The 121730-nt window shown below is 39.2% G+C and overlaps 2 protein-coding genes across 3 annotated transcripts; one reads left to right on the top strand and one right to left on the bottom strand.

Moving 5' to 3' along the window:
• Nucleotides 1–28480: 28480 nt before the first annotated feature.
• On the top strand, nucleotides 28481–73065 carry SUZ12 (SUZ12 polycomb repressive complex 2 subunit). Its single transcript, XM_037491663.2, is given in 17 exon segments — nucleotides 28481–28735; nucleotides 28737–28984; nucleotides 31277–31323; nucleotides 31405–31469; nucleotides 35196–35264; nucleotides 43735–43784; nucleotides 49198–49283; nucleotides 51443–51674; nucleotides 52711–52804; nucleotides 57117–57222; nucleotides 60991–61168; nucleotides 64265–64356; nucleotides 64568–64711; nucleotides 65775–65932; nucleotides 67375–67573; nucleotides 67841–67920; nucleotides 70778–73065. Coding segments are annotated over 17 exon segments (2217 nt in total). The 5' UTR covers nucleotides 28481–28712; the 3' UTR covers nucleotides 71124–73065.
• Nucleotides 73066–79180: 6115 nt separating this feature from the next.
• On the bottom strand, nucleotides 79181–120439 carry CRLF3 (cytokine receptor like factor 3). Of its 2 annotated transcripts, none has more exons than XM_037492862.2 (8): nucleotides 120222–120439; nucleotides 104096–104303; nucleotides 101101–101188; nucleotides 100428–100605; nucleotides 98189–98411; nucleotides 97397–97529; nucleotides 82000–82112; nucleotides 79181–80633 (listed from the first exon to the last, which is right to left on the bottom strand). In XM_037492862.2, the coding sequence occupies exons 1-8, from the start codon at nucleotides 120336–120338 to the stop codon at nucleotides 80377–80379; spliced, it is 1317 nt and encodes a 438-aa protein (XP_037348759.1). In that variant the 5' UTR covers nucleotides 120339–120439; the 3' UTR covers nucleotides 79181–80376. The 2 variants fall into 2 exon arrangements, with proteins under 2 accessions (XP_037348759.1, XP_054544984.1); XM_054689009.1 differs by lacking the exon at nucleotides 120222–120439 and adding an exon at nucleotides 114376–114514.
• Between the last annotated feature and the right edge of the window lie 1291 nt (nucleotides 120440–121730).

The raw sequence follows: 121730 nt of genomic DNA, 5'->3' as shown, positions 1-121730 counted from the left end.
TTCCCCTCCTAGGAATCTACCCAAAGGACATAAAAACATTAATTCAAGGGCCTCTCTGGTGGCGCAGGTGGTTGAGCACAGTGCTCTAAAGCTGTCTGCAAACTCTGCAGTGCAGGTTCTATCCTGGCCGGCCAGCAAGATACCCACATGGCGCAGCAGACCTCTCCTGTCTCGCCCACTGCTCCCCTCAGCAGTGTATTTCAGTCTGCCTGTTCTGTTCCCCACTCTATCTCTGGTGAATCCTGTCACCCCCTGCATCTCTGGCCTTTACCCCAGCTCTTGTATGCATAAATAAATAAATATTTAAAAAGAAAAGAAAAGGCTAATGAAACTAATGACCATTCTTTTTGAGGATATTATTCTCTTCAGGAGTTTCAACTATTATTTTTATGTGTGGGACAAGATCAGAAATACTGAAACATGGTTGACTAAAGCCTTCTCCCTCTCCAAAACTTCATGCTAATTTTGCATTCTAGCCCACGGTATATTCATATTCATTTTACTATAAAATAATGTGATTTTTTTTCCAGATTGCCAACTAAGATCGAGCCCAGAAATATGTACCCTGCTCATCCCATCACTTGGAAAAACACTTGGCCCATTTCAGGGCTCATGACTCAGTTTGGAACATAGCGAAGAGAAGTCTCAGTTAGTGTCGTGAGACAATCTCTTAAGGGATTCGGCAAGATAAATGTAGCCAGATATTTGCAAATCAAGTGGAAATGCCTATTCTTGCTTTGAAAGTACTTGGCCATAAGCTTCCAAGTAAACTTGAAATTCCCCTTAGAACATTTATTGTCACATCTGAAAATTAAGTTCACGGACATTCCAATATTTAAAACAGCGAAGAGAAACACTCATCTTCCCCTACTACACAGAGCCCCCAAAGGGAAGTACCTAATTTCAGTGATACTGAGAAATGAGATACCTGGAATCCCATCCCCCTACCTTGTCAGAATGCCCCTGCCTGCTTCTCCCACACAGAGACCCTCTAGTAGACTTCAAAGTCAGAGCAGAAGTGATAGACACAGACCGGTCTTTGATGCTTAGGGACTTTGGAGCCCTCAGTTTGATCCGAATGCAAAGCATCTGTACTTTTCAAACCTTTCATGTTATCTCACATTGCTAACAACAAAAGCTGAAAAGTTTGAGGTGACACACATTATACACATTAAAATATTTGGAACCAGGAACTTTTCATTTCTTTTTCTATTATATATAGCTTCTTTTACTTTGCAAACCGCACTGGATAGTAAATTACTTCTGGCACACAGCCTTGTCAGCTTGCCAAATTTCAACTGGAGCAAGTTTTTACAGCCAGGCTAATAAGCCCTGAAAATTAGGAGGTAGGTATAATGGAAATAATGACATGGTCTTTAACTGCAGGAGCATAGAATGACAACGTGAGATTCCAATCGATTCTACTTTTTAAAAGTTTTTTAATTTTAATGAAATACTCAAAAAATAGGCTATTTTAGTTCAAAACACATGTAAGTGGAAAGAGTTTCTTTTAATTGGTAAAAAGCATTTTTGTGGGTTTTCCCTGTAGCTTAGCATTGTTTTTTGCAAACTCAAAGAAAAAGAAAACCAAGAGTATGGTAGTTTGGGGATAACAACCTACTATTAAACTGACATCTTGAAAAAGCATGCTCTGAAATGATTGGCTTTCAGGATGGGCCTGGTGATTGTTTGTATATGAATACTTTTCATCAAAGCCATAGCTGATTAGCTACATCAACTTTTTTTCAGTTTGCCCCCAACTCAGATAGAAACCTAGTCCTTGGTTAAGTAATTCTCGGGTCTTTATTGAACAAAACTTCAAAATATTGACAATGAATATCAGATTTAATTTTTATCACTGAAACAGGTAGCATCTGTTGTGAGGTAGTGTCCTTTTCTCAAATGAATTCTTACATCCCTTCCCATTCACAATACAAATGACAAGGAAAATTCCTGTTTCCCTTCTCAGTCTGCCCTCCAATTAGATCTGAAACTGATTAGCCTCAATACCACATGCTCAGTCCCAAATTGTTTAAGCAAAGAAGAGGTTTGGAGGTGTGTGTGTTAACTATACTAAAATAATATGGCCTCACTCCAGAAATGCCAGCTTTCTTATAGTTCCCCAAGCATACCATGCTATTTTATACTATTAACACACACTGTTCCCGTGCCTCAAAATGTCTTATCCATCTGGCAAATTCGATTCACGGGGAAAAAAAAAGGAAGCTTGCCCTTAACACCCACCATCTCACTACCACCACTACCAATCTGTGCACTTATATACATTTATATAAAATGCTCAGTCTTTGAATCTCTTTTTCTTCCCTCACCTATAACATCAAATGTTATCTATCAGTGCTGTCCAATAGAACATTCTATGATAATGGAAAAGTTCTACATCTACACTATTCCAAACAGTAGCCATAAGACCATATGGCTATTGAGTCCTTGCCATACTCTAGGGCAACTGAGAAATTGAATTTTTAATTTCATTTAAATAATTTTAATTTCAATTATTTCAGGTAACTATGGGTTGCCATATTGAGCAACACAGAGCTGTGTGACTTCTAGATGTATGGTGCCCAAAAATCTAACTATCTCCTGGCCTCCAAACTCATGGCAATATATCCAACTGCTTACTCAACAGCTCCACTTGGAGATATTACAGGCATTTCAAAATTAGTATATCCGAACCAAGTTGTTGAAGTTCTTTCCCAAAATCTGTTCCTGCTATAATCATCTCCATTTTAGTTAATGGCAATTCCACTCTTCCTGTTTCACAGGCCAAAAGTCTGGAAGTTCTCCCTGACTCCACAAATAATTCTTCAGCAATCCTCTCAAAATACAGGCATAATAGGATCGCTCCCCATCACTGCTACTGTTATCATCCTAGTACAAGCCACCATTATCTCTCATCTAAATTACCTCGATCGCCTCCAGAGGACCTCCCTGCCTTCACCCTTGCCCTTTTGAGTCTATTCCTAACAGTAACTAAAATTATTGTTATAAGTCAGAGCACATCACTCCTCTGTTATAAGTTCTGCAGTGGGGGCCTCCCTGGTGGCACAGGGGTTAAAGACACAAAGCTATCGCCAGCCACTGCAGCATGAATTCCATCAGGCCCTAGCCCATATGGTGCAGCAGACCTCTCCTCTCTCGCCTGCTGCTCCCATCAGCAGTGTATTTCAGTGCATCCGCCTATTCTGCTCCTCACTCTGTCTCTGATGAATCCTCTCACCCCACCCCACCCGCACCTCTGGCCTACGCCCCAGCTCTTGTATGCATAAATAAATAAAAGTGCAGTGGCTTCTTGATGCAGGGTAAAAACTAAAACCCTTCCACTGGCCTACATAGTGCCATATGATCTGGTGCCTTGCCCTCCCTTCCCTCTCTGATCTTATTTCCCATTCCTTCTTAGTTGCCTCCACTCTTGATACATTAACCTTCTTGGTATCCCCTCAATACAGCATTGCAGGGCCTTTGCACAGTTTAGTCTTTCTGCCTAGAATTCTCTTCTCCAGATAAATTGATGATTCATTTTCGCAAATGGTACTCTTTCTGAGAGGCCTTTCACATTTAAACTTGTAGCCCCCACACTCAATAATCCTTATTCTACAGTCTTGCATTTTTCCCCATTCGTATCGCTGCACTAGCTGACATATTATAATAGTGTCTGTTATTTATCTCTACACTGAAACTAAAGCTCCAAGAACTTAAAATCGTTTGCTGCTCAATCTCCTGAGTGAGGCACGGACTAAGTGCTCATTACCTATCTACTGAAAAAATGAAAGAATATTTGTGTAGTTGCCCTTAGTTTGTATTATAACTTCATACATGTCACATAACTTCATACATGTCATAATACTAAGACTTCCATGAGAGAGAGAACTAGTATTATACTTTTCTTTGAAATCCTTAGAATGGAGCATTAGGAAATTTTAGGGATCAATACACATTCACTGAAAAGAAGGAACTCTATGCACAACTGTTCTAACAATCACTCATGGTGTTTAACCTGTCCAAAACTGGACCTCCCTGGTGGCGCAAGGAGCTAAGTCTCAGCACTATGAAACTATCAGCAGCCACTGCAACATGAATTCGATCCCCAGCCAGGGAGGTGACCCACATGGCGCAGCAGACCTCTCCTGACTTGCCCGCTGCTCCCCTCAGCAGTGTATTTCAGTCAATCTGCCTGTTCTGCTCCCCACTCTGTCTCTGGTGAATCCTCTCAAACATCCCCTCACCCCCCCACCTCTGGCCTTTACCCCAGTCCTCCTTCTACGTAAAAATAAATAAAATCTTAAAAAAAAAAAAATGTCCTGGGCCTCCCTAGTGGTGCAAAGGGTTAAGCACCGCACTGTGGCCTGAGTTCCATCCCTGGCCAGGGAGCTAATCCACATGGCACAGCCTGTCTTGCCTGCTGCTCCCCTTAGAAAGTGTATTTCAGTCAGTCTACCTGTTTTGCTCCCTACTCTGTCTCTGGTGAATCCTCTCATCCCCCCACCCCTCCCAACCCACACCTCTGTTCTATACCTTAGTTCTTCTACACACACACACACACACACACACACACACACACACACACACACACACAAAGTATGTAGCACAAAGGGGACTAGAGGGAGGAATACAGTACTTAAGGGAAAATGGAGTCACCAAAGTCACATTTATGTGGAATGATGGAACTCTGGAATGAAGTCCCATTTTCAACTGTTTTATTTTTAAGATTTATTTTTATTGGGCCTCCCCAGTGGCGCAGCGGTTGAGCGCTGGGTTGCGAAGCTGCCCGCAGCCTCTGCAGCGCCGGTTCGATCCCCGGCTGCTCCCTGGCCACTGGAGGAGGGTCCCACATGTCACACAGACCTCTCCTGCCGCCCGCTGCTCCCCTCAGCAGTGTACTTGGGTCCTTCTGCCTGCTCTGCTCCCCGCTCTGGCTCTAGTGAATTCTCTCACCCTCCCGCGCTTCTGACTATACCCAGTGCTTGTATAAATAAATAAATAAATAAATAAATCTTTAAAAAAAAAGATTTATTTTTATTTATGCATACAGGAACTGGGGGGTAGGCCAGAGGTGTGGGATGTGGGGGTGAGAAGATTCACCAGAGACAGAATGTGGAACAGAACAGGCAGATCTACTGAAACACATTGCTGAGGGGAGCAGAGGGCTGGGCCAAGGATCAAACTCATGCCATGCCCGCAGTGGCTGGTGATAGCTTGATAGCTGAGACTTTCACCCCTGCACCACTAGAGAAGCCCTTATTTTTAACTGTTTTGAACGCAGTTCTCTTGAAGATCTGTGGCCCACCTTGCTCTGGCCTCTGCCCACTTGCTTGAGGTATCTTAAGAGATTGTTCTTTACAACCCTCAATCCTAATTAAAATACCGTTCTGGCTTCTTATAGTTGCTGTCACATGTAAGAGAGTGAGGGTTATTTTGTTCTTATATTTTCTACCAAATGATACATTTGAGATGTTCTTCAAAGCCTTAGGAAATTGACCCTTGCGACTTTGAACATTCATTAGGAGCACAGGGAGGAATGTCCTCTTTGCAGCCATTTGGTTTCGCTTAAAGCTACACTCCTACAGCAAACTAGAATCCACTTACAGTGTAAATAGACCTTGCTTTAAGCAATTTTGAAACTCTGGATTTACTATAAGAGATTATTATTTGATCACATTTAACAACCTTTTAATTGTTTATTTTTATTACAAAAGTAATACACTGTTGGAAAGTCAAATGTCATATTCTTTTAAATAGTGAGAATTTATGAACCACAAGAGGGCCATAGAGCTGAAGTTCCCCTAAGTTTCAGTGAATACCATTGGCTTGGGTAAACACAAAGCACCTAAGGAAAAGGGTTTTCTGCTTCAAAGGCTTGGTCACAAGCTCTCTCTTTTTCCTTCTCTGTTAGCCTGTTAGTAGCTGTCCTCTATGGGTCCACACAGCTGCCACTACACAGAGGAAGCCAGCTATGTTAAAATACACTCACTACTTTGCTCAAAGGGCAAAGAGGTATAATGGTTAAGACCACCAGCTTTATTTTGAGTATATTTTGGCAGTATGTGTTAAACACACATGCCTTAAGACCCAGCAATTCCAACATCTTCAAATCTATCCTACAGAAATACAAACAAAAGTATACAAACAATAACAGCAAAAAATGGAAAGACCCTACAATGTCTATCACAGAAGTCGTTAAGTAAATTACAGTACATCCATGCAATGGTTTACATGCAATTGTTAATAAGAATGAAAAGTGTGGGTCTCCCTGGTGGCGCAGCGGTTGAGCGCTGGGTTGTGATCCCCGGCCACCGGGTGAGGGTCCCACATGGTGCACAGACCTCTCCTGCAGCCCGCAGTGTACTTCAGCAGTGTACTTCAGTCTGTCTGCTCTGCTCTCCGCTCTGGCTCTGGTGAATTCTCTCACCCTCCCGCACTTCTGACTGTACCCAGTGCTTGTATAAATAAATAAATAAATCTTAAAAAAAAAAAAAAGAATGAAAAGTGTGTATATTGTCAGATAGAAATAGACTTTTTTGGTAATCACTACTTTTAATAACTATACAATAAAGATTATATGATCTCTGATAAGATAGCTGTACTATAATTGACTTTTAATCTCATGAATGCCATTATTTAGAGATAGAAATAGACTTCTTATACATTATTCAATCTTAAAAAATCAAGTTGCAGAATAGTAGTTATTTCATTATCCATTTTAAATGTGTTTATGTGTGTGTGTGTGTATATGTAGATATAGATATATGCAAAATAAAAGCTTGGAGTATTGCCCACAAAATGATTCCCACATAGAAAAATAGAATGTAGATATTATACCTTGCTATATTTTTTAGTAATACAAGAAAGGCATATATTATCTTTGTAACTTTATTTAAATAACGTCTTTTAAGAGATAGAAAAGTGAAAGAAGAGGTTTCAGAATCAAATTCTGATTCAAACCCCAGCTCCATCATCATTCTAGGATTAAGTGAATTGTTAAAGTGAAAATTTGCCTTATCTTAACTTATAATTCACCCTCCACAGCAATTACTTGAAATACCTCATTTTATTCTGTACAGTGTTGTTTTTAAATACCAAAGAAAATTCTGCCTCAAGGGACTTGGGATGCATTTTTCATATGAGGAACACCTTTTATAAGGTGAATAATTTTACTGCCTAACTTATCTATTTGCTAATAAGGCATATTCTATCTCTCTTGCAAATCCTGCTCCCTTTTCTCCACATCTCACCCCAAGCCTCCACAACCTGGGAGCTGTCCAGGTACAAATTAACATTTAAAAAGACCTCAAGTTGTTCACACAAGCAACTCTATTATTGCTGTCTCCTTTAGAGTCTCAGTCTGCTCAAAAACCCACATTCAAATTGGATCGCATCCACTCCAGCCCTTCAGCACACAGGTATTGTGGGAGAGAGGCCGCTTTTGGCTACAAACCTCTTTTTTCATTCTAGAATAACTTCATTCATAAGGTTCATTGAACAACTAGTTTGTGCCCATCACAGGCTCTGACAAAGCTCCTTTGCTTACCTTGTCACTAAATCCTTACAGCAACTCTGTGGGTGGGTGTTACCAGCTTCATTTACCAGATGAGCAAATCAAGGTTCCAAAGGGTGAAGTGACTTGTCCAAGGTCACACAGCCAGTAAATGGGTGAGCATACTGGGAAATCTAGGGCTGCGGGTTACTGGAGGTCATAGCACTTCTTTCCCTCTTTCACTCTTTCTTATTCACTAGTTTTAAAAGACAGATAGTACTCTAAGACTTATAAAAGTCTTATAAGTTCCTTTTGCCACCCATCCCCTCTCTCCAAATCATAACTCACCTATGCAATCACATGAACTTTTATATATACATTTTTACATCATTTTTCATTTTTGTACAGTGTATGCATTTTCATCTTGGTTATAGTCCCCATACAATTCCCACCCCCCTTGTTTTGACCCTAATCCATTCTCTCCTCCCCCCCCCATGGTATGTATCTGGTTTATAGTTGCTTGTTGATTTTGATTTTTACTTTATTATAATTAGTCTTTTTCCTGGTGTCTCATACGTTTTGTGTTGATGCTGCGGATGGCAGAACCCATTTAGAGTAGGCAGGTTTGCCAGGTCTGTGGTGCTCCTCTTCCTGCCCTGTAACACTGGTCCCTTGGTTGCTACATGCAAAAGAAAGAAGCTCGACTACTACCTCACACATGAAATTTTAACGCTCTTTCTACCAGCTTACACTCCTATTTCTAAACAGCACGTTTGACTGGGGTGCCGCACAGATCTAACCAAGGTATAAGAGAGAGGCCCTCTATTGTCAACTCCTTCTGTACCTTTTGTAGATTCCTTCAGGAGGTCACCCTCCCTGTCCCAGGTTGAAAACTTGGTGGGGTCCCCCGTGTTCGCTCACTCTGAGTCTGCACCACGACTGCTCAGTAACTACCCTGCCCAGGGTGGAGTGACCCCACACCCGACCCTGGTCCTGGCTGAAGGCCCGTCTCCGTCACACACACACACACCCACGAGCAGCTCGCGGGCCCTGGACTCCCCACACTCGCTCCAGGCCCCTCTCCACCACGGGTGGAGGTCCGGCCACCGCTGGAGTCGAGTGAGGAATGAGGGTGTGGGGTGGTAGGGGCTCAAAGACCGGAGTGGCGGGGTGTTAGACGGTGAGGGCGGGGACCCGCGCGGAGGGCGGGGGCGGCGCGGATGGGAACTGGAGCTGGAGGGCGCGAGGAGCCAGGGTCAAGGTCGGGATGGGGGGGGGGGGCGGATGAAGGTGGAGAAGGGAAGGTCTCCGGCAAGGGCTGGGGAGAGGGCGTGAAGGCCGGAGTTGGGGCTCCGAGAGGGAGGGTCGGAGGGAGTGAGGGTCAGAGTTGGGATCGGATGGGGTGAAGGTGGAGCTGGGGAGGGTCGGGGTGCCGGCGGCCGAGGTGGTGGGTGAGGGGGAGCCGGGTCGCGAGGCTGAGCGGAGCGGCTGGGCTCTGCGCGCGGCGGAGGATGACAGCTGGGGGGGCGGGGGGGAGCGGGGGAAGGGCGGGAGGTTTCCCGCCAGCCCTCGACAGGGCGGCCGGGGTCCCGAAGCCCAGGCGCAGACCCCCGCCGCCTCAGCCAGGCCCCTCGCGGCAAAGGGGCGGCGGCAGCTGCCCCAGTTCAAACCCACTGCCTCGTCCTGCCAGCGAGCAGCGGTCGGCGGTCCCCCGGGACCGGTGCCCCATGGGCGGAGGACTGACCGCAGCCACCTGGGCTACAGATTTCCCGCTCGCGCCAATGGTCGAAGGGCCCCCTAAAGCTAACATCTTTGTGCCATTCTCCAAAGGTCGGAGGGTGTCACCTTATCGAAATCTTCCGCTCCACCCGTCCCCTCCAATTTTTCCTTCTGACACCCCCTTTTTAAAATTGTTCTCCTTTTATTTTTGAAATTAATTCATTTGTTTTCTTACATCTTTGTTAATTTTTTGGATTTTATTTGATTTCTCCCCTCTGGTGTGGTCCCAGAAGTTCCCCCACCAGCACAGCTCCCTTGATCCATCACTGCAGTCCTTTGCGCTTTTCCTTCCCCTATTTTGAACCCCCTGCTGGATGACTCGGATTTATGTGCTTTTGACCCCCCTTTTATTTTAAAGATTTATTTATGCATACAAGAGCTGGGGTACAGGCCAGAGGTGGGGGGGTTGGGGGTGGGGGGGGTGAGAGGACTCACCAGAGACAGAGTGGGGAGCAGAACAGGCAGACTGACTGAAATACACTGCAAGGGGAGCAGCGGTTGAGACAGGAGAGGTCTGCTGTGCCATGTGGGTATCTCCCTGGCAGGCCAGGAATCGAATTCAAGCTCAATTCAATGTGCAGAGGCTGCAGATTGCTTCATAGCCCTGTGCTTAACCCCTTGCACCACCAGGGAGGCCCTGACCCCCTTTTTATCAAGCTATAGGGGTCCAACACTTGAGCAGCTTTGAGGGAAATGTCACTTGTTTAGAAGACAGGGAGTCCTGTTTCCCACTAAGTGTGTTATCCTACCGTACACTTGGCATCAATACTGTCCCCTCCTCTCCACACACTCATCCTCCATCCTTCCCAAACAGTCCTCACCACTCTGAGTTAAATCAACTTTTAATTTATGATATTATACATTTGAAAATATTTTTCACAGTGGGTCTTTGTAATATACTCTATTTTCTATCTTATCAGACATTTTTTTCTTTCTGTAGGGTTAATTATTGTCTCAATTCTCAAATGTTCTGCCAAAAGTCTAAACCTTATTCATTCAAATTCATCAGGGACTACATCTATGTCGTTTTTTCACATGGAATTATTCCTTCATTTCCAGTCTTTTTTTTTTTTAAGATTTATTTATTTTTATACAAGAACCGGGGTACAGGCCAGATGCACGGGAGGGTAAGAGGATTCACCAGAGGCAGAGTGGGGAACAGAACAGGCAGACTGAGGAAATACACTGCTGAGGGGAGCAGCAGGCGAAAAAGGAGAGGTCTTCTTCGCTATGTGGGATTCTCGCTGGCCAGGACAGAACCAGAACTGCAGAGGCTGCAGTTCAACTGCAGAGGCTGCGGCGCTCAACCGCCTGTACCACCAGGGTGGCCCTCAATTCCAGTCTTTACTATTGTTCACTAGGCCGACCGCATAGCTATTGTGGAAGTTTCCTTTCTCATCTTCCTGAGAATTTTCCTTATTCTTTGTGTGAGTCCCCTATGTCCTTGCCACAATACATCTTCCTGAGAAAGGTTGTAAAAGGGGTACTCTTATTTGAGACCTTGCATGTCTAAAAATATGTTTGACTTTTTTACCCAAATGACAATTTGTATGGGTACATAATTCTAGGTTGGAATTCATTTTTCCTTAGAACTGTGAACTGTGATCCACCTTCCAATGTTATTGCTGAGAAGTCTAGTGACATTCTCACTTCTGTACATGAACCTTTATATCTTTGTGCATTATCCTATTTTTATTATTTCTGGAAGCTTTAATTATCTCTTTAGTGTTTTGAAAATGTACAACAGTAAGCCTCGATTTGCATCTTTTCCTTCGTTGTGCTAGACTCTTGAAGGCCTTTTCAATTTAGAAACCCTTGCTCTTCAATGCTGGATAATTTCTTGCATTACTTTTTTTTTCTCTTTCATTATTCATTAGATCTCTTACACACACACACACACACACACACACACACACTCATACTCTGTCTCACTCTACTCCCATTCATCTTCTGTTTTTACTTTTTCATATTCCTGTTAATTTTATATTGCAATCTCAAAATAATTCTAATCCTCTCACTTTTCTCTTCCACTTCTTATCTCTTTTTGTTTTCCTACTGTCTGAAAATTTCCTCAATTCTTTTTTCCAAATTTGTATGCCTCCTTATCAATTTTGCCTTCTACTAAACAATTTTGCCTAGTAAACAATGGTGTGTCAGTAAATGTCTAACAACCAACTCTCCAAAGTAGAGGGGAAAACCTTGATTGGTAGGATTTGCCCATTTTCCATAGTGTAATATTCAACCTGACTGATTTCAAGCTATCAATATTACATTACTGAATACAGAGTCGGGAAGAGATGCACAGTGGCGTATTGTTACTATATATTAGTATTTCTACCTCAGAGATAAACAGAGAATCATAAGAGCACTAGTAATAATAAGATGTAGGAAAATAATTTGGAAGTGATGAGTTTTAAGTATTTATTACTTTTATTTTAAATATATTTAATGGTAACTTTATATAATCTAACTTTTAGTAAATGACTGGTTTAATAAATGACTTGCAAAATTCCTGAAAATTCAACACTTACCTTTTACAAATTCATATGCCCCCAGCTCCTACAAACTTCTGCCTCAAAATAAAAAATCATGGACTCTAACATAATAAGTCAGAATAATCTTCCAAATATAATTCACTCACCTGACTAAAACTCTTTGTTGCTTCACTATCCACTGAATCCCTCAACAGTCAAGGCTCGATTCACAGTCCACCTTTCTTTTTTTTTTTTTAAAGATTTATTTATTTGTGCACACAAGAGCTGGGGTATAGGCCAGAGATGCAGGGGGTGACAGGATTCACCAGAGACAGAGTGGGAACAGAACAGACAGACTGACTGAAATACACTGCTGAGGGGAGCAGTGGGCAAGACAGGAGAGGTCTGCTGCGCCCTGAGGGTTATTCCCTGGCAGGCCAGGGATCGAATTCGTGCTGCAGAGGCTGCAGATTGCTTCATAATGCTGTGCTTAACCCCTTGCACCACCAAAAAGGCCCAGTCCACCTTTGTTATTTGTCCATTAAACACATATTGACTAGCCATCTGTGATGGGCAAGTCTTAAACAAAAGGTTGAGGATACAAAGATGAATAATATACATCTCCTTTCTTTGAGGTGTTTACAGTATAGTAAGAAAAGCAAAAACTTAAGAACCTGTGTTGAACATGATAAGTACAGTTTGAAAGAAAAGCACAAGCAGAATAAAATAGTACCTATGTAAAGACCCATCCACTGAGGTATGTTCACTTAAGATTTGTGCACTTTCTGAAAGTTATACTTTATTTCAAAAGAACAAACTAGGGCCTCCCGGGTGGCTCAAGGAGGTAGGTGTCAGCACTGTGAAGCAATCCACAGCCTCTGCAGCACAAGTTCGACCCCCAGCCAAGGAACTAACCCACATAGACCTCTCCTGTCTTGCCCACTGCTCCCCTCAGCAGTGTATTTCAGTCAGTCTGCCTAGCAAATGACTAGATTGGTCTGGCAGATCTCCCTAGGAAAAACTCAGTGTGTCTTTCCTTGTCTGTTAGGTCTACTAGTTGGTTGGCTTTTTGTTTTATTAAACATTATATTCTTTCCTCATCACAGGCCCAAAAGTTAAAGTGTAGTGTTCATTTTGAAAACAACTAGTCTATTTTTTTAAGGTACAAAAGATATCCTGGGAATAAATTGTTGGTTTATTTAGTTAAATGCAAAAAACTTTAGACTGAATTAACAATGGATTTTTTAAAACCATAAATGTATGGGTGCCTCCCTGGGGGTGTAAGGGTTAAGCGTCAGCACTATGACACAGTCTGCAGCTACTACAGGACGAGCTTGATTCCTGGCCAGGGAGGCGACCCACATGGCACTGCAGAACTCTCTTGTCTTGCCTACTGCTCCACTCAGCAGTGTATTTCAATCAATCCTCCTGTTTTGCTCCCTACTCTGTCTCTGGTGAATCTCTCACCCCCCACACCTCTGGCCTACATCCCAGCTCTTATATGCATAAATAAATACATCTTTAAAAAAAAACATTAATGTATGGGTAAGTTAGAAATGTTAGAGTATGTGTTGATAAGTTGCTGCATTACATTTACAAGTATAAATAGATGAAATGTCATAGAAATAATGTGAAATATAAACAGAAGCAATAGAATATAAGACAGTAGACAAAATATATTCAAAAGCTGTAACCAAGTCATATCTCTCTATCTACCTAGGCATGCATAGGATTAGCAATCATCTTGTCAAAAGACCACAAAGATTTTTCTGACCCAAAAATATCTCAGGCTATGATCCCATTCCAGACTGACAGTAATTTATCTAGTAGACTCTTCTAATTTTGTAAAGAAACAGAACCATAGAGTTGAAGTGACTTTTCTAAGGTTATATAGATGTTGGCTAAGCTGGGATTAGAGAATCTAAGGGTCTCGGCTCCCACTTCAGTGTCTTTTCCACTAAATGCTTTCTTTTTCAGGGCAAGCTTTGAAGTCCATCAACCAGCACTACTATTGAAGCTAGCTGATGTTGATAAGTTCATTCCTTTCATTCATTAGAATGGGTAATGCATACTAACTGGGAATATTGGGGAATATTTTCATATCAAAGATGATGTCTTAGTTAAAGTGAGGAACGTGTAGAAATTTGATGAGAGAATGGGGGAAGGCATTTCAAGCATATTAAGCATAGAAATGTTCATGGAATAATTCTGATACTATTATGGATGAAAAGCAGGCCATATGGAATAGAAAGAGGAAGAGATTAAAAGGTGGGAAGGACTCTGATTTTGCAAGGCCTTTAAGGCATTAGGGATGGTTAATAACTTTGCTAAGTGTTCTATCATAGAAATGTTTGAAGCAACCAAAACCCAACAAAGACAGCACAAAAAAAGAAAATTACAGGCCAATCTTCCTAATGAACACTGATGCAAAAATCCTCAACAAAATCCTTGCTAACAGAATCCAACAATGCATCCATAAGATAATTCACCATGACCAAGTAGGATTTATTCCAGGGATGGTTCAACATCCGAAAATCAATCAATGTAATCCAACACATCAACAAAAAGAAATATAAAAACCATATGATAATATCCATAGATACTGAGAAATCATTCAACAAAGTACAACACTCATTTATGATAAAGGCCCTTGAAATTCTCGGGATACAAGGAACATATATCAACATCATAAAGGCCATCTATGACAAGCCCACAGCCAATATCATTCTCAATGGTGAAAAGCTGAAAGCATTCCCATTAAGATCTGGAACAAGACAAGGATGTCCACTCTCACCACTGCTTTTCAACATAATACTGGAAGTCCTAGCCAAAGCAATAAGACAAGAGGAAAACATACAAGGAATCCAAATAGGCAAGGAAGAAGTCAAGCTATCACTATTTGCGGATGATATGATAATATACATAGAGAACCCCAAAAACTCGACAGAAAAACTAATTAAACTAATTAATCAGTTTAGTAAAGTGACAGGATACAACATCAATGCACAAAAATCAGTAGCCTTCCTATACACAAACAATCAATCTGAAGAAGAAGAAATAAGAAAACCATTACTTTTATTATTGAAACAAAAAAAATCAAATACTTGGGAATAAACCTAACAAAAGAAGTAAAGGACCTATACAAAGAAAACTATAAAACACCATTAAAAGAAATAGAAGTAGACACAAAGAAATGGAAAGACATCCCCTGCTCATGGATCGGAAGAATTAACATTATCAAAATGGCCTTCCTACCAAAAGCAATCTACAGATTCAATGCTATTCCAATTAAAATTTCAATGTCATTCTTCAAAGAAATAGAAAAAATATTGATGAAATTCATATGGAGTCACAAAAAAACCTGAATAGCCAAAACCCTTCTGGAAAAAAAAAAAAGGGAATGAAGGCATCACTTGCCCAGATTTCAAACTATACTACAAAGCCATAATCATCAAAACTGCATGGTATTGGAACCAGAACAGACACACAGACCAATGGAACTGAATAGAAAACCCAGGAATAAACCCACAGATTTATGGTCAACTAATCTTTGACAAAGGAGCAAAGAATACGCATTGGAGCAAAGAAAGTTTGTTCAATAAATGGTGCTGGGAAAACTGGGTCGCTACATGCAAAAGAATGAAACTTGATTACTACCTCACACCATGCACAAAAACCAACTCAAAATGGATTAAAGAACTAGACATAAGACCTGAAACCATAAAATATATAGAAGGAAATATAGATGAAACACTCCATGACATGCACCTCAAAGATATCTTTACAGAAAAAAAAAAAAAAAAGGATATCTTTACAGACACATCACCCAAAACAGTGATAGTGAAGGCAAAGATAAACAGCTGGGACTACATCAAATTAAAGAGCTTCTGCACAGCAAAAGAGACAATAACAAAAACAAAGAGAAAACCCACCAACTGGGAGAACATTTTTGCACCCAACACTAATGATAAAGGACTGATCACAAAAATCTGCAAAGAGCTGATGAGACTGAACAACAACAACAAAGAAAAGAATCCAGTCAAAAAATGGGCAGAAGAGCTAAAAAGAAATTTCTCAGAAGAGGAACTACAAATGGCCAACAGGCATATGAAAAAATGTTCAACATCACTTGCAATCAGGGAAATGCAGATCAAAACTACAATGAGATACCATCTCACACCAGTGAGAATGGCACGTATTAAAAAAACTAGCAACAACAAATGTTGGAGAGGATGTGGAGAAAAAGGAACTCTCCTGCACTGCTGGTGGGAGTGCAAACTGGTCCAACCACTATGGAAAGCTGTGTGGAGATTCCTCAACCTACTAAAGATAGAGCTTCCATATGATCCAGCAATTTCACTCCTAGGGATTAACCCAAAGGACACAGAAACATCAATTCCAAAGAGCACCTGCACCCCTATGTTTATAGCAGCACAATTTACAATAGCTAAGCTTTGGAAACAACCCAAATGCCCAAAAATAGATGACTGGATCAAGAAGATGTGGTACATATACACCATGGAAAATTACTCAGCATTCAAAAAAGATAAACACATACAATTTGCAGCAACATGGGATGGAGCTGGAAAGGATCATGCTCAGCGAAATAAGCCAGAAAGAAAAAGAAAAATACCGGATGGTCTCACTCATAGCAGGAATCTAGAAAACTTAAATAAGGAACCAGGAAAAAGAATAACTATAAGAAAGAAAAAATCAAAATCAACAAACAACTATGAACCAGAGACACACTATGCGGGTGGGGGGCGGGGAAAGGAGGGTTGGGGTCAAAATAAGGGGGTTGCAATTGTATGGGGAATATAAAAATAAAATTAAAAAAAATGTTTGAAGCAGGAGTCAGCAGCTTAGGCACTAGAAAATGTCTTCAAGGCTCATGACTTTGCATTCTAGTTACATACCACACTTTTCTCTGAAATACTCCTGAATTCATGGTGTCATAAACTTTAGTCCAGAATACAACATGTTATTACTAATAAACTAATTGCCCAACTCTGGGAGTTTTAGGGTGAACTCATTCCCTTGGTTCATGATATATTCTGTTTTCCTTTTTCTGAATAGCTTCATAGCGCTAAGTCTTAACCCCTTTTGCCACCAGTACTTATATTGGCATCACCCATTAGAGTAAGTGTACAGGAAAGAGAGAGGGGTTGGAAAGAATACAACTACTCTCATTAAAAAGCAAAAGGCATTTAAGTAAAAATTCACAAAAAGCTTGAAACAGAAGGGGCCTCCCTGGTGGTGTAGCAGTTAAAGACAATGCTATCAAGCTATAGCCTGCCACTGCAGCATGAGTTGGATCCCTGGTTGGCCAGGGAGCTGACCCACATGGCGCAGCAGACCTCTCCTGTCTCACCTACTACTCCCCTCAGCAGTGTATTTCAGTAGATCTACCTGTTCTCCTCCCCAATCTCTCTGGGAATCCTTTCACCCCCCTGCACCTCTGGCTTACACTCCCATTCTTGTATGCATAAATAAATAAATCTTTTTTTAAAAAAGATTAGAACAGAAATATCAGTATGAACACATGGTTAGCTTAATAAAGGTAGCTATAGAAATAATTGTAGATATGCATGTTTACATGTGTTAGCATACATATATTTATTTCCTAGATCTGTCCACTGAGGACTGAAAACAATGACACCCTAGAAGCAATGATGAACATACCCACCATCCATGTCTTGATTTCTTCATTATTTTATTATAATAAGAGGAACCAGGGCTCATGAGAGAAGCGGCTGATTTAGGACAATAGGGAATATACAAAATTAGGCTGGCACTTCTTGGAGTATATGCTAAAAGGAGTGCCAAGAAGAAAAAGATAACCACACAGCAATGACGGAATGTCAAAGGGCCCCAGGATTTCAACTAAAAGGTCTTCCAGTGGCCAAAGAGGGAACAATTTGAACAAAACAATGTAGTATTAGATATAGTATTATATAAAATAAATATCCATGAATTCATACAAATAAATGAGTAAATTCAGAAATGCGAAAAAAAAAGTCTGCACAGCAGAATTTGAATTTGCATAGAGACTTCCCCATCAAGTAGATGGAGCGTAATTCCACCACAATCACCATCACCACACCTGCGTGTGGGCTATTCCTCTGAAGACTTGCTTCCAGAGAATACAGTATGAAAAGGGGAGGAAAAGCAGCTCTATAATGGAAAAGCCAGTCAGCCACCTCATTAGCTAGGTGATTAAGGTTAACATCATCAATGACAACTATGTTGATAGCATGTATCCTGGATGAGAATGGCACCACTCTTCTGTGATCTTCCTCTTCCAAATCTTTCGTAATCCAACTCTATTGATTAGGAAAACCTCAAACTCAAATTGAGGAACAAGTTACAAAATACCTGACTCAGTGCTCTTTGAAACAGTCAAGGTCATCAAAAAGGATTTTTAGATTATTGCATGATAAATGCATCTAAATTTTCCTTTACATTTTATTTCTCATCCTAAATATTGTGTAGATCACCTTCCTACTGGACACTTTTCTGCATCATTTGACATGTTTTGAACTGAATTTGTAACCCCATTCTTTTTCATTGGAGAAAAGATAATAATATTTGCCTTTTATTTTTTTTGATCATTCAGGAACTAAAAATAGGAGTCTTTTATTTTACAGTAAAAGAACATTGGTATGACTTTAACTTTGGTATAGCACAATGGAAGTTGATATCTATGATTTTCTTAGAAATAAAGAAAAGTTATTCTTAGGAATAACTTTCATAGTAACTAAGATCAATGTTTCAATCTGTAATTTTTATTTTTAAAAATCTCATATTCCCCTACCCTGAAATTTATGTCTATCTCACTAGATATATGTGCCATAAGGGCACTGTTGTATGAAAGATTGTTTATCTCTTCATGTGTCTACTGATAATATATGATGACCTTCATGTGAAAATAGTTATTTTTAGAGATCATATTATAAAAAGTACAAATAACTTTGTTTTGCTATCCAAAAATACAATTATAATGTTGAATATGATTTTCCAAATTACACATGATCCACCCTCAACATCCAGGGACTATATTGTGGTGAAAATTCACTGCTCTCATTCAAAGCTTAATTTTATATTTGTATAAATGGAGACAGAGATGTTTAAATAACTTTCTCAAACGCACACTTTGAATGAACGATCAAGACAAATTTTGGATCATAGCATAATGTTCTTTCTCCTTAGTTTGTTGCAAAGTGGAAGTTGAGGAAAAAGTAGATTTAAAAGAGAAAGAAAGCAAGAAGAATTTCTCTCCTATTAGGAAAACTCTTTAAAAAATGTTCTCTGAAGAAATCCAACCAAATAAAATTACCTGGTGTCTCTGTGTTAATTTCATCCTGATACACTGAAAATATGGAAACTTAATTTATATTGATATAAAGTAGAAGTCCTACTCCAGGGCCTCCCTGGTGGCGCAGCGAGTTGAGCGCCGCGCTTTAAAGCTGTCCACAACCTCCGCAGTGCCGGTTCGATTCCCGGCTGGCTAGGGAGCATCCCACAAGGCGAGCAGACCTCTTATGTCTCGCCCGTTGCTCCCCTCAGCAGTGCCTCTGGTCCGTCTGCCTGTTCTGCTCCCCGTTCTGTCTCTGGTGAATCCTCTCACGCTCCCGAGACTCTGGCCTGTACCCCAGCTCTTGTACAAATAAAAATAAATCTTAAAAAAAAGAAGTCCTGGGCCTCCCCGGTGGCGCAGCGGTTGAGCGCTGGGTTGCGGGGCTGCCCGCTGCCTCTGTGGTGCTGGTTCGATCCCCGGCTGCTCCCCGGCCACCAGAGGAGGGTCCCACATGGCGCGCAGACCTCTCCTGCCGCCCGCTGCTCCCCTCAGCAGTGTACTTCGGTCCTTCTGCCTGCTCTGCTCCCCGCTCTGGCTCTGGTGAGTTCTCTCGCCCTCCCGTGCTTCTGACTGTACCCAGTGCAGTATAAACAAAACAAACAAACAAAGCAAACAAATAAATAAATAAATAAACATGCCTCTATTAAAAAAAAACAAAAAAAAAAAAAAAAAGAAGTCCTACTCCACTGATCATCCTTTCTCTTTACAGTCTCTCTGTTATAGAAAATGGTTACAGAATTCCAAATTTTTTTGTTGAATGCTTTCACAATCTCTGGGAATTTCTTCCAGGCACATAGAGTACACACTATTTTAGTGGAAATAAATAAGCCCTGTATTATTCTGTCAAACACAGCTGCTAAATCATTCTGCAGTCTTTTCAGAACATCTCTCTTATTCAACTCAGCCATGAAAGCGGCAACTTTCTCAGACTAGTCAGATGAATAAATTGTTAGAATCTCTCATGCCAAAAAAATTAATTTATACTGGTAATAATTTCAAAGAATATGGAATCAAAATACCTATCAATGGGGCCTCCCTGGTGGCGCAAGGGGTTAAGTCTGAGCACTGTGAAGCTTTCCACAACTGCCACTGCTGTACGAGTTCAATCCCTGGCCAGGGAGTTAACACACATGGTGCAGTGGACCTCTCCTGTCTCGCCTGCTGCTCCCCTCAGCAGTGTATTTCAGTCGCTCTGCCTGTTCTGCTCCCCATTCTGTCTCTGGTGAATCCTCTCACCCCCCTGCACCTCTAGGCTATACCCCAGCTCTTGTATGCATAAATAAATAAATTTTAAAAAGAAAATACCTATCAATGGAGTTAAATTTCAAATTCCCACAGGATCCAAGGGAAATTTTTCCTACAGATTAAAATTAAGAGGTAGAAAGTCATGAGTGTGAATTAAAATTAGGCAGTTCATACAGGAATAAAAGCAGCAGTCCCACTATGTAGTATGCAATGAGAGCAGAGTAAGATAGACAAGGATATATTTTGTTTTTGGGTTTTTTTTAATAATAAATTTTATTTTTATATTCCCCATATGATTGCAACCCCCTTATTTTGACCCCGATCCCTCCCCTCCCGCCCCCTACCCCCCTTAGAGTGTCTCTGGCTCATAGTTTTTTGTTGATTTTGATTTTCACTTTCTTATAGTTATTCATTTTCCTGGTCCCTTATTTAAGTTTTCTAGATTCCTGCTATGAGTGAGACCATCCGGTATTTTTCTTTTTCTTTCTGGCTTATTTTGCTGAGCATGATCCCTTCCAGCGCCATTCATGTTGCTGCAAATTGCATGTGTTTATCTTTTTTGAATGCTGAGTAATATTCCATGGTATATATGTACCACATCTTCTTGATCCAGTCATCTATTTTTGGGCATTTGGGTTGTTTCCAAAGCTTAGCTATTGTAAATTGTGCTGCTATAAACATAGGGGTGCAGGTGCTCTTTGGAATTGATGTTTCTGTGTCCTTTGGGTAAATACCTAGGAGTGGAATTGCTGGATCATATGGAAGCTCTATGTTTAGTAGGTCCAGAAATCTCCACACAGCTCTGCATAGTGGTTGGACCAGTTTGCACTCCCACCAACAGTGCAGAAGAGTTCCTTTTTCTCCACAACCTCGCCAACATTTGTTGTTGCTAGTTTTTTTAATATGTGCCATTCTCACTGGTGTAAGATGGTATCTCATGGTAGTTTTGATTTGCATTTCCCTGATTACAAGTGATGTTGAACATTTTTTCATATGCCTGTTGGCCATTTACATTTCCTCTTCAGAGAAGTTTCTTTTTAGCTCTTCTGCCCATTTTTTGACTATTTTCTCTGTTTTTGTTGAGTCTCATCAGCTCTTTGCAGATTTTTGTGATCAGACAAGGATATATTTTGTATGAAGTTCATGAAACATTGTAAAGAACACTGAATTTGTAAGCTAAGAGACAGCTTTTCCACAAATGTTTAGCCTTACAGATTCTCTCTCAATATATACTTAGTGTTGTTTCCAAAGCTGTCAAATTTTGAAAAGAACATAGCCCACAGTATATTCTCAACATATAACTTTTATGCCTGTGTGATCTTGACAATTGAAACGCTGGGACTTAACTTCCTTACGTGTATAAAAGGAGACTTAAACTATACACTATCTTAAGCTTCCTCTAGCTATAAAATTTGCTTCCATGTAATACATTAATTTCTGGGCAGTAAGGGCCTCCTTGGTGGCACAAGGGGTAAAGATGCAACCTATGAAGATCGCCGCAGCCACTGCAGCACTAGTTCAATCCCCAGCCAGGGAGCTACCCACATGGCGTAGCAGACCTCTCCTGACTCGCCCGCTGCTCCCCTCAGCAGTGTATTTCAGTTGATCTGCCTGTTCTGTTCCCCACTCTGTCTCTGGTGAATCCTCTCACCCCCCACAACTCTGGCCTGTATCCCAGTTCTTGTATGTATAAATAAATAAATCTTTTTTAAAAAAAATTCTAAGCAGTAACTGAAAAATATATCCTTCACATGAAAGTCACATCATTTTAACAATATTTGCGATAATAATAACCAAATAAATATTTGTATCTCTGAACTTGTTCTGAGTAAACTATTTGTAAGAAATTGTGAAGCAAAGAAGAATTTATAAACTTTGAATGGAGTTCCAGAGTATGATAGAATTATGGAAGTGGTCCTAAAGCCAAATTATGATGACATGACTTACAAAGGGCAGCAATATACAAACCTTCCTTTTTGCCTCAGAAAATGAAGAAAATGTTCATTTTGGAAACAGCAAATTCTCTCCAAAATTAAAGGTAACAAAAGCAAGACTAATTTTTTTTTTCTGGACAGGCATGCATGATATATACACAGATGGCACTTTTTCATTTTTTTAAGATTTTTAATTTATTTATGCATACAAGAACTGGAGTATAGGCCAGAGGTGCAGGATGTGAGAGGATTCACCAGAGACAGAGTGGGGAGCATACAGAGTGGGGGCAGATTTACTGAAATACTTCGTTGAGGGGAGCAGCGGGCAAGACAGGAGAGGTCGGCTGCACTATATGGGTTAGCTCCCTGGCTGGGGATTGAACTCATGCCATAGTGGCTGCTAACACTGAGACTTTAACCCCTGCACCACCAGGGAAGGCCCTGAAGCTGTCAAATTTTGAGGTGAGTATAGCCCTTCTTAGTCCCACTTCAGTTCATTGCTTCCCATTGTCAGACTTGGAAAGGCAGCGTAGTGTAGTGCTAGGGCTTTCAAAAAAAATTTTTTTTTGTTGTTTTTTGCAAGCACAACTTTTATTTTCAAACAAATTACAAAATAGATAAAAGCAGAATAGTTCTGACTAAAGACAAACAGAAATGCTGAGCCCACCATATTGCAGCATTGCCTTTTCACTAAGGCAGATTCTTGAAACTCTGGGGCTTCCAAGATGACAGCCAGGAGACCTTTGTTGTATTAGAAGACACAAGGTTTTGAGTCCTCTGTAACTGAGTTCAAAACTTGGCTTGCTCCCTTACAAGCCTTGGGGTGGTGAGAGAGTTACTTAACCTCTTTTGAGTTTCACAGGTGTGGAATAGGTTAAATCTAATAACTAACCTTACTGTTTGTTTGTTGTATGGATACAATGCTCAATAATTATCAGTTCACTTCTTGTTTTGTCTAAAATTAAACATAAAACAACTTGTCCCACTGTTTTGAAATGGGCATAATAATTGTCTCCAGAGATAGGCCTCTCAAAATTCAGGTTTAGATATTTCCAATTTGTCTCAGGTAGGTTTTCCTCCCTAAGGTTATTAGTATCAAGTTTCTTCTTTTCCCAGGGGTTCTAACTATGGCTTGCTAGCATCCTTATTATACCTAGTCAACTCTAGATAAACACACACACGAATGAGTGGTTTATTACAAAAATCCCCAAAACATACAGTGTATGTTTCATGGTTCTTGTGTTTCAACAGAAACAAAAATGAGTGAACTTTTGATTTTAAATTTCAAATAGAAATGTTAAAATTGTTCCTTCACACTACTTTTTTTTTTTTTTAAGATTTATTTATTTATTTATTTATTTATACAAGCCCTGGGTACAGTCAGAAGCGCGGGAGGGTGAGACAATTCACCAGAACCAGAGCTGGGAGCAGAGCAGGCAGAAGGACCGAAGTACACTGCTGAGGGGAGCAGCGGGCGGCAGGAGGGGTCTGCGCGCCATGTGGGACCAGCGGGCGGCAGGAGGGGTCTGCGTGCCATGTGGGACCCTCCTCTGGTGGCCGGAGAGCAGCCGGGGATCGAACCGGCGCCGCAGAGGCCACGGGCAGCTTGGCAACCCAGCACTCAACCGCTGCGCCACCGGGGAGGCCCCCCTTCACACTACTTTTTATGAGGAGGGAAGGTTATTACTATTTTTACTTTGGGAGGTCATTCCTTTTTTTCAAATCAACTTTGATTAGATTGCTCTCAGAACTTATCAGCAAATTTAACTTTTTAGTTTTCTCAAAGGAAGCAGAACTTTTTTATATATAGCAATTGTTGGCCAATTTTAATAACCTCAGTCCTCAATCTTAAGGAGTTGGGAGGGGATAGAGGTTAAAAAGACACTGTATATATCAAAAGGAAAATTAATATCTAGGTTATTCAGCAAATGAATCAATACTGATGATTAATCATTACAACACATCATAGGTAATATCTACTGATTTTTCTTAACCTAGAAGTAACATTTCAATCTTATATCTGTAAAATTTACTCCTGATGGTCAAGACTAAGAGCTCTGGAGAGGTTGGGTAAAATATAAGCTCCGCTATTTAGCTTGTGTAAACTATTTAATGAGTTTTGCCTTTATTTCTTCATTTTTGAGGTGGGAATTAGGTGAAAACTGAATGAGTTAAAAATGGTAAAAGCTTAAAAAAAAGCTGAAAGTGTTTATTGCCCTGGCACACAGTAAACACTCAATCATTATCATTACTTATATTTGTACACTGATGTCCGTCCTTATCCTTGTCCATGAAAACTCATTGGATGATGCCTGGTTCCTATAAGGCACAGTGATAGTTATCTCAGTTACTAATACAAATCACCCATCATTCCTGTCCCCAAAAGTTTACAAAAAAGACTAGGTGCTATAACACAGGCATTGTTAATTCACATTCAGGGAGTCCACAAACTTAAACAAGAAAAAAATCATGTCTTTGTTTACACTAACTTCTAGCTAAAATTAAGCATTTCTAACTATATTGTTCATAAATCACAGTAGTGCTAGCAGTGCCTGTGGCTTTGTTTCCAAGAGAAACTATAGATATTTCTATATCCCATTATGTTTCTTGCAGGTATCACCAAATATCATTTGCCTCATTGTTACTTTGAAATTATAAAGTTATCAGACTGCCTGGCTGCTAGTTCTTGTTTACTGTACATACCAAAAAGACAGACAACCGCTCCAATCTCACCCGTTGCTCCTCTCAGCAGTTTATTTCAATAAATTCCCCTTTTCTGCTCTCCATTCTGCCTCTGGTGAAGTCTTTCATCCCCATGCCTCTGACCTATACCCTAATTCTTCCCTGCAACAGTTCTGATTAATCAAATTTCAAGACTTTTCACTTAAAAAAAAAAAGACATTACTACATCATAACTTTGTTTTTCACTATTTTGGTAATGGTATTTTATTATAACTCCTTTCCTTTTTAATCTGATAAATTTCACGCCTGTGCACTTTCAAGAGAATGGGCCTATAAGCTTTATCAGATTGCCAAAGGTATCCATGACACAGAAAGTTTAAAAATCCCAACACAGAAGTCTGTGTAGGGCAAAGTAGGACACTAAAACAGAAAGCACAACAGGGATTAGTAAAAAATGATTTAGAAGCAGGCGGGGTAGGGGGTGGTAAGAGAAGTGAGTAGTCCTCACTTTTTAAAACAAACTTAAAAACAGTACTTTGAGGTGCTAAGGACCGATTTATTCCGATTGCAATACAACAGAGAAATTAGAGTATAAAAACCTGGGTCTAAGTTATAGTTTTGCCACTTAATGAACAAGTCACTTAACCTCTCTGAGCATATTTCCTCATCAGTAAAATTAAAAAAACAAATGCCACTTTCATAGCATCATTATTGAAAAGCAAGATAATACACAAAAAAACACACTGATAACCTCAAAAGTTAAAATGATTACTATTCTTTACTTGCACACATATCTAATCTAATTTAGGAAATATAAAAGAAATGCCCAGGAGCCTTTACTTTTTAGAACTTTACCAATCCCAGATAAAGCACGAATGCAAAAATAAACAAAACCCTAGAAAAAGCAGCTCAAATTCAGTGTGAAGTAGGGGAACTAAACACATATGAATCACTGATGGCATAAGTTTCAAAAGCAGTTGCCACTCAAATTTAGAAATAACAATACAAAATATATAAGCTGACCACACAGGTGACCAATCCTAAAGTGACCTATAAATGTTTTACCTATAGAGCAAACTCTGATTAAGAAGACCTATATGTAAACAAGAAAATCCCTTGATTAACTCCAACTTGTTGGAGGTAATAAGATTTTTTTAACTGTTCTACATACTTTTTTTTAAGATTTATTTATTTATGCATACAAGAACTGGGGTACAGGACAGAGGTGTGGAGTGGGGGAGGAGGGGAGATGAGAGGACTCACCAGAGACAGAGTGGGGAGCAGAACAGGTGGATTGACTGAAATGCATTGCTGAGGGGAGCAGCTGGCAAGACAGGAGAGGTCTGTTGCGCCATGTGGTTAGCTCCCTGGCCGGGGATTGAACTCATGCTGCAGTAGCTGTGGATTGCTTCACAGTGCTGACACCTAACCCCTTGAGCCACCAGGGAGGTCCCTCTACATACATTCTTGACAAAGGTGAATATAGAAGTGAGAATTTGTTACCCTGCTTCCTAGCATGATTGGGTTTGATTCCCGTGCCCAGTCCTGGTTAGCTATTTTATATTAAAGCGATTCCCACGCTTAAGCAGAGAACCCTCCCATGACAGTCTTAAAGGAAATACCCTTTCACAATATCCCAGTCCTCTTCACTCGTGAACACTTTGTGTTCATCAAAGATTTATGATAATGTGATATGATCTTTTTCTTTGACTGTACCTGTTCCCCACCCCCAACACACACCACCAAAAGGGAACACCTGGTAGAAATGAAGACCAGACATTTTGCCAGTTATATTTACTGTTGATATCTTGGCATTCTGGTTTCTAAGCTGGTATTTTGTGATTGCTTAGTGTGATTTAATTCTCGCAGCCCTGACTGAATTGATGAAACCTCATTTTCTAACCCCATAAAGCTTTAGATGAGCCATTTACCAAGAACTCAAATGCCACAAATCTCTAAAGGGTGGCATTAATCAAATACGGTTGACTTAAGAAATAATAAAAAAAAAATCTTTTCCTGGAGAGATTTTTTTTTAAAAATAGAGCACAGAAACTAGCGTAACAAAGAAAAGGGCATCCTGAACTTTTTGTCTGACTAAAAATATAGATATCTATACCTAAAAATCAGCAACAGGTATTACCTAATTTCAGACGAAAGAGGTAATCCCAACTTCAGATGTGTTCTTGAAACGCCACATTTTATGTTAAAGGCATCACTTGTAGAGCTCACTTTCTAAAGTAGCAAATGCTTTGCTAAAAATCAGTACTTTAGTTAAATAACCATTCCAAAGATACTTGTTTTGCAAAGTGTCTTGCAGTTAAGTATAAAAGCCCCAAGCACGCATTTGAAAAGTGTTGTTGAAAGTATGAAGGTTGTTTAAGGATCGGGATATTTGTGTTTATTTTTCTCTTTTCCTTTCTTTTTTAGGGGTTGGGGTATTGGAAGGTAATGTTTCATTTTAATATAAGATCACAGGATTGGATTGAAAGAACATCCTGGATTTGAATGGCAAGAACATGCTTAGAGATCATCTTGTTGAACCTGAAATTCAAATCTTTGTAAGTGTATTAGCTCAACTCCAAACCAGTCTGTACCAGAAAACTTAATCGGGCCTATGAACCAATCTTTTCAGCAAGACCCCGCCAAGCAGCGACTTCTCTTAAGTTTTTGAGCGCAAAATAAACAGGTTCTCAACAGGTACGAACTTCCAAGAAACCATCCCTTTTATCCCTCTGGTGTCGGGAGGGGGAGGCGGGGGTGAATCAAATATCTAGGTTTTGCTTCCAGCCCGTTGAGAAGCCACCACCTCTCAGGAACGACCCTGAAGCCTCAAAGCACCTACAGAAAATACTTTTCATTTTATAGGACGTTTCTGTGACACAGAAAGCGCTCCCCGTGGTGGATCCCAGCCGCGTGCGATAGCAGGAGCCGCTCCCCCTGGGCCGCCCCCCCCTCCCGTCCTCGCCGGGGCTTTGCGGGGCGCGATTCAGCCCGGGGTGGCTCGGAGCACGTGGAGACGAGGGGTCAGGGGACCCGCGCCGCCTCGGGGAGTCCCTCCGCAGAGAGGCGACCCGACCAAGCCCCAGGCAGGCCCCTCCCTGGGAAGTTAGGGACTCGACGATCGGTTATGGATCTCAGAGCTCTGAACAGGCTCCTCGCCCCCAGCTCCTCAGAGGCCTCTCTTCAGGGGTCCTGAAGCCCCCTGGGGGCGGTGACTGACGACGCTCGGAAGGCGAGAAACGGCTCCCTAAGCCGCTCGCTGGGTCCCTCTCTCCCCACAATGCACCGGGGCCAGCAGGAAGGCCGCTCCGACCCCTAATTTTCCCGCGAATTCAGTTCAAAGAGGCGGCCGGGCCCGCGATCGGCAGCGCGCACGGGCCAACCAAGCCGCGCCTCCGCGAGAAGCGCCTCCGCGTGACTGACGGGGGAATCCGCGGGCCAACGGGCTGGGCGGCCGGGCGGCGCGCGCACCCGCCGGCCAATCAGAGCGCCGGGCGGGGGAAGTGGGCGGAGCGAGGCCAGGGTAGGGTGAGCAGCCTCCGGAGCGAACCGGGGCTCTCAGGAGGAGACACTTTTTTTTCCTCCCTCCTTCCCTCCTCTCCTCCTCCCTTCCCTTCCCCTCTCCTCCCCTCTCTCCTCCTTCCCCCCTCGGTCCGCCGGAGCCTGCTGGGGCGAGCGGTTGGTATTGCAGGCGCCTACTCTCCCGGGCCGCCCGGCGGTAGCTGGCGGGGGAGGAGGCAGGAACCGCGATGGCGCCTCAGAAGCACGGCGGTGGGGAGGGGCGGCTCGGGGCCCAGCGCGGGGTCCGGGGGAGGCGGCTTCGGGGGTTCGGCGGCGGTGGCTGCGGCGACGGCGGCGGGCGGCAAATCCGGCGGCGGGGGCTGTGGAGGCGGCGGCAGTTACTCGGCCTCCTCCTCCTCCTCCGCGGCGGCCGCGGCGGGGGCGGCGGTGTTACCGGTGAAGAAGCCGAAAATGGAGCACGTCCAGGCTGACCACGAGCTTTTCCTCCAGGCCTTTGAGAGTGAGTGTGTCGGCAGCTTGGAGGGCGTCGGGGGACGGGACGCTCGCGCCGGGCCCCCTGCCTCCCCGGGAGTCGACTTGATCTGGGAGTGGAGGGAGGAATTGAGGGAGGGGGCTGCTGCGCCTCCGGGGGCTGCGGCCCGGGGGGCCCGAAGTGTGGGGCCTCTGCGGGCGCCGGAATCGGGGGTCCCGGTGAGGTGCTGGACTCCCGGACATTGGCGCTAGAGGTTAGGCTTGGGGCCCCACGTTCGGAGCAGGCTTCTTTTAGGTGAGGAGTTGGGCTGAGGATGCAGTCAGAGCCGAAGACTAGTTTTGCTTTCTTTCATGCCTTTCGTACTCCATCTGAAGTACGGGGTTTCGGTGGTAGGTTTTGAAAAAGGAACAGAATTTAACCCGTGGAGAGAGGAATGCGGTAAAATCGACCCAATTGTCATTAGTCTGACATGCTCTCAGCCCCACTCGGTGCTGCCTGTTAACATGGCACCTTTGGGTGCCTCACACCTTTCAAAGCCATCCACCCATTTCAGGGACACAGCGACTGAGACGGGCGCGTTGAGGCGTTTTGCATCTCGGGCCGCTCCCAATATTCTGCCCGTTGCACTTGTCTTAATTCCGGAACATTTGTCCTACGTCAATATCTGTTTTTCAGGTCTATTTCTAGGCTAAAACTACGACTTAATTTGGGAAGGGGGAGGAAGGTGTCTGGAAACAAACAATAGAATTTACCAAAAACATCACGACTAGAAGTAGTCGCAACTGTTCTCTGTTGAATATTATCTCCCGGTGGTTTTCTTTTCTGCTTTTGTGTGGGTATTATAATTTGGATGATCTTTAATTGCTAAATGTCTCCAGAAACTTGAATAAACTCGACTCTAACACCCAATGTCTTTATTTACAATTTTACCGTGGCATATGTTAAGGGCATGGTATCAGCTGTGCTTGGAAAGAGGCATTACATTGTTTAATGCCCTTCTATCATTTGCTCTCCTTAGTGCTTCATGAAATTCTAATTGAAATTTAATACAAGGAATTTCAGTTTTTGTAGAAACGAATATTGAACTTGTTTGAGAGAGATTCCCTTTCTTTTGCTTCATACACAGTCAAAAATATGGAGCGGTTTTAAATTGGATATAGGAGCATTGAAGCGCCCTGATAACAATAAACTCATGTTTTTGCCCCTTTTATTTTATATATATATATATGTATAGTTCCCTTTATTTTATATGAAACCAAAACTAAACTAAGTGATGATTAAGTGGAAATTTAAAAAAAAAAAAAAAACCTGAATGTTGGGAGAAGACAAATCTGCCAAGAAACTTTGAACTGCTTGGCAGTTCTGATGAGTATACCTCGGAGAAGTGAACTGTCATTAAGAGCTAGATCAAGTCACAAAACAACCTTACTCTTCCCTAATATGGAACTTAGTTTCTGAGAAGTTTATATGCTTTAATGTATTAATGAATATAGTCATGTTTAACTCATTTTACACTACTGTATTTTAAGACATGATACTAATAGGTTACTGCTATAATGCGCACTATGGTGTTTGTATATAAAATATTTTCTGCTTATAATCTTTATAACTAAATTCAGCGTTTAGAACACTGAAACTGTTGACTACTTTAAAAAGTATGTATTGAGGTGGTAATTACATATTGAGGTAATATTTTCATTGTGCAAAATTGATAGCAGCTTAAACTGTAACTAGAAATAATCATTGAAAATTTTAACTAATTTCTATCTCTGATTTTCAATACTGACTGACTTCATATCTGTATGAGAACATCTAGGGAATAATTTTGTCTGAATTACAGAGTTTTTAAAAAGGCCAATTAAAAAGTGAAAATTCATTTTGTTATTTGACATCAGCAATCAATTCTTTTGCTAAATCCAGCTACCTCAGTTAGCTACTTTTTGCAAGCTGGTGTATAAATAGCATGTATAAATTAGCGAAAGTACATGAATAGCGACTTATTTTCAGTTCTGCATACATACTAGTTTAAAAAATAGCTATTTAGAAATGCCAAATTTAAGAACAGGCTTGTAACCTTAAATTTAAATAAATGTAAATGAATGTTGTGAACGTATGTCATGAATTCAATGTCTTTTGATTTCACGGTGCATACTAATTTTCTGGGTGTAAGTATTTAATATTTGATTTCCACAATAGGTGATGGGTTTATGGTGGTTAAAATATAGACTGTGTTGGAAAATATAGACTATTGGTATTTGCTTGGCACCTTCAGTAATAAGCAAATGTAGGTAATGTTTGGATTTGTTTCCTGTTACCTAGAACCAACGCAGATCTATAGATTTCTTCGAACTCGAAATCTTATTGCGGTAAGTAATCAAAATAATTCATCAATAGTATTTTTCTTAGAATTTCATCTGTTTAATTATTTTTTATGACTTTTTTTATAGCCAATATTTTTGCACAGAACTCTTACGTACATGTCTCATCGAAACTCCAGAACAAACATCAAAAGGTACAATTTATGAATCTTATTTCAAGTTGATCAAACCATGTCAAAATTTTGTTTCAATCCTATTTCAGGTTAAAGATTAAATACAAAACTGAAGTGAAAAAGTGGTTCCAGTGTTGTTTTTAATGGTATCATTTTTGTAAGCTCCTGTCTATACCCATTTTCTTCTGATAGTAGAGCAGTGAATGAAGTGATTTTACTGACTTGTTCCTACACGTGCTACTGGTTATTTTCAAGTTTGATGGAAATTGAGGATTTGTAAATTTACTAAAGAGGCTGCAGGGGAATTATGGTAGATACGTAAATTTAAGCTAATTTTTTAATATTTCTTACATGTGTTACAATAAAGAATTCCCTTCTGTAATCATCAATTCTGAAATTTTCACCTAATTTAAGATCTAAGTTTAGAGCTTAGTAAAGGGGAAATACTTTGGAAGTCAATAGGATGAATGTCCTTAAAAGACAAAAAGTCTTAATTCATCTAGTGGGACAGCTTATTTTTGCCTTGTAATATTTAACCATATGTAATGATAAAATGGCAGTTTCTTATCCTACATGTAGGACTATTTACTGAGCATATCAAGTGAACAACTTTAAGGGAGGGAACGTTTTCTGTGAAGCTTTTGGTATTGCTAGAGTCTTGACTCAGTGCAGCCATCAAGTTATTCTCAATAGACTTTGAAACTAAACTCCTTTGGAGATTCTTGGTTACTAAGTAGACATCATGTTTGCTATAGCAAACCATTTTAGTTTTGTAGCTATATATGTAGGTGTGTTTTGAAGGACTGAAATGTTAAAAGTATTTGTTTTCTGGTAATCTTGCCTAATTGAGAGAGATTGCATTTACTAGGTAGAACTTGCCAAATGTTTAAATTAAGGAGGTGATGGATTAGGCAACAATAAAATTTGCCAGCTATTTACCTGTCCATTATTTGATTTATGCAAAGAGAGAGAAAACAACTGTCCACACATTTTTTTAATTGATGAAATTTAAAATGTAATAGAGTACAATGTTTTGTGATACAGGTACTAGTAAGATGTGTGAGATTCTTTTATTTTTGCCGGGGAGATAACATTTAGCTTACTTGGGGTTTAGAGTTAGTGTCTTCTATCATCAAATTACAACTGTTTATCAGTAAAACCATTCTTAGCTCATGAGCTATACAAAAACGAGACAGTCCAGATTTGGCCCAATGCGCATTGTTTGCTGACTCTTGATTTAGTCTTAAAAACTGGGAGAGTTTATTGAATAGTGCTTAACTTTTTTCTTTAGCATTTTCAATATGGATGGTCAGTTGAGTTACCATCTAGGCTGCTGGCTGATTTTAATTTAAAAGTCATTACTTTATTTCAAAGTAAATTTGAATTTATAAATGAATAAAAATATATTTAAAATCTAAGTTCATCATTTTTCTGTTATTTATTAGACTATTTGACTGTCTTATTGTGGAATATGTTTCTGTTGACTGCTCACAGGTGGAGGCAATATAAAAAGCTTGATTATAAAAACTCATTCTTAATTTATTGCCCTTCAGGTAAAATACTGTCTTTTGGGGGAGTTTGAAGCAATTTGTTATCCAAGAAACATACAAATCCTTCTTAATTTGTTTCCATACAAAAATGCATTAGGAATCACTTAATTCTTGTTACATGCCTGACTTATAGAAGCTATTAAGACTAATTTTTAGCAAATTATACCACAGCTTATGTCTTGAACTGAGTTGCTGTCCTCTTCAAAGTAGTTGGTGACCTTGGATGGTAGTGAATTTAGCCTAGGAATTATGATCTTCGTTCAAAATGTTTGAGGAACGCTTTTTAATAAATTGCTTTTGGTACTGTCCCTTTGCACAAAATGTTTTCAGAACTCCTTATTTACTATTACAGTAATACCCGTTGTTGGAATGAACATCATTCCCTTTTAAGTCATAAGGTTTGTTGTACTATTAAACTCGTCTTACACTTTAGTTTTCATGGAGATACTCAAATTCTACAGGCTAACACTTCATTGACACAATAGAAAAATGGTGAGGAAGGAGGGCATCTTTTATTGAATCCATTTTAATAGGTGTCATCTAAGCTGTTTCTGAATTCTTCCAAGAAAATTTCCTGGATTTTTAAAATAGTCTCCTTTTTGGTGACCTTTTGATAACTATATCCTTTGTTAAATCTGAGCTATTGTATCAGTAACTTTCTAAAGAAACAAATGCATGTTGTTTTGGGAGGGACTACTTTTATATATATGTATTTTTTTTTTAAGAAAATATTTTTTTTAAGATTTATTTATGCATACAAGAACTGGGGTGTAGACCAGAGGTGGGGGGGGGGTGTAGGGTGAGAGGATTCACCTGAGAAAGTGGGGAGCAGAAAAGGCAGATCTACTGAAATCCACTGCTGAGGAGAGCAGCGGGCAAGACAGGAGAAGTCTGCTGTGCCTTGGGGATCGAACTTGTGCTTCAGTGGCTGGCGAGCGCTGTCTTTAACCCCTGCGCCACCTGGGAGGCCCTACTTTTGTGTAATTCTTACAGTTTTTCCTAAAGAAGGCTGGATTGCCCTTAGGATCTTAACCGATTTCAAATGATTGTTAACATTCAATTCCCCTAACGCACTTCTTCTGTGTATAACTCCTAAATGTTGGAAGAGATGAATCTTGTGACTTAGTCTTTTCTTCCTTCCTACAGATAGGATTTCTTCTTAATCGTTGCATAAAGATAAACATACTAAAAGTTTCTGGCAACTTTACGACCCTCAGTAACATATTTCAGTATTTAGACAAGAAAAGTTCTTAGTAACTAACCTAAAAGAATCATGTATTTTTCTTCTTTCTTCTCTCTTATCTGTGGAGATTGAAAGTTTATTTACCATCCTAAAATAAAGTCCTTCTTACTCTGCTCTCTTAGATAAAATTTGTAATGTTGAAGTTTTCAGTAACTCTAAAGGTAAAGAGAGAAGTTATTTTTAATTTGTTTTTGAGATCTTTTGTGAATAAAAGCTATTTATTCACTGGAAATACAGATTATATCAGTTCTGCTTTTCCTATCAGTATTTTACTGCAGTATACCTGTATTAACATTTTTCTACTGAGATTTTTCTGTTAGTTGCTGGGTGTAGTAGTTGCTTTTGAGAAATAAGTACATTACGATGTATCATTTAACTCCAGCATTGCTAATAATCTTTGAGGATATTTTATTAACTTCAGATATGTTTTATATCAATAGCGTATCTCTGTAATATTGCTAGTGTATATATTTGTCAGGTTACTTAATAGAGTATGCATATTCCAAAATATACTAAATTTGCATTTGTTTGAGCCAGTCCAACAGATGATGGAATACCAAAGTATAAGGCACTATGCTTTGTGACTTTGCTTGAAGAAAAGCAATCTCTGCCCTTCACGAGCTTATACTCTAGTAGGAGAAATAGTTACACAAATTTCACATGTAGGAGACTAAATGTCAAAATAAATATTAGCAAGTACCATGGGTGAGGAGACATCACTCTGGTTTGGGAATAATTACAAAATGTTTCATGGAAAAGTTAGTGTTTCAGGTGGGGACTTCAAGATTTGAATGCTGTATTACAACATTTCAATAATATATACTATTAGGGCTAACCATCCATAATTATCTTCACAAAAATAGATTTCCTGCTTGCCTAATAGTGTGACAATAAAGTTTAATGTTTGTTTTTCCCAGTTGAGAAGTGATTATTTTGTTTATCTGTTTCTTCCAGGAAAACATTTAAAGTTGATGATATGTTATCAAAAGTAGAGAAAATGAAAGGAGAGCAAGAATCTCATAGGTAAGATAACCTATCAGTATACATTAAGTGACATACTTGAGGAAAGAGGAAAAAATAAAGTGATCATTTCTCTAGTGAGCTGCTCAATATTGTAAGGAGTCGGAAGGAATCTTGGAAGTCAGTTGGTCCAGACTCATACACAAATCAGGAATTACTTTGTGTAGCACCTCTGAGAGAATCCTTAAGCATCCTCTTGAATGCCTCCAATAATGGGGGCTCACTTGTTTTCTATGGCATTTGTCTTCATTTTTATTCATCTCTTACCAATTTCTTGGATTTTGAGTCAGTTCCTGTAATTTTTGCAGTTCGTATTAATCATATTACCTTATTTAAGGAGTGGAGACTCATTCATGATGTACATACAGAGTTAGGTGCTGTGCCAGATACTCAACAGCATCACATCTCTTCTAAGCAATTATCTTCAAATCTTGTGAGAAAGGGTCTCTTTTTCTCCACCTTTACATCTTTTAGGCAAATATGTTTATTCTAGTAGTTTCAGAAACTTGATCCTTTAGATAGAATCTACTTACTGTATGTTTTCATTATGATACCCAGAACTAAAGTTCTGATTGGCTTAATATCTGTCTACATTAGGCACTCTGTTCATTCTTAGACATAGGCTTCCGTTTATTCTTTGATATGTAAACTAAAGTAAGTTAATACTGCTCTAAAAAGAAAAGAACTTGGATGGTATGTGTTCATTCACTGACTACTTTTAGGGAGAATACAGAATTGAAAATACCAGTCTTTTTAAAAATGAAATTTGAAAAATTGTTGCAGTGTGTTTTTATCTTTAAGGTTAAAATCACATTTTACTAATTTAGATAGGATATGTAGTGGCTTAATGATGCTTCATTTATGGTACCTTGCTTTAGTGATAAGCAAAATATGTTACCTTTGCAGTTTAGGCTTGACTCTTAAATAAGGTTAGTTTTACTTTAATTATAAAATCACATTTTAAATTTTATATCTTGAGATCCCATGGAATTGAAGTGTAATTTATATTTCCATGTCTTTTATGCCTGGCTTGTAAATACACTTCAACAGTCCATTCTGATAGCTAAGGTACCAAATCTTTTTTTTTTTTTTTAAGTTTTGTTTTTTTTTTTTTTAAAGATTTGTTTGTTTATTTATTTATACAAGCACTGGGTACAGTCAGAAGCACGGGAGGGTGAGAGAATTCACCAGAGCCAGAGCTGGGAGCAGAGCAGGCAGAAGGACCGAAGTACACTGCTGAGGGCGGCAGGAGAGGTCTGTGCACCACGTGGGACCCTCCTCCGCTGGCCCGGGAGCAGCCAGGGATCGAACCAGCGCTGCAGAGGCTGCGGGCAGCTTCGCAACCCAGCGCTCAACCGCTGCGCCACCGGGAGGCCCTAAGATACCAAATCTTTACCTAGTCTACTATTGCCCATGGAGTACCTCATAGGCAATATAGGACTGAGAATATTTCTCCTATATGCACACTATTCTGTCCTTGACTTTCTATTCTCGATCCTTGTCTGGTCACCTACCCTGCACAAAACTCTTGGGATTCTCAGGGACTTTTTTTTACTTAAAATGTAAGCTGTAGTCAGCTTGATTTGACCTCCCTATTTTTCTCCTGAAAATAACCACTTTCAGAGTTTATGTGAGAAGGAAGAATAAACCAAGAAGAAAACTTGACCCTTTTCTTCATCTTCCCCGTAAAAGTTTCATTTTCATCACTGCTCACCCCTCCTGTTGTCTCATTGTGAAGTTGACTTCAATAAAAACTACGGAGCTTCCCTTAGAATGTCTGTTATGTGGGAGATAGACTATACTGGTCATTTCTCTCTGAATAATAATTCACCTAGTGTTTTTGGTCCTTTTGACCCAGAGTGTTTAACAGCTAGACCAATACTGTAACAGAGATGTTGTTAATCAATTTGCAGAGTGTTAGAGTCTTTCATAGAATTCCTTCTTGTAATTTTGAAAGACCACCTTTTCAATCTTTAGGAGCCGTGAGTTAATAAAGCTTTCAAGAGCTTTATGAATGTTTTAGTGTTACTCCTGGAATCACTTGAATGAATTAGGAAATTGCTTTATTTTATGTTTACCCCAAGTTTATATTTAATTACTTCAGTGTATTTCTCATCTCAAATTAGGTATAATCCTCTTGCTCTACTAAAATTGTCATATTGGATTGTGAGATTCCCTAGCCATCAGTATATAATGCCAGCACTATAAGACTTTGTTTATAAAATCTGTGTTCAAATTCTCTTATTACAAAACCAAACAAAATCTTTATTGTTCCATGACATCAGTTAGTTCAAGTTAAAATCTTAAAATTGTATCCCAAAAAAAGTAATCTCATTCCTGTCTATTATATATTGCTCTTCTGTTCATCTCAGATATAGAGATCTCTTAGCTTAGTTTGATCCTGGATCTGTCAAAGGGCTAAGATTTGGGAGTCTTCCATTGATACTCACGCGGGGTTTTTTCCCCCAGCACTTCAAAGTTGTAATGTCTACACTCCCAACAAAAGTACTTCGTTCTCTAGACTTCCAGAGCATTATCAAGAAACACAAAAATCCATAGTACTATAGCTCGAAAGCTAGGTCAAACACCTGACCTATTTATAACAATGTAGTGATTTATAAACCAAATTAAATTCCTGTTTTATCTCTGTAAAATGAAATTGATGTTCCTGGATCCTTTGTTTTATACTTTAGATCTATAAGATCTAAAGAACTATAGTTCTCTTACTGGTCATAATGATGGACATTCATGAGGAGAAGGAGCTGATTGAAAAAGGAAAAACATGGGACATTCATAGTTTTAATTTTTTCAATTGTATCAGTCAACGCATGACAGTGACCAAAATTGTCTTTTGTAACTTTAAAACTCAGTGATAATCTATGAAAATTGTTTCTTTTCTTGAAGAGTGTCTTCTGAAGACTTCAAACCAATAAGCAAATTTCAGAAATTTATAGCAGTTGCACCGCTAGTGCCTAGGTTTCTACTGATGTTTCTCCTTTTTTGGTATGATTATGTATATTTAAGATATTTTCTTTTAGAATATTGGATACAACATCTTATATCCTGTCTTCTCTAGTTCTTGTTTCTGTCACTCCAGTTATTGTGGGCTTTTTAATTTATTTTAGTTTTTTACAAAAACCATGGTTATTAGAATGAATTCCAATAATTTATCCTGTTTAATAAAGTAGGATAAGTAATGTAGTTTTTCATCCTAGCAGACTTTAAAGAGTCTTTGTGTTACTAATCCTGCCAGTTCTGTAATTAAGTCTAGCTCCTGACTAGAGAAGTAGCAAGAAAAGATTTCCAAATTAAAGTTGCTTCTAAAAGTAATTCGCAGGGATGATGAGAGCGAATTGTCTTCTCTCTTCCTCTTAATCTTCTTCCATTCTGGTGCTGGGGATATCCTCTCAAAAGCTACCTAACTAGAATATATACTAGAGATATTTTCACGCTTCTTGTTTTTGGTGGGTTGGTGAGGTAAAGTGCTATTACTGTTATTAACAATCTAAAATTTTGTATTACTAATCTTTTCTAAACATTCCTTTTTCTAAATATCTTTCTGTTTTCAGAAACTGTTACAGAACAGTTTTCATCTTTTTTTTTCCCCTGGGATTCCCATTTTCATAGTGTACTACGTCCCAGACATTATACTAAGTGTTTTTCTTTATCCTATAAAGAGCGATAAATTAAATAGCTGTATTGTATTAGTAGGTGTTTCCCTACCCTTTCCTTTTTTATATTAAACCATATTTTTTAAACGCCATATTGCTGCTTTAATTATTTATCTTTTCTACCATTAATAAGATCTGATGTTTTACTCTTCCCTTTTTTTTTTTAAGGTTCCCCCCCCCCCCCGAAAGATTTATTTATTTATACAAGCACTGGGTACAGTCAGAAGCGCGGGAGGGTGAGAGAATTCACCAGAGCCAGAGCAGGGAGCAGAGCAGGCAGAGGGACCGAAGTACACTGCTGAGGGGAGCAGCGGGCGGCAGGAGAGGTCTGCGCGCCATGTGGAACCCTCCTCCGCTGGCCGGGGAGCAGCCGGGGATCCAACCGGCGCTGCAGAGGCTGTGGGCAGCTTCACAAGCCAGCTCTCAACCGCTGCGCCACCGGGGAGGCCCTAAGGTTTTTTTTTTTAATGCATACAAGAGCTGGAGTATAGGCCAGAGGTGTGGTAGGGTGGGTGGGGGGGGCGGTGAGAAGATTCACCAGAGATAAAGTGGGAAACAGAACAGGCAGACTAACTGAAATACACTGCTGAGGGGAGCAGCGGGTGAGTCGAGAGGTCTGCTGCACCATGTGGGTAGCTCCCTGGCTGAGGATCAAACTCGTGCTGCAGTGGCTGCAGTTAGCTTCATAGGTTGTGTCTTAACCCTTGTGCCACCAGGGAGGACCTCCCTTAATTTTTTTAACAATCCGTTTATGACTAAATTTTGAAGTTGTTTTCAGATCAGAATTTTTTCACATTTGAGTTTCAAATTTTCTTCTTCAGAATTTGGGCAATAAACCTTTGTGTACACACTACATTCCTGAAGGTGCCTTAACAGTCATCACTGAGCATATTTGATTCTTAAAATCTAAGGACAAATTCTAAAGATGTTCCTTCCTCTTTAATCTTTGCTTATATAATAATTCCATTATGCTTTGTCTATAATACTCCTGAAAAATGATTCATTTTTATGTAATGGACCTTTTTCTCTCTCAATTTTGTTTTGTTATTACAAAATGTTCCTGTCCTTGTGTCTGAATCCTCTATTTTGAGGTATTGAATTCCGGAATAATGAGCTTTATGTCGTCACCAGTTCTTCAGCATTGTACATCATATCATTAAATGTATAAGAAAACTTAGATAACTAACATCTAGCATTAGAGGTGTCAAGTTACTCATCTTGTCCTGTTATGAGGAAAGACAGCCATGACCCTGGAAGTGAAACCTTATACCTGCTACTGTCAGATTATTGTATGCAATTTAGGGGTACTAATCTTGGTCTGTCTTCAGCATAAAAACGTTGATCCCTGTGTGGGGTCTGGCTGTTCTTAAAATTAGAGTTTCTTACTTGAATCTCATTTCCAAATGTTAGTCCCTTATGAGGTTAAATTTACTTAGTCTCATTCTAAAGACTCCTTCAGCATTGTCAGATGTTTGTGCTTCTACTCTTGCTACAAAAAGTTCTCCATCTAGTTTCCTATTGCACTAGTGCTTGCTTTCTCAGAAGACCTGGATAGGGAACACCTTACATAGATGAACCAAATCCTTATTTCATACCTTATCCTGATAGCTCAGCTAGATATTATGTAGCCTAAAATCAAATAGGCCTAACCAGCCCTATATGGTTCTTTTCCTTCCCTTCCAATCCATCTTAACCAATTAAGATGTGGCTGTAGTAAGCACAAGAGAGGGAAGAGGATAAATAAGGAAGGGAAGGAAAACTACCTTTTCCGCTAGATGGAGCCAGCTGTGGAGATCAACTTGACCTCATTGTTAAAGTTTATTCTAGGTACATATCAGTATTTATTTCTAGGAGGGGAGGAGGAGTAGAATTGTGCATAGGAAATCTCATCCCTGGTTATTTAAGTTGGTTAATTAAAATTTTAAATTTGGAATTCCTTTTCTCAAACAATGTTAAAATGATGGCTGAATGTGCTGACTTTCTCATTTAAAGTATAATAAACCATTTAAAACTACCTCAAATTATTTGTGGTGAAAGACATTTTTCTTAATTTGTGGTATTTTGTAGACTGATGCTTTATATATTGGTCACTTGCTGGGATGTTATACATTGTTAAGTTCCTGTATAATTTCAAATGTCTTAATTCTCAATATCTTACCTTGTTGTGGAATGATACCAGTTTTCCCGAATGAATCTCAGTTTGCAGGCTGTATTTTGAGTAACACTAACAAAATATTTTCAGGGTAAATCAATGCAAGATGTTTCTGGCATTTCATAGTTGGACCTTAGAATTATATTCCCCATAAAAACAATGTAAAACATAAGTACCACAGTGTAATAGGTCATGATTCCTGACCTTTCAAATCTTATTACCCTAAGAGGACATCATTATATTTGTGGGAAGCATTTACTGAATGCCTTGCCGTAAGCTACTGATAGGTGCCAAGGAATAATCAATTGATAAGGAGATTGTAAAAAATGAGTGTGTGGGGGAAAATAGTGACCAAAAAAAACTGATAAATACCAGTGCTTAGAATGGAAAATCAGAAACTATGATCGTTAAATGCAGGGATGGTTGGGGATGGGTTCTTTGAAGGAGAGGGAGAGATTACTTTGATGAATACTTTTTTTGTGCCAGCCTCACAATCTTGACAGTTTATTTCTTCATTTTTATAGCTATCAGTTATAGCTAGTAACTGGAGCCAGATTTCAAACTTGGATTTTCTGACTCTGTTTTAGTACTATGTTCTCTTACATATGGCTTTAGTGGAGATACAAAGAAATAGAGCCATAGACAGCACTTAGGCAAAAGATTTGACACTGAGAGAGAGGCTCATCAGAAAATTGGGGGAAAGCAGTAATCTTATAAAATGGTGTTTTAAGAAAATAAACAAGCATTTGGTATGTAGCTTTAACTGAAGCACTAAGACTAGAAATTGTAGAATATTCTTCTTGGTTAAGTTCTAGAATTGAACTAATTCTGCTTTGTACAGTGACATTTGTGGAATTATTTTTATAGGAAAATATTCCCTTTTAGTAAATTTTCCTATTTTTGTAGGAAAATACTACCGTTTCATAGATGGTAGGTAAATTTTTTAAAAATCAGCTTTGGGTATAATTTAATGTTTAATTAAAAATACCCACCTTAAGTATATGGCTTGAGTTTTGACAAATACATATATATGCATAGCCATAACCACAAAAAGAAGCAGAACATTTCCATCATCTTGAAAAGTTCCTTTGGGTGACTTCACATTAGATCCTCTTAATGTTTTTTGTTTGCTTGTTTGGTATGAATTATGTGTAGTCACTGTCACTCCTTTTGGTGTGTAATGCTGAGTTTTGACAAATGCATGCAGTCAGGTAATAACCATTACATCAAGATAAAAAATCTTAAAAATATCCTCATGTTCCTTTTATAGTCATCCTCCATCCCCTTCCCCACTCCAAATCTTTTTAAAATGTATCTGATTCATTTTAGAAAATGAGTAATATACATGAATTATCTGTTTTCATGACTCCCAGGATACATTTTGCTGATACTTTTATAGTTATTCTTAGGTTTTTTTTCCCTCTTATTTATGCCTTCTAACTCTGCTTGGACCCTTACATTTCTACTCTTTACTAGTCATCTTGCTGTTTTGTGATAGCCTAGCATATTCTTAGCACAGGCTTTAAAAATGCCTCTTTTGCCCTCACCCTGTATTTCTTAGTAAACAGTGTCATGGCTTATTGCACTGAGAAGGTATATTGCATCCTCATATCTCTGTTGAAATATCTTGTTCAGCTCTTCTCTAAGAAAAAGGAGTCCAGGCAAAGTTACAAGGCTAAACCTCTTTTTCAATCATGAGTTGCTTCCTAAAACTCTGTTGCCTCAATATCTTTATATAACTTTTCCTGATTATAAAATTGCCTGTATCATCACCATTAAAAAGCACACTCTTTACTGACCTTTAACTAACTACTGTTTACTTTCATTCTTTATGCTAAATTTCTCATTCTTTACGTAAATTTCTCAAGTAAAAGATCAGTACTTCTCTCATTCCCTGCCATCTTTGGCTGTATGGAGCCCTCTGTCATCTGGTGTCTGTTTAAATACCACAACAGAAACTATGTTCTGCAAAGTTATGACTCCTGATCAACAGATAGATTGTTCTCTTTTGTAGTTTAAAGGTACTACAAAAGTCTGTTTCTGTTTATACATCTTAATAGTTTTTCCATTGTTAGTAGATATTTTTCAAAACAGAGATCACTGTAGTTTGTTACCTTTTCCTTTTTTCATTGCTTCTAAAACTAAAAAGAAAAATGACTTGTTGAAACAGTAAATTACAAATCTGTATTGGGTTTCACTTAGCAATAGAAAGTGATGGTTCTGCATCATTTCAGTAAATTGAATTTCCATTGCCTTAAACTATTAAAACGTGTTTGCATTTTATTCAGCTACTCTTATGAAAATTTTCTTTTGAGGGGTAAAAAGGGAAATCTGCCCATTTTATAGATTAAAACACTAAAGCACAGTAAATTATCTTGCCTTTTATTTAGTGGTCTTTTCTGACTCCTTGACTTTTTATTTCTGTGTGTGGTGGTTTTTCGTTATTTAATTACATGCGTAGACATTATTTGGGATTTAATACTCAGTAGGGAAGGCATGGAGCCTATATAGCATGTATAGCAGTTAAGAATGAAGAAAAAAGATTTATAAATTAGCTGAAGTAGCTTTGATACCAATGTTAAATTTTAAAGTCTAGGCTATTTATTATAGAGCATTAAACTAATAACATTTTTTTATTTGTTTTGTTCAGCTTGTCAGCTCATCTCCAGCTTACGTTTACTGGTTTCTTCCACAAAAATGGTATGTGCTTCAAAGTAAACATGGACATTCTAACAACAAAACACCTTTGTGAATATATAAAAAGTTTTCTTTGTGGGAAGGGAGTTTATAAAATTATGGAAAAGACATTGCTCTTAATTTAACTTCTCTTTAACGTCAGTTACTACTTTGGTCACTGATAGGATGTGGAGATATTGATGTTACTTGCACCCTTGAATAATGTGCAGGGTAGGGGACACTGAATTGCAATATAAGTTTTTGCTCCCCCAGACCTTAATTGTTAATAGCCTGCTCTTAACTGGAAGGCCTTACTGTTAACAAACAAACAGCTCATTAACATATATGTTGTGTATGTATTTTATGTATATGTGTGTGTGTGTGTGTGTGTACACTTTTTTAAGTGAAGTAAGGTAGAGAAAATTATTTTAAAAATCATAAGGAAGAGAGACTATATTTACAGTACTGTATTTATTGATATGATAAGTTTACATCAGTGACTAGACCCACACAGTTCAAACCTGTGTTGTTCAAGGGTCAGCTGTAGTGTTTCTTAAATTTTAGTGTGCATAGAAACAAATTACCAGTTTAAATACATATTTTTGGATTCTACAGTTTAGGGTTTTGGTGGAATTTAGGAGTCTGCATGTTTTTTTAAAGATTCATTAATTTTTGCATACAAGAGCTGGAGTGTAGGCCAGAGGTACTTGGTAGTGAGGGGATTCACCAGAGACAGAGTGGGAAGTAGCACAGGTGGATTGACTGAAATACACTGCTGAGGGGAGCAGTGGACAGGAGAGGTCTGCTGTGCCATGTAGGTCACCTCCCTGGCTGGGGATCAAACTTGTGCTGCAGTGGATGCCAATAGCTTTTTTTTTTTTTTTTTTTTTTTTTTTATACAAGCACTGGGTACAGTCAGAAGCGCGGGAGGGTGAGAGAATTCACCAGGGCAGAGGGGAGGGCAGAGCAAGAAGTACACTGCTGAGGGGAGAAGCAGGCGGCAGGAGAGGTCTGTGCACCATGTGGGACCCTCACCCGGCGGCGGCGGCCGGGGATCGAACCGGCGCTGCAGGGGCTGCTGGCAGCTTTGCAACCCAGCGCTCAACCGCTGCGCCACCAGGGAGGCCCAGATGCCAATAGCTTTATAGTGCTGAGACTTAACCCGTGACCACCGGGGAGACCCTAGAAGTCTGCATTTTAAATAAAACACCCAAGATAATTTAGAGGTGGATTTTCTGAAGAAAATATTTTAAGAAGTTCTGCTTTAATCTTGTTCATAACCTGGTTTTCATATGCTTTCCTTATCCATTTAAGTTTTCAGTAGGTCTTAAAAGTGTTACATTAGGGGGGCCTCTCCGGTGGCGCAGCGGTTGAGCGCTGGGTTGCGAAGCTGCCCGCGGCCTCTGCAGCGCCGGTTCGATCCCCGGCTGCTCCCCGGCCACCGGAGGAGGGTCCCACATGGCGCGCAGACCTCTCCTGCCGCCCGCTGCTCCCCTCAGCAGTGTACTTCGGTCCTTCTGCCTGCTCTGCTCCCCGTTCTGGCTCTGGTGAATTCTCCCACCCTCCCGTGCTTCTGACTATACCCAGTGCATGTATAAACAAAAACAAACAAACAAATAAATAAATAAATAAGCATGCCTCTATTTTAAAAAAAAAAAAAAAAAGTGTTACATTAGGGCCTCCCTAATGGCTCAGGCAGTTGAGTGCACCGCTGTGAAGCTGTCCACAGCCTCTGCAGTGCCAGTTTGTTCCCCAGCGGCCTCAGAGATGCCCACATGGCGAAGCAGACCTCTTCTGTCTCGCCCTCTGCTCCCCTCAGCAGTGTATTTTGGTTGGTCTGCCTGTTCTGTTCCCCTCTCTGTCTCTGGTGAATCCTCTTACCTTCCCACGCATATGGCTTTTACCCCAGTTCTTGTATAAATAAAATAAATCTTAAAAAAATTAAAAGGGGCCTACCCTGGTGGCGCAGCAGTTGAGCGCTGGGCTGGGGAGCTGCCTGCAGCCTCTGCAGCGCCAGTTCTATCCCTGGCCACCGGCGAGGGTCCCACATGGCGCAACAGACCTCTCCTGCCCCACTCGCTGCTCCCCTCAGCAATGTATTTTGTCAGTCTGCCTGTTCTGTTCCCCGCTCTGGCTCTGGTGAATTCTCTCACCCTCCTGTGCTTCTTACTGTACCCAGTGCTTGTATAAATAAACAAATAAATCTTAAAATAAATAAATAAATAGAAAGTGTTACATTAGTCAAAGCTATATGGACATTCTTGAAGGTTCATCTGGATCGTATCTAAATAGATAAAATTCTACCTCTTATCTCTCACTGTTGATATTAAAAAAGTCAAAAACCTTGGGGCCTCCCTGGTAGCTCAGGGGTTAGTCTCAGCACTATCAAGCTGTTAACCAGCCACTGCAGCATGAGTTCAATCCCTAGCCAGGGAGTTAACCCACATGGCGCAGCAGACCCCTCCTGACTCGCCTGCCGCTCCCCTCAGCAGTGTTATTTCGGTAGTTTGGCCTGTTCTGCTCCCTACTCTGTCTCTGGTGTATTCTCTCATCCATCACACCTCTGGTCTATACTCCAGTTATTGTGTGCATAAATAAATAAATCTGGGGGAAATTTTTTATAAAATTAAATTTATTAGATTTTGCCATTATTCCAATATTTTTTGAGCTTTAAATTATAAAGACTGATGATAAAAATTTTAGTTAATTGCCTTAGAAACTGGGAGAAGTTCTACTCCTTGAGTATAACCTGTCTGCATAAACATTTAGAGTTGATGTTATTGCATCAAATGTTAAAAAATGGACAACTGAGACAACAGCTGCTAGTAATAGAATATATCAATATATTAGATATAAGGAAAATTATATAATCTTAAGTGTTGCTCTATTAGAAGAGGTCAAAGATTGCTGGACAAAGTCACAGTTGGTTTCAGAAATGGATAAAATGACTGTAGCTTGTCCATTTTAAATTTGTGTTTTTCCTTTGATTATCGTGAAATGGAATAAAACCTTTATAAGAAACATGTCAAGTTGGTCATCCTTTATATTGTTTGGAAAGAAATGTATACTAATAAATGGTTATGTAAGAAGTGTTCGATAATTAGTCAGGTTTTTTATGTAAGAAATTTGATCTTAATCTCTACTAGCAGCCAATGTAGCTTCTACTTTTGCCTTAAAATTTGTCCATTTCTTACTAGGAATAAACCCAAGTAGCATTTTCATTTTTTTTCCTCCTAAACATTTATAATCATCTTGCAGTGTCCTTATTGCTAATCATTTATCATGTTTTCTATGGTACTTCTAAAGTATTTGAACTCTAATACTTTAGAATCTTATTATTTGATCTAATGGGTTTGTTAGTCCTTTTTTCCCAGAACATGTATAAAGCACATACATATTATAATTGATATCAGTGAACTGAATTAATATTGAAATAATAAGTTGAAGCTATTTGTAAAGTTGTCCAATTAAACTTTTTCCTGTTTACATAACAAAATACTGGAAATTCAAAACATTTTTAAATTTTTTTTTTTAATTTTTTCTTCATGTTAATAAAGGAGAATGTAAACTCTGTTGATGCATCTGTTTCCAGAAAATAATTTCCTATTGTAACTTTGAAATTAATGCAAGTTGGAAAGAGCAGATAAATTGCTTCACTTTTCTATTCAGTGGTTTTTTTGTTTGTTTGTTTATGAAATAATATTTTAAGAAGCCATGGTAGACAACCATCCAGATTTCTGAAATCTAGAGTTTTTTTTTTTTTTTTTTGTTTTCTTTTGTTTTTAAATGAAGGCTTTTGTAGCAACTACTACTGAAACTGTTTAGGATGAATACATGAAGATTCTTAGGGTAATATTTTCATTGTGATTGTTTTTCATAGAGTATTTTTATTACTGCATTTTAGACATTAGATTATTTGTTGCTGTATAAAATGTTTTTATCCTGGTTACATCTTCCAAAGAAATTGATTCAGATTTTTTTTTTTGTGCACACACTCTGCATAAGAATGCTTTCAATGACAAAAAAGGTCTCCAAAATCTCAGGAAAAGAAATTATTTCTTTGTATGTTACAAATTCATCTATTAGAGTAGTTCTATATATTATTGAAACTTAATGAATACATGATTAGATATTTAAAGTTAGGAACTATTGACACCTTTAGGATTAAAGACAAATTATAAAGAAGTACTCTGGGACCTTAATTTGCCAAAAGACTTTGTTAGTTGACAAAGAGAACTGCTATTTCAAAATTAAATCCTTAAACTTTGTAAAACAGGAGACTTCCCTAGGTAATAATAATGTCTTGCTTTTTGCTAGCCCATTTAGACTTCAGAGAAGTTCTAGGAAAAACGTAAAAAAAAATAGGTATCTTTCTTATGAAATGGTAATGTTTAACTTGTATAATGTTTATTATTTTATGAAAGCCATTTTTATATCTCTTTGATCACAAAGGAATCTAACCTTTTGGTTTAACACCCTTACATTCAAAATGAAACATGTATAAGTATAGTAATATAGCCTAAATGTAAGTGTTTATTCTAATAGATTTTGGAAGAAGGAAAAAATTAAAGGTGTTTATCTCCTGTGTGTCTCATCTGAACTGTATCATTTGTGCTTTCCATCAGGAAGCTTTATATATCAGAAATACTTTTGACTTAGATTGTTACATTCTTTTTATCATAAATGTTAAATCTTTATTTGAACCAAAAGAAACAACAGTGTATAGGAAGTTAGTTGTTGTTTAGTGAAAGGGTTGTTTAAATTATTTTATTATTTTTTTATTTTATTTTTATTTTTTTAAGATTTATTTTTATATAAGAACCGGGGTATAGGCCAGATGTGCGGGAGGGTGAGAGGATTCACCCAAGACAGAGCGGGGAACAGAACAGGCAGACTGACTGAAATACACTGCTGAGGGGAGCAGTGGGCAAGACTGGAGAGGTCTGCCTTGCCATGTGAGTATCTCCGTGGCCAGTGGGAATCAAACCAGCACTGCAGAGGCTGCGGACAGCTTCACTGCGCTGCACTCAACCACCTCTCCACTAGGGAGGCCCTATTATTTTAAAAAGATTTATTTATGCATACAAGAACTGGGGTACAGGCCAGAGGTGTGGGGGATGAGAGGATTCACCAGAGACAAGAGTGGGGAACAGAATAGGCAGTCCGAAATACACTGCTGAGGGGAGCAGTGGGCGAGACAAGGGAAGTTTGCTGAGCCATGTGGGTTGCTCCCTGGCTGGGGATCGAACTCATGCAGCAGTGGCTGCGGATTGCTTCATAGGTTGCGTCTTAACCCCTTGCGCCACCAGGGAGGCCCTGTTTAAATTATTTTAGATACATGCTTTTAAAGTGTTTGCAGCAAATTTGGAAATGATTTGGGGGAAAAAAGAAGGAGTAAAGTTCTGAGAGGTCTTCATTTTTTTATTTTTCTATTTAGATAAGCCATCACAAAACTCAGAAAATGAACAAAATTCTGTTACGCTGGAAGTCCTGCTTGTCAAAGTCTGCCACAAAAAAAGAAAGGTAACATGTAAAATGATACTGATAGATTAAATGCAATAATATTCTTAATTGAACATGTTCGTGTATAAATATTGTATTTTCAAATCTTGTATGCTTTTAATATACTGAATTGTAAAACTGCTGATGAACCTCTTTTGACAACTTCCCAGGTCTTCTATATAAAACTTCCTCCTATAGTAGTTTGATAATCAAAGGAGGAAGTGCTCGCTTCGGCAGCACATATACTAAAATTGGAACGATAATCAAAGAAGGAAGATATCTTTTAGCATTTTAACATATAAATTTAATTGATTCTTTACCAGTTCAATCTCCACTTATTTCTTAGCTATTTGTATCCTTTGAAATTTTAAATAAGGGCTAGGAGAGATTCTCCCAAAATGATTATGTTACAATACTACTATTGCAGGCAAAGAAATACTGTTGTCACCATTATCAGCCACTAACTTACTACTTAAATTTTTATTTATAATATGAAATCATTTCACCACAGAAACAAGTGTTATGATGTTTAAATTTAGAGGGCAACCCATCAAAGCCAGTAGATAAATCTTTAGTAACTTTATGTCCTTGGGCATTTTAAGTCAGTAGGGGGCCTCCCTTGTGGCCTAGGGGGTTAAGTCTCAGCACTATCACTGCTAAAGCCTGAGTTCGATCCCGGCCAGGGAGCTAACCCATGTATGGCACAGCAGACCTCTCCTGTCTCTCCCGCTGCTCCTCTTAGCATTGTATTTCAGTAGATCTGCCTGTTCTGCTCCCCACTCTGTCTGTGATGATTCTGCTCAACCCCCACACCTCTGGCCTATACTCCAGTTCTTCTACACAAAAATAAACATTTCAAATAAATAAAATGGTTTTTAAAAAACTAGTCAGTATGACCTGTATAGAGATTCTTACTGCTGCTGTTTTCCTCAAATCATAATAAGGTGACACAGGACTTAAAAATTGTGCTAGAGCACTGGTATGGAGAGGACTGAGGTAATAGGAAACAGTAGCATATGTTAAAAATTTGAAGTTAGGAATATCACTCCCCATTTTCACCCAACTGCAATCTATAGTATCACATAATGAGATGAAGTTTCTTTAAGACACATTGTTATTTAGGCAAGAATGTGCCTGTAAGTATAGTATAATCCTTCTGTGTTTCAAAAATTAATAGACATAAACATTGTCTTAAAGATATATGCAGCCTACCATTAATACTGTTACCTCCAAAATGTAAGAATTACAAGGGAGACTTGTATTTCTCATTTTTTATTCTTTTGTACAGAATTTTTGTAAGACCCATAAATATTTATATTTAAAAAGAAGTTACTGTAAAATAGGTACTATATTTTCTTGTTATAAAGGTCTTCTTCATCTTCCATTTTTTTCTCCTGTGCTGTTTGAGCATAACTAGCTTTATAATTACAGAACATTGCTCATAAGGCAAATATTAAGTAACATTCAAATACATGGATTTACTATTTCATAATATTTATTGACATTGGGGTTATAATCTTTTTTCTTTCTGATGGTCCTACAGTTATTCTGTTGAAAATATATATGGGAAAAGATGAATTTACATGGGCTTAACATCTAAAACATGATTTTATTTTATTTGAAGATTCATTTGTTTATGCAAGAACTGGGGTGCAGGCCAGATGTGCAGGAGGGTTCACCAGAGACCGAGCTGGGAGCAGAACAGGCAGACGGACCAAAGACACTGCTGAGGGGAGCAGCGGGAAAGGCAGGAGAGGTCTGCTGTGCCATCTGGGTTTCTCCCCAGCCGGCCGGGAATCGAACCGGCGCTGCAGAGGCTGTGGACAGCTTCACAGCGCTGCGTTCAACCTGCTGCATGACCGGGGAGGCCCTAAAACATGATTTTAATTCCATGTTTCTAATTTTAAACTATTTCAGGTGACTCTCAAGCTAAATATTGGATATGCTGTATTGTTACCTTCATTACAATGGGGAAATTTTGTTTTAATATTTGGAATACAGTTTTTCCAATTTTTTTTGTTTTACTTCACCATTTTCAGAACTATACTTAACTTTTAGCATGTCATTTGGTAATCATGGCCTCTATACCATGTTCTCATAGCTGTGATTAGAAGTTTTATTTTAATTTTATAATTTTATATGCATAAATAAATGTAATTTAATAATCTTTGCCTTTGCAGGATGTAAGTTGTCCAATAAGGCAAGTTCCTACAGGTAAAAAGCAGGTGCCTTTGAATCCTGACCTCAATCAAACAAAACCTGGAAATTTCCCATCCCTTGCAGTTTCCAGTAATGAATTTGAACCTAGTAACAGCCATATGGTGAAGTCTTACTCATTACTATTTAGAGTGACTCGTCCGGGAAGAAGAGAGTTTAATGGAATAATGAATGGAGAAACCAATGAAAATATTGGTAATTTATATTTTAATAATTTTACTATATTTTGTCTCTGGAGACTAAGGCAACAGTGAAAGTGATTGAACCAATATATATATCTTCGTAGTATTCTTAATTGCTTATAAACTTTCTTTTATTTCAGTAACTTACTTACAACTTTGCTTTTCCAAGGAAGAAGATGGTATAGAATAGAAACAGATTGCATGTGTGCTAATAGAATGGTCTTTATTTGCAGATCTCTTACAGTCCAATGAGATAATTTTATGGTAGAATGCCTTTGCTCTTAGACTATTGGCCAGTGTGCTGGACTAGGTATTTAATCTGTTAGGTTAGCATTATTATTTAGTGATGTTTATATATCATATAGTAAAAAGATAAATTGAACTTGAACACTGGATGGAAAAGACGTACTCAGACTCTCCGCAGTTTTTCCCTACCACTCCCCTGCCCATTTTATTGTGAACAATTTCAAACATACAGAGCAGCCAAAAGAATTTTATAGTGGATACCTATCTACCCACCACTTAGATTCTATAACATTTTATTGTACCTGCTTATCACATATCTATCCTTCAGTACTTCTAACAGTTAGGAATCCACCTTTGAGGTACTCGACCAATATATAGGTATAGAGTATACAAAGATTTAAATCATCCAGTTCTATTTTTTCCAAAGTTCATGACCTAGAACATGTAGATAGACATAAAAGAAATAATTGCAGCAAAATGATGAGTGGTACATTAGAGCTATATATAAGTTCAGTGGAGAAACACTTTGAAAGAAATAGTCTTTGAGTCTTGAAGTAACTACAGAAGAGGATTTCCCCCTTTATCAAGTAAGAGCGTTCTGAACATTTGCAAAAATATAAGATGACTGTCAGAGACATACACACGGTAAAATCATAAAATTAAAGAGGATTAATATGGGTATTCTGTTGCAACTTAAATGTTATTTGTGCTTTATTTGGGATAAATGTAACATGTCAGTGAAGCAAAAATAATGACATTTTTGCCAGAATGTTTGATTCATAAGAAATGTTTATCAAATTCAGATGTCAATGAAGAACTTCCAGCTAGAAGAAAACGAAGTCGTGAGGATGGGGAAAAGACATTTGTTGCCCAAATGACCGTATTTGATAAAAACAGGTAATGTTGATGAATACACATCAATTTTATAGGATATTTTTATTCTGAAGCAAAATACTGTGGTGTTATTACTGTTTTGCCTTCATTCTTAAAAATGAAAAAGAAAATTTATTTATAAATACTGATTTTTTTTTATCTCATTGGAAACAGTAAACAGATGAGGACTCTTATGGCTCAATTAAAGAGAGTTTATTTGACAAATATTTTTTGAATGTCTGTTCTTTGTCAGACACTATTTTAGGCAGTGAGAAGGCAACAAAAAGATTCCTGCCTTAGTGGAGCTTAACTTCTAGTGTAGAAAACACACACCACCTCTAGAAAACTATATCCACTAATATCACACGGTGGTGAATGCCGTAAAGAAAAATAGAAAGGGCTATTGTTTTATAGAGGAAAGCCTGAGAAAAGTTAATATTTGAGCAGAGACATGAATGAAGTGGTCCACATAAAAGTCTTGAGATGTGTGTTTACTAAAGTAAAGGTAGAAAATCGTGTGTAACCCTTGTCATGTGACTATCTGCATTTGGCACAAGGTAGCAACACTTGAATTTATAATTGTCTCTGCAGTTTTCATTTGGGAATGAAGCATCTTAGTGCCAGTTAAAGAAGATCAAGAAAGCAAATGTGGCTTTCTTTTTGTCAGGGTTAAATAATGGCATTTTAACACGCTGTGATTTCTTGTCCCAGGCCACAGTTCACAGTCAGGTACAGGAGAAAGAGCTAGGAAAAGTAACTTAATACATTCCTCCTCCTCTTTAAAAAAAGTACTGATTGTTAGTTTAATGAAATCACTTACTAGCTAACAGGGCAGCCTTTTTATAGGAAAGCAAAGATTAGGAATGCCATAGATTGTGGCTACTATGTTGTCTTAGATATATCACTTAATGTTTCTTGATATTACTGACAAATTGATTGGGGTCTAAGATTAAAGGGAAAACAACACACAAAAATGTCCTAGGAGATAGTGGTTATATCCATGGGAAAAGCAATTAGGATGTGGCACACTTTATTGATGTTGGTAAATGTTCTGTCAACGTGAAGACATATTCTTTATAAAACTCCTTCTGCCTTTTATATATATATATATAGCTTAGCATATTTCTATGCTGCTTTTTATTCAATGAAAAAGTACCATGAAGAAACCATGAGCATATTTTTCCCTAATTTGGAAAATTTCCAAACTTTTAAAAAAGTTGAAAAATGCAGATAATTAGTACCCATATGTCCTTTACCTAGATACATAAGTTAAAATTTCACCACCTTTGCTTTGTGTTTTTTATTTTTATGCTGTACCATTTGAAAGTTAGAGATTGTAACAGTCTACTTCACTGCTCACTCCTAAACATTCAGCCTGTATTTCCTAAGAACAGTACATTTCCTTCCATAATCACAATACACCTCTCATACTCAGAAAATTTAACATAGTATAAAAAATACAATCATCTTTCCCAGTTGGCCCCAATAATGTCCCTTATAGCTGTTTCCCCTCTCCTTTTAGTCAGGAATTGTGATCTGTAGCTGGTTGTCAGTCGTCGTACCTATTCAGTCTCTTTGAATTAGGAATAGTTTCTCCACCTTTATTTTTGGGCTGTAGTGTTTTGCCCCTTTTTTTTTTTTGAAGATTTATTTATTTATGCACACAAGAACCGGGTTACAGGTCACAGGTGTAGGGGGTGTGAGGATTCACTAGAGACAGACAGAATGGGGAACAGAACAGGCAGACTGACTGAAATACACTGCTGAGGGGTGCAGCGGGCAAGTCAGGAGAGATCTGCTGCACCATGTGGGTAGCTCCCTGGTGGAGGATAGAACCCATGCTGCAGTGGCTGTGGTTTGCTTCATAGGTTGTTTCTTAACCCCTTGCACCACCAGGGAGGCCCTGTTTTGCCTTTTATAACATTTTTTTTTTTAAAAAAAAACAAGTACAGATCTACAGTTTTGTAAAATGTCTCAATCTAGGCTATCATGATTATTTCCTTACTACTACATTCATTTAGCAGGAATTCTTATTGCTGATATGTTCTTTGTGCACATCATAGACACATGTGTTGATTTTCATCATCAGTATATGTTGATATTCATCATTTCTCTACTATAGCAATACTTTTTGCCTTTAATTATATAATCTCTGGTAATATATGAAACTGGGTAAAATGTCATTTTCCTCCCAACATCCTTTTGCCCAAAGTTTATCTTCCACTGATGATTCTTGCTTGAATAAATTACTTGTACCACACTTGCCATACAGTAACTTTTTATCATTTCTCCAACTGTCTTGGTATTTTCTTGTAAAGAACAGCTTTCCTTCCCTCATCTTTTTTTTTTTAAATCAGTATGGGTTAACGATTCCCATTTATATTCAGCTTTTTCATCTATTTATGTTGTTGTTCATAGTTGTCCCTAATTTGGTCAGGAGGAACCCTCCTACCAGGTTTCTGTATCCTTTTGACATTATCTGTCTACCCACCCATCCATGCATACATCCTTATTTTCTGTAACAGTTATATGTTCCAAACTTACTTTTCCTACCTCTCCTCTGGAATTGACCATTTCTTCAAGGAGTCTTGATTCCTTTTAGTAGAGGAAAAGTATTTGCAAGCCATGATCTCGGGTGATGTGTAAAAGTTGTTTTTGTAATCTCAGAGAGACTCAGGTCTCCTTAAAGAATTGCTAAAATTCAAAAGCTGTGTCGGAAATAGGTAAAATATTGAGAGAAAGAAAATGCTTCTTTGAGAGACAAAAGAGCTACCATAAACCAAGTCATAATAAAAATAAACCAGGGGAAAATTAACTGCTACTCATACTAAAGCATTCCTGTATAACAAAAAGATACTGATTAAAAGGAAAACACCACAGTATAATAGAAGAATGAATGAGCAAGTGATATAATAAAATTGTTTGCAAAAAAAGAATATGTATTTTGTCCTTAAACAATTTGATAAGACATCTGAATATAAAAGTACACTGAGATGTCATTTTTTCACTTACCAGTTTGGCAGAGATCAAAAAACTTGATAAAGCACTATTGATGAGGCTGTGGGGAAAAAAGCCCTCCTCCTACATTAAAGGTAGGAGAGTAAATTGGATTATAGCTATCAAATGTACAGCCATAAACTATAATATTTGTAATCATGAAAACACATGAGGGAAACTCCATTTCAGTTTAAAAGTATATGAATGTATTGCTTACTCCAATAACATTATTAGAAATTGATCTTTTAAAATAGCTTTGCTGGTGGACTGTTGAAGTAGACTAAATTCAAGTAATATTGCATAAAGACAGGTCTTTAATTAAAACCATTTGATGTTAAGAGGTGCTTTGAGTCAGTCTGCCTGAATTCACTTGCTAGCTCTGACTAATTGTGATCTTCAGTCAAGTTATCTAACTTTCTTTGCCTTAGTTTAGAAAAATAGAGTAATAGCATCTACTTCATAAGAGTTGTTGAAAAGATTAAATGAACCATAAAATTACTAAAATAGTGCCTGGCACATAGTAAGCACTCAATAAATGTTAGCTGTTATCATCCAACAGAATTTCTTTAAGACTGATGAAGAGAAGCCAGAATCTTAACACATACAATTATTGTGCATGATTGAAGAATGATATTTAGTGTAGTGTAGGTACCAGTATTTAAAGGTATAGGAAAGTTATACAAACCACACACACTCTCACTCACTCACCACTCACTCACCACTCACTCACTCGTACTTACACATTAAAACTGTACTGCAATATGGGTATAATTAAACTGATTCTTTAATCCAGGCAATATTTCATTTATCCATGAATGTTTATTGAGCACCTATATGTGCCAGGTGCCCCCAGGATCTTATATATTTATCAGGGTTGTCATTATAATCATTTTATTGGTCAAGTATAAAAATTCTAGTTCATATATTTACAATAGTTAAAAATAACAGACATTAGTGGTTCCCTTAGCCAAGTATTGTAACGCTTCTTATCCCATTTTTAAAAGTATAATGCCTGCACACATGCTTTATACTTAATGTTTAAAACTGAGCAAATTGCTGAGGCCTTTAGGCATATTATACTTGAAACATTTAAAGCTATATCTGAATACTTGCAGTAACAAAATAATAATTCAGCAATAACTAATGATTGTTAGTGCAAAATCATGAAAATTGCTTTTGCCAGGAATAGATTGTAGGTATATTTTAGGTATATCTTGTTGGATATGTAAGCTAGTTTATAAATTTAATAAATGCTTTTTAGTATAAATCTAAAAATGTAGAATTTGTGTACTTAAAATAATACACAGGTTACTTTAAAGTGTATGTGTTTGTCTAACAGGCGCTTACAGCTTTTAGATGGGGAATATGAAGTAGCCATGCAGGAAATGGAAGAATGTCCAATAAGCAAGAAAAGAGCAACATGGGAAACTATTCTTGATGGGAAGGTATGGATAACTTAGAAGGTTGAGCACATTGTAGTTACAAACTCCCATTTTTTGATTGATGTTTTCTTCCCCTAATGGAAATTCATGTTGGAAGTAGAAGAGTCCTTTGTTTTTGTACTTTGAAAAACAAGTGAATACCATCTAGTTAGAGTATTTAATGTAGGGCACTGAAATCAGACTGCCAGGTGCCCATCTCCACTCCTAGCTGTATAGCATCTGGCAGTCAGTTAAGCATGTCTGTCATGATTTTTTCATCTGTAAATTGAGGTGTATAGAATTGATTAATTAAATGAAATAGTTAAATATCACCGTGCCTGGCATAAAATAAGTGCTCAATAAATGTTAACTGCTATTTTAAATCCCATTCATAGTAACAGCAGGTACAGATGATGATTACTAATAAATTTATCAGGACATGTGCTAAACTTAGATGAAGTTTTCTTGAAATAACTTCTAAGAGACTTAAAAGGCTTACATACATTTCTTGAATAGGCAAACTCAAAAGAAAAACAGTGTCACTTAATTCTAAATATTAATAGGTCATTTGTACCATTAGAAGCAAAATCCTCAAAGGATTTTTTAACGTCCTAAAATTACTATCAAATTAACTTAGAACAATATGTAGTAATACTAAAGAAAATTTATACAAAAGTTTTCTGAGAAGTCTTACTTACCAGATAATGTAGCATACTGTAGCATTAAAAGAACTTCTGTGGTATAACCATATAAGAATAGATAAGCAGATGACTGAAATATGGTCTTAAAATAGTTTCATGTATATTTGGAATTTAGCCTATGATAAAAATGGTGTTTGGACTTTATGGGAAACATAGACTGTTCATTAATTGTGACAGAAGTGGCTTCTAGCCATCTGGAAATAAACTTCGACCCAATAAATTCCAGAAGGCACATAAATGTACATGTAAGATTAACACTACATAGTTTCAGGAACAAATATAGGTGAATATTAATATAATTCTTCCTGTGAGGAAGGGCCTTTTTAAGTAATATGCAAAAGGTAGAAATATGCAAAAGCATAAAATAAAACAGTTGATTAACATGAGTCGTATCCTAAAAAAACTAAAAACATGATGGATTGGAAAAATATATTTTCCACATATAGAAGGCTAATATGAATACATAGTTTTATGAGTCAGTGACAAAAGTGTGAACAATCTAATTTTAAAAATGGCTAAAAAAACAAGCAGGTAGTTCTTAAAGCAATAAATATAGCCAGCATACTTAGATACTTAACCTTATTATAAAAAGACATGAAAACAAAATCGGAGGTTCTGCTTTTGACTGTTAGTTCGGCAATGATTAAAAAAGATGACAGTTTCTAATTGGAGATGGGAGAACATTCAGTGATGAGATGATTAATGACGGGTATGGTCTGAGAAATGCATCGTTGGGTGATTGCATTGTTGTGTGAATGTCATAGAAATTAATTACACAAGCCCACATGGTATAGCTTACTACACGTCTAAGCTATATGGTAAAACCTATTGGCCCACCAATCCAGTGTTCACTAAACATCATTAAGTAACTATAACAGACTATATGCAAGAATAAGTTGGTACAACCTTACTGGAGAGTTGACTGGCGTATGGATAAAAAGTTTAATTGTATTTGTAGTCATCAACAATTCCATATGTCTAGTTTTATCACAAGGTAGTAACTGGTTGATTGAAAAGATATATTAGCAAGTCTTATCAAGATGTTTTAAATAGTGAAAAATTGGAAATACTTTAAATCTCAAGAGATAGCCATCAGATAGGACAGTACTTTGGCAGAAAGTTTTCCATATTTAATATTTGCAGACTAGTATACATACTTCCACATTTTCTAAAATTAATAATAGTGATTGCCTCTAGGTGATAGGTTTGCAAATATTTTTTGTTTCAAATATCTACAGGGTTTGAATTTTCTATAGGTATTTATTTTTATGTTTTCAATTTCTTATTTAAAGTTTAACCCTTTGCACTCCGAACCATTCTGGACATTGGCTACCAATGTCCCCTGAGAGGGGACAGCGGAGTGCAAAGGGTTATTAAATTAACCTGTGAGGAACTAAGGATTACATTTATGAGTTGTTTTTTCCCAAGAAATTGTCTAAAACAATAAAAAGTTGGCATCCCTTTAAGTCAGACCATAAAAATTTGCTTCTTTTTAAAAACTATCATTTTCAGTATGTGTTCCATAATTTACTAAACTAATGCCATTCTAATGGATAATTCAGTTATTTTATTTTTTTTTACATGTTCAAAAATGATGTCGTGAATATACTTTTTTTAGGTATATTTTTGTATTGCAAGTACTTTTGTAAGATGCATTCCTCGATAGAGACTTCATGTATCATAACCAGTTTATTTTATCACATTTTTACCTCATTCCTGTCTACAGTTTATATTTTTAAAAGGATTTTTATAAAGCTGTAGAAGGAGCTTAGGCCTATAAGGTAGTCAAATAAATAGGAACCCAATAAAGGTTTCTACAAAGGGAAAATAGCATGAAAGTAGTCTTTGAGGAGATTATTTGGCCTCCTGTATATGGACTGAGAAGTAAAAATCAGAAGCATGAAGAGCAATTGAGATACTATGATAACTAATAAGGCAGCAAGAATCTATACTTGATTTATATATATATATATATATATATATATATATATACACACACACACACATAATATCCCTTTGCACTCCGAACCATTTTACGATATTTTGATTTAATTTCTTGTGCCATTTCAAGATAAAACTTCAGGGAAACATGCATGTCTCAAAAAGTTGCATTGAAATAACCTCAATTCCCCGTAATCACTAATAAATTGCAATGTTCCCTGAGAGGGGACATCCGAGTGATATGCTAGAATTCCTATGTCCCCTGAGAGGGGACAGCGGAGTGCAAAGGGTTAAATATATGGGATGAATAAGGGTCAAATGTAATTCTAAAATCTTTAGCTTAGAATCACTAGTAAATGAGAATATTAGGAACAAAAATAGTTTGACATGGGAAGGAAAGAAATGGTATTAGATTTACATACTTCACTTCAAGGTAACATAGATATCCAAGTGCCAATGTCCAAGAGACAATTGGGGATTACAGTTTTACAGCTTAAGTATAAAGAATGGAGAACCAGTGTGGGATCATCAGCCTAATAGTTAAGCCATTGGGACAGGTGGCTACATATCAGTTAGGAATTAAAGAGACAAAGAGAAGAGTTCTAATGGAATAGAGGTGGAGGAAGAAAGGCAATATAGTTCAATGTCACACAAAGAAGAGAAGCAAGGGCAATTGTCAGTGAAGCTGAGAGGAGTCAAGGAAAATTAATTATTTCCACAACTATGCAGTTTACAAAAATAAAATAATTGGTCATCTAATAACACAGATTGTAGACTAGTAGTGCTACAGTTTTGTTGTTAGACATTTTTTTAATTGGTATCAACATATACTACTGGTAAGATTTCTCATGAAAACATGAATTTCTGACTTAAAAATCTGAAAGTCTGGCTATGCTGGACCAGTGTTTAAACTTGGCAACCGTTATTGTTGATAAGTGGCTGGCACTATTAGATATCCCAGGATTACAGTCTCTACATACTATACATTTAATTTACTTGTCTGACCATCCTGTAGGCATTTTGAGTTTTCAAGGGAAAAAAAAAAGCCTGTTGATATAAATCAAATCTACACTGACTTATAATAATTTTTTTTCAATTCGTTATATATCTCCTCACTTTTTCATGGTTGGTTTTTTTGTTTTGTTTTAAGAGGCTGCCTCCATTTGAAACATTTTCTCAGGGACCTACGTTGCAGTTCACTCTTCGATGGACAGGAGAAACCAATGATAAATCTACAGCTCCTATTGCCAAGCCTCTTGCTACTAGGAATTCAGAGAGTCTTCATCAAGAAAACAAGCCTGGTTCAGTTAAACCTACTCAAACTATCGGTAAGAATGGTTATCAGAATAATTCTTCGTAGAGTTACAACTTAGACTTCAGATTAATTTGTCTTTTGCTCCATGTAACTATTCTCTGGGAAATTTAGTTTCATTTATTACTGAGTCTAACTACAAGCCATGGTAAATTAGGATTCTCCTATTTTATTTTTATTTACTTTTTAAAAATCTTTTCTTTTTAAAGATTTATCTGTCTCTACAAGAACTGGGGTACAGATCAGAGGTGTGGGAGGGGGAGAGGGTTCACCACAGACAGAGCGGGGAGCAGAACAGGCAGACACACCAAAAACACTGCTGAGGGGAGCAGCAGGTGAGACAGGAGAGGTCTGCCTCACCATGTGGTTATCTCCCTGGCCGGCTGGGGATCAAACCCATGCTGCAGAGACTGCAGAAAACTTCACAGTGCAGCACTCTACCCGCTGCGCCACTGGGGAGGCCCGGATTGTCCTATTTTAAATGTAAAGTTTGTGTGGAAGTGCTAATCAGCAGTGCTTTATCTAAAAACTTTTGTAGGGCCTCCCTGGTGGCGCAGCGGTTGAGCGCTGGGTTGCGAAGCTGCCCGCGGCCTCTGCGGCGCCGGTTCGATCCCCGGCTGCTCCCCGGCCACCAGAGGAGGGTCCCACATGGCGCGCAGACCTCTCCTGCCGCCCGCTGCTCCCCTCAGCAGTGTACTTCGGTCCTTCTGCCTGCTCTGCTCCCCGCTCTGGTGAATTCTCTCACCCTCCCGCGCTTCTGACTGTACCCAGTGCATGTATAAACAAAACAAACAAAAACAAACAAACCAGCAAACAAATAAATAAAGCATGCCTCTATAAAAAAAAAAAAAAAAAAATAAATAAAAAATAAAAACTTTTGTAGGGACCTCCCTGGTGGCCTAGGGATTAAGTCTCAGCACTATTCACCATGGCCTGCATTCAATCCTGGGCCAGGGAGCTACACCACATATGGTACAGCAGATGTCTTCTGTCTTGCCTACTGCTTCCCTTAGCAGTGTATTTCAGGAAATCTGTCTTTCTGCTCCCTACTCTGTCACTGGTGAGTCCTCTCATCCCCCATACCTCTGGCCTGCACCCCAGTTGGTCTGCAAAAATAAAAATAAAAACCTTTGTGCCAGATGTATGTGGAAATTTTTTTTAAAGATTTATTTATTTATGCATATAAGAACTGGGGTACAGTCCAGAGGTGTGGGGGGTGAGAACCCACCGGAGACAGAGTAGGGAACAGAACAGGCAGATTGACTAAAGTACACTGCTGAGGGGAGCAGCGGGTGAATCAGGAAAGGTCTGCTTCACCATGTGGGTCACCTCCCTGGCCGGCCGGGGATCAAACTTGTGCTGCAATGGCTGCGGACAGCCTCACAGATTGCGTCCTAAACTCTTGCACCACCAGGGAGGCCCCTGTATGTGGAAATTTTGTTTTAGTTTTTAATTTAGCATATAGTTTAGGTTCCTTATGGAACAACTACAAAATAGCCTTATGTGGATTTAAGACAAGTTTTTTCACCAAATAAATTTGCTTTAAACTCATGAGAATACAGTTGGTTTTGAACGCTTTTAAGGTTTTGAAATTGAAGCTATAATGGTGAATTTACCATTTTAGTATGTTTTTACAATTTTGGGCTTGGAAGAGGATCATCATAACATGAATTTTACTAGGTTAAATTTTACGGTATATATATATTTTTAAAAATATATTTATTTATGCATACAAGAACTAGGGTATAGGTCAGAGGTGTGGGAGGTGAGAGGATTCACCAGAGACAGAGTGGGGAACAGAACAGGCAGATTGACTGAAATATACTGCTGAGGGGAGCAGCGGGTGAGTTAGGAAAGGTATGCTGCGCATGTGGGTAGCTCCCTGGCCGGGGATCTAACTCATGCTACAGTGGCTGCTGATAGCTTCAAAGGTTGCGTCTTAACCCCTCGCACCACCAGGGAGGCCCTGCAGTATATTTTTAAGAGAACATTTACAAATGGAATGAACTCTTGAGTTACAGTTTAGGTTACACTGTTCTTGAGTGTATCTGCCTTAACAGGGTCATTGTTCTTGATCTGAGAGCATCCATGTGTTTTTTATCTAAGTCTTTAAATGAAGGCAAAAAGCTTAAAACACCTGTCTTTGACATTGACCACTCATCTCCAATCATTGCATGAGTCTATATATAAATCAGATTATAAAGAGATATGAAAAATGGGTTGGCATTAGAAGAAAGATTTCTCAAGTAAATTGTGGTATTGGCACTTCTAAAAATATTCTGAGGCTGGTTAGGTATAAGTTTCAAAGCAACTGAGGGAAAAAAATTTATACAGAGTAGTTAGGTTAAAGGAAATAAAATTTTTTTTTAAGTCTGAAAAGAAATACACCAAAATTAGTAACAGTGTTTATCTTTTGGTTTTAGTACTATCATTATTAATACTATCATTTTTTAAATTTAATTTCTTTTAAACCAGTACTAGTAGATGTCGCTAACTGCTGTGTACTAGGAGTCTAAAAACTAGCCCAAACCACACTTTGACCTTGAAGTGCTTAAAATAACATAGGGATTACATACAGTTACTTGTGTGTGATTTTTATGGGAAAAAAATAACTTTTCAACAAAGATCTTGATACCTACTACCGGGTGCTGGTTAAGGGGGATTGTTCCTATGATTATCCTTTGAGGGTAAGGACAAAAATTGTGGGTTGTTTTGTTTTGTTTTGTTTTTAAAAGATTGCTTTATACCAGAACTGGGGTATAGTCAGAGGCGCGGGAGGGTGAGAGAATTCACCAGAGACAGAGCAGGGAGCAGAACAGGCAGACAGACTGAAGACATTGCTGAGGGGGGCAGTGGGTGAGGCAGGAGAGGTCTGCCGCGCCATGGGTGGGTTTCTCCCTGGCTGGCTGGGAATTGAACCCGCGCTGCAGAGGCTGTGGACAGTTTCACAGGCGCTCAACCTGCTGCGCCACCAGGGAAGCCCCAAAAATTGTGTTTAACACTACACTTAGATTTTGTGAAAACTTTAATGTTTAGTTACTTTCATGAGACACATTATTGTATTTTTTAGAACCTAAGTATTTTCAGTAAATACAAAAGTATGTATTTTCAGCTGTTAAAGAATCATTGACTACAGATCTACAAACAAGAAAAGAAAAAGATACTTCAAATGAAAACCGGCAAAAATTAAGAATATTTTATCAGGTAAGCATAGCTGACCCTTATTTTTTTTTAAGTCTTTTTTAAAGTGCCTCTGTTTTGTGTGGTCATATGAAATATTTTGGCATATTTAAAGGAAAGGAATTTCTCTAACTTGATACAGTTTTTTTAAGTTTAATCTATTTTTAAAGATGATGTTGAATCAATATCTTGAGATATAAGCTGGAGATTTGCTGATTTTTTGTTTGTTTTTAAGTTCCTTTATAACAATAATACAAGACAACAAACTGAAGCTCGAGATGACCTGCATTGCCCTTGGTGCACTCTGAACTGCCGCAAACTTTATAGTTTACTCAAGCATCTTAAACTCTGCCATAGCAGATTTATCTTCAATTATGTTGTAAGTAAATTCATTTCTTTTTTCTTTCTTTTTTTTTTTAAGATTTATTTATTTATCCATACAAGAACCAGGGTACAGGCCAGATGCATGGGAGGGTGAGAGGACTCACTAGAGAAAGAGGGGGGACAGAACAGGCAGACTGATAAAATACACTGCTGAGGGGATGCAGCAGGCGAGACAGGAGAGGTCTGCCACGCCATGTGGGACCCTTGCCAGCCGGGATCGAACTGGCGCTGCAGAGGCTGCGTACAGCTTCACAGCGCTGTGCTCGACCGCCTGCGCCACCAGGGGAGGAGGCCCCAGTAAATTCATTTCTTTCTCATCAATAAGATATGTATTACAAGACAATCTGGTTTTCAAAAATTGTACTTTTAACAAAATACCAAAAACTGCTGTATTTGATGGCTTGTTGTATGTATGAATTACAAAATGTATTCAGAGCTTACATATATTTGCACAGTGCATCTGTGTTGACTTGAATACTCCTCATACAAACTCTTTAAGTGGTAATTGCCTTATTCTCACTCAGACAACAGTTAAGCCAATAAATGGCACAGCCAGGATTTTAACACAAATCAGTTTTGATTCCAGATCTTCTAACTCTATGTTCACCATGTTCATACATCTGGCTTATTTTAATTTTCGAAACATCAGTAACTCACATGTACTTTTTTTTTTTTTTTTTTAAAGAGCAGGTTTATTAGAAAAGCGATAGGACAATAAAAGACACTTGCATAGACAACCAGCGGGCAGGAAGAGCTGCCCCTGCTCAGTTTTGCGGAGAGGCCTAAGTGGTTGCAGGCTGGCGGCCTTGAGGAGACCTGCCTCCACTGGGGGAGGTCAGTGAGGAGAAGCCCTGGCATGTACAGGTCACGGGCAGGCAGGAGGCTGCTGCCCTGCAGAGGAGAGAGTTGATGAAAGAAAGCACCTGCATAGGCACAGGTGGGCAGACGGAGTGCTGCCCACATGTACTTTTTTAATTACCTAAATTTGAAGGCTAGATTTTAGGATAGGATAATTAATAAATTTTCTTTTCCTAAACACATTGCCATTTTTGTTACAGTATCATCCAAAAGGTGCTAGGATAGATGTTTCTATCAACGAGTGTTATGATGGCTCCTATGCGGGAAACCCTCAGGATATTCATCGCCAGCCTGGGTTTGCTTTTAGTCGTAATGGACCGGTAAAGAGAACACCTATCACACACATTCTTGTGTGCAGGTGGGTAAAAAGTTCATACAACCAAAGTTTATTCTCTGATTTTTTTTTAATGATTTATTCATTTATTTATGCATACAAGAGCTGGGGTACAGGCCAGAGATGCAGGTGGTGAGAGGATTCACCAGAGACAGAGTGGGGAACAGAACAGCAGACTGACTGAAATACACTGCTGAGGGGAGCAGCGGGCGAGACAAGAGAAGTCTGCCTCGCCATGTGGGTTGCTCCCTGGCCGGCCGGGGGTCGAACTCCTGCTGCAGAGGCTGTGAATTGCTTAACAGTGCAGTGCTTAATCCTTTGCGCCACCAGGCCCTATTCTCTGATTTTTATTGATGATGAAGGGACAAAAGGAAGTCCGACAGATATGCTGTTTAGGGGGGAATCATTATTCCACCGTTGGCTATAAATAGGTGGTATACTGCTTATAACCTTCCCAGCTCCTATGTTTCCAGACTTTCCTCAGTTCCTTCTCACAGTTTTTCCTGTGTTTTAAATGTTAATGTCACTGCTGCTACAATGGTTGGGAGGGTCAAAATATTTTCCCAGTGGAAATTTCTCTATGAATACCTAAGTAGAACCCTTCAAGAATGGGATCTGAAATATAAAGAAACTGGGTGATAGGAATGTAAAGAACTCAACCCCATCGCTTAACATTCCACATGACACTATCCTTTTGGTCATCATGTGGGACTGGTTCTCTTCCCGTTAGGCTTTATAGTCACAATGGTGTATTCATAATAGCAGACTGACTGCAAGATTAAAGTTAAAAGGGATTTATGGGTATACAGAATGTGTTTGGGTACACAATTTTAGGACTCATGCATGCATATTCCTATTTTAACTTAAAGTGCCCTAACCAGCACTTTTCTCCCTTTAAAAAAAAAAAATTATTTATTTACAAATACAAGAACTGGGGTGTAGGTCAAAGGTGCGGGAGGTGAGAAGATTCACCAGAGACAGCATGGCAAGCAGAACAGGCAGATCTATTGAAATACACTGCTGAGGAGAGCAACAGGCAAGACAGGAGAGGTATCTGCCGTGTGGGTCAGCTCTGTGACCTGGGATTGAACTCATGCAGTGCCACAGTGGCTGATGATAGTTTATTAGTGCTGAGACTTTAAACCCTGCACCACCAGGGAGGCCCCCTTTTCTCTTTTTTAAACAATACTTCTCTTTCTTAAAATTCCTTCATTTTTCACACCCAGAAAGACAGTTTTATCTTCAAAATACTGGCTTTTAAGTTGATATGTAATAGACCCATTTCACATATGCAAAAATAATTAACTTTATAATTGGTTTTTAGAAAGGATTACCTCAAATGCAGTTGCTTTGTGGTTAGTCTTATAAAATGGTAATATTGCAAATTATTAGAGTTAAACTCATAATCATATTATTAGATGTTATTTATGTAAATTCCATGTTACCTCAACATCTCTTTTTATTAGGCCAAAGCGAACGAAAGCAAGCATGTCCGAATTTCTTGAATCTGAAGATGGAGAAGTGGAACAGCAACGAACGTACAGTAGTGGACACAATCGTCTGTATTTCCATAGTGACACTTGCTTACCTCTCCGTCCACAAGAAATGGAAGTTGATAGTGAAGATGAAAAAGATCCTGAATGGCTAAGAGAAAAAACCATTACAGTAATTATTATTGTTATCACTATCATCATTGACAGTTACTTTAGAATTTTATGATTAAATGATTTTTATTTGAAAACTATTGTTTGACATAAATTAAACTTTAAATTTAATGTAAAGAAACTTTAAGGAGTTCAGAAATTCAGTTTTTAATTGTCATTTAAAAAGTTATGAACTAATGGAAGTTTTGTTTTTGGCATTCTCTCACAACTTTTTCTTAAAAATGCCAATTATATTCTGCATTTAATAGATTTTTTTTTTTTCCTTAAGCAAATTGAAGAATTTTCTGATGTTAATGAAGGAGAGAAAGAAGTGATGAAACTCTGGAATCTCCATGTCATGAAGCATGGGTAGGATATTTCTAAGTTTAAATATTCTATTTAATTGCTGCTATTTTTGCTGCTTAACATTCTCTAAATGATGTGCCTTAAATTCCTTCATAAAGTATTATAATTGCATAAAGAGAAAGGGTGAAGGCAGCTCTTTTTTCCCATTGTGTAAACATCCATTTGTCTTCCTTTTTAATAAACCTGTTCTTTGGGGGAAGAAAGTGATGCTCAACATAAGGAACGTGGTAGCATGTTTTTATTTTTATTAACATTTTACTTTGTTTGACATATTTTTTCATTTATTGCCAGAGAATACAGAAATAATATGCCATGTAGCTAGATGTCTGGAAATCCTGAAAATTACTTGCCACAGTTACTGCCATAATTTTTCAATCGCTTAGTTATTTAGAATAGAACATCTGGGCCTCCCCGGTGGCGCAGCGGTAGAGCGCTGGGTTGCGAAGCTGCCCGCAGCCTCTGCGGCGCCGGTTCGATTCCCGGCTGCTCCCCGGCCACAGGAGGAGGGTCCCACATGGTGCGCAGACCTCTCCTGCCACCCGCTGCTCCCCTCAGCAGTGTACTTCGGTCCTTCTGCCTGTTCTGCTCCCCGCTCTGGCTCTGGTGAATTCTCTCACCCTCCCGCGCTTCTGACTGTACCCAGTGCATGTATAAACAAAACAAATGAACAAACAAATAAATAAATAAATAAAACATGCCTCTATAAAAAAAAAAAAAAAAAAAATAGAATAGAACATCTATTTTGACTTCTTGTTTGTTGCCATTTCATATAGACCAAAGTGTACTAGTCCTTATTCTACTTATGTCTTTGTGGCAAAAAAATATGTTGCTGAGCATTGTTTTTCCTTCAGATCTATCTCCTTCCCTCTGTGATCTATTTATCTGTTAAAACACAGATTTTTGTCTGCCTTCATTATTATTAGATCCTCACTTAAGGCTTCTATAACACAGCTATCAAAAGTTTTGTTTTTTATTTTCATTTACAACAAGTGAAATTAAGTGGGAGGTGACACACTGTTTCATTACCCTTGGGGAGTAAATAGCATAAGGGCTAGTTGGGGTACATTGCCCACAGACTTTTTTGTATACTGCCTTGAGCTAAGAATAGTCTTTACATTACTGGGTTGTGAAAAAGGAAAAAAAAAGAGGAAGATAATAAACATCATATGGTTTGCAAAGCCTAAAATAGTTGCTATCTAGCCTTTTTTTTGTTGTTGTTAAATAATTATTTTTTTAAATAAATTTTATTTTTATATTCCCCATACAATTGCAACCCCCTTATTTTGACCCCAATCCCTCCCCTCCTGCCCCCCACCCCCCATAGAGTGTCTCTGGTTCATAGTTGTTTGTTGATTTTGATTTTCACTTTCTTATAGTTATTCATTTTCCTGGTCCCTTATTTAAGTTTTCTAGATTCCTGCTATGAGTGAGACCATCCGGTGTTTTTCTTTTTCTTTCTGGCTTATTTTGCTGAGCATGATCCCTTCCAGCGCCATCCATGTTGCTGCAAATTGCATGTGTTTATCTTTTTTGAATGCTGAGTAATATTCCATGGTGTATATGTACCACATCTTCTTGATCCAGTCATCTATTTTTGGGCATTTGGGTTGTGTCCAAAGCTTAGCTATTGTAAACAGTGCTGCTATAAACATAGGGGTGCAGGTGCTCTTTGGAATTGATGTTTCTGTGTCCTTTGGGTAAATACCTAGGAGTGGAATTGCTGCATCATGTGGAAGCTCTATGGTGGTGCAAGGGGTTAAGACACAACCTATGAAGCTGTCTGCAGCCACTGCAGCATGAGTTCTATCCCCAGCCAGGGAGCAACCCACATGGAGCAGCAGACTCCAATCTATCTAGCCTTTTTTTTTTTTTTTTTTTTTTGATTTATTTGTTTATACAAGCACTGGGTACAGTCAGAAGCATGGGAGGGTGAGAGAATTCACCAGAGCCAGAGTGGGGAGCAGAGCAGGCAGAAGGACCGAAGCACACTGCTGAGGGGAGCAGCGGGCGGCAGGAGAGGTCTGTGCGCCATGTGGGACCCTCCTCCAGTGGCCGGGGAGCAGCCGGGAATCGAACCGGCGCTGCAGAGGCTGCGGGCAGCTTCTCAACCCAGCGCTCAACCGCTGTGTCACCAGGGAGGCCCCTATCTACCCTTTTAAAGAAAATATTCCCAGTCATTAAACTCAGTTATGAGTTAAGGGTATTTGGGTTAAATCTTTTTTAGCGTCCTGAAAAGCCACTTTCAAATACAGTGTTATTCAGGTTACTTTATTCAGTTCCATTTTAATTCTTTGAGCCAATTGTTAGCATAACAACTATTGTAGTTCATTATGTGATGGCAATGTAAAGTGACTGGTAGTTGGGTAAACTGATTGGATCTTTAAAAATTTGCAAATCCTACTTGGTTTAATTTGGTCCTCTCAAATTGTATTCTTATAAATGTGCTCTATCACTTTCTACCACCACAACCTCACAGGCTGTATTTGTTATGGCATCTTCATTTTTTTCAAAGGTTTACCATGAACTGAAAATGTGAGGGAAAATTGCTTCTAAAATAGGAAAGTTTGTCAAGATCAAGGAAAAGAACAGAGGGAATAGTTAGTGTCTATATGTAGTTATTTATATTTTTAATATTGCCTTATGTTTTCATTAGGAAATGAGTGACATCTGTTTAAGTTCTGATTAAATTAAGTCTTTAAATTTCCGAAATGGTAAGCACATTCAGGTGAATAATTCTCAGCTTCACAGTACTTTTATTGTTTGTTAAATTATCGTTTACTGTATTTGGATATAGTCTTTACTATAATGGTTATAAGAAAATGCTTTGTTATTGATGTTTTGTGTTGTTTTTATTAAATAGGTTTATTGCTGACAATCAAATGAATCATGCCTGTATGCTGTTTGTAGAAAACTATGGACAGAAAATAATTAAGAAGAATTTATGTCGAAACTTCATGCTTCATCTAGTCAGCATGCATGACTTTAATCTTATTAGCATAATGTCAATAGATAAAGCTGTTACTAAGCTCCGTGAAATGCAGCAAAAATTAGAAAAAGGAGAATCAGCTTCCCCTACAAATGAAGAAAACACTGAAGAACAAAATGGGACAGCAAATGGATTTAGTGAAATTAACTCAAAAGAGAAAGCTTTGGAAACAGATGGTGTCTCAGGGGTTTCAAAACAGAGCAAAAAACAAAAACTCTGAAAAGGCCTAACGCCCCCTCCCCCACCCCATGATGGACAAACACTGAAACTGCATTCTAGGGAATTCAGCCTCTAGGAAGTTTTGTTTTTGTTTTAAATCATAGGTTCCAAACAGGCACTGCCAGATGAAGTAAATGATTTCAACGAGGATGTTTGTATCAGGGTTCTACTTCACTTCATTATGCAGCATCACATAAATGTGTAATATGAGTTCTGTTGATGTTATTAAGATTCTGTAGTTTGAGCATGAAAAACAACACTTCAAAGAAAATTTTTTATTCAACAGTTGTTTTATGAAATATATTGAATGATAATCTAGAAATTATATCATTTAAATTTTAATGGTTTCTGCATTTGTGACTGGCTATTTTTTACTTATTAATTGTGAGACATTTTCTGGGGGTAGGAAAATTGGAATGTGATTCCCTTTTTAAAATCTGAAAATTTTTGTGAAATTATGTTGCATTACTATTTGCAATCAAACCTTAATCCTTGAGTTTGAAATCATTTATCAATTTTGAATGAAAAATTACGACATAATATATTTTACATTACAAAAGTACATTTCACAACTTTAAAATAGCACTTCTTCATCTCATGCCTGTTTGAGAACAGATGTTAATTTTTCACATTGTTGACAGTGAAATGTCATACTGGTTTATAAAGTTATTGACCATTTGTTTTTACGTGGATAATTTTAGTGCATTGCTCACCCAGTATATATTTTTTTTAACTTGAACATTTTGCTGTTACTGTTTTTGTTTGTTTTTTTTTTTCCAATTAGGTAATCATGTGGAAAATTCCACTTCTTTTCATTAGGATTGTAAACCAAGGGAAGAACGAGTTAGAGATTTTTAAGATGCCACTTTCAAGGGAGGAAATACTCTATAAAAATGAACCAGAAATGTTGACTTTTTTTTTCTTTGCAAGGATGTCTTTGTAATGTATTTCATGATTAGAATATCCAATACAAATAAGCTGACTTGAATTGTTTTGAGCAATTTTGCCCTGTGTTGTATGTGTTTTATGCACATAATTGCAGTTGGATTTTCTCCAACAGAAAGTGGTTTCACTACTGGCACATTAACAAGCACCAATAGATTTATATTCCAACTCCAAGCACTGTGGTTGAGTAACATCACCTCAATTTTTTATTATCCTTAAAGATAATTGCATTTTCATATTCTTTATTTATAAAGGATCAATGCTGCTGTAAATACAGGTATTTTTAATTTTTTATTTCATTCCACCACCATCAGATGCAGTTCCCTATTTTGTTTAATGAAGGGATATATAAGCTTTCTAATGGTGTTTTCAGAAATTTATAAAATGTAAATACTGATTTGATTGGTCTTTAAGATGTGTTTAACTGTGAGGCTATTTAACTAATAGTGTGGATGTGATTTGTCATCCAGTATTAAGTTCTTAGTCATTGATTTTTGTGTTTTAAAAAAAAATAGGAAAGAGGGAAACTGCAGCTTTCATTACAGACTCCTTGATTAGTAAGCTCTCCAAATGATGAGTTAAACAAACTCTGATCATGCCTCTGGATAGTGGATCTCCAGCATTTCTCTCGGGCTTTAATTTGCTAAAGCTGTGCACATTTGTTTTAAAAAAAAAATAGATTATTTTAGGGGAGATGTAGGTGTAGAATTATTGCTTATGTCATTTCTTAAGCAGTTATGCTCTTAATGCTTAAAAGAAGGCTAGCATTGTTTGCACAAAAAGTTGGTGATTCCCTCCCCCAAATAGTAATGAAATTACTTCTGTTGAGTAAACTTTTTATGTCATCTTATAATAAAAGCTGAAAAAATCCCTTTGTTTCTATTTATAAAAAAAAAATGCTTTTCTATATGTACCCTTGATAAAAGATTTTGAAGAAATCATGTAAAATGATAAAGCATTTGAATGGTACAATAGATGTAAAAAAAATTCAGTTTAAAAGAACGTTTGTTTTTACATTAAATGTTTATTTGAAATCAAATGATTTTGTACATAAAGTTCAATAATATAAAAGCTGTATTCTGCTTTTTTGTTTTTGTTTTTTATTATGCATTGTTAGTGTGTGCACAAAAATTTTGGCTTGGTAAGGATCCAGAAAAAGTATGCTCACCTGGACTAGTAAGTTAGTAATGTCAGTACTAGTTAAGCTAACAGGTATCCATCTTTGGTTGTGGGCTTTTTCTCTTTTTTTTCCCCCTAAGATTTGTTTATGCATAGAACAACTGGGGTGTAGGCCAGAGGTGGGGCCGGGAATGAGAGGATTCACCAGAGACAGAGTAGGAAGTAGAAAGGCGGATCTACTGAAATGCATTGCTGAGGGGAGCAGAGGGTGAGAGGAGGTCTGTGCCATGTGGGTCAGCTCTCCGGTAGGGATCAAACTCATAGCTTGATAGCACTGAGACGAAGCACTGCGCCACCAGGGAGGCCCTGATTTTTCTTTTAAATGAAAAATTATTTTGACCTAAATAAGGCTAGCAAGGGATGCAAATGAGTAATTACAAACTAAAATGATATATAGTATGAAATTAAAGGTTTAAATATTTGTAAAGTCAGCAGTACTTAGAAAAGGAATACATCTGAAGAATTGAGTTTAGTTGTTCTGTTGGCTCTATACATGTTGCTGTGTATTAAGAGATGAGCGCCCCTTTCTGCGTCCCAGATTCACTGTGCATTTAAGTATTCCTTTTCATTAGACTGTTAAACTAATTTCACTAACTTTAGTACTGCCTAAGGTCTTAGCTGGGGCTCAGATGGTGACATGAACTGAGGGATTTATATGCCATTTTAAGGGTTTGAATATCAAGCATTTGGAAGTTTTAGGAGATTTACTGCATATATGACACAAGCCAATTTGTGGTTTTCATTGAGCTATATGGCTTTAAGAATTTGGGCGAGAAGAGGCTCTACGTAGGAGAATAACTAGGAGGCTACTGTAGCCAGGTGAAATACCTGATTAGTTGACATTTAGTCCAGTTCAAAACAACCATTGAGATGTTGGTCCCTATCAAAAGGCTCCTGAAAATCTGGTGCTGTCAAAGATATCCATGCTTAGTAAAATCTTGTTTCAAGTAGCCCATAACATTTATTTGTATTTTTGGTTTACAGGATTAAGACAATAATAGTATTTTACTGTCCATTAATTGTGACTGTGTTGCTGATAACCCTACTTTGCCTCTGTAGCCTAGTGCTTTCAAATGGTGCATAATTAGGTAGATTGGTCAGGGTTCAAATCTTAGCAGAAAGGTGGGATTTATATTAACTATATTGAGGAAGAGCCCTACAGTTAGAAAAATGCACAGAAGGCAAGAAGTTGAAGATGGTGTATTAATGTAGCACTGGGTATTTGGTTGGATGTGGCTGGGTCATTCAATAAAGGAGTTTCAAAGGAGGAACTGGATTAAGTAGCTATTAAAACAAATGCTGTTCTGGCTTGTTTGGGATAAATGAGAATGGTGGGGTGACTCTCCTACCACATAGTGGTTCAGTCAGTCTAATAGCTGCCATGAAGGGGAATTCCAGGCATCTAACTCCCCCTAAAACTAAGTCCATGTTTTCCTTGAATCAATGTCCAGTAACTATGATGTGTGGGAGATTTTAATGGGTGTCAAGTCCTGAACCACGAGGTCTCCCCTACCAGTAAACCAGCAGCCATTTGTCTGAAGTTACAAAAGAAAACCTTTCTGTTGCCTGGCAATATGAAAATGCTCAGCAGAATGTCACAAACATTATACTGACAAAAATAAATGTTACATTACAATAGTTTTCATTACCATTTCCATTCCTTGAACAGAAATAGGAATAAAAGGTACTGGAGCTGTTAAGAGGAAAATCTGTAATGTCGAATAACACAACTAGTCAGCATTTGGATAATACAACCATTCAAGATGGGAGAGAAAAACATCACAATGTTGAAGAGGAAGGAAAAACCTGAATAGGTTAAAATCACATGCAGAACCACCATGTACTGTGAAGAACTGTGATGTTGCCTTCAAAGGTTCTTTAAGACTGTGATGTTGATAATGAAAAGGTTCAGTTAGTGCTACTAGAAAGAAAGGCAAGTAAAGAAAATTCAAAACAAGGGCCTCCCTGGTGGCGCAGGGATTAAAGGCACAGCACTGTGAAGGTATGGCCAGGCACTGCAAAATGAGTTCCATCCCCAGCCAAGGAGTTAACCCTGTCTCACCTGCTGCTCCCCTCAGCAGTGTATTTCAGTGGATCCGCCTGTTCTGCTCCCCACTGTGTCTCTGATGAATCCTCTCACTCCCTGCACCTCTGGCCTGCACCCTAGTTCTCATAAGCATAAATCTTCAAAAAAAATTTCAAGATACCAACCTCAGGGGCCTCCCCAGTAGTGCAGTGGGTTGCACACAGCACTGTGAAGCTGTCCACAGCCTCTGCAGCATGGGTTCGATTCCCAGCCAGCCAGGGAGATACCCACATGACACAGCAGACCTCTCCAGTCTCGCCCACTTCTCCCCTCAGCAGTATATTTCAGTCAATCTGCCTGCCCTGTTCCCCACTCTGTCTCGGGTGAATTCTTTCACTCTCCTGTGCCTCTGGCCTGTACCCCAGCTCTTGTATAAATAAATTAAAAAAAAAAAACTTGAAAAAAAAAAGATACCAACCTTCAAAACCAGCTACGTTGCATGGGGTTGAAATTCCAGAGGCATAAGAGTGACATGCAGAGAACCTTTTCTTATGCATGATTACACAGTTCAAGATGAAAGAACTTTTATTTATGAAACTTTGCTATTTAAGTGTCAGTACCACATTCAGTGATGGCACTACCAAACAGCACCAACGGTTCACCAAATTGTGCACAGTGTAGTATTGGGACCCTGTTATTGATTTAAGCGCTAACAAAAGGTAAGATGATAAAGATGAATAGCTAATAGATGACAAGGTACTTGCATTTACATGGGAAAGGAATCTTGACATTTAGCCCTTTATACATGGTAGATTTCAAAATTGTATCAACTATCATTTATAAAAGGATGCTTGTTAGACACTTCACAATGTGGTAAAGCATTGTCTTCAAGTCTAACAGGTGAGTATATGAAAATAAAAAGTTGACTTCTATCTACACATTCATGTTTGGATTTCTATATGTGCCTTTTAAAGATACGAGTTTTGAGTACACTGAGAATGCAGAAGAAAATTTAGAAAGGGCCTCCCTGGTGGCGCAGCGGGTCGAGTGCCGCCCTGTAAAGCTGTCTGCAGCACGGGTTCGATTCCCAGCCAGCCAGGGAGAAACCCACATGGCGCACAGACCTCTCCTGCCTCACCCACTGCTCCCCTCAGCAGTGTCTTCGGTCCGTCTGCCTGTTCTGCTCCCCACTCTGTCTCTGGTGAATTCTCTCACCCTCCCGTGCCTCTGACTATACCCCAGTTCTTGTATAAATAAATAAATTTTTAAAAAAATCTACCTCTTTAAAAAAAGAAAAGAACATTTAGAAAACAAGATGGGTTATATTGAGTGTCCATGAAAGGCATGGCAGAGGCAGAAACCTGAAACTACAAAATATCCATCAGAAACTCGTAATGTTTATCATGGGTACTGAACAGTGACCACAGCACAAATAACAAAAGAGAAGCTTGGCACAGCAAATTTCAAATGCTGATGGCAGTTCGTTATCCTTCAATTTGGAGATTTATTGAAATGTTAAGAGAGGAACAGTAAAGCCATGTCACACTCAACTATGGCGACTGACTTCCTATTACCAACAGAATCAAATTCATGTACCTGAAATTATTAACATATATAACAAGTAAATGCCGATAATTATGGTGATACATATACTTCAGAGCAATCGCTTATTTATTTAAGATTAATCCTGCTGAAATTGATGAGGAAGGATAAATATAAAAACCAAACAAAATTCATGATATACAATAAAAAATTTTTCACATAGCTAAGTGTATTATTTAATGAATTATGGGCCAAATACGCTCATGGACATTTCTGATGAGAACAAATTTCAAGCACCTTTTAGTGTGAACCAATTGTCAAAGAACATTTTGGGGCCTCCCCGGTGGCGCAGAGGTTGAGCGCTGGGTTGCGAAGCTGCCTGCAGCCTCTGCAGTGCCGGTTCGATCCCCGGCTGCTCCCCAGCCACCAGAGGAGGGTCCCACATGGCGCGCTAGACCTCTCCTGCCGCCCGCTGCTCCCCTCAGCAGTGTACTTCGGTCCTTCTGCCTGCTCTGCTCCCCGCTCTGGCTCTGGTGAATTCTCTCACCCTCCCGCGCTTCTGACTGTACCCAGTGCTTGTATAAATAAATAAATAAATAAATCTTTAAAAAAAAAAAAAAAAAAGAACATTTTGGACAGGACTAAATGTCCTGTAAGGAAACATCCAACTACTAGAACATTGCCTATCATGAAGTGCCCAAGAAGTAATCTTTGAATGGTGGTGCAGTATGAAAATGAACAGTGACAACGCCATGAGAGTAGCTTCACAAAGAATAAGGTAGTACTATATAACAGAAAATGACTAAGAGGGCAACTTTGAGTTACCAAACAAAAAGCAGATTTCAAGTTTAGTAAATGGGAAATTAGTATTATTATGAACAGTATGTGTAAAATGGGGCCACGGGGCCTCCTGGTGGTGCAAGGGGTTAAGCACAACACTGAGAAGCTATCCGCAGCCTCTGCAGCACGAGTTCGATCCCCGGACGGCCAATCCCCAGCCAGCCAGGGAGGTACACACATGGCGCAGCAGACCTCTCCTGTCCCTCCACTACTCCCCTCAGCAGTGTATTTCAGTGGATCTGCCTGTTCTGCTCCCCACTCTGTCTGTGGTGAATCCTCTCACCCCCTGCACCTCTAAACTGTACCCCAGTTCTTGTATGCACAAATAAATAAATCTTTTTAAAAAACAAAAATAAAATGGCCACAGGAAGAGAAAGATAAGCAAAGGAATTCTGGGGAGAATGGATAGGAAGGTTAGTATAACTGTAGACTGGGGAAGAGACAGAAGACCAAAGTTAAAACTTAACAGAAGCAGCAGTAAGGAATGAGATGATTCAGCTTGATAAAGATGACTATTTGCTAACAAAAATGGTAAGGAGAGTGGACACTCAACACATTTCCGGGAGAAAAATAAACTGGTACAACCTTTCGACAGAGCAATCTGGTACTTTCTATTCAAATCAATACATTTAACTTCTTCCCTAACAATTTCAACTTTAGGATTTATTCTACAGAAAAACTGGACTGTGTGAAATGACAAATTGTTACTGCTGTTGAAAACAGCAGATTAGACTTAAGTAAGTAGCAGGGTATTGGTTAAAGAAATTTTCATACACCCATAAATGAAACGTTCTATAGCCATTAAAAAGATCAGAAAAGTTTTTTTGTGAGCCAATGTGGAACATATGCTAAAATATAAGTGAAAAGGGATGTGATGATTTGTAGTGTACTTCTTTTTATGTTTGTTTTAATTGAAAAATTATGTGCCCATTTTTGTTTGGGTTGTTGAATATGTCTAAAAGGATACACAGAAACAACTGCTTTCAGGGAAGATAAAGAATGGATGGGAAAGAATTTTTCACTGACATTTTCACTGTGACTTGAAATTATGTAACAGTTTAATTTCCTACAAAAGTACATTTTTTAAACTGCTCTAGGTAAGATTAACAAAATGGCATAGAAAGGTTTGAATCAATATTAAATTTCATGAGATAGGGCCTCCCTGGTGGTGCAAGGGGTTAAGATGCAACCTATGAAGCTATCCGCAGCCACTGCAGCACAAGTTCAATCCCCGGCCAGGGAGCTACCACAGAAATAAGAAATAAGACTGTTAATAAATATTTGGTGAATGAAGGGAATGAGATGAAAATGTTCTAGGGAAAGTAAATCATCTACATTCAAATCAACTTTATTGTGTACCTGTTATATGTCAAACACACAGGCTATAAGAAAGTATAATTTACTTCTTACAAGTTATAATGTCTGAATTAAAATGAGTAGATCTACAAGAAATACTTTCTGTCTCTATTTAAAAGATTAAAGTAGGATTAGTCTAACCTCATGGAAAAAAACAAAATACACACACTTCACTTTTCAGCTTTTTATTTTGTTTCAGATAGGGGTAGACAGGGCACCTACATTCTAGCACATCAACACAATCAACAAGTGAAAGACATCTACTTTAAAAAAAAAAAAAGACACCTACTGAAAAGAGAAGAAAGTCAGGATTGTCCAACGGGGAATTTGAACCCCCAAATAAATTATTTTACAAAAATATCCAACTTGCTTTTCCACTTTTCGACTAGTAAAAATGAAAAAGAAATTCACATTAGGAAAAAAAAAATCTGTAGGCTGGTATAGCAAGTTAAGATGATCATTTTCACATACTCAGTAAGGCCTTCCTTCAAATAAATATTTTAAACAAATTTATTTCCCAAAAATAGGTCAAGTATTCACCCTATATTTGTTTGGTCCACCAAGAGACCATTTATAAAACATATATTAAACTGGACTGCAACTCATACCCTATGAAGAGCAATGTGCATATCACTGAGGCAGGATATGCACATGTGCATATTACATACAAGTGCAGTGGTTAACACTGTTGCACATACTACTTCCGGAAGTAGTTTTACCCTGTAAAAATACTCTAGCTATTGTGAATTGAATTGCAAGAACAGAAAGTACTTTGCCTATTGTAGACATTTGTTCAGTAATTTTTAAAAATGCCAAAATTATGTTTTGAGATTTAAAGATTACTGAACATGAGATAAAAATCCAACACTGTTTACAAATACCTGAATACAGAGAGCATATTCCACGCTCAATGCGGAGATCAAATAAGTCAATGTATATTACAGAACTCTGGCTTCTATCTGGTCTATTCCTGTTATTTTATTCTAAAGTCTTACATGGCTTTTTCCTTAATAGATGGAGATTTATTTAATAAAATACTACTATGTTTTTAGTCCTAATAAGTTTAAAAAGGGTATAAGCCTTACAATAGTTTTTCACACTTTTAAAGTCAAATTGTTTTGTATTGTAATGTCATGTTTCAATTAATTTATGCTAAAAGAAAAAATAGACAATTTATGGTTTTGTCCACAATATTCAAGCCTCTTATTATTATAATATTTCAAAATAAATCTAGTAAGCATATTCCATTTCTGATGGCTTAACTGAGAGATGAATTTCATGATTTTTAAATCAATTACAACTAAACTGGGTGGAGGAGAGCTAAACAAAAACCCTACAAACTAGAGCCAGCCAGCCAGCCAAAAATTTAGAACACCAACACTTTCCATCCAGGATAGAAAAATGAGCATCCAAAGTAAAGAGAACCACAAGATTGATCTAACAACCAATCAAAAACCACTTCTCTGTTACTTGAGCTAATAGTTACTCGAAGTTTGAAGTTTCCGCCTTCGTTATTATTGGTGGATCCGAGGGTAACAGCTTCAATGTCAAATGTGACAGTGGATCCAGAAGTAACTGCAGGCAACTGATTAGTCATCTCTTTTCCATTCACAAAAACTGCACCTAAGATGTTAAGGTCAAGAGTCATTTGCATGGGTGCGATAAACAAGAATTGAAAAGATTCTTCATCATCAATAACACAGCTAACTTCCCAATTCAGATAAAGAAAACATTTTGGAATGCCAACTGGTCAAAGATAATACATGTAATTAATTGTTAATTAATCTCTGATCCTAAACCAGGAGAAAAAGTTAAGACTTTGGTCAAGACTTTAGAGTCATGGTACAGCATTCTTTTATTATTTATTTATTTATTTTAAAAAGATTTATTTATTTATGCATACAAGAGCTGGGGTACAGGCCAAAGAAGCGGAGGGTAAGAGGACTCACCAGAGACAGAGTGGGGAACAGAACAGGCAGACTGACTGAAATACACTGCTGAGGGGAGCAGCAGGCAAGACAGGAGAGGTTTGCCTCGCCATATGGGTTGCTCTCTGGCTGGCCAGGGATCGAACTCTTGCTGCAGCGGCTGCGGATTGTTTCATAGTGCGGTGCCTAAAAACCCTTGTGCCACCAGGGAGGCCCTCCAGCGTTTTTTAGAATAGACTATACAGTCTGAATTTTTGATATGGAGAACATCAAATGAAACTTGACTCCATTACAAAATCACATTTTGTGGAACAGCAAAATTGTTCAACATGGAACAAATATGAATCTTCTACCTAACTGCTTGACCTGCAGCCCAAAATATTATACCTCTTGGCAGTGATTTTTAAAAGTGTGCACACTGGGCCTCCCCAGTGGCACAGCGAGTTGAGCACAGCACTATGAAGCTGTATGTAGCCTCTACAGCCTGGGTTCAATTCCCATCTGGCCAGGGAGATACCCACATGGCGTGGCGGACCTCTCCTGTCTTGCCTGCTGCTCCCCTCAGCAGTGTATTTGGTCCGTCTGCCTGTTCTGCTCCCCGCTCTGTCTCTGGTGAATCCTCTCGCCCTCCTGCGCCTCTGACCTGTACCCCACTTCTTGTATAAAAATAAATAAATCTTAAAAAAAAAAAGTGTGCATACTGCAGAATAGTAGATAATCTACGCTGAATTCAGATGATCTAGGGAACACAGAATTTGCAACTGTCTATTGCAAATTCCAATTCAATCATCTCCAAGTTATGTGAGTTTAAGCCAGTTGCTCAGTTTTTATCACTTATAAGATGTATAAAATGCTATTCCCCTTTCATAAATTTGTTAAAAGGATTAAATGATGTATTATTTGTGAAGGATGTAGAACAATGCCTGGTGCATAGTACCACATGAACATGGCATTAAGACCTCACCACATCTCTGGCTACAATGTGTAATACTGGAACGGATTCATGTCTTACTATAGTAATTCATATATTTCACAGAGAATAACAGTTTTTTATCTCTTACCATTTGTACTAATGCATACTGCTTGATCCCGCTGCAGAGAGTCACATCCATTCTGTTTCTCTGCACAGACTCCTATACTGTCTCTTCTGTCTGCTTGTCCCACAGTTTCAACTCTGTAAATGAAGTAGGAAGGTCATTTAATCATTTTTTGTTAAGATGGTATCTAACAGTTACTAAGCTTGGAAAGAACAATTTGATTACAATTGCTCTGTTCTAAATAATGAGAACTAATGATTACAAACACAACACCTATTATTATAAAATATTCTATATTTAATCTTACATATAAATAATTTCATTCAATTCACCATAACAACACATGAGGTAGGTGAGATTATTATCATACCCATTTTATACATGAGGAAATTGAGGCACAAAAGAAAAAGCAAGTTTTTTTTAAAGGGAAAATAACCTGACCCTGGTCACCTAACAGATGGAACTTGGATATGAACTTGGGCATTTGACTATAGAAACTATACTAACCTATTAATAGCTATGGTAGCACATTGCTATTTTACATTCTGCTTTAGAGACATATAAAACCTGTCAGATTTGCCATTATAATGAATGTAATTATTGTTGTTATCACCTAAACCTTTATTATGAGAGTCTATGCAATGATTTGAGTAATTTTTATTAAGTCTCTAAAAAGAGACACTATAGGGCCTCCCTGGTGGCGCAAGGGAGTAAGATGCAATGTATGAAGCTGTCTGCAGCCTCTGCAGCACAAGTTCGATCCCCCGGACGGCCAGAGAGCAACCCACATGGCACAACAGACCTCTCCTGACTCGCCTGCTGCTCCCCTCAGCAGTGTATTTCAGTCAGTGCCTGTTCTGTTCCCCGCTCTCTCTGGTGAATCCTCTCACCCTCCACACGTCTGGCCTGTACCCCAGCTCTTCTATGCATAAATAAATAAATCTTTCAAAAAAAGAGACACTATAGAATGTTTTTAAAGAGCAATATGGGCCTCCCTGGTGGTGCAAGGGGTTAAGACACAACCTATGAAGCTATCCGCAGCCACTGTTTGAACCCTGGCCAGGGAGCAACCCACATGGCACAGCAGACCTCTCCTGTCTTTACCACTGCTCCCTTCAGCAGTGTATTTCAATTCATCTGCCTGTTCTGTTCCCCACTCTATCTCTGGTGAATCTTCTCAACCCCCCGCACCTCTGGCCTATACCCCAGTTCTTGTATGCATAAATGAATAAATCTTTAAAAAAATTAAAAATAGAGTAATATGATTATGAACATAATGTTCTTGAGTAACCTCATATGTGGAAAGTTTAAGCATTTCCTTTGTGTTTTAGCCTCAAATTAAACATCATCATGTACTCTAGAAACAGGAAATTTATATTTAATGGTCAACCTCTAACCCTACTGCTGTTAATAGGGCAGCCCCGATATTGAACGGGTTGCCTGGCTGTGGGTCCTCACCCATGTGCTTAAAAGGGACTTATTAATACTCCACTACAGACACACACAAAAGGTTAATAAAAGGCTTATTTACAAGGGAAAAGGAAATAAGGAAAATGTATAACTCAGGGAGAAAATAGGGAAATAAAGTCTTTAATGCGTCCTACCCGATCCGCCGACCTGGAAACCCAAAGGCACTCTCAGCGCTGGCCGGATGCTGCGAGCTGGCGGAGAGCCAAAATGGGGGGAAAACCCCTCCAAAGCCCACATGTCTGGCTTTATAGCAACCTGGCTACTTAACCCCACCCTCAGGTCCCAGCCACCTTCCCTTTGGTGGTGATGGGATTTGGAGTTCCCAGTGTCTTTGGCTTTGGCCTGGAGTGGGGGTGGAGTCCACAAAGCCTGTATGGAATTAGCTTTAGGACATCCTTTTCCCCCCTAACACTACTAGCCTCCTTTTTTTTTCTATTACAGAAAGCCTGACTTTGCAAGGAAGGAAAAAAAAAAAATATGATGTAGCCTTAGCAAGGAAAGATGGGGTTATTTATACTAAATGTGGCCATAAAATGTCTTTTGTTGGAAAGCAACAAACATGCAAGATTATAATAAATATGTAGGTGGGTTTCTAATGTCATTTCACTTGTAAACTAGCAGCCTAAAAAAAGCATGGGGAAGAGAAAATGACATCAGCAATATGGCAGAATAGCAAGTTCAGTCACTGTATCACGACTGAAACAACACTTTAACAATGATATATGAACCAAAATATCTATGGGATTTCTGGAATTCAGCGAAGAATTTGTAGTATCTCAGGGGAACACAAAGGTTTACACCTGCATTAAAATGGCTAAGAGCAGCAATTTCACTATACCCATGTCAGCCTCTCTCCAAGCTACCACAGTTCAGTGAGGCAAAAACATCCCAGTTTCTGACTTAACCTTTGGGAGGGTGACAGGGAAATAGAGCAAACATCCAGCATTTCATCTCTTTGGAGGACTGCCCAAGGGATTGGTTTTAGTTGTGCTTTAGTTAGAACACTGAGAGAATTAGCCTAGTTTAGGTGCCTGAATGCTGCCGAGACCAAAGAATAGTCAGGGACAGCATCCTGCAGCCAGCATGACTCAACATGTTTGGGAAGGGGCACATAATTTAAGGTTCCTCCCTCAGGAGGGAGAAGAGTAGAATGTGCTTCTGGTGTTCTGGTTCTTCACCTTTTGCTCAAGAGAATGATATCTGTCTCCCTTGATGTGGGCTATTGATAAGGAGCCAGAATATTTGGTTGCCTGGCAGCCACTGAGTACAAAAAAAAAGACAACAGCTTGCGGCTTAAGTACCAGAGAACTGCTGATGCCACAAATAGGCACCAAAGGGCGCAAGAGAACACAAGGTTCTGAAAAAACAGCAATGTACCCTGATGAGAAATTACACACACCAGTCCAGGGAAGATAAATCCCTCCCCTTTGCCAGGAAGGTTTCGACTCAGATTCCATACTTAGCTCATTTAGCTCATTTTTCGAAAGTAAGGACTTCAAACTGGGAGAGGTGACTGTGTTTTCAAATGCTTGGATCCCAACACAAAACTATGAAGAAACAGCAAGACAAGACCCAAACAGAAAATGGAATAGAACCCCAGAAAATTATCCTAATGAAATGGAGTCAAATAATTCAAAATGATCATCAAAGATATTTTATGAGCGTAAGAAAATGAAGTATGAAAAAAATGAGAATACCAACAAAGAGGGAAAACACAAAAACTAAACATAAATTTGGAGGCTAAAGAATACAATAACTACTGAAAATTTTGAGAAGAATTTGATATCACACTTAAGCAGAAGAAACAAAATTCAAAGACAAATGACTTGAAATTATCCAATCAGGATCAAAAGGAAAAAAAGAATGAAGAAGAGTGAAGAAAGCCTGAGGTTTATGGAAGAATAGAACAAGAAAAGGGAAAAGTGTTTATTTAAAGAAATACTGGGTATAAATTTCCAAAGTCCAGGGAAGGAAATGGACATGCAGATTCAAGAAGCCCAAAGACCCCAAACCAGCCTGAATCCAAGAAATTCACACTGAAACACATAAGAAATCAACTTGTCAAAAATCAAAGTGTAAGAATTTTTAAAGCCTCCAAGATAAACACAACTTTTTACATACAATTTTCTAAGCAGAAAGCTTGCAGGTAAGAAAGGAAAGGGATGCTATATTTAAAGAGCTAAGTGAAAAAAAAACAAAAACAAAACCCTGCCTACCAAGAACACAATATGTAAGTCTGTCCTTAAAAAAATTTAGGAAAAACCACATTCCCACATAAGTAAAAGATCAAACATTTATTGATGTCTGAATTAAGAGAATTCCAGTAATGGGCTGTAACTCATTGGGGAAAAAAGAAAAGAACCCATGAGTTCATACTGATATAAAGAAAAAACTTTCTTATATATTAAAATGCAGACTAATAAATGTAAAAGGAATGACGGAATTAGAAAAATCACCACTTGACAACTATCACAGTAATAACCAATTCAGTCACCACCACCAATGAATGGTAAACAAGTGACAGATCAATAACAGGATACATGAACTCAAACAATCTCCTCACAAGTGGAGAAACCTGACAAATAACACCTGAGCCATGACTTAAAAGTCAAGTTAACAGCATGAGTAACACGACAAGCTGATATCAAGTGGCTCCTGACAGGACACACTGAGGAAAATACAATATTACTCATAATCTTGTCAAAAACACATAACCTAAGTACAATCATTAGGAAATATCAAACAGCTCCAAAGTGAAGGATTATCTATGAAGCCATCAATCATAAATGTTAAAAGATAGAGAAACTGTTCCAGATTAAGAGAGAATAAAGACACGTGACAACTGAACATGACACATGATCCAAGATTTTCTTTCTATAAATAAGATTAATTGCAACAACTAAATTTGACAATAGTTCAGGAAACAGCATCACATCAATGTAATTTTCTAATTTGGATAATCTCTTTTTTTTTGGTTTTTTTTTTCACAGATTTATTTATTTATTTATACAAGAACCGGGCCATAAGCTAGATGCATGGGAGGGTGAGAGAATTCACCAGAGAGAGAGTGGGAAACAGAACAGGCAGACTGATCGAAATATACTACTGAGGGCAACAGTGGGCGAGACAGGAGAGGTCTGCTGTGCCATGTGGGACCCTTGCCGGCTGGCCAGGATCGAACCAGCACTGCAGAGGCTGCGGACAGCTTCACAGTGTGCATTCAACCGCCTGTGCCACCAGGGGAGGCCCCACTATTTGTTTTTATGAAATACTAAATGGAAAGATTTGGGGAAAGAGTAAAGAGAAATGATGATACAAATATAGTACGGGGGATTCTGAGTGAGAGTTTTGGGGGATTCTTTCTACAACTGTTGCAACTTTTCTGTAAAAAATACACAAGGTAAGCTATGGAGAAATATCTATGTAGATGGGGATCTGAGGGACGCAATGTACCAGAATTTTCCCTGCAGTATTCCTAACGTTTTATTTCTCTAAAAGTAAAAAACATACTAATATTATTAATTCTGGATAGGAGATGTATGTTATAGTATTGCATAATGAAGAATCTAGCTTGCCCTGGAGGTAATCTCTAAACTACTAGAATCTCCCAAATGATAGGAGTATCCTTTAGACCACACCTGAGAGTTTATAATAAGGTGACTAATGGCAGGCCCTAGATAGTTTGTTATAATATGATAACGTAGGAAGGAGCTGGTCACTCCAGTAAGACCAATCATGTGCTTAAAGCATTGCAGTTTGGAGCCAAACAGTACCACTGGCCCAACCTTCCAGGATAGTGGGGGAGGCGGACAGTGTGTCAAGTGGAGAATGATAATTATGATTCTATAATAAAACCCCAGTAAAAACTCTGGATATCGAAGCTCAAGTGAACATCCCTGGTTGTCAATACTCTTAGTATTGACGTGCTTTAATGCCAGGAGGGCTATGTGTCTCTGAAAACAACAGAAGCTTCATGTTTGGAATCCTCCCAGACTTCACTCTAATAAGTCTCCCTTAGGTGGCAGGTTCTGATTTATCCTTTTGCATTAACAAAACTATAACTTTAAGTATAGCACTTTCCTAAGTTCTATGAGTCATGCTAGAGAATTACAGAGCCTGAGAACAACTGGGGGGAATCACCAAATTTGTAGCCATTTGAGCATTAGAAGTGAGGATGGGCCCTGCAGACCCCTGAACTGTGGTTGGTATCTGAAGTGATGGCAATAGTTTAGAGGACTGTGCTCTCAACCTTGAGTTTGGTTAACACACTACAATTATATATTTTTCATTAATTAAACATTTACATTGTATAATGAATTCAAATATAATTTCCTGAAATTAACTAAAAGTAGGAAAACATTTTAGAAGTTCCCTCAAAGCACCGAGAAAAAAATCCTGGGAAGAAATTTAAAAAAAAACAAAACTACTACCTACTGGAATAACTCATAAAATAGTTCATAAAAGCATCCTACACCAAAACAATAGTTGATAAATAAGCAATGCAAAACGGCTTATACAAGTTGCTCTGTGATGCAAGGGGTTAAGTCTCAGCATTATGAAGCTATCAGCAACCACTGCAGCACGAGTCCATCCCCATCCATGGAGCTGACCCACATGGTACAGCAGACCTCTCCCGTCTTGCCCGCTGCTCCCCTCAGTAGTGTATTTCAGTTAATTCGCCTGTTCTGCTCCCCACTCTGTCTCTGGTGAATCCTCTCACCTTCTTTACCTCTGGCCTACACCCTAGCTCTTGTATGCATAAATAAATAAAATAAATCTTAAAAAAAAAAAGTTGCTCTGAACACAGAATGAACCAGGAACAAAAAACAGCTATTATGCCTGAGACATAGAATTCTTTTCATGGTTCACTAAGAAGAACTTCTAAGAAATAGAAGAGAAGCTTAAAATCTTTGAATTTTTAAACTAACAGAGAAGTTATATATATATTATGTCCTAAAAAATTACTCATATACAAGTTGTTCTCACATATAAGCAAGTCCTGTAAGAAATGCTCTGATAAACCATATAAAACACAAAAACTTACAAAAAATAAAAATGACAATACAAAATAATTCATGGTAGGGCTACTGTGACCTCCTCCAGTACACTTAAAATTGATATATAATTAATAAAGAAATTATGCACAGGTTAGCATGACTGAATCCATTGAATAAAATAGAAAGTTTTGAATGACAAATGTTCTGAGAATGAATATAGTCCAAAAAGAGGAGGAATTTCAATATTAAGAAAGCTAACTTATTTCTATTACCCTGCACTTCAGCTAACTTGGATTGGATTTAAGTGGCATAGTCTCATTATTATACAGCCTCAAACTCCCTTCTTCCCACAGGAATAAAGATTAAGAAATTCAGCTGTCTGAGACTACCAAAGGGAGAGGGGGAGGGTGGGGCAAGCACAAATTGGGAAGGGAGCACAACAGACTGTGGGGACAGACTGTGGGTGCTCTGGTGGTGGGTGTGGGGTAGCAATAACACCCGAAGAGGGCAATCCTATACCTTTACAACACAAACAATGTAAGCTGTGGTTACCTCAATTAAAAAAATTGAGCTATATGGCCAATAAATATATGAACGATATCCCAACTTTTTGATAAATATAAGGAACAAAATAAAAATTTAATTTGGCCATCAGCTAAGGGTTTGAGTGAAAACAGCAGTACTTAATAATGACAATGATTCAGAGACATTAGTACCCTACCACACTGCTGCTAAGAATGTAAGTGCTTCCAGGAAAGTGGTTAGTCTGTGTCTTACTAACAGGAAACTAGCCCCTGGAAGGAGTAAGTCATATGTCAACAAAGGGTTACAGCACAGTTTTAACTTCAAGCAATAAAGAAGAGAAAGACACCTTCTCAAGTCATGGCAAAGAAGGACTTCTGATGTAGAAATATATTCCTTGCTAGCAAGAATGCTAAAATAGTTTTTCTCCTCTCAGAAAATGAAACAGGTAACTTTGAGTAGTCCTATATCTGCTAAAGTGAAGATCTATCAGCAAAGAAAAGTCTAGGGATTGGTGAATTATTGCAAACATTTAAGGAGTTAGAAATAACACCAATTCTGCACAAATAATTTTGGAGAATAAGAAAAAAAATACTTCCCTTCTCACCTTATGAGGCTAGTCACGACTTTGGTTTTAACAAAACCAAAGACAGCATAAGAAAAATATCCCTCTTGAGAAAAGACATAAAAATCCTTAATAAAATATTAAAAACCAAATTTTGCAATACATATAAAGACTACATAACTAAATGGGGCTTCTCTTGGGACTATAAAGTTGATCCAAATTTAAAAATCTATCATTATAATTCACCATTTCAACAGAAGAAAAGCCGTGATTATCTTAATAGACATATAAAAATAATTTAACAAAAACATTCATTTATGGATAAGATGCTCAGCAAGCTAGGAACAGAACAGAACTTCTTTTACCCGAAACAAGGTAGCTACCAAACACCTATAGCCAGCACTTAATGTGTGAAAGATGGAATGCTTTCCTGCTAAGATCTAGAATATAGCAAAGGTATCTGCTTTCAGCACTGCTATTCTGAATCTTAATGCGACAACAGAAAGAAAAATTATAAGATAGTATGAAAAAGAATTTTTTTTTTTTATAGAAAGAAAAAGTTTATTAAGGATAAAGGAACAGAAATAAAGTAGGATTCCCAGGTCAGTAGAACCAGGCCAGGGAGGGGCAAGGAAACCCCAATGAAAGATTTGTTTTAAAAAAAAAAACTAAATGGAGAATATACCATGAGTCTAAAAGTTAAGTGGAAAGACAAAGGAACTAAAATAACTAATAATAATAAAGGTGAAAGAATCATAGTACATATTTCAAAATTTACCATAAAACAACAAAAATCAAGACAGAGTGGTTCTGACAAAAGGAGAGATCTAACAAAATGGAGCCCAGAACAGATCCACACATACACAGTTGACAGATTTTTGACAAAAGTGCTTTGTATTCTGTAGTTCAACTTGCGAATTCATAAAAAGTCAAATGCAAAACAAGACCCCCAAGACTATGAAACATAAACCTGACTTGGTTTTCCCTGATGAGGCCATTTCTTGGGGGAAAAAAGATCTCAGTGTGTAGTATCAAATGTCTCCCTTGTAAGTGGCACAGGTGACCTCCAAAAGGAGAATCTTTTAGAGGAATTAAAGAAATATATAGCCTACTCAAGAGAATAGCCTACCTTTCTGGAACTCTGACTACTCGTCATTTCTGTTAACTACATCCAGACATACTATTTGTGTTCTTTGTATTTTTTCTACCCAATCATCTTTAATTCTTATTTTGTTTCTGCGCCTGTACTATCCTTTCCAGCATGGCTTGAGTTAAAGTCTTCGCAGCTTGTCATCTAGAAGTAATGCTTCCTTCCTCTGTATTTCACAGTAGTCTTGATCTCACACTGAGGTATAAACTGCCCACACAACATCGAGGCAAAAGTTCTGCTTTTTCCTTCCCCTGAAATCTTGCATTCCCTCATAATTATGCGAAGTACCCATCTGAGTGGGAGAAGGGTTGAATGAGCTATTCAGTCTCATTCAGAATGACTGCAGTTAATCAGGAGACCTGTTCTTTTATTTTAGAAGAGTAGTTTAAGGCAGAGAGAATATGGATGGCAAAAAGTTGGAAAACTATTCCTTTGATTACCTGGGAGGAACAGCTATCATAGGTGAACATTCCCATGTAGACCAGGCCTTCATGATTTCATGTGATCCTCCCTGTACAAACTAAAAGCTGTGAAATAGGATCCTAAAGGAGATCTACTTAGGAAACCAGGGGCCTTTCTCACCTGAATCTATAATAAAGGGCCTTGAGGGAAGCTTTCTTCCTTTTTTTTTTTTTTTTTAAGATTTTTATATATATTTTTTTTTATATAAGCACTGGGTACAGTCAGAAGCGCGGAAGGGTGAGAGAATCCACCAGAGCCAGAGCAGAGCAGAGCAGGCAGACTGACGAAGTACACTGCTGAGGGGAGCAGCAGGAGGCAGGAGAGGTTTGCGCGCCATGTGGGACCCTTGCCCGGTGGCTGGGGATCGAACTGGCGTTGCAGAGGCTGCGGGCAGCTTCGCAACCCAATGCTCAATCGCTGTGCCACCGGGGAGGCCCTTGAGGGAAGCTTTCTGACAGTCCCCACAGCTGTAGTAAGATTGAAAATTCAACCTGAAAGGACTACACACCCTATCTCCAGAGGGGATCACTTCAGCAAAATGAGAACCCCAGTAAAGCTGTATTTTCCTTGGGGCAGTGCAGTCTGTCTCAATTTAAGGAGGAGCTGACAAGACTTCAAAGACCCTAGTTAAAAACAAATTATCTTCTTTACCCTAATAGAAACTATATGCCCTGATGGGATTTTCTAGGAAAGATTAAATTAGATTGGAGGTTTTTGTTTCTAAATACAAAGAACTAACAATTTGTGTTGAAGATACAGCTGGTAATTACACAGAAGTCTTTCTTTCAGAAAAACAAAAATCTCATATTTCTATTCATTTATAAAAATGTTATTTTGCTTAACTAAAAGCAAGCATTAAGCCAATTCACATATCCCAAGAGACCCCTTTCTAACAGCTATTAACATGGCATTTCTAAGAAACAACATCCAAATTCTTTGACATTTTTCCTACTAGAAGCAAACTCTACATCAGCTCCCTGGCATCTGAATTCTGGGACTGGTGGAACAACAGGATGTAGCAGAAGTTACTATGTCAGTTTCTAGGTCCAGGCCTTCAGAAACTGGAAGTTTCCACTTATTATCTCTTGGGATGCTCATTCTGGGAATCCAGCCACTAGGCTGTGAGGAAGTTCAAGCAGTCTAGGAAGAGGCTCATATGGAGAGGCACCAAGAAGCAGAACTAATTTGCCAGCCGTGTGAGTGAGCCGCCATGGGAATAGGTACATCACCTCCAGTCAAATTACCTCAGCTGACACCATCTAAGTAAAAATTAGCTATCCTTGCCATGATCTGCCCAAACTGTAGTCTACTGAGAAAAACAAAGGACTATTTTTTTGGTTTTTTTTTAAAGATTATTTTTATACAAGAACCGGGGTACAGGCCAGATGCACGGGAGGGTGAGAGGATTCACCAGAGACAGAGCAGGGAACAGAACAGGCAGACTGAAGAAATATACTGCAGAGGGGAGCAGTGGGCGAGACAGGAGAGGTCTGCTTCACTATGTGGAATTCTCGCTGGCCGGCCGAGATTGAACCCGCGCTGCAGAGGCTGCGGACAGCTTCACAGAGCGGCGCTCAACCACCTGTGCCACCAAGGAGGCCCCTATTTTTTTTTTTAAAGATTTATTATGTACACAGGAACTGGGGTACAGGCCAGAGGTGTGAGAGGATTCACCAGAGACAGAGTGGGGAACAGAAAAGGTGGATTGACTGAAATACACTGCTGAGGGGAGCAGCAGCCGAGTCAGGAGAGGTCTGCTGCGCCATGTGGGTTGCTCCCTGGCTGGCCGGAGTATCGAACTCGTGCTGCAGAGACTGCGGACAGCTTCACAGTGCTGTGCTTAACCCCTTGTGCCGTGCTTAACCCCTTGCGCCACCAGGGAGACCAGGACTACTGTTATTTTAAGCTTCTAGATTTTGAACTGGAAACATAATTTTTTTAATATTCTTTGATGGAACAAGTTAATAACAAAATATCACTAGCCTGCTGCTCCCATGATGTGCCACCATATATTACAACACAGTGGTTAAGAGCACAGACTTTGACTGCCAGGATTTGAAAACTGACAAGTCACTTAAGTCTCGGTAGGCTTTTGTTTCTTCATCTGTAAAAACAGTAACCTCCTAAGCAATGAGGATTGGGAAAGGCTATTTAGAAAGGAAGCTGTTATAAAGAAAGGAGGTGGTAAAGGATCTCCCCAGTGGCATAGGGGTTAAGTCTCAGCACTATCACTGAGAAGGCCTGTGTTTGATTCCCCATCAGGGAGCTGACCCACATGGCACAACAGACTTCTCCTTTGTCACCTGCTGCTCCCACTCAGCGGTGTATTTCAGCAGATCAGCCTGTTCTGCTCCCCACTCTGTCTCTGGTGAATTCTCTCATCTCCCTCATACCTCTGGCCTACACCCAAGTTCTTGTATGCAAAAATAAATCTTTTTTTTTTTTTTTTTTTAAATATTAAATTTTATTTTTATATTCCCCCATACAATTGCAAACGCCCCATTCTGACCCCAATCCTTCCCCTCCCACCCCCCACCCCCCAAAAATAAATCTTAAAAAGAAAGAAGGTGGGCCTCCCCGGTGGCGCAGCGTTGAGCGCTGGGTTGCGAAGCTGCCCGAAGCCTCTGCAGCGACGGTTCGATCCCCGGCTGTTCCCCGGCCACCGGAGGAGGGTCCCGCATGGCACGCAGACCTCTCCTGCCACCCGCTGCTCCCCTCAGCAGTGTACTTTGGTCCTTCTGCCTGCTCTGCTCCCCGCTCAGGCTCTGGTGAATTCTCTCATCCTCCCGCGCTTCTGACTGTACCCAGTGCTTGTATAAATAAATAAATAAATAAATAAATAAATAAATAAATAAATAAATAAATCTTTAAAGAAAAAAAAAAGAAAGAAAGAAGGTGATACAGGAAATCAGGGAGAGGCCAGGAAGGCGGGATTGCTAGCACAAAAGGAGAGTGGGTTCTAGCTACTGTGAGGAGTCAGCAGTAACAACTTTCTTTAACTTCAACAGCTCTAAGCCTTCCAGGAACTTCAACAAGAATAGACTGGGCTTAGCAACAGCGTAGTGCCGACAGGAGTATAACCTCCTTCCTAACTACAAGGGCTCTCAAACACCCTCAGAAAACTGAATAAAGTAACCTTTATTCAAATAGGCCCATCTGGGGCCTCCCTGGTGGCGCAGCGGTTGAGTGCTGGGTTGCGAAGCTGCCCGCAGCCTCTGCGGCGCCGGTTCGATCCCCGGCTGCTCCCCGGCCACCGGAGGAGGGTCCCACATGGCGCGCAGACCTTTCCTGCCGCCTGCTGCTCCCCTCAGCCGTGTCCTTCGGTCCTTCTGCCTGCTCTGCTCCCTGCTCTGGCTCTGGTGAATTCTCTCACCCTCCTGCGCTTCTGACTGTACCCAGTGCTTGTATAAACAAACAAACAAACAAACAAATAAATAAATAAAAATACATGCCTCTTAAAAAAAAAAAAAAAAAAAAAAAAAAACAAATAGGCCCATCTGCCCCTCCCTCATGCACCGGGTGCCCCTTGCCATCCAAATCTTCTGACCTATTTGCTGATACCTGAAATTCCTTTAAACAAGGAGAGAAAATATTTTCACTCTATACTCAAAGGAAAAATGACAAAAATGCAAAGGTCTGGCTAATATAATACTGAGCTTAACTAAATTTCAGTTAGTTATAAAGTGCCAGGTGATGAGGGTTATAAAATATGGAAAAATAAAAGAGGTAAGGACACAAATAGCAGAGGAAGTATAGATTTCAACACTAACTAGCATCATGTTTATGCTTTCATGAAAAAGATAAACAAGAAGCATTATAGACCAGCTTTTAAGACCAGACTCTGAAATGACACTGCTTGGATTTAAATCCTGGGTTTACCATTTATTAGTTACCATTTATTAGTAACTTAACTGCTCTGTGCTTCAATGTTCTCATTCCTAAAATGGGTACCTACACCTATTTCATTGGGATAAGAATCAAATGTGTTAATAGAAGTAAATGCTTAGCATAGTACCTGTACATAGTGAATGTTATTTAAATATTAACTGCTATTACTGTTACTATAACCATTACTCTTATGATGGTCTGAGATATCTGGCCTGAATCTACGCATCAGAAAGCCCCATGATTACACAGAAATACTTGTTTTCAGGAGACTCACTAAGGGGAGCATTGCTATAAACAAGGGCACAAGCACAGAAGTTCGCTAGCATAGAAAACTCATGATTTACTCAGGGAATAACTAAGTAGACCAGCTGTTAGACTAATGCCTCTATCTCTTTGTTAGTGTTTTTCTGGTTATCAAGTCATTCTTCATAACATAAGGATGAGAGGAGATATCACAAATGAAACAAAGCATAAATACGCGCCTTCTGATAGCTGCTGACTGTTAAAACAACTTGAGTGGAGGAGAACATGGCAATGTTAGCTTACATAAAGCTCTCAGATACTCATGCCCAATATAACAAGAAAATAACAAGAAGAACGTGGAAAAACATTCACATTAAAATCCCATGATCTCAAAATTTAAAACTTGGGAGAGGCTGCTACATTGAAGTGAGTATGGTGAGCATCAGGCAAGTTTTACTTTCCTAACTCAAAATTGGTCTTTGGTTTCTAGGAAAAGCTATTTAGAAATATGACCTTAGAAAATACATCTCAGGGGCCTCCCTGATGACGCAAGGGGTAAAGCGTCAGCACTATGAAGCAATTCACAGCTACTGCAGCACAAGTTTGATCCCCGGTCAGCCAGGGAGCCACCCACATGGCGCAGCAGACCTCTCCTATCTCATCCGCTGCTCCCCTCAGCAGTGTATTTCAGTCAATCCGCTTGTTCTGCTCCCCACTCTGTCTCTGGTGAATCCTCTCACCCCCTCACCTGTACCTCTGGCCTGTACCCCAGTTCTTGTATGCATAAATAAATCTTTAAAAAAAAAAGAAAATACATCTCAAATAACATGAAAAAAATAAAGGAAATTTTTCTAATATAATAAATAGGTAAATAAATGGAAAACTGGTTGTAGGATAGGCTTGATTTCAGTTTTAACAGTGAGAGAGAGAAGGAGGGAGGGAGGAAGACAAAAAAGATATTTACACTGTCTCTCACAGAGACTTTTTTTTTTTTAAGATTTATTTATTTATTTATACAAGCACTGGGTACAGTCAGAAGCGCGGGAGGGTGAGAGAATTCACCAGAGCCAGAGTGGGGAACAGGACAGGTAGACTGACGAAATACACTGCTGAGGGGAGCAGCAGGAGAGGTCTGCGCACCATGTGGGACCCTCGCTAGCGGCCGGGGATCAAACCGGCACTGCAGAGGCTGCAGGCAGCTTTGCAGCTCCGCGCTCAACCGCTGCGCCATCAGGGGAGGCCCTCACAGAGACTTCTTAATGATTCACAAAAAAAAAAAAAAAAAAATCTTGGCCTCTGAATTTTTTTTTTAAAGATTTATTTATTTATACAAGAACTGGGGTACAGGCCAGATGTGCAGGAGGGTGAGAGGATTCACCAGAGACAGAGTGGGGAACAGAACAGGCAGACTGATGAAACACACCACTGAGGGGAGCAGTGGGCGAGACAGGAGAGGTCTGCCTCGCCACATGGACATCTCTGTAGCTGGTGGGGATCGAACCGGTACTGCAGAGGCTGCAGACAGCTTCACAGCGCTGCACTCAACTGCCTGTGCCACCAAGGAGGCCTGGCCTCTGAATTTTTAAGACTGACTTCTGAGAGGTAGTCTATTTACCTCTACTTACCAAGAGGAGACCTTATAAGGAGTATCTACTTTATATCAGATATAAGCAAGGCATTTTATATAAATTATCTAAGTTAATCTTCATAACAGCCCTGTAAATACACCCAAGAAAACTGAAGCAAAGACAAATAACACCCACAAAGTAAAACTTCCCATCAATGATGGAATAAACTCAGGACTATTTTTAACCTGAAACTCATGTAGGATCTATGCACTCCACTATATCACTTAGAGCCTGACAGATAATTTTTTTTTTATATTTAAAGGGCAGGTTTATCAGGAAAAGGGACAGAAAAGTGAAGTACACTTGCATACACACAAGCCGGCAGGAAGAGCTGCCCTGAAAGGGACAAGAGAAGTCCTGGAACGGCACAGGTCATGGGAAGGCAGGCAGGAAGCTACTGCCCTGCAGAGGGAGAGTTGGTGAAAAGAAGCACCTGCATAGGCACAGGTGGGCAGAGGGAGTGCGGCAACAGATCTATATCTTAACATCTACTTGCTTGAAAGTTAATGTCTGCCCGCAGAAATACGTCGGAGCGCTGGAGTAGAGGACACCTGATGATTCCGAATCATTCCGGAGCGCTATATTTCTTCGACTGCTCAGACTATACCCTTCAAAGCCAGCTGTCCATTCTTTTTCAAAAAGCAAAGATATTGAAAATTATTTAGAATCTTCTGAGGAGTACTTTTAATACAGGCACATTAAATAAAACTTGAAAGTAGAGGCACCTAACTCTTATGGGCAATTTTAATAAACAGTAATCAAGATTTAGAATACAAATCACATAAAAAAGATCTCAGCCTATTCTTGCACAATTTTGATGTGGAAAATCAAATAAGTGTTATCTCCCATTAATAAAATCATAAAGTATAACTGAGCTTGTTCCAACTAGATTAAGAACTAATTAATAAGACTAAAATAGTAATACAAAAGAGATCAATTCCAAATCATAAGTTTTAAGAAAACTTGAAGCCCCTAATACTTATATTAGATATTTATAGACAGATTTAAAAAGCAGTATGTAATGCAGCATTTAAAATATTTATTTTTAGGGGATGCTAATACTCCTTTCTGGCACTATTTCCGGACTCTGGAGATAAGAGCTGATGAAAATTGCTCAAATTCACATGAAGTAACTTGACCAAGAAACAAAAGACATGTTCCATGCAATTCTCATCAATTCAGGGTTCACCCTTAAAAAAAAGAGGGTTCTAAGTATACTGCCTTAAGCTCAGAATACAAGTGTTCTTGTTCATAGTTAACTTTCAGGGGTAAGAAGGAAAGAGCATACCATGAGGCACCAGTGTGGAATGACCTATCTGCGGGACGCTCCAGGGACTCCACTCCTGCCGGCCATCTCCCCGTGCACAGACTCTAAACTGATAATCGACATTAGGGTCTATGTGCAGTACTATGAATTCAGTTTCAGAGCCAACATATACATCTTCAAAGTGATGAGAAGTGCATTTACGGAACTGGAGCCTGTAATCTTGGGCTGTAAAGTCGTCATCCACCTAAGGAGAAAAATTAAAGAATAAATTAAAAAGTAATTTATTAATTAAATGAAAGAATAATTTCTCTTTTATTAATTAAAAATAAAAAGAAAACTTCTCTCGGCCTCATTACTTAAAAACTTTGAATGGGAACATTTTAGGCCAAGCAGACAAGCCCACATGCTGAATATGAGTGACACCAGGAAGACCATAGGAAACATGCTCTCATTACTCTCCTTCTTGACCAGCATACTTTATACTTCTCAGTCTGATATGAAAAAAACCTACCTTTAAAGAAATGGCATGTCTTTTTTTTTTTTTTTAAGATTTATTGATTTATTTATTTATTTATTTATATAAGCACTGAGTACAGTCAGAAGCGCGGGAAGGTGACAGAATTCATCAGAGCCAGAGCAGGGAACAGAACAGGCAGACTGACGAAATACACTGCTGAGGGGAGCAGCAGGCGCGGCAGGAGAGGTCTGTCACACCATGTGGGACCCTCGCTGGTGGCCGGGGATCGAACCGGTGCTGCAGAGGCTGCAGGCAGCTTTGCAGCCCAGTGCTCAACAGCTGCGCCACCAGGGGAGGCCCAGAAATGGCATGTTTTCTACACAGTAATGCCAAAGATAAAATATTAAAAATCTATAGGTAAAAATCCCACATCATTCACATAACGAAGAGAATGAACACCCAGAATATATAATGGACTCCTAAAAATTAATAGAAGACAAACCACCTAATATAAAAAATGGGCAAAAAACACAGATAAGCACTTTATTTTTTTAAAGATTTATTTATTTATTTATACAAGCACTGGGTACAGTCAGAAGCACGGGAGAATTCACCAGAGCCAGAGCGGGGAGCAGAACAGGCAGACTGATGAAACACACTGCTGAGGGGAGCAGCGGGCGCGGCAGGAGAGGTCTGCACGCCACGTGGGACCCTCACCGGCCAGCCGGGGATCGAACTGGTGCTGAAGAGGCTGCGGGCAGCTTCGCAGCCCAGTGCTCAACCCCTGTGCCACCAGGGGAGGCCCCAGATAAGCACTTAAAAGAGTAAGAAATATAACCAGCAAAAATATTCAAGCTTATTTGTAATATGGAAAATGTAATCTGAAACCACAGTAAGGGGCCTCCCTGGTGGTGCAAGGGGTTAAGTCTCAGCACTATGAAGCTGTCCACAGTGAGTGTTATACCTGGCCAGGGAGCTGACCCACATGGCACAGCAGACCTCTCCTGTCTCGCTTGCTGCTCTCCTCAGCAGAGTATTTCAGTCAATCTGACTGTTCTGCCCCCCACTCTGTCTCTGGTCAATGCTCTCATCCTCCCACACCTCTGGCCTGCACCCCAGCTCTTGTATGCATAAACAAATAAAATAAATCTTTAAAAAAATAAAGGAATCCTTATCATGTTTTGAACCAACAAAAGTATTGCTTCTTTCTTCTACACCAAGGTCTTATTTTTAAACATTCCATTTAAGAAAATAGTTTCTAAAAGCTGAGCACCCACCTCTGAATGATGTATTTGCCAACGATGGCCAAGATGCTATGACTCATTTGGACATGGTTTCTATCAAAAATATGGTAACTCATACATTATATGATCTAACACACAAAATTCTTGGCAATGCTGAGCATGTGAAGAAATCACACTTCAAGAATTTTATTTCAGAGGAACTTTAGTTCAGTGTTGAACAGAAAAATATCCGACACCCAACATTCATGATCATCTTTTGACTTTTCTAATAAGCAGGAATGGGAAAGGTCCTCAACTCAAGAGTTAACTTTGAAAAAAATATGTGAGAATATGATGAGGGACAATGTTGTGATACAGAAGTTTTAAAAAGTACTCCAGAACTATTCACTTCAAACTGAAAGAGCTACTCTACTTCAGGTTCCCTATGACAGCATTTTAATTATAAAGCAAAAGTGATTTTTGTTTATGAATAGAAGAAAATATTCAAAGACAATTAAAAAATGTTAAAGGCCCCCAAATCTTCACGTTCAAGCCACTTTGACGATTCTGAATTACGTACCTTACACCATCGTACTATGATGCCTCCAGGTTTCTCTATTAGTTCTTCTATCTGTACTGGTGGGCGAGATGCTACTGTTCCATGCTTAAAAATGTGGTCTTTCACAATGTTAAGAATTGAGTCATCCAACTGAGCAGATAAACAAGGCACGTCAACCAGTAAAGGCACTTCTGGTAAGCTAAAGAAATAAAGCTCATGTGTTTATGAGGGTTTTGCTGAGTTAAAAATACAAGCATTACTTTAGACCAGTTATATACTATTATAAGGATGCTGAAGGCCCCAGTAAATAATGCTAATGACAGTGGGGGCTTTGCAAGATGTAGGATATGTAAAGATTCTCTCTCCAAATAAATATAAGAAAGAAGATAGAAAAGTGGTAGGATCATGGTTAACAAATTTATACCAAAAGATCTATTTTATTGAGATATGACTGATTTTCAATAATATGTTCAGAATTTTAAAAATTTAACATTTCTCTTACACACATTAGAACTGAAAAAAAGTCTGTAGTAATACTAAAGATTACAAACACAACTATTTTATACCAGTAATACTAGTAATGACAGTGAAACCTTGAAAGATACATTCTTTATCTTCCTTAATCAGAATCGTTAATGAGGAAAAAAGCAGACATCCAAGTACTTGAATGTTCAAAAGGCACTAACGCTTTTACCTGTCCAACTGAATGTGAGAGGCCTTTTTGGTAAAGCTCCACAGCTTTTCATTTTGTTCTCCTACACCACCAAGAATGGCGATCTCACCTACAATCAGGAATGAGAGAACTACAGTATAGTGAAAAATGGTCACATCATAAAGCAATCAACACAACCCACGGCTCAGTGGGCTCCTGGTTTTCTTGCAAACACTGCTTGAGTAATGCCACAGAATTCTCAAAGAGTAGAAGTAGAAAGTGATTGAAATGTTAAGATCAAGAGGAAAAAGGGCAAATAACAGTAACACTTTGCCAGTGATGAAAGATTGTGCTCTATACAAGGAAATCGTTTATCAACCAACTTTATGCAAAACAGAGGTCCAGGGACTTTTTCTATGTCTTGTACAGAAACTTTATCAACTCCAAAGAGAGCCAGTAAAAATATTAGCCTGATTGGAACAACAAGGAATAGAGTCGTATAAAGTCAAAAGATAACAGTTATATTTTCCTTAAAGAATATAAAACATTAGATTAGAAATCACTCAACAGAACAATACAGAAAAAATGCTATATAAGGGCACAGAAAAAAAATAATTTCTGTGTTGTTCCACAGCCCTGAAGAACACTACCAAACTTTTCCATCTGAATGTGTCCTAGAATGTGTCCTAATGTTTTGAGATCACATAACCTTCTCCTTCACCAAAAGGAATACAGACCTATTGAACACTGTGTTAAAGTCCTCACAATTCCATAAATTTGTATCCCTTGAGAGGGTGAGAGAGAAAGACTATATGATTTAAAGTATTTCTGAAATACGAAAAAATTCAAACATCAGATGCTGTAACAAACATGTATGTGCCCCAAAGGATTTATTTTCTAAAATTAAAACATTCCTCAGTCCTTAGAGTGATGAGTGTACACTCCTGACCTGTGCTGAACAGCTTCTGGGTTTGTTCCCAAATGCAAAGCCTCCAGGGAGAGACATTCTGTGGTCCTGCTACAAAGATTTTTTTCTAAAAGCACGGTTATGGACAGGGACAAATAAACACTTCCCATTGACGATAAGACAAAAATGTAATTAGAAAGTAAAGACAGCAGCAGCACCATATTCTAAGTGGACCAAAAAGGGGATTAATTTCCAGTAGGAGTGACAGGCTTGTGAGTTACGCACATTTTCTATTCAATGTCACTTACAGAACTCAACCTGCAGAATAGATGGTATAGACTCTCCTTTCCAGTCTCTTTATCCCTAACTGCCTTTATTATTATTTTTTAAAGTTTTAGTGAAGAACATTGGTTTATAATATATAGGTTTTAGGTGTACATCATCATAAACCAATATCTCCATATACTACATTCAGTTTACCACTATAAGTATAATCCCATTCTTTATCACACAATTGATTAACTCACCCTCCTCCTTTCCCTTCTGGTAACCAGTAACAGCAACTACCCCTTAAACATCGGAACCCCTAGGAGTGCTATCCTCTGCCATCTTCTCTTCTCATAGTAAACACTATCTAGATGATCTACTGCCTCCTGGCATTACAAGTTCCTCAAACACAACATGTCCCAAACTGAATGTCTAACTATTCCCTTAAGTCCACCCCTCCTCCTTCCTTTTCTTTTTTTTTTTTAAAGTTTTCTAGTCTTAATTCCCATCCCATTGCAGTCTCAGAGTTCTTTTTTTCTTTATTTATTTATACAAGCACTGGGTATAGTCAGAAGTGCGGGAGGGTGAGAGAATTCACCAGAGCCAGAGCGGGGAGCAGAACAGGCAGAAGGACTGAAGTACACTGCTGAGGGGAGCAGTGGGTGCGGCAGAAGAGGTCTGCGTACCATGTGGGACCCTCGCCGGTGGCCGGGGATCAAACTGGCGGTGGCCGGGGATCAAACTGGCGCTGCAGAGGCTGCGGGCAGCTTCACAGCCTAGCGCTCAACTGCTGTGCCACCAGGGGATGCCCTCCTCCTTCCTTTTCTACGTAAGTAAAGGGCCCAATTCACCCAGTCTTCCAGAATCAGGCTAGTTTCGTTCATCCTAAATCATTCCCTTTATCCTCCATCTTAGGTAATCACCAATAATCAACATGTATTGATCAACAGAATCATCAATCTATAAAAAGTCTGAAGGCCAGCTCTGCCATCAACCTCTTTGACCTCCAGTCTTATAACATCTAATACAATCTCCAAACTGTAGGCAGTGTCATCTTTTTAAAATGCAAACCTGACTGTGTAACTTTGTTACCTAAACTAGGTCAACAGATTCCTGATATGCTGGTTACTTCACTGGTGATGTTATTTCTGCTTCAAATCATGCTGTTACCTCTTTTTCTCCCTTTGCCTCCTTGACGAATTTCTTCAAGCCTCTGTGGATCAAATTCTACAGAAAGCTAACCTATTCCCTCGCAGACAGAGTTAAGTACTTCCCTTTCTATGTTCCCATAAAGCCTATAGCTCTCTCTCTGCATGTATGCCCCATTCATAGGGCTGTGAACCCCAAAAGGCAGAACTGTTACCTTTTTATTTAATGTACTTGACAAAGACCCATATGAAGGAAGGAAAAGAAGGAAGGTAGACATGAAGGAAGAAAGAGAGCAAGACAAAATTTGAAAAAGCTTCAACCAAAATAATTAGATAAAAATAGGAACATAAGTACAATTTCACAAGTAAACAACATATTTCTTACCCTTCCAAAAAGAACAATGGAATTAAATTCTATCAACCGTGAACACTCTGAACAATATCTGAATAGGCTCAAAATGACCTTCAAATAACAAAGTATGAGATATTATCACAGAACCATTTGAGAAAAAGTTTACCCCTCGTTTTGTAAATGATTATAATTAACACTTAATTGCACTTACCCTGGAATACCTCACTCTATCTTTCTCATCCCACATTACAAACTGTCCCAAAGTAGTAGCATCCTAAGCACCCCACATGTAGCAAGGAGCCTGTTGGTATTCTGAGAAATGAGCAAAATGTGCCACATTTAATTGGCTCCCTGGATTCCCACCTTCTCGGACTAAGTCCTCTGCAGTGTTAACTCCATGTTCTATGAGCTTCTGGCAGTCATCTAGTGGTTTAATGGTCTCCTGTTCAATGCTGTCCACCTCTTGCAAGAGGGTCACCAATCGCTCATCCAGGAGCTTCCCCAGAGTCCCCTTTAAATCATTAAAATGCTGCTTGAGGACATCTCTTGTCTGTGATGCACTCTCTTTGATCTGAAGAGTACAAAAAAACTCAGAATTAGAATCTTAGAAAAGGCTATTCCATTGGCATCACCTATAATAATCTCAAGATACCACATAGCTATCATCTTTTCCTCATTGCTTAACCAAAGGAGATTCAGTTGCACAAACTTGAAGACCTGCTTAAAATTGGCCTTCCCATGAGAAAGAATGGTCTCAAACCCTAGTCCCATCATTCCATTTGGTCAATTTAAGCACTCATAAGCATAATAATGCTTATCTTATAGAGTTGCTGTGAGGATTAAATTAAATGTCTATGTAGTACACTTGGTAAAATAACTGGCACACTGTTGTTCTCAATAAATAAATGTTAGAAATTATTATTATCTGCTAAAAAATAGGTATTGGCAATAGTGTATTTCTATACTTTTCTTTTTTTTATATTTAAAGGGCAGGTTTATTAGGGAAAGGGGACAGAAGAGTAAAAAGATACTTGCATAGACACAAGCAGGCAGGAAGGATGCCTAGAAAAGGACAGGCTTGCTGAGAGAGGCCTGCATTGTTGGCTTGCATGGAAGAGAGCTGCTTCCCCTGAGGGAGGTCAATGACAGGTCGCGGGCAGGCAGAGAGGCTGCTGCCCTGCAGTGGGAGAGAGTTGGTGAAAAGAGGCACCTGCATAGGCACAGGTGGGCAGAGGGACTGCCACCTATACGTTTTTTTAATTAGGAGGGGATTAAAATTCATTTTGCTGAAAAGAAGTGAAGAAATGGTAGTTTAGAAAGTCATAATATCAAAAAAAATCACTTCATGGATAAAATGCCCTCAATATGATAGAACTAAAATTTTATTTAAAATGCAAAAAGGCTCACAGCAAACAGAATGTTCATATAAAGGACACCTTTGGGGTAATGACTTGCATCTTTTTGTTGTTATTTTTGACTGAATCCTTTTTGGGCCATGGTCCTCTTTGTAAATATCAAGGAGAGGTTTATAACCCCTCTTCCCATAAAGATGAATAACCCATACCCCAGTTATTCAGTTTCAGAAGTTATAAATTCCCTCAGATCTCAACCATGGCTTGTCTTAAGTAATAATTCTGAAAATTGGTTTGCAGAAGAATCACATAGCCTCTCTGCTGTAATTCAGACTGTTGGGTTCCATTTCAAACCCACTGAAAGAGAAGTGTGGAAGGGTATATGGATGGAACTCTCATTTTTTATAAGCACACCTGTGATTCTGAGGAACACTGCCCTCACTGCACAGAGCCCAGACTAAGAACCAGTGTTCCAGGAGCTATGACAGGAAAATCTCTACATTTCACACATATTTTGAGAACATACCAGTTATCAGTACAGATACCATATCTTATTTTTTAAAGAATACAAATAACACACAATCCACTATCTCTCCCGTAATAGGAAAAATCTAACTATAAGCCAAACGCTGCTTGAATTAAAGCAAACACACTGTACTTTGCAGATATTATCATACTAATATCATATTAGTGTCATATGACATAATTACTACCCTAACCTGTTTACTATTTTTTTCTTAGGAAGAGCCTTTGAGGTCCAAGAAAAATCCGCTAAGAAGTAAATTCTCAAAATATGGAAATAAAGCACAATCTGTCAAAAGTTAATAGAGAAATTTAAAAAGTTTTCTGTTTATTCTCTAATACTAGATTTTAAAAGCAGAATACAAAATTGTTTTCCAGAAATGTTCACAATCATATAAAAACAAAAGATACTCATCCCAAGGATATGGAGGCAGAGGAAGGAACAGTTTGATTGTTTGGGGTGGGCAGATCATGGAAACATTTTTTTCTCCTTTGACATTAATGTAAATTAATGTTTATGTGTGCAGTAAGTAAAAGAACTCCTTAAATCATAATGAAAAAAAAAAGAAATCTTAATTTAAGTTTGTTAACTTATTTCTGTAAAGTTACAAAAAACCTCTATGAAATACACAAGTCACTAAATACAGGGGGGAGTAATTCAAGATTTGGCTCAGCCTTGAGATACAGCCCTAACACCCAGCAAAAAAAATGTTGTTGAATAAAAATGAAGTCAGTTGTGTGCTTTTAAACATTTTCAAATGAGCCAGGGAGAGAAAGCCTTCTGATTTTGATCCATCACCTGTAATACTGTTTGCAATGCAGACTTTCAGATCTCACCCAGAAGTACTGAATAAGAACCTGAAATTTTAACAAGACCCCCAGTCAATTTATATAGACCTTACAGATACTACATGTAGGAACATTGCAATACAGTCTGCACTCCCAGCACCAAGAGGAAATTCTGCAGTGAGCACTACACCAACCAGGTCTTGTTTCAGTCTTCAAGCGGATACGGCACACACAGGAAGTGCATTGGTTAGGTAAAGTCAATTTCCTCTTTAGGAAGAATTCAAAAGCTCCTTCAGCTGTTGCAGAGTCTCACTAAGTTTTGTTTTTATTTCAGAACCTTAGAAAAAAAAAAGGAAGTATGTGCACGCAGAGCAGAGAGAGGGCCAAGGAAGGGAGAATCCATTTCCAAATCCCCCTCTTGCACTTTCATTATAAATTTGGTCCATTTTGTTGATAGAATCCCAACAACTGCTCTTTTAAACTTGATTCTACCTTGGCATGATTCTCTTCTTCCTGAAATAGTTCATAATTTAAAGCCTCAATCACCTTTAATACAATCATGTTAACTCATCAATTTCATCTACTTGACTTTACGAAACTAATTTTAAAATATGAACTTCAGCAGCTCTTATCTTTTAAGACTGCCCATTTGTGTCTACATAGGGATTTCTTTTCCCTTTTTTTCCCCTCTCCTTAATAAACGTCCTGTGTGCTGATGGGGAAAAAATACAAACTTCACTAGTGAGTTAATTTCTTCACATTTGATGTGGCCCAATGTGTTCAGTATTAGCTCATTACATCTTCACAACTCTTCAGAGGTGGGCCTACAGAGTTCGTTAAAGAAACAAAGCTAAGAGAAGTCAAGTAACTCTCCAAGGCTTCATGCACCAAAAATAACCTGACTGCAAGCACCATGATCTTTCCACTGCATCAATCTGTGTAGAACTGATACCCCATTTTATTTTATTTTTTTTAAAGATTTATTTATTTATACAAGAACAGGGGTACAGGCCAGATTTGCGGGAGGGTGAGAGGATTCACCAGAGACAGCAGGGAACAGAACAGGTAGACTGACGAAACACACTGCTGAGGGGAGCAGCAGGCGAGACAGGAGAGGTCTGTCGCGCCATGTGGGACCCTCGCCAGCCAGCCAGGATCAAACCAGCGCTGCAGAGGCTGCAGAAAGCTTCACAGAGTGGCGCTCAACATCCTGTGCCACCAGCAGAGGCCCTTTTTAAAATTTTTTTTGAAGATTTATTTATTTATGCATACAAGAGCTGGGGTACAGGCCAGAGATGTGAGGGGTGAGAGGATCCACCAGAGACAGACTGGGGAACAGAACACTGCTGAGGGGAGCAGAGGTCAAGACAGGAGAGGTCTGTCTCGCCATGTGAGTTACTCCCTGGTCAGCCAGGGATCGAACTCACGCTACAGAGGCTGCAGATTGCTTAATCTCTTGTACCAACAGGGATGCCCCTGATACCCCATTTTAAAGAGTTTCCAGATAAATCTGTAATTTTTGTATTGACTGAAGATACAAAATTTTCTTGTTTATTCATAAAGAATAGTGTGGTCGACAACCAATCAGCCCCAAATGCTACTTAGGCAAACTAGTACACACAACTGTGATGGTTTGTAACAAAGTAGATATAAGAATACAAATGCTACACAACTCAAGGTCTCAAAAAGAAATTATAATATATATTCTTTATGAATAATATTCTGAACCAATTTTCCACTAAAGTGAAATGAAACAAGCCATCAAAACAAATTTTTTAAATTTATTTATTATTTTATGCATACAAGAACTGGGGTACAGGGCCACCCGGGTGGCCCAGGAGTTAAAGACAATGCTATCAAGCTATCCCCAGCCACTGCAGTACAAGTTTAATCCCCAGCCAGCCAGGGAGCAACCCACATGGTGCATCAGACCTCTCGCACCTCTGGCTTACACCCCAGTTCTTGTATGTATAAATAAATAATTAAAAAAAAAATAATCCATCAGAAAAAAAAAACAAGGCCTCCCCAGTGGCACAGTGGGTTGAGTGCCATGCTATGAAGCTGCCTGCTCCTCTGCAGTGCCGGTTCAATACTAGCTGGCCAGCAAGAATCCCACATGGTGCAGCAGACCTCTCCTGCCGTGCCCGCTGCTCCCCTCAGCAGTGTGCTTCGTCAGTCTGCCTGTTCTGCTCCCTGCTCTGGCTCTGGTGAATTCTCTCACCCTCCCAGGCTTCTGACTGTACCCAGTGCTTGTATAAATAATAAATAAATAAATCTTAAATAAATAAATAAATCTTTAAAAAAAAACTGGGGTACAGGTCAGAGGTGCAGGGTGAGAGGATCCATCAGAGACAGAGTGGGGAATAGAACAGGCAGATTGACTGAAATATACTGCTAAGGGGAGCAGTGGGCGAGATAGGAGAGGTCTGCTGCGCCATGTGGGTACCTCCCTGGCTGGCGGGGGATTGAATCCATGCTGCAGAGGCTGTGGATAGCTTCACAGTGCTGTGCTAACCCCTTGAGCCACCAGGGAGGCCCCAAGCATCAAAACTTATTTACCAAGTTTCTACTGTAGTTGAAACTAACCCCAAAGCAACTGGTATTTTTAAAAATTTTAATATGCAGATGAGCTCACAGAATGTCAAAAAGTCATCACATTTCTATATCAGTATTAAGTCATATAAAAGTCTAGAAAATATGGGCCTCCCGGGTGGTGCAGCAGTTGAGCGCTGGGTTGCGAAGCTGTCTGCAGCCTCTGCAGCGCTGGTTCGATTCCCGGCTGCTCCCCGGCCACTGGAGGAGGGTCCCACATGGCGCGCAGACCTCTCCTGCCGCCTGCTGCTCCCCTCAGCAGTGTACTTCAGTCCTTCTGCCTGCTCCACTCCCTGCTCTGACTCTGGTGAATTCTCTCACCCTCCCGTGCTTCTGACTGTACCCAGTACTTGTATAAATAAATAAATAAATCTTAAAAAAAAAAAAAACTAGAAAATATGTACTTCACAGACCTCCAAGACAATCGTAATTAACATGTTCCTCCAAGGTTTACGAAAGTCATAAAACCCACGTACAATCTGATTTAAGAATATCTTTGGGGGCCTCCCCAGTGGCGCAGCGGTTGAGCGCTGGGTTGCAAAGCTGCCAGCAGCCTCTGCAGCGCCAGTTCGATCCCCAGCTGCTCCCCAGCCACCGGAGGAGGGTCCCACATGGCACGCAGACCTCTCCTGCTGCCCGCTGCTCCCCTCAGCAGTGTACTTCGGTCCTTCTGCCTGCTCTGCTCCCCGCTCTGGCTCTGGTGAATTCTCTCACCCTCTCACGCTTCTGACTGTACCCAGTGCATGTATAAACAAAAAACAAACAAATGAATAAATAAATAAATAAAGCATGCCTCTAAAAAAAAAAAATGTATTAAAAAAAAAAAAAGAATATCTTTGGTCTTAAGTGGTAATACATAGCTGATTATAATATAACATAATACATTGTATATTGGGGGAAATTAACTGGAATCACTTCTAAATCCTTTAAATGATCCATTTTCATGACTTTATAAAGATTTTTATCCTGCAAGCTTAACCAAAGAATTTATTTTCCCAATAGCTTTTTTAATAGAAAACTTAAACTAATTTAGTTTTAACATTAAAACTAATTTCAAGGTCTTAAATTCTACCACAATCCTATGAAGAAAGCATCTGTAGATGAATAACATAGGAGTTAGAGAAATGAACTTGCCCACATCACAAAGCTAGTAAAGTGGCTGAAAATTTTAAGGCTGACCTATCTATATAGGGGCTCATTAGCCCTGCTGTATTTCCTTAACTTACGGTTAGCTTTTTGGGGGGTTTGAATGTTTAAGAACATTAAACAGAAAATCTTTATTATGTGTTTTGGCAGCCTGTTATTTAGTGGCCCCCAATGAACCACCAAACACGTCTCCTGGTTCTCCTATGCTCTCCCCTAGAATATAGGCTGGACTTGTAACTGTCAACGCAATTATACATGATAACAAGAGTGAACTGATGCTGTGCCAGTTTTAAGACCTGGAAACTCCTGGGGCCTCCCTGGTGGCACAAGGGGTTAAGAGACAGCACTGTGAAGCTATCCACAGTCACTGCAGCATGAGTTTGATCCCCAGCCAGAGAGGTAACCCACATGGTGCAGCAGACCTCTCCTGACTCACCCGCTGCTCCCCTCAGCAGTGTATTTGAGTCAATCTACCTGTTCTGTTCCCCACTGTCTCTGGTGAATCCTGTCACCCCCTGGACCTCTGACCTGTACCCCAGTTATTGTATGCATAAATAAATAAATCTAAAAAAAAAAAAGACCGACCGTGGGCCTCCCTGATGGTGAAAGGGGTAAAGACATAGCACTGTGAAGCAGTCCACTGCTGCTATAGCACGAGTTCGATCCCTGGCCAGGGAGGTGACCCACATGGAGCAGCAGACCTCTTTGAACTCGCTCACTATTCCCCTCAGCAGTGTATTTCAATACATCTGCCTGTTCTGCGCCCCACTCTGACTCTGGTGAATCCTCACTGTCCCCCACACCCCTGGCCTGTACCCCAGTTCTTGTATGCATAAATAAATAAATCTTTAAATAAAAAAAAAAACGTGGCAACTCCTACTTTTGCATGTTTTGGGCTCCTGACCACCATGTAAGAAGTCTGGGTATCTTTCTGGAAAGAGAAAGCTTAAGGGGAAAAAAATTGGGAGGGGTGGGAAAAAGCCCAGCCAGGCAAGCATTCCAACTGAGTCCTGCTACCACTAAGACCCCAAATAGATAAGTGAACATTCTATCTTGAACATTCCAGCCTCAGCAGCCATTTGATTGCAATCACATGAGTGGTGCCAGCAAAATCAGAAGAATTGCCCACTGAACCCCAGTCAATCCCCAGAATAGTAAGCAAATAAAAAGATTGCATTTTAAGCTGTTAGGATTTGGCATAGTTTATGATGCATTAACAAATAATCAAATCATAAGATAAAGCAAATGTTTAATTCTTGATTATCTGTATTAATGAATAGGGTGCTTACAATCAAGGCAACAATCTAAAAAGAATGTCTGCAAAATTACACCCACAACATTCATAAAAGCACTTATTCAACATTTATTGAGGTCTACTATGTTTCAGGAACTGGAGTTATAAAGAAAATAAGGGGCCTCCCTGGTGGCATAAGGGGTTAAGCACAGCACTATGAAGCTATCCGCAGCCTCTGCAGCATGAGTTTGATCCCTGGCTGGCCAGGGAGCTACCCACATGGCACAGCAGACCTCTCCTGTCTCGCCCGCTGCTCCCCTCAGCAGTGTATTTTAGGCAGTCTTCCAGTTCTGTTCCCCACTCTGTCTCTCTTGAATCCTCTCATCCTCCCACACCTCTGTCCTGTACTCCACTTCTTGTACGCATAAATAAAATAAATCTTTTTTTTTTAAAAAAAGAAATAATTTTAGTAGCATTATTATTATTGCTAATATTTCTTATTATATTACTATAATATTTCTTAAGCACCTTAAGTACACTTCTCATTTTAAACCCCACAAAGGTCACATTAAGTAGATATTATCCTTAGCCTCAATGCACAGTTAAGAAAGTGAAAATGAAGGGCCTCCTTGGTGGTACAAAGGGTTAAGTCTCAACACTATGAAGCTATCAGCATCCCCAGCTAGGGAGCTGACCCACCCACATGGCACAGCAGACTCCTCCTGTCTTGCCCGCTGCTCCCCTCAGCAGTGTATTTCAGCCAATCTGCTTATTCTGCTCCCCACTCTGTCTCCGGTGAATCCTCTCACCACCACCCCCTACACCTCTGGTCTACACCCCAGCTCTTGTATGCATAAATAAATAAAATAAATCTCTTTTAAAAGTGAGAATGAAAAGAAAATTCTAGCAGGAAACTACAAATCGGAGACATTTAGCATGGGAGCGGGAGGGAGGATTAAAAGAGGGACGGGAAGAGCACAAGAGACCATGATGATGGTTCTCATGTGACTACATCTGAGAGGAGAAATCAGACATTGAACAAAAAATGAATAATTATGTAAAATATATATATAAATTTAAAAAAAGAAAAACACGAATGAAAACAGTTACATTTTTTAAGATCTCATGGCTAATTTGTGCAAGTGCCAACAAAGTACAATAATACAAATATAAGTGATTCATTGATCCCCCTCAATAATAAAAACTTGTCCTACTTTTGGATTTTTAGATCACAAATGATATGCAGTATTTACCAAGTATATAGTAATAAGAATAGTACTTCTCTAGCAAATAATAAATACATTACAATCTACACTGAAAAAACCTACACAGAGAAAAACTGGGTGCCTGTGTGATATTCTCACACTTTTTAATTCACATCACTGATTTTTTTTTTTTTTTAAAGATATAATTACTTTCTTTTTTTTTTTTTTTAAATAGAGGCATGTTTATTTATTTATTTATTATATTTGTTTGTTTGTTTTGTTTATACATGCACTGGGTACAGTCAGAAGCGCGGGAGGGTGAGAGAATTCACCAGAGCCAGAGTGGGGAGCAGAGCAGGCAGAAGGACTGAAGTACACTGCTGAGGGGAGCAGCGGGTGGCAGGAGAGGTCTGCGCACCATGTGGGATCCTCCTCTGGTGGCCGGGGAGCAGCCGGGGATTGAACCGGCGCTGCAGAGGCCGCGGGCAGCTTCGCAACCCAGCGCTCAACCGCTGCGCCACCGGGGAGGCCCTCACATCACTGATTTTAACATTATTGATTTAGCATGCTTGTTTTAAGCTCATTTACATCCTTCAATATCTCAACTTTGTTCTAGACTCAATAAGCAGCTTTCAGTGGCATGTTTAAAGACAATTTGTGAAAAATGACTGAAAAGCCAATGTAATTTGGTAGGAAGTCTTTGAACACAAATGTATGTGTAGCTATTCGTCATGGTTGTTGATTTCCCCTGGATGGTTGTTTTGCTCCCAGTTTTCTGGCATACCTGACTCGATACACTGCAGCCTACCACTAACAAATGTTCTGTTAATACTTAACACTCTATTCACCTCTGCTTAAAAAATAGGTTGCAGGGGCTTCCCTGGTGGCGCAAGGGGTTAAGCACAGCACTATGAAGCTATCCGAGCCTCTGCAGCAAGAGTTTGAACCCCAGGGCTTCCCCAGGTGGCTCAGCGGTTGAGCACTGGGCTGCGAAGCTGCCCGCAGCCTCTGCAGCACCGGTTCGATCCCCGGCCACCTGCGAGGGTCCCACATGGCACGCAGACCTCTCCTGCCGCTCCCACTGCTCCCCTCAGCAGTGTATTTCGTCAGTCTGCCTGTTCTGTTCTCCACTCTGGCTCTGGTGAATTCTCTCACCCTCCCGCGCTTCTGACTGTACCCAGTGCTTGTATAAATAAATAAATAAATCTTTGTGGAAAAAAAAAAAAGAGTTCGAACCCCAGATGGCCAGGGAGCCACTCACATGGTGCAGCAGACCTCTCCTGACTCAGCAGTGTATTTCAGTCACTACAACTGTTCTGTTCCCCACACTGTCTCTGGCGAATCTTCTCACCCACCACACCTCTGGCATATACCCCAGTTCTTGTGTACATAAATAAACAAATCTCTAAAAAAGGTACATTTAAAAGAAAATAGACTGCAAATGAGAAAACTGTCATAATAATGGTTTATGACATGATGTAACCAAAAGAAAACATGGATACAAAGTTGCAATAGAGTAGCCCCAGTTTTGTAAAATAATATGTCAAGGAAGATACAACAAAATGTCAAAAGTGGTTGTCTGTAAGTAACAGAATTATGGGTTCTTTTAAAATTATTTCATCTGTTCCTGGTTTCCCCTACTCCAGATTTAACCTTTTTTTTAAGACACTAAAAGGAACATTTAAAGTGCTATTGTTGCAGCACTATTTACAATAGCTAAGCTTTGGAAACAACCCAAATGCCCAAAAATAGATGACTGGATCAAGAAGATGTGGTACATATACACCATGGAATATTACTCACATTCAAAAAAGATGTTAAAACACATGCAATTTGCAGCAACATGGATGGAGCTGGAAGGGATCACGCTCAGCGAAATAAGCCAGAAAGAAAAAGAAAAATACTGGATGGTCTCACTCATAGCAGGAATCTAGAAAACCTAAATAAGGGACCAGGAAAAAGAATAACTATAAGAAAGAAAATATCAAAATCAACAAACAACTATGAACCAGAGACACTCTATGGGGGTTGGGGGCGGGGAAAGGAGGGACTGGGGTCAAAATAAGGGGGTTGTAATTGTATGGAGAATATAAAAATAAAAATTAAATAAAAAAATTAAAAAATAAAGTGCTATTGTTGTAACAAATGACTTTTTTTTTTTTATCAGCACACGGCAAGTTTATTGAGGAAAGGAAAAAAGAGATGCCTGCATAGACACAGACAGGCAGTCTTAAACAAGAACTGATGTAACAAATGACTTTCAAACAGATTTTTGAACTGTTTTGAAAATGGGTAACAGAAGGGGAAGTGGGAGATAAAAGACGCAATAATAGTCTCTTCTTTGCTGAGCTACTAAGACTTCCTGCCCTCATTTTCTGAAAAAATTTACTTTTGTTTTTCTACTGAGTTCTGTATCTGTCCCAGTGTTTAGCAGTGTTTACAAACCCTATGGAATGATGATCTATAGAGAACCTGGTACTGCACACATTAGGAATAACAAGATTGCTAGTTAAACCTTTGAAACATTATCTGAAATCAACTACTAAAAAATGGAAAGCAAAATAGTATAAACAACAAATGATCCCATTACCGATGTTAAGACATGCTAGGACAAGCACTGGCTTAAGACTGCCAATTATTCACTTATATATATGGTTGTCTAATTATCTAACAAATGTATGATATTTCAAATAAAGTTTTAATCTTGAGGATAAACCACAGGAATTCATGATGACAACCCTTTGGTTTAGATTAAACTACAAAACTCGTTTAGAGCTGATGAAGTGTAATGGTATACTCTAAGGCAGTGCATCTTAATTTTTAATGTGCATACATATCACACCTGGCAATCTTGTTAAAGTACAAATTATGATTCAGAAAGTCTATCGGGGACCGATTCCTGCATTCTAACAAGATCCCAGGTGATGCTTCTACTGTGGCCATGGACCACCCTTACAGAAGCAGGGATCAAAGGGACACCACTGGCCAGAGCTTGGCAAGGTCCGCACCAAATGTTATTTTAACTAGGTACCAAGATCCGAACTTTTACTCTGAAAGAGCAGAGATTTGCTTTTGTCAATGCCCTGAGAGACAAGTGAGTCACACTAACTAAAAGGTACCTGAAGGACAACACATTCATTTTAGAGTGACTCATAAGGGTACACAGACTTGAGTATGTGTCCCTCACTGTGGGCACCTCCAACCTCAAACTAATTCTCCTTTGATAACATGCAAAAGAATGCCAAAAATAATAATAAAATAAAGTAAAACAAACAAAAGACCTGCAAAGCTTAACGACTAAGTTGGCCCAGTCTGTGGCTATGCCATCAAGCAGTGCTACTCTGAGACTAGCCGACTAACATCATTAGGTGACATTTTCATAAGCTATCTCTACTTTCGACAATCAGGAAAGCCAACCCTGGAGAAATAAACAACTGATGAAAAACACAATGGAAGTGAAATCTAAAAACAAATACACAGAATTTTGGTTTTTCCTATTTGTTTTGTTTTTATGGGTAACAATCTAATGATCAGCCACCAAAGGAAACAGTAACTCCATTGAGGGGCAGTGGTCTGTTTCCATGACCACAGTATTTCCAGGACCCAGAATTTCTGACCCACAATAGGCATCCAATAAATATTTATGGAGTGAATGAACAAATGAGTAGGAGAGTAGGAGTTAATTTCTTTGGTATTTACATTTTAGTACCAAGATTCCAGGGAGCTATTCTTAATGACTTCAACATGAGTTAGGACTGGTTGGCTGTAAATATTATCTAATTTCCTTAAGACAACCTCCATGTCTCTAGCCTATAACTTACTCAAACAGTAAGAGTTACAAACTACTCTTGCATTCCTACACAGAACTTCCTTTTCTCTGAAGACAGAGGGCAGGGCCTACACTAAACCACAAGAGGAGAAACTGCTACATGCTGACAGTTTCTTTTGACAGAATAGAACTGAAAGGATTTTTATTCTTCTTTCTAGATTTTCAAAGACATGATTTCCTAACATGAAACCAATTTCATAAGAGACTTTTAAACAGTAAGAAACAAAAACAAAGATTAAAAGGTATGCCAAGAGTTCTTGAAAAGATTACCATATGACCTAGCAATTCATAAGTATATACAAAAAGAATTAAAAACATGTCCATATAAAAACTTGTACGTGAATGTCCTAACAGTACTATTCATAACAGTCAAAAAGTGAAATATCTACCAACTGGTAAATGGGTAAAAAAATGTGGTCTATCCATATTACATGTATTATTTAGTCATAAAAAGGATTAAAGTACTGATACATGCTACCTACCACACGTATGAACCTCGAAACTACTATGCTAAGCCAAAGACGCCTGTCACAGGATCCACATATTGTATGGTTCTGCTTATATGAAATGTCAAGACTGAGCAAATCCAAACAGAGACAGAAAGCAGTTTAGATATTGCCAGAGGCTGAGGGAGGGACAGCTAACAGGTATGGAATTTCTGGGGTGATAAAAATGTTCTGGAATTAGAGGTAATAATTACACAATTTTGCTCTACTAAAAAGTGCTGAATAGTACACTGAAGGGTATAAATGTTATGCTATGCAAATTACATCTCAATTTAAAAAAACATAATCCAAAAGGAAACAAAATCAGTAAGTAAAAAAAAAAAAAAATGCACAAAGGAGGGCATCCCTTCCTCTCTGTTCTCATCCTTCCCCCATGCAAAATCTTTGCTACAAAGCCACATATTTTATGTAGTTACTCTGAAAATATTGGAACCCTAAAAATATCCTTATCACCCAACAAAACCAGCTGCTTATTTTGATAACATTTTTGTAATGCAGACCTTCCTTTAAATACAAGTTGACAGAGGACTTTTTCTACAAACCCAAACATGAACAATCCACTGAAATTAGCTTTGAGAAAAGACAATATTGTAACTGTCCCAAAACAAAGGAGAATTACATTCTTATTCAGTCTAGTCAAAAAGCAGTGTCACCAGGAACTAAGCAGTGATGGATGTTCCCCCAGTGTTTTCTGTCTCAGACACCAGACAATAGGCCTCAAAAACAAAATAAAATCTCATACTAAACTACACTAAGTTATAGGAAAGCATGTCCTGTATTTACATTATTGGATATCAAATTTAAAAGAATATATGTTTGTGGGCCTCCTCGGTGGCGCAGCGGTTGAGCGCTGGGTTGCGAAGCTGCCCGCGGCCTCTGCAGCACCGGTTCGATCCCCGGCTGCTCCCAGGCCACCGGAGGAGGGTCCCACATGGCATGCAGACCTCTCCTGCTGCCCGCTGCTCCCCTCAGCAGTGTACTTCGTCAAACTGCCTGTTCTGCTCCCTGCTCTGGCTCTGGTGAATCCTCTCACCCTCCCGTGCTTCTGACTGTACCCAGTGCTTGTATAAATGAATAAATAAATCTTTAAAAAAAATAAATAAAGGGGCCTCCCCGGTGGCGCAGCGGTTGAGAGCTGGGTTGCGAAGCTGCCCGCGGCCTCTGCGGCGCCGGTTCGATCCCCGGCTGCTCCCCGGCCACCAGAGGAGGGTCCCGCATGGCGTGCAGACCTCTCTCCTGCCGCCCACTGCTCCCCTCAGCAGTGTACTTCGGTCCCTCTGCCTGCTCTGCTCCCTGCCCTGGCTCTGGTGAATTCTCTCACCCTCCCGTGCTTCTGACTGTACCCAGTGCATGAATAAACAAAACAAACAAACAAATAAATAAAATAAAACATGCCTCTATTAAAAAAAAAATTAAAAATAAATAAATAAATAAAGTAACGGAAGATTTAAAAAATATATATATATGTTTGAAAATTGAATTCTAAACTATTCAAGGTGGAATCACACTAAAAGTTTTTTTTTTTTTAAACACATTTTTTTTTTTTAATTTATAGAGGCATGTTTTTATTTATTTATTTATTTGTTTGTTTGTTTGTTTTGTTTATACATGCACTGGGTACAGTCAGAAGCGCAGGAGGGCGAGAGAATTCACCAGAGCCAGAGCGGGGAGCAGAGCAGGCAGAAGGACTGAAGTGCACTGCTGAGGGGAGCAGCGGGCGGCAGGAGAGGTCTGCGTGCCATGTGGGACCCTCCTCCGGTGGCCGGGGAGCAGCCGGGGATCGAACCGCTGCGCTGCAGAGGTCGCCGGCAGCTTCGCAACCCAGCGCTCAACCGCTGCGCCACCGGGGAGGCCCACACTAAATGTTTTTTAAAACATTGAATATCACACAAGAAATTAAAAAAAGAAAGAAATTAGTAAGTGCTATGCCCAGGTGCTAACTACATTCAACTAGTGTCAACTCTACTGCTTCTTAATTGGTGGTGTAGTTAAATAATATTCATGCTCATATATAAGATATCTTAACTGGCTGAAACATTAGTCACATAAGAAGAAATATTTTAATCTCTTAGTAAGCAATGTCCTAGATTTAGAACCTCTACTTCAAAATAGAAGGAATAATGAAGATATTTTCAAATGGAAACAAAGATGAGTACATTGGGAGGCCTCGAAAAGCATTCAGTGACTAGATCAGAATCATATCTACATTTGCTCGCAGCTTTACTACTAAACTACAAATGATGTCTGCCCTACACTAGTTTTACACGGATTTTAAAATACATAAAACCTAAAGCATATTTAGTACCCATAATAAGAATATCCAAAGGGACTGTTACCACAGCAGTATTCTATCACTTATACATTTCAGATTCTAAGCAAGATGGGAATAACTAGGATGACACTATAGATTAATATCAAGTGTGATGTAGGGAAATCCCATTCACTAAACGATAAATAGAATCCCACTCACTCAAAAAGCATCTATGAAGCAACTATGTTAATAGTAGCTTGAGGAGTACCTGTCCAATCAAACACTGGCAGTAGGTTGTATTCTGTATATGTTTGGGGTGTAGAGTAACCATGTAATTTTCCTATATCTTTGATACCTTTGCTCCCATGGAACGGATAACCGCTTCTCCTTTGAGCAAGTTTCTCTTCAAACTTGTTTTTCCATTTCCCCATCCCTTTTGCCCTCACCAACACAGTATCACCTCAAATTCTGGAATGGGGTTACACTGAATGTTTTAATGTATTTAAGATGACATGCTACATTATTAAGTACTCACTTTAGGCTTTAATTCCATTCATTTAGTGTTTCCTGCTTCTCAAGCCCACCCTCCCCCTTAGTTTTCCCCTTCCAGTATCCATTTTGCTCCCACCTTTAGCTCTCTGCAGATCACTGCCCCGCAATTTCCTCAAAACCCATCTCCATGCCCACTTCAAGTTTTCTCAGAGACGCTCCGCCTCCCCCAACCTCAGTCAGTCTTCAGTGCCCTCCGTGATGGCCCGGGATTTCATTCTGGCCCTTCACCCTCCTCAACCCCAGACACGCCGACGTCCCCGCCACGGCCCGGCACAGGCGGGGAACGCCCCACACACTCTTCCCCAAACTCGTCTCTTCCTCTTAGGCCCCCTAGCACCCACCTCCCCCACTCCAGTCCCTACTAGGTCTCCTTGCTCCTTCAAAGCCTCTTCCCCCTCTCTCGGGTTTTCCAGCACTCCCAGCCCCCGGAGCCCTCTCCGCCGCCGCAGGTCGCCCGACACCCCGCGTCCTCCCGGGGGCCCGGGGCGCCCCCCCGGAGCTGCCCTCCGACCTGCCTCCGCGCCTCCTGCAGCCCCTGCAGCCTCTGGCCCAACTCTCTCCGGTAACTCTGAGCCGCCTCCACGTTCTCGCGGGCCTCCTGCAACATCAGCTCGGGCTCCAACTCCATCGCCGCCTCCTCGGGCCGCGCTGCCAGCGGCTGCGGGCGCGGCTCCCGACTGTCCCCGGCGCCGCCGAGCGGCCCCCGGCGGCCTCGCGCTGGCGGAAGCCCCGCCCCGCCCCGCCCCAAGCCGCCTTGATTGACAGTTGGCGCCGGCGCCGCACGGCCCACGTCCGCGGCCCGGCCCCGCCCCGCCCGCGCCGCCCGCCCCGCCCGCGCCGCAGCACCCCCGCCCCTCCCGCGCCGCCCGCCCCGCCCGCGCCGCCCGCCCCGCCCGCGCCGCAGCACCCCCGCCCCTCCCGCGCCGCCCGCCCCGCCCGCGCCGCAGCACCCCGGCGCTGCGCCCTGCTCTCGCGCGGCCCCGGGCCTGCGGTGCTTTCCGCGGATAAACGTAGAGGCGAGGAAACATACGTGCATTCTTGCAAGTGCTTCCACCTCTAGTCTCATTCCGGCCTCACGATGAATCCTCCTTTTATCGCCATTTCACGGAGGAGAAAGCTGAGGGGCACGGGGGAGGGGGGGGAAAGCAACTTTCTCAAACCGTTAGGATTTCAATGAAATGAATTCATAAATCGTCCTTGTCCTACTTCCTTAGAAACCGACCATCGCAGCAGTCTATGCTATTTTAGGACGTTATGAAGCCGGCACCACTTCAATGGGATCTTTAAATTCCAACGCCCCGAAGCTCCTAGTCTAATGGCTTAAGACTGAGGACTAAGCGATGCCCAGCACCAGCGGCTGTACAGCAATCCTGGCAGCAATCTTGTACAGCAAGAAGGGTGTTAGCAAACTTTCCATCGGGCCCAAGTCACAAAAATTGGGAGCTTGGCGGCCCCTAAGATCTCTGTTGACAACATAGTAAGTACATGGGTGTAACCGTGTGCAAAGAGAACATTTTGTACACAAATTTGGATTACGTGTAATTTTCACGTGCCACAAGATTTTCTTTGCATCTTTTTTCAACTATTTATAAAAGTAAAAACCATGCGTGGTGCAGAAGCCGTACAAGACGAAGAAGTAGTGGGTCAGACTTGGCCCTGGACTCTTGCTGACCCCTGGTCAAAGGTATTTATGTTGACTCAGCTGGGCAACAGAGGCAATGCGATTTAGTCCCGGTTATAGAATGAACCTATAGAGGCTAGATCTCAGTTTTCCTGGGCCAGACTAAACCTCTTTCTACCAAATTGTTTTGTGCTAAGTAAATTACACTTGTAACTAGAAAGTTTAAATAGGAGAAACCTTCTAGATAAAACGGGACATTAACTACCCTGAAGGTAAGGTAGCTGTATACTTGTGGGTACACAATAAACGTCAGTTCAATTAATCAAGGCATTATTAGAGGTACAAAAAGAACTGAGGAAAGATACCCTAGGACAAAACTAGCTGGGAGAGGGGATAAGG

Source organism: Talpa occidentalis, unplaced genomic scaffold, assembly GCF_014898055.3.
Source record: "Talpa occidentalis isolate TD23 unplaced genomic scaffold, MPIMG_talOcc4v2.1 talOcc4.7, whole genome shotgun sequence".
NCBI lineage: Eukaryota > Metazoa > Chordata > Mammalia > Eulipotyphla > Talpidae > Talpa > Talpa occidentalis.
This window is presented reverse-complemented; position numbering and strand designations above follow the sequence as displayed.

Coding starts and splice junctions, on each gene's coding strand:
- CRLF3 (XM_037492862.2), bottom strand. CDS start 120,338: ATGGAGTTGGAGCCCGAGCTGATGTTGCAGGAGGCCCGCGAGAACGTG. Junction 97,530..98,188: donor TTCCACACTGGTGCCTCATG/GTATGCTCTTTC, acceptor TTTTTGAAAAAG/AATGGACAGCTGGCTTTGAA. Junction 80,634..81,999: donor AGTATGCATTAGTACAAATG/GTAAGAGATAAA, acceptor TTAACATCTTAG/GTGCAGTTTTTGTGAATGGA.